Source organism: Zootoca vivipara, chromosome 3 (assembly GCF_963506605.1).
Source record: "Zootoca vivipara chromosome 3, rZooViv1.1, whole genome shotgun sequence".
NCBI lineage: Eukaryota > Metazoa > Chordata > Lepidosauria > Squamata > Lacertidae > Zootoca > Zootoca vivipara.
The window spans coordinates 91,489,481-91,605,018 of record NC_083278.1 but is presented as its reverse complement, the minus strand read 5'-3'; the positions used below and the strand labels follow the sequence as shown (position 1 = coordinate 91,605,018).

General features: G+C 41.9%; 3 protein-coding genes across 10 annotated transcripts; all 3 read left to right on the top strand.

Annotated features, from left to right (window-relative positions):
* The first annotated feature begins 907 nt into the window (after nt 1-907).
* On the top strand, nt 908-1,207 carry LOC118082866 (small nuclear ribonucleoprotein E-like). The gene has a single exon (XM_035110699.2). The coding sequence runs from the start codon at nt 928-930 to the stop codon at nt 1,153-1,155; it is 228 nt and encodes a 75-aa protein (XP_034966590.1). The 5' UTR covers nt 908-927; the 3' UTR covers nt 1,156-1,207.
* Nucleotides 1,208-14,187: 12,980 nt separating this feature from the next.
* Nucleotides 14,188-87,648, top strand: MARK1 (microtubule affinity regulating kinase 1). Of its 7 annotated transcripts, XM_060272988.1 has the most exons (19): nt 14,188-14,634; nt 35,986-36,543; nt 46,108-46,311; nt 48,068-48,121; nt 49,358-49,406; nt 50,997-51,062; nt 53,746-53,816; nt 56,600-56,656; nt 58,430-58,666; nt 58,755-58,874; nt 67,615-67,714; nt 68,914-69,026; nt 70,655-70,829; nt 72,338-72,531; nt 74,326-74,426; nt 75,873-76,034; nt 77,547-77,801; nt 80,520-80,564; nt 83,705-87,647. In XM_060272988.1, the coding sequence occupies exons 2-19, from the start codon at nt 36,493-36,495 to the stop codon at nt 84,057-84,059; spliced, it is 2,409 nt and encodes an 802-aa protein (XP_060128971.1). In that variant the 5' UTR covers nt 14,188-14,634; nt 35,986-36,492; the 3' UTR covers nt 84,060-87,647. The 7 variants fall into 7 exon arrangements, with proteins under 7 accessions (XP_060128971.1, XP_034967266.1, XP_034967264.1 ...); XM_035111375.2 differs by lacking the exon at nt 35,986-36,543 and having other exon boundaries at nt 14,190-14,634; XM_035111373.2 differs by lacking the exons at nt 14,188-14,634; nt 35,986-36,543 and adding an exon at nt 19,939-21,292 and having other exon boundaries at nt 83,705-87,648.
* A 2,557-nt stretch (nt 87,649-90,205) lies between these two features.
* On the top strand, nt 90,206-107,727 carry C3H1orf115 (chromosome 3 C1orf115 homolog). 2 transcript variants are annotated; one of them, XM_035111381.2, is made up of 2 exons: nt 90,206-90,911; nt 93,177-94,523. In XM_035111381.2, exons 1-2 carry the CDS (start codon nt 90,342-90,344, stop codon nt 93,216-93,218), a joined length of 612 nt encoding a protein of 203 aa, XP_034967272.2. In that variant the 5' UTR covers nt 90,206-90,341; the 3' UTR covers nt 93,219-94,523. The 2 variants fall into 2 exon arrangements, with proteins under 2 accessions (XP_034967272.2, XP_034967271.1); XM_035111380.2 differs by lacking the exon at nt 93,177-94,523 and adding an exon at nt 102,043-107,727 and having other exon boundaries at nt 90,348-90,911.
* Nucleotides 107,728-115,538: the final 7,811 nt, after the last annotated feature.

Genomic DNA, 115,538 nt, shown 5'->3' with positions numbered 1-115,538 from the left:
AAATTATAATAAATACAGCCTTAAATGTACCCAAAGGGGTGTGTGGGTGTAAGTGGCTCTCTGAATGCAGGCTCACTTTGCCGCCTCAAAGCTGTAGCTTGCAGGTGAATTTCAACATTAACAGAAAGAATTGTATTTCATGTGAGCAAATTCCTCTCTTCTTTATGGGCTATGAGGTTGCACGGATTTTGTTATTTAACACTTACAAACTAGCTAGAATTTTACTAAACCTTCTACAGAAATTGAAAGAGAATATAAATTGTGAGCCTGCAGGTAGGACCTAATAAACATGATACAAAAGAAAAAAAGGATTGAGGAGGGAAGAGGAAAGCAAGCATTGGAGAAACTGCTCCTTCATTAGCCAGATACCACAATGTTCTCCATGGACATCATTTTCCTAACATCAGGCTTTCTTAAACACAATCCCAAATGTCCAGGTTTTCATTAGCATTGAGGTTCTTTGGCTCCAGAGTCAATACACAAATTTTATGCCCCAAGCCCTGACTGTAACGGAAACAATTACAAATGGAGTCAAATGTCATGTGGCCTTGAATATGACTTTATTATGTTTGTTGTAGCCTTCAGGTTTTATGGGCATTATTAAATAGTAAGAGCCAAATACTGACACAGTGCTAAGTACCTGAAGACAGCAGAGTGCACTTGCCAGCCCAGCGTTACTCTACACTCGGTATCATTTTCTAAGCCATCTGTACCTGCATCTTAAACGGTTAAAGACTCAGGGGGCTTGTGTGAATCACTTGAGCTCTGAAGAAAAATAAAACCAGAGTGGGAAATGCAAGTGCTTCAATGAGCTCATAAAAACATATTTAAGAAAGTGAGGAGTGAGAGGAGTTGACCGTTAGGCTGCCCCGTTCCGCCTAGGTCGGCTCTTTCTGTTGGGGGTCGTTCCCTGCCCAGCTGCCGGCCATGGTGTACCTCGGGCAAGGCCCGAAGGTACAGAAAGTGATGGTGCAGCCCATCAACCTCATCTTCAGATACCTACAGAATAGGTCCAGAATTCAGGTGTGGCTGTATGAACAGGTGAACGTGAGGATAGAAGGCTATATCATTGCATTTGATGAATATATGAACTTGGTTCTGGATGATGCTGAGGAGATTCACTTCAAGACAAAATCAAGGAAACAGCTGGGTTGAATCATGTTAAAAGGAGACAATATTACTCTTCTACGGAGTGTTTCCAACTAGAAATAGCTACTGAGTCTGTTTTGATTATTTTAATCTTTAAACCTATAGAAGAAAATATGCAGTGGTTTAATAGTATCACTCCCAATTCTACCATTGGTGTCTGAAGAGTGAAGAATGAAGCCAGTTACAGTGGTACCTCGGTTTAAGGACGCAATTGGTTCCAGGGAGCCGTTCGCTCCCTGAGCAGTACTTAAATGGAGCGCCTCTTCCACGCGTGCGTGAAGCGCCAATAGAGCGCTTCTGCGCATGCACGCGCTGGTTCATAGCACTGTCCCTTAGCTACTACACAGCATCACTTTCCCATCTTATCTAAGATTGCCACGTTACAACACAAAAGATTCACCCTTTTCCTTCAAAGTTTCCCAGTGCGCTGGGAGAGACTTAGCCATTGCTTCTCCCATCCCATTCTATTTTGTCCCTCGTTCTTTCACCCTCATTTCATCTTCCAAGATCTAGACACCTGGCTTCCAATGCACTATGACCAGAGGATGAATGGGTGGTGGTTGGTAGAAGCCATCTCTGTTCTTGCTTCCTAATACAAAGGAGATATGTATAGCAGATTTCCAGGTTGACCCCATGATCAAGTGGCTGTTGACATTCAAGGCAGCGGGACTAATTAGATTAGCTTCACAGAAACTCATTTAACCAATTGGATCCACACGATCAATTGCGGGGCTGATTTTTTTCCCATCCATGGCTGGCAGACTTTTATTCAGCTTGCATTGAATTATCTGCCCTGGGGCATACAAATGACTAGTTATTATTGCATAGATTTTCACCAGGCTGTTCACAGCTGGGCCTGATAGATGTTACAACCTCGGCCTTGCTGCCTCTCCGTGATAATTGGAGGGGAAAGGAAGGCAGAACAATGGCTCTGGAAGCATTTCAGAATTTCTTTAATGAGAAGATCAATAACGGAGGATGGAATTCCCAGAAGTACAGCAAACTGGGGGAGAAGGGTGCAACAGGGAGAAGCTGCAGATGCAGACACTTTCCCAGACACATTGAGGTTTGGTTTTCAATAGTACCTGGCTAGCTGCAACCTGTATGTGTGGTTACTCAGGAAGAGGAAGCACACAGAAACACCTGCTCAGTTCAGGAACTGCATTCTGAAAGCAAAGAAGGGGTGGTTCCTCTAGGTCAGGCATCCCCAAACTCCCATGATCCCTAGCTAACAGGACCAGTGGTCGGGGAAGATGGGAATTGTAGTCCAAAACAACTGGAGGGCCGAAGTTTCGGGGTGCCTGCTCTAGGTCCTATATAAACTACTAGTCTGAGCTGTGTCATTGCTGAAGCAACATCTATCAGTTTTCCTGTCCTGGGAAATGGATGCGGGGAGGGGGGAGACTTCAGATCCTGGGCCAAGTGTGGTCCTCCAGTTGTCAGTATTTTCCCCATGCCACTCCTGCACTTTCTGCTCCATCTCCCAGTATTTTCACTACTCTTCCCCTGTGCTGTGCTGTTGTTTAGTGCTTTTGGTAAGGTAAAAAGGTAAAGACCCCTGGACAGTTAAGTCCAGTCAAAGGCGACTATGGGTTTGCGGTGCTCATCTCGCTTTCTGGCCGAGGGAGCCGGCGTTTGTCCACAGACAGCTTTCCAGGTCATGTGGCAAGCATGACTAAACCACTTCTGGCACAATGGAACACCGTGGCGGAAACCAGAGCACACAGAAATGCTGTTTACCTTCCCGCCGCAGTGGTACCTATTTATTTACTTGCACTTTGAGGTGCTTTCGAACTGCTAGGTTGGCAGGAGCTGGCACTGAGCAATGGGAGTTCACCCTGTCGTGGGGATTCGAACCGCCGACCTTCTGATCAGCAAGCCATAGGCTCAGTGGTTTAGACCACAGCGCCACCCGCGTCCCCTTAAGGGACTTATTAGGGACTGCCTAAACCCTCATTTGCATTTTTGTCACTGGTATCCTCTATTAAAAGTGTCAGTTGTCTGCCAAATTGATGGGGTTCATTTGACATCAATAAAAAACCCTGAACTTAATGCAAAAAACATTTTAAAAAATACAAAAGTGAACCTTTGATGTCAACAGTGGAAATGTTCTTCTATATTAACCTTCAAATGTTTACTGGAAAAAATTTAATGCTAGCAAGGTTATACAGACAACTATGAAAAATATTCACTGCAATAGTTGGCTGATCTGTAATTTCAAATTTTCATGTGATTTTTATTGTGTATGTATAATTGTTTATTGTGTATAACTGTTTTGATGTTTTTAATGGAATTGCAGTATACAAATATTGTTGGGAATGAATTAAATACACTGTCTTTTGTACATGACACAGGTGGTTTACAACAAAATGAAATAACATTAAAAGAATGCATAAAATCCATAAAAACCCACAAAATAAAAACAAACCACCAAATGTCCATTACTAATAGCAACAGCAGTTATAGCAATTAATCAATTTGTCTAATTAGGTCTCTTCTCCTCCAAATGCTTGCCGAAAGAGGCAATTTTGTTTGTTTATTTGCCAGGTTCCAATTTGGGCATAATAGGCCAATCATACAGTAAACTTTAAAATAACAGATAGGTACAGGAATGTCTTGGTAGTATTTGTGCTGTTGTTTTCATATCCTTTTTTTGCAGGCTACCCAGAGCTATCTGTTGGCCACTATGAGAACAGGGGGGAATGTGCAGATGGGCTTTGGGTCTGATTCAGCAAGACTTTTTATGTCATTAAACAACCCAGGAGATGAGTCTCTCCCTCTGGAGATTATTGGATAGACTCAAAACTTTTTTGGTATTTTGCCCAGCAACATTGCTGACTATCCAAAATCCAGAGTACACACACACACACACACACACACACACACCCTTGTCACAAATATTTCTGGCATAGCGTCTCAGCCAAACTTATGAATGCAAACACACAAAGCCCCCTCATTCTATACAGCCAGACACTGCAACCCACAGAGAACATTTGAAGAACACTTTGGCTGAAATCCAGTCTCCTGACAGCTGAGTCTCTTTGAGAGTGCCATGAGCCTTGTCATAAGCACAGTCCTTGACTGACAGATGTAAAAGAGCAGCGCAAAGTAGCCTAGCAGAACATTTGACATTGTTCAGTAAGTTTTTTTAAAAAAATACTGGTGAAACAATGGTCCTTCAGCAGATGAGCCACAAACTATGCGTCACAAAAGATGTGCTTTGGAAAATAAAGCTACTATGTGGACACCAGTGCTCCATAGGCCCTCCATTTCACTGTCAAACAGTTCTTAGTATTGGAAAGTTCTTCCTGATCCCTTTCTTGTAACTTGAAGTCATTGATTTGGGTCCTACCCTCTGCAGCAAGAGAAAACAAGCAAAATTGTTGATCATCTTGGTTGCCCTCCTCTGCACACGTTCCAGCTTTTCAATATCCTTCTTAAATTGTGGCACCCAGAACTGGACACAGTACTCCAGGTGTTGCCTGCCCAAGACAGAATAGTGAGACTATTGTTGTTGTTTAGTCGTTTAGTCGTGTCCGACTCTCCGTGACCCCATGGACCAGAGCACACCAGGCACTCCTGTCTTCCACTGCCTCCCACAGTTTGGTCAAACTCATGTTCGTAGCTTTGAGAACACTGTCCAACCATCTCGTCCTCTGTTGTCCCCTTCTCCTTGTGCCCTCCATCTTTCCCAACATCAGGGTCTTTTCCAGGGAGTCTTCTCTTCTCATGAGGTGGCCAAAGCATTGGAGCCTCAGCTTCACGATCTGTCCTTCCAGTGAGCACTCAGGGCTGATTTCCTTCAGAATGGATAGGTTTGATCTTCTTGCAGTCCATGGGACTCTCAAGAGTCTCCTCCAGCACCACAATTCAAAAGCATCAATTCTTCGGCAATCAGCCTTCGTTATGGTCCAGCTCTCACTTCCATACATTACTACTGGGAAAACCATAGCTTTAACTATTGATCCCCTTCATGGATCAATGCCTTGTCGTGGCGAAGGGGCTTGAATAACTCAGAGAAGCTATGAGCTATGCCGTGCAGGGCCACCCAAGATGGACAGGTCATAGTGGAGAGTTTTGACTAAACGTGATCCACCTGGAGAAGGAACTGGCAAGCCACTCCAGTATCCCTGCCAAGAAAACTCCATGGACAAAGACAACAGGCATATAAAAGTGAGACTATTACTTGTGGTCTACTAAAGTCCCTAGATCCTTTTCACAGGTGTTCCCCAGCTTATAGTTGCGCAGCTGGTTATTCTTGAAAAAGCGCAGAACCTTACAAAATGAATGGCAATAGGGATAAATGTAAGTTTGGGCCCAGTTCTCCAATCTCTTAAGGTCATATTGCATCCCAACTCTGCCTTCTTTTGCTTTAGCTACCCCTCCCAGTTTGGTGTCATCTGCCAATTTGATGAGCAGCCCCTCAAATTCAACCACATGCCAGCAAACTCAGGTTGTTCAATTATAGTTGATTGGGAGGTCATACACAGCACGCCTGTTTCTCCCCAAAATCATATTTTTTTTGCGGTAAGGAAGGTGACAAGAAAATGCCCTGAAGAGTGTGGAATAACACTTGCTTTGATGGAATTTCATCTGACCTCCCTGCAAACAACAAGGAATGCTCATTAAATAGTCCACCTTGCCTGATCTCTCTGCAAACAAATCAGGATGAGAATGCTCAATAAACAGATTGCCAGGAAGTGACCTCACTCCCAATTTTCTGATTTTCTTTTTCAAATGACATTCAACATAGCAGTTGACCCTGCTCAACTTTCATTGGAGGGGATGGTGCCCTTTTTTCTTTTTTGCATTTCTGCAAATTAGGGAGTTCCCCTGAGCATGCTAGTACTCTCATCTTATTTCTCAGTGATCTGTTATGGCTGCAGTGCTGTTAGCACTTATCACCTGAGTCCACTTCTAAGAGAGACTGGTGCTCCTTATCCGGCTTCCAGCTCAAACTGTTTTGTGACAGCCCACCAGTATCAATGATGGAGCTTTAAGACTTCCCAACTGAGAATCAAAGGCTGTTCTACCTGATCAAAAATAACATCCCTCCACAAAGCAGTCTCTGTGTTGCTGAGATAGCACATGCCCCGTGGGGATTGGGAAACACTTGGCTTTGTCTTCCCTCCATGAAAGCCAGGGAGCATTACCGCATGGTAATCGAGGAGCCCTAAATATGCTATTCCTGTGACAGTACGACATACAAAAATAAACTGCTTCATTGTTACAAGGAAGCATTAATTCATCCAGCTCTCCCCAACCCTGCTGAAAAGGACAGCAGAAATTGAAGCAGCCTGTTTGTTAAATATCACACTCCTTACTGTACCTGGATTGGGGATTGTTCATCTTTCTGTGCATTGCATATTCATGAATTATGCACATGTATCTCTAATGTACATGTGACTTTGGTTATGTGCTATTTATTATTCATAAGCGCCATATTTTAGATTTGTATGTAAATACTGTATGATATTTGAGTTCTGACTGGTCCTGCGTGTCTCAAATCTGCACAAACACATATTTTAAAAGCATGGGGAACCTGTTTACTTAAGACTGAAATATTTTATGTAAGTCACCCTTCAAGGATCTTAGGGAAACATACATGGTTCTCCCCCCCCCTTTTTTGTCCTCGTAACAACCCCGGGAGGCAGGTGATGCTGGGAGATTTTCACTGACTCAACATCACACATTCATGGATGAGTGGGGATTCAGAAACAGGCCTCCCCAGGCCAGGTCTGGCACTAAATGCTACGCCGCCCTGACTCTTTAAAAAACAAACACAACAACAATTCTCCCTCATTCCCCACTCCATGATTTCTATGCCCAGAGTTTAATGTCAGATTTGCAAAATAACAAGAGCATTCTAAGTTTTCTGGGCATGAGCAATTGTTCTCATGCAGAAGCTGCCATTACTGCAAAAAATGCAAGAAAATACAGGCACTGGATTTTTGTTGTATTTGTGGTAGCTGTGCAACCCCACACCCAATTCACTAAATCACAATAGGTCTCATTTCGGGTAACACAAATAAGAATACTGAATAGGGTTGCCAGACTCAATAGAGGACAGGACTTCTGTTTAATTTCCAAGCAAAGGGTCTGCTGGTTTCTCTTTAAGGTTTCCAGACTCAACCGAGAGCAGGGCAATTAAAGGCACAGAAGTCCTGTCCTCTATTGAGTCTGGCAACCCTAATCCTGAATCACTGGGAAGCATTGGCAGAAAATTAAGTGTCCCTTGCACCTATTCCTGCCTACACACACACACACACACACACACACACACACACACACACACACACCACTATACCTTACTGGTAGTGGCAGAACATGAGATTTGTATGCAGAAGATCCCAGATTCAATCCTGGGTGTCTGAAAGTAGGGCTTGGGGAGGACTCTTGCCTGGAAAGCCACCACCAGCCAGTGTTGACAGTACTGAGCTACCGTATATTGACTCTGGTTTGACTTGGTATAAGGCCAATGTGTTCCTACATTAAGAGGTAGGGGCATGTGAAATTCCCATAATAGTCCTCTGCAATTCCTTCCAGTAGCACCTTAGAGACCAACTAAGTTTGTCATTGGTATGAGCTTTTGTGTGCATGCACACTTCTTCACATACACTGAAACAGAAGTCACCAGACCCTTATATATAGTGAGAGGGTGGGGAGGGGTATTACACAGAAGGGTGGTGGGAATGGGTGATTGGCTGATAGGTGTGGTAAACCTGTTGATGACTGTTAACTCCAGTTGAGAGTGGTAAATGGTTTGTTTTTCCTTGTGGAACTCTTGCCAGGCTGGGTGATTCCCGATAGAGTTGTCCAGTTCTGTTTAGAGTACAGAACGCCGATCAGATGTTCTGTTTCAGTGTATCTGAAGAAGTGTGCATGCACACGAAAGCTCATCCTAATGACAAACTTAGTAGGTCTCTAAGGTGCTACTGGAAGGATTTTTTTTTATTTTGTTTCGACTACAGCAGACCAACACGGCTACCTACCTGTAACTTGTTCTGTAAAAAGTCTTGTTCTGGGAGCTGCTGCCTTCAAATATGAAATAACTAGGGAAAGGACCTTGTGAGTTATGGTATCTTATACCAGCTGTGGAACCCTCCCCCTAAAACTACTCAGCTGGTGCCAAGTTTGCTAGTTTTTTGGCACCAAGAGGTGGAGACAATTTGCCTGTTTGCAGATGATTGCTTTGATTCTTGCTCTGTCTGCTTTTGTCAGCTGCTTACACTGCTGTTTTTTTATTTTAATTTGAATATTAATTGTTGAATTTTAAATGTTTATTGCTAGCAGGCTTGGAACCTTTTGCTGAAACGTGGGATTGAAATATTAAATAAAGGGAAGAAGTGTTGCTGGAAAGAAAAGCAGTAATGATTTTGCAACATAGCTCTCCAAACAGCTGTTTCTCATGCTCTGGGTTAGGCGCATTTTAAAAATTCCAGCACCCTATGATTTCATCGGTGTATGTGTTAATCAAGATATAAATATACGTGGGGGGAATGCTTCTAAAATAAACAATCTCTGTAAAGCTGCCACTGTATGCAAATGATATGCTAATCAGAGCTGCTGTGATAAGGTAATGTCATGGCAAATTGTCTTATTTACACTACAGAACAGAACCATTAAGCAAAATGCAAATAAGAGCTTTAGGGTGAAAAGTGCAAAAGGCCCTAACTTCAATGAAAATGGCATTTCAATTTCTGTTCTTTCTCTTGATTTAGATTCCAAAGAGTTTACTCTTTACCTCAGCCGTGGTGTGGCTGCTCATTCTCCATCTGAGAGAACAGATATGACTGGGAGGGAAGTGGGAGGGACAGACAGGTAGACATCACCAATCAGAGATTCAGCAGATAAGAACTGCTTGTTCTGAACCTGCAAATTCTCTAATTTGGCCCCAAGCATTTGGAAATCAGGTATAAAACAAAGCAGACTCCAAGACAGAGGGTAAAAAACAAACAAACACTAAGGTCATTTCAAACACAATATATCTCCCTACATGGAAAGCACAGCATGTATGCAAAACAAAAATATATGCTGAATCAGACATAAAGCCCATCTAGTCCAGCATTCTGGGTGATACCAACGTCATAACAGAATAGACCCATTAAAACCAATGGATTTATCCAATGATTTCAATGTACAGTCGTATCTCGGAAGTCGAACACCTTGCAACTCAAACGTTTTGGCTTCCAAACGTAGCAAACCTGGAAGCGAGTGTTCCAGTTTGCGAACATTCTTTGGGACCCGAATGTCCAACGCAGGTTCCACGGGTTCTGATTGGCTGCAGGAAGCCGCACCTTGGTTTCCGAATGTTTTGGAAGTCGAACGGACTTCTGGAACAGATTTTGTTCAGCTTCTGAGGTACAACTGTATTTCAAATTGGCTTTCACATTGTTTGCATAGCAGCCAATCAGCTGCCCATGGGAAGACCACAAGGACTTGAGTCATTAGTCCTCTGCTGCTGTTGTTCCCCAGTAAATGTTACTCTAAGGCATGATGACTTTGATCCGGAAGTAGTATATAGGCATTATGATTAGCAGCTATTGATAGCCTCATCCTTCATGAATTTGTCTAACCCACTTATAACCAGCTATCCAAGTTGGTTGCCATCACATCTTGTGGTACAATCCCCATAGTTTAACCATGCACAATGTGAAGGAGTACTTTATCAGGCTTTCGTGAAATGGAATTGCCTACTGCTGCTTTATTTTCTTACTGCCCTGCACAACTGCATGAAGCTCAACATTTCAGTCTAGTTAAAAGCTTTCTGGTTGGCATAAACTGTGATTGTTCCCAAAGTGAAAACAAGGTTTATGGGTATATATATATATATATATATATATATATATATATATATATACACACATACATACACACACACACACATACAGAAAGGGTCGTGGTAAATCCTGATTAAAGAGCAACTCCAGCTTAATTTTTTACCCTCCAAACAGAATATTGCTTACAGTTGGTGGTAATTTCAGTCTTAAAGTTCCAGGCCAGGCATCCCCAAACTTCGGCCCTCCAGATGTTTTGGACTACAGTTCCCATCATCCCTGACCACTGGTCCTGTTAGCTAGGGATCATGGGAGTTGTAGGCCAAAACATCTGGAGGGCCACGGTTTGGGGATGCCTGTTCCAGGCAAATCCATAACAATGAGATTTTTGTTGGTTTGTCCTGAGCTGCTGCTTCTTGAAAATCAGACCCTATGATGGCCAAAAACACACCTTGTGACAAAGCATTTTTATTTATACAAAGAGAGGATCTGTTGTGCTCAGGTTTTGCTATGGTTGGCCAATGTGAGAACAAACTAGATGGGTCTTTGGCCTGCCACCACAGGCTCTTCTGTTCTTAAAGGGGGACTCCAGCAAATGGAAAATTATTGCTTTAGTCATTTATCCTCTTGAGTTTTCACATCCCAGTTAGACCTTTCTCTATCAGTTACAGCAGACACAGCCCTGTTTGCTGCTCTGTTATAAAGAAGAATGTATTTGAACTCTGAAAACACAACTGGCACTAAAGTACCAAGCAATAACGTTGACAAAAATGAGATTATTGGAAAATAATATCTCTAGGTTGCAAAAGGTATAAAGCAGCATTATGCATGATGGAGACCCTAGGGGGACTATAGTATTGCTAGTCAGCTCATGCTCAAATGCTATTACAGGAAGTCAGCAAGTCTTTCCCGACTCAGTGGTGACACTGCATACATTTATATGGGTTTTAGTTTAAGCTGCTTTCTCCTGCAACCACAAATCCAGGAAGGAATCGATATTGGTATTTCTGAAAAATATTCATTTGGCTCACTCTGAGCAATTCTGATCTGGAATAATGCTGAAAATTTTAGATACCAAGCAAGCATTGAAAACAACTGCAAGCAATTTTCTTGGTGTTCTGAAGCAAAATAATAGCAGTACTCCTTTTTGCAGTTCAGATCTGAATGAAAATCTACATTCCTGAAATTTGAAAAGCAGGGCAAGAAAACAGGGTCTAAACTCTGAGAACCATTAACTTCAAAGTTTTAAAACTTTTAGAAACCTGCAGGTTTTATTCTTAAAAGCCTTGGGAGTCTTGAATTGAACCACTCCCATATGTTCTTTAATGTATCATTTTCATGAGTCAATATAGAATAGTATTATGAAACTGCTCCCCAAATCTACAGCTATTATTGTGAACTGTAAGAGTCCAGACTCCATAATTTAAATATTGGCTGTTGATTAAGTCATCTAACTTAGTGAGAGAGAATTGCTCCTTAAAGAGAAAATACCATTAAAATGCTTTCTGACCATGTAATTGTTGTTTCAAGGAGAAAAGATAGGTATAAAAAGGAGGATTTCTGGATCCGAAGATCCATGTACACTTTGGTGAGAGAATCTCAGCAGGGATTTAAAATCACAAAGTATGCAGCAAAGTAAAGCATGGTAAGTTAAAAATGGTATACTTACAAACTCTCCAAAGGTCAGATTCATGTGCTTTTCCATACAGCATGCAGAAAATGTTGCACAGGCAGTAACGCTTGGCTTAGTTACTGTGATGAAAGTTCCTAAACTACAGTATTGGTATACAAACTCAATAGTGGCTTGTGAGAGTCACGTGGTGAAGACGGAGCAACCAGTTTAGCCTCTTCACATGCTGAGTTCATCAAGTAGACTGAGGGGGAACAAAGACTTGACTGTCTAGTGGTCCCTCCCAAGGTGAGTTAAGCTTAGCAGGACAGCTTACTCTATGGTCTTAACCATTTCATGCATTAATTACCATAGCTGTCAAGTTCTCCCTTTTTTTAAAGGGAAATTCCCTTATGCTGAATAAGCTTCCTCGCGAGAAAAGGGAAAACTTGACAGCCATGTTAATTACACTTAAGCAGGTTTGTTATATCAGGCTGGTTACACCACAGTAATATGCAGATTACTGGTATCATTAGACCACCAGTCAACCACAGAACACAAGCTGGCGAAGGGAGGCAATCCCCATTCCAGTCACTACTACCGGTAGTCTACATGGTTTTAAATACCCACAGAAACCTAAGATCCCTACACCAGGTGTGCACCTTCTACTTGGTAACTATCATCCTACTAACAGTCTTAGATACCACATTTGGAAGCAATCAATATGGAAGCAAGTCCATATTAGGGCAAGACCTTTAAAGGACTTTGGAATTTTTATTAGAGACCAACAGAGCTACCCTAACTCTTGAAATAATCTAGTCTTATTTCACATGCTTCACTATTTCTGATCCTTTGGCACTTTCCCAATAATTTCACAAGTTTCTCTCTACAGTCCTGAGGACTAGAAAAAGGATTCTCAGGATGCTAACAAAACTTTCAAAGGTACGTCATTAGAACTGGGCACAGTAATACTTCTTGCTTATACAGCACTGTAAAAGTGTTCTTCCAAGCTGCCCCACGACTTAGTATGAAAACAAGGTAAGGTAGCTCATTATCTTGATAAGGAAGAATGCAGCTGAGGATGATTTGCCTTACTTTAGGTCACCCAGAGTGCTTCCAGGCAACACCACCAATAAAAATTTGATACTTTTATTATTTTCCTATAATTGTGCCTTACAGTTTCCAGATGAAGGACACAGTGGTTGTTTTCTCCTACCTCTACCAGCAGGCAATCCTGCTCCATCCTGCCCCCTCTCCCCTCGAAAAGCATATGGGATACAAAATAGGGTGATGAATTTGTGGTAGCTTCTCTGGACTCAGCAGCCCTCATCCTTTTCCAGTGCTCAGTGGAACTGATGGGATTTCCTCTGTAGCAAGTTGAGCCCTGCCTTAAAAAACAGTGAGTGGATCTCAGTGGTAAAGAAACTCTCGGTTCACAGACTTGAAAGGCTGGACAAATAGATCAAACCTAACTCAATAAATTTAAAATCTTCTGGTGCCAAATTTACACAGAACGCCCTTCTATCCCACATGCACAGAAAATTTCCTTTGCAGAGAATTGTGAGCATTGTGCATGTATTTTCCTACCTAGGTTCTTGCATATTTCAAAGGAAGTCCTGTCCAGCAGCATGATCTCACATGGTATGGTGTGGCTCTATTTTTATGCACACAATTTCCTACACAGAAACAATAACTGTATCAGCTAATTATCAATGTGCTTGTAATTCTTTACACTTAAAAACATTTCCATGTGGGAATTAACACACTTCACATAGACACAGTGTCAATTGCTCACATGTAAATTTGGGATTCACTTTGGTTTCCAGAGTTTGTGTGTCTGATCAGCACCAGCATACACCCAAAGTATCCTGTTCTGTAGGGGATGTCTTTTTTAAAATGTTTGCTACTAGATTTGCCATTCTGTCTGTATCAATGTCCCAAGTATTTGGACATTAACAGGGAATTCTGTGGAATTTACTTCCATCCTAGATAAATATTTTGGCTGGGTAGTAGAATTTTGCCTAGAGTGCACATACATGTTAAATGCACATACACAAACACTAAGCTATTAAGTAGTCACATCCTGCCCTTTCAAATGCTGCAGGCAGCTGATGGATTCAGTCTGAACTTTGTATATTTTGCTAGTAGCCAAAAGCAAAACAAACGCGAAAACCAGACACGTTCTCTTTGCTTGCAAATCATTGCTGGGCAGGCTGTGACAGAACGCAAAACAGAGCGACTGGAACGGGACTCAGGCACGGGTTCTTGGGGTGCAGATAAGGATCTTACAAGCGCACAACAGCGTCCCCATTTTCACCCGTGAGGCGCTGGTGGAGGGCGCCCCTCAACAGACACGCGAGTCTCGCGCTGAACCTTTCCTTTTCTTTCCTTTTAGACGGAAACTCTTTCCCCGGAGGAATTTCGTAGCGTGTGAAGCTGCCCTGGATGCGCGAGGAGGAGGAGCAACCACAACCCCCGGGAAGGCGGGAGGGGTGGACTTGGGTGCCGTCGGCGTCAATGAATGAAGGCGAGAGCGTCTCCGCAAGCCGGGATGAGGCGCCCCTAGTGTTTTCTCGGCGCTGCAAGCGGCCGGCTCCGGCAGCTCCGTCCCCTCCGCAATCCGAGCCGCGTCCCCTCCTCTTCTCCGGCCTGTGACCGAGCCGGGCCCAGCTCAGGGAGGAGGAGGAGAAAAACACGGAGCAGGAGGAGGAGCAGCCGCCGCCGCCGGATGCGGCGAGGAAACAGCTCCGGCTCCCCTACACAGTGCTGCCGGCCACTCACCTGAGCGCGCAGCGGCGGGAGGAGGAGGAGCCAGCCAGGCTGCTGCCGCTGCCGCCGCGGTAATCCCGGCCCAGGGGGCGGCGGCGGGCGAAGGCGGCCGACCCAGAACCCATGGCAGGGGCTCCGGGAGCCTAGAGGCGGGCCGTCTCAGCCTCGCTCCGAGGAGCCGCGCCGCAGAGGCCTGCGAGTCCAGGGCGGGCGGCTGCGGGCTCGGCCATTCCCAGCTTGGCCCGGGCCGGCTCTGCAGCAGCGCCTCTCCCGCGCAAGATGTCCACCCGCACGCCGCTGCCCACCGTCAACGAGCGGGACACCGAGAACGTGAGTGCCGCCGCCGCCGCCAGTGCCTTGAGAGCCCTTCTTGGCCTCGGCCGGGCGGGTTTTGTGGAGGGTTTTTGAGGGGAATAGGGAGAGCAGGAGGGGGCTTGGCGGCCACGGCTTCCCCGTCTCGCGTGGGTGAGGGACCACCTTGAGCTCTCTTTTTCCTCCCCCTGCATTCCTGGGGTCACTTTAGGAACCAGGCAGGGACTGGGGGCAGCCCCTTTCCTCTCCTCCCTTGCCCAGCCAGGCCTCCGCCGGGTGGCCCCTTGCGCGCCTTTGCCTGCACTGCAGCCACGCCTCAGTGGGATGCGCTCTCTCCTCCCCATGCCACACCCGGGGGCTGCTTTCTTCTTCTCCTCATGCCTTTCCCTTCCTTCCTTTATGCAAGGCACCCCCAAGCCAGCCCAGGCAAAGTGTCTTCTTTGCATGTCTAGTTTGCAGCCAGCCTCTCTCTTGTTTTCACACAGAGTTATATCTATGTTTTCAGGTAAACTTTCCACATGGCTTCCCTCTCATTAGGGCCGGCCTCCCCTCCCTGACTATACTCTCTTCTTCCTGCCCTGCCTATTGCCAGGCTTGCATCCTTCCCTGGGCCGGGCCGGTGACCTCCAAAAGCCAGGCTGCTCTGTCAATCCATCACTCGGGGCAAGGGCAGGATCTGCCTTCACTTCCGCCTGCCCCTCGCCCCTGCTGGTGATGTCTGTGCACGAAAGCTTCTTCTGAACTTTGCTCCTTTTGTTCTTGGGGAAAGCTCTGGTCTTTCTCCCTTAGATCCTTAGTTTTTAATTTATTTTTGGTGGTGTTGTCCTAGTGGGCTTCCCTCCCGGTGGAGTGACTGTTGGGGGAGAGGCTTAAGATAGCAGCCAGAGAAATTCCTATAAAGCAGGGTGATCCTCTTCCAGGGGAAGGTTGTTATAGGAACAGTACAGAACAGGAAAATGAGAACGGAAAGCTTTGTAATGACCAGGGGTCAGTGCATGCAAGTGCCTCCAATTGCTCTCTGTTTTGTAAATACAAACATAACCCAGGATGAAAGATGCTGGGGCTTTGGGGTAGCGAAAACATGTCTGGAATGCCTATTTCACATGGTTACGGTAGTAGCAAAGGGAGACAGAAGGTTTAGACTGCAAAATCTGGCTTTATGTCTGCACGTGCTATTTCTGGTAGGCATGATTAATGGGAAGTGAACTGTGTGTGGGAGGGAAAAGACATATTTGTAGTGAAGTAATCTAACGGCCTGAATTGAAGCAGACTTTACTATGTTAATGTGAAACGGGATACAGTGTGAACAGGCCCATTGACTTTGCTGGCGCTGTTGACAATGTTCACTTTTCTAAGCAAGCAGGGTTTATCCTTTCCTGGGGACACTGTGTCAGTGTCCTAGGCACTGTTCACATACTCTGGTTTGGAGAGTTGGATTTAAGGTGAAAGTGTGTTAACAACATGAGGAAGGAGACAAAAGGCAGATTACGAAAATCGTGGCTTCAGAGTTCCATGGTGCTATACTAAGAAATGCTGTCCAAAGAAACTGCATTGAAACATATTATAAATCTGATTATCGTATAAATTCAAGGCGTTTTTAAATGTAAGTTAAAAAGTGTACATTTCAGTATAGTGTAAATCAGGCATCCCCAAACTTCGGCCCTCCAGATGTTTTGGACTACAATTCCCATCATCCCTGACCACTGGTCCTGTTAGCTAGGGATCATGGGAGTTGTAGGCCAAAACATCTGGAGGGCCGCAGTTTGGGGATGCCTGGTGTAAATACATCAACCCCCCCCCAATAATTCTCCCCCTAGAAGAGATGTTTGGAAGATTTTTATAGGATACAGAGCTAACAATATGTCTTTATTTCCCCCTTGTAATTAGTGTGGGAAAGTTATTGGTGCAGGAGAGACATTCACCCCAGTAAAATTTGACCTTAAATGAGCTTTTTGAAATGCATTTTTTAATGGCGCCAGAATGTTTAGCAATGCTATCAAGAATGTTAAGAGGCTCTCTAATTAATGATCTTTTTATCGCTTCTAAAAAAAAATCTTTGCCTAACACTCCTGTGAAGTGAAACTTTATTAGAATGTATAATGTATAGGATTGTTTTAGGGAAAGGTTCATTGGGAAGATACTAACCCCCCCCCAATCTTTTAACATTCTTTTCTAAACTCTGCAATGATCCATTGGGATTTAGGCCTTGGATGAATTTTTAAGGGAGTAAAAATGTGCTGTAGTTGCCAAGTTGCAACCAGGAAATATTGTCCTCCCTCCCATTATGCCTGTTGGAAGAAACGGGTCTGAAATTGCCCCACAGCAGGCGGATCTGTTAAGGAAACAGGCATGATCACTTGGTTGTGACTTGACAATCCTTGGGTGAGTTGAATTTGTTTTGCTTTATTATTTGCTACTCAGGCTATTCATTTTTACAGTAGATAAATATGCAGGCATAGAGTCACTCAATTTATGCAATTCCCTTATCACATTGGGTATAGAGCGGATTATAGGTCTATAGTGAGAAAGAGTGTGATTGTCTTACCCACTGCGCCCACCTTTTCTTATATTCACAGAGTGAGACAGCAGGTGGTAGAATTACTGAATAGGCCAAGCAGTTGTTCCTGAAGTACATTTTCTCTTCATTTTTACTTCTTGTCTCTTTCAACTTGGCATTCTTTTTGAGTATTACTTTTCGTTTGTGCTAGATCTTTTTGCTGATGGGTTTGGGGATATATAAGAGCAAATCAAATTGTGTGCTGGAAGAGAATATTTCCATATGCCTGTACTCACTGCAGTTTCTTCTGCAAGGAAGAATGAAGGACAATTGTTTCTCTAGCCACAATGCTCTTAAATGGAACCCCTTCCAGAGGCAAAAATCGGTGTAAGTTCAAAAGAGGTGCTGTTTGTATTTAGGATGAATATACCGTAATATTTTGGATTTTCAATCAAGCCTGTAATCGGAATAGGTTTTTTGCTTTGACACGGCATGTTTTGACATAATGTACTTGAGAAATTGAATTTTATTGCTTCAAAGTTTGAGCTGATAGTTTACATGCGTAACAGTACTTTACAGTAACATCAGGTTTTGTTTGTTTGTTTTGATAATAACAGCTGTAGAACATTCATTTGGCATGAAAGCTTTAGGTCACTAATCAAATACTACTTCAATGCCTACAAATTGCTACTTCTGGTACTGCTGGCACATATATGTTGTAAGAACTTTTGCCAAATCATATCCTTACTTGTGATCCTCAAATACTATTTTGCTTTCCCAATATTCTTTCCCTAAGGCAACCTAGGATACCAACTACCGGTACTTTCTCCCTCTTTTCAATATCCTCTCCACAAGGCCTGGTTCTTTATTTATAGTTCCTACAAGTTACCATAATGCAGTTAAGTATAACTACTCAAGAAAGCCATTTTAAATTGGCTATAGGATTCCAAAGAAACTTCAATTGAACAAGCCTAAACATCTCTGTGCTTTGATTTGCTTTATAAAACTACTTCCACAGACTGGGCCTGCTCTTAAGCTACTGGAGCTATGTGGCAGGAAATCACATTGGGTGAACTATTAATGTGTTTCTTGCAGCAGTGCTGCCTGCCTCCAGGTAAAGCAATAGTGGCATAGGGAACAATCACTTTGCAATCCATCTCATGTAATTTCCTGTATACAGACATGACTAGAGCAGCACAGATGGAGCCACAGGGAAGCAGCTGCCTCACTGTTTTGGTAATGTTAGAATGAGCCCCAGCAGATACACTTCTGGATTTTGTTGAAATAAGGTTTTTCCAGGCTTCAGAGCAACCAAGACATTGACAGATAGATGTACAGATTATTATCAAGGGCACCCTTGAGGGCAAAGGTTGGCATTCTGATATGTTATAGAACAGACAGTGGCATTCGGTGGTGAATATCTTCTCTGACGATGTTTGCAATCTTGATTTAATTGATCCTCCTCCTTCTCTAATTAACACAGGATAACTATATATGCTAGTTTACCCAATTGCTGCTCCATGATAACCAAAGTGGCAAGTACTGGCAAGGCACAGTGGTTGAAGATGTTTAATGAACTGGAGATTGTAGTAGGATTTGGGCAAGGAATAATAACCACTAGAAATAGTGGCTGTTTATGCCAGTGATAAAATAATTAACTTTGTCAGATGACATGGTTGGGGCTAAATAGGTTTGAATGTGTTCTGGGTTCTCCCATTGGAGGTACAGGTATGATGGGGGATAAGCACTGAGGAGACACACACAGAGGAAGGCAACTTCAGAAAGGACTGGAGGAAGGCAGTGTAACAATGCCTGGTCACATTGCACCGAGTTTGTGTCCCAGTGGAACGAACCACTGAAGTGTTTTAAGTGGGATAGCTCAGTCAGTAGAGCATGAGACTTACTCTTAGGGTCATGGCTTCGATCCCCATGTTGGGCAAAAAGATTCCTACATTGCAGGGGGTGGGACTAGATGACCCTTGTGGTCCCTTCCAATTCTATGAGTGCTACATTAGGGCAGTGGACTCACTATACAAAAGGAGTTGCTTTGCCCCAGCTGGTGCAGAAAGGAGTTTGTTCCAAGACAGCTGTAAAGATCAGAAATGTCATTAATGATGGGCAGGGGGGTGTTAAAGCAGAAGTGGGACCTCTTGTCCTTTCAAACCTGTTATACACAGTTTTATGCCAAATTTTCTGAATTTCTTCAAATTGCGGAATAGAACATTATTCCTCTAGAAACTCCTTCGTCATATTTTGTTAAATTGTTTCATGGTCAGGAGACTGTACATGTAATTTATATATAGCATGTAAATTTTGATTTAAAGTCTTACTGTAAGCAAGGTTAATTGTCAGGGACTAGCAGGGCTCTGAAGAGTGTCGGGCAGAGGACCAGGGGAGTGACTCAGGGGAGAGGACCAGCGATTTATGGGGTTTGACGTTGCCTGCAAGGCAGGAGCCAGAGCAGGGGGGGGGGGAGTCTGGGTAGTCCAAGACAGAGGAAGGCACACAGGATATGGTAGAAGAAGAAAAAGCGGCTGCTCAGATGACAGATGGGTTTCCTAAAACCCCTCTGCCGCCTAAAACCAAGAGAAGCTTGAAGCAAGAAGAACAGCTACAACTTCTGTACAGGAGAAGTCTCAGATTGTTGGTGTGCAACCCATCAGAGGAAGGTATATAACCAGGCCAGGCGGAGGGGGGCTCACTTTTGCTGCGGGGGCAGTCGCCTAGTGGCTAGAGCAGGCATAGGCAAACTCGGCCGCCAGATGTTTTGGAACTACAACTCCCATCATCCCTAGCTAACAGGACCAGTGGTCAGGGATGATGGGAGTTGTAGTCCCAAAATTTCTGGAGGACTGAGTTTGCCTATGCCTGGACTAGAGGCATGTGTGCATCTGGAGCACTGCAGGAGTTGCTGTAAGTGCTTCTTTTGTAAATACTTAACAATCAGACACATGCTTTCCTTAGCCGGGGTGGGCCAGGGCATTGACATACAGTGGTACCTCTGGTTAAGAACTTAATTCGTTCCGGATGTTGTTTGTCTCTATACTAGGATATTATTTCATGGTAGCTTTAAAAAACTCATATTTTTTCTGCTATAGACATGATGTACGTGGGAGCAGTTTAGACTGAAAAACAAATCTGCGCATCTCAATGACATCATATAAGACAGTTGGTAAAGGAGTTAGCTGTCAAAACAGGTAGGGATAGTAAACAAATCTCTTTTTTGAGGAAAGGACAAAGGTTTAATATTGGGTATGGTTAAAATGTAGAATAAAAGTTGGTTGGCTATATTTATAAAGTTAATAATATCTAACTTTGCTCCTGTGTAAGAAATAATGGATCAGATATGAAAAGAGGAGTTGTGGGAAACAATTCTTGTTAAATATTTTCTTTCACGGCCTTGAGGAACATATGGCCTAGTTTTTAAGCATTCCAGGTTCAAAGTAGAACTGCTGTTTGCCAATAGATAGAGTGGTTTGGTGATGGGTGATAGCATTTCCCCCCTGGATATCCAAATGAATTGATCCGGACTAAATTGCTCTGAAACAACTGTTAGATGGCTTGGGGCCAGGAATCCTGCTCCTTTCTGCAGTGAAGAAGTTGTTTTTACACAATAAAATACTTGTGATAAAAGCTTATCTGAATAAAGCTTGTGATTGTTGGGAAACCTCATCTGGTAAGGTTTTTTGTCTTGAAATTTTGAATTTGAGTGAAGACTAAGAGTAATCTCCTAATTTCTGTGCTACCTTTTATTCCTCATTTAATTCCGGGAACTCCATATTTGAAGAAATATCTGACAGTGAGTTCAGTTGTGTCTACACAACTGGACATCTGTGTTGGGTATTGAGGTCACTTTGTGATGGATACAACATTTGGTGTTGGCATCTGTCTGTCTCTGGAGACAATAGATGAGTATGCCTTTGCAGGTGAAGTCAAACTGTTGGAAGGTTACAACGCCTGCTGTGGCTGTAGAGACCACAGAGATACATGTTTAGTTGCAGCTGGGGCAGATGCACCATGACATTTCTTCCTCTCTGTGCTTCTCCCAGCAGTCATTCCTCCTCTGGTCACTGCTATGGACTGCATGACCTGACTGGCTGTCTCCAGGCACCGCAGTTGTCTTCAAGAGATTCCCACATGGTGGGGTTGGCGTTGCCAGCCTTCATGCCACGATTGCAGGTATCTTTGTAACGCAGAGAGTTGGTCTGCCAGCAGGCTTAGTTCCTGAAGCCAGCTCCCTGTAAAGCACATCCTTGGGGATCCTGCCAGCTTTTATTCTTTGGCCATGACCAAGCCAGCATAGATGTTGCTGAGACAGGAGTGCAGATATGCTGGGAATGTGGGCTTGGAAGAGCATACCTTTGTTTGAGACTCTGTCCTGCCATGTGATGCCCAAAATCTTCCTGAGGCAGCACAATGTGGAAGGCATTGAGGCGTCGCTTCTGGCGTTTGTAAGTTGCCCACAACTCACTTCCACAGATAGCTTACTCAGCATGCAAGCCTGGTAGACCTTCTTGGTATTGGTACTAGATGTTAGCATCACATTCTCCCATACCCTTTTGGAGCGACATTGAGAAATACATACGGTATATAGTTTGTTGCAGATGAGAGGAGTGGGGGGCAGGTTTCATTCTGTTCATTTGAAGGCTGAACTTTAACCATAGAGTTGTGGCCCATTTTCACACATATTTTGTGTGACTTCATTGGATCCTGTGAATGTGAAAAAGTTCGCTTGAGAATGGGAGAAATTGTGGCATTTTTGTTAAACTTCTACAGTGATGGATGGCTTCAGGATATGTTAAGTTAAAAATATTAGTGTGTAATGAGATTTCTCATTTTTATTTAAACTCATTTCCCCCCTTATGAGATTAGCTGCTGTTTTGCTGGAAAGAAATTAAAATGCTTTAAAATGCTATAAACCTACCTTCTGGAAGTAAGCATTCCTTCTTTAATTTGTCTTCTGACATAACTGAGGTTTGGGAAGGTATATGCCAATCCTGTATTTATCCGACAAATTACATATAATTTAAACTGCTAATGGTTTCAGCTCGCTACTCACTTGAGTGTGCCATTTATCTAAACATATATACATTTCATTATCTGAGTGAGGCTGAATTAGGCTGTCAAGACATACTGGACACTGATATCCTCAAAGGCATATGGAAGAGTTTCTGTGTTGTGGAAAATATTTATCATAAAAAATCATGCTGGCCTTTAAAAATAGCTTTCATGGTGGCTTACAAAATTTTAGAAAGAAACAAAATACAAGAAACGGGAAGGAACACCATCATAAAACAAAATGTAAAATCTTAGGAGGATATAAAGGTCTTTGCCTGGCACTCGGTAGATAGTATCATGGGTGCCAGGCAAGCTTCTAGTTCCAAAAATGGAGTGTCATAGCCAAAATTCTATCCCAAATTGCCACATGCCTCAGCTCATAGCAGCATACCCAGAGGAGAACTTTGGCAGCTGATCTCAGTGAATGAGCAGGTAAAGGTAGTGATAGGAATTCCTTTGATTCTAGGTTGTGACAGAAATGGTCCTGAGTGCTCAAGGTGGAAGAGAAGAAGAATGGAACTGCGTGCTCAAGATACATGCTTGTATAAAGCCAATATTTTCTGTGGCTCATGGAAAGGAGAAAGCAGGAGAAATTGTGCTGTTGGTTCTTTGCCTATAACTCATACCTCCCTCTTGCTTGTGGCCTTGCAGAATCCAGTAGTCCAGTCAGAGCCTATAATTGCTGGCCTTCTCTTCTTTGTTGTGCTATATTTCTGGGTATCAGCCTCTACTATATTCAGTGGTGAAGTTTCTGTGCTCTGCATGGATGCCCATATTGGATGCTATGCAGGTCCTACGAATGCATTCATATTTCTCTTTTTGCTTTTATAAAACTTTGGTGGGTGGGGAGTTCAAATTCTGAAAAGCTTTAAATAAGAGCTCAGAATAAATAAATGGAACATTAAATGAAAAAATCATTTCATTGCGTTCAGAATGTGCTTTTTCTTGTTGGATCTTGAATTTCCTTGGTACAACATGAGAACAACTCTTTATACAGCACACAAAATAAACAGATAGATAGCACTTTAATACTTGTCTTATGCTTAGCATAATCACACTGATTTCCTGATTTCATTCCTTCGGGTATCAATATTGATTATACATTTTGTTAAATAAAATAAACTAGCATATGCTGTTTGCTTTTAGCTGCATCTAAGCAACTTACCTCTCCATCAAGAATTGATGTAACTTTGTGTCTAAGAGTTTGAGATGAAATCGCTATTATCGCTATTATCTTTGTATCAGCTTCCTATCTGCAATATGTAGGAATATTATTGCTGGCTTGTCTTAAAGAAATATGTTGTAAAGTATGCTCAGTCCTGAGCTACATGCCATGGGGGTGTATGGGAACTACCAAATGACATCCCTCCTCTCTCAGTGTATAGTATGGGGGTGTGTTTGTGTTTGTAGAAATGTGACAGTGACATCATGTTAGTGTTTTACAGGTCTGCTTAATTGGCTGCCACTTGTAGGGGCAGGGAAAACATGAATGTGATGTCATCTCACACTTTTTCCATCTACACATTATGGGGGAGACATGAATCCGTTCTCTTTAAGACATTTATGTGCAAGCACCAAACCAGGAGATTCCTGAAATATCCCCCCCCCCCTCGGAAATCTGCAGTGAAACTGGGTTGTCTCTTGTTATCTTCATGCTTTCTGGTTGGAAGTAGCAGGTAATGGTTGAATTGTGAAGCTGGATTAAATCTTTTTGTAATTCAACAGATATTACTAGGATATTTTGGGTATCCTTTTCTCACGTTAAATCTACTTCATTGAGAGCAGATAGAGCCTTCTCTAGTGAGATATTTCTGATAATGAAATTGCTGTAACACGAGTGTGTAGCTGCAGAGCAGCATTTTTTGTCCATTGGGAGATAAGACTGCTTCCTTCGTATTGGTCTCCTGCAATGTCTTTTTATTGTTTATATGTAGGAGGGGTGAATGTAATTTCAGATTTTACAATCTTTCCAGGCACAATAACTACCTGGAGGTCATTTCTGATAAGGCTGGAAAATTAAGAAATCATTTTATAAAATTGACTTTTTTCATGGTTTATGAACAAAGCAGTATTGAATTGTTGAAAGTGAAACAAAATGCTTTTGCGTTGTGCATTAGAATATGTTAGAACAATTGCTACTATTCTGTAGGTATGAGGCAGGCTATATTGCTATCATCTGCATAGGAAGTTGGTTAGGAATATTGGGAGTTAGAAATATGCCTAGAAATACCTTCAGTGAGAGAGTAGGAAATAAATTGCTTTGTTGTGTTAGTTTTGGTATATGATGAGTACACAACCACAACCACTTGGAAGTTACATACTGATGAATGCTGGAGTTGCAAACAACCTTAACTGGAAGAAAGCTGGGTCTGATTGTTGCTGTACCAGGCTGTCTTCTTATCTGACTTTTTCTGCCTCAAGGATGACTCGCTCTATAAGGCAGAAGGAACTTGGGAAACTTGGCATGTGGCCTGAGATGGCAGTGGTCCTTCTCAGTTAACACCCAGCAGAGCACCATGCTGTGTTTCCCAGATATTCAACGGAGTGGGGAGTTTGTGTTTGCTACTTTCTCCCACTTCTTCTCTTGGCAGCTGAAGGCAGCCCTGTTTAGGGAAGTTTTTAATGTTTGAAATTTTATTCTGTTTTTAATGTTCTGTTGAAAGCCACCCAGAGTAGCTGGGGAAACCCAACCAGATGGGTGGGGTAGAATTATTATTATTATTATTAGCCAGGAACCACAGAAGGATGCTCTGTTAACTGGAATTAGTCTGTAAGGCAGACATTGGTCATGCTCGTTTGTGGCTTAGGTCCAAGCTATCTGAAAGACCATATTCCCTCATATAAACCAGCTTCGGTTCTGAGATTCAGGAGAGGCCCTTCTCTCAATCCTGCCATCCTCACAGACATGCTTGATAGGGACACAGGAGAGTTATATTGGTTGGGCATAATTATATGAAAATTGAATGTGTGAGAATTATCTACGTATCTTCATAAACCTACAATGATAACTATTGCTTTGGAATTTATTTTTTATTATGAAGAAAGAAGTCTCTCTGTTCCTTTGATGTGCAGTGTAGAGAAGCAGTAGGAACAAGTTCACATTGCTAATGAATCAAATAACTTTCCTCCCTCCTTTCAAGTGTTATCATTCCGCAGCTTCTATAAAACTGTGTTCTGACCCAGATGCTATGATTTATTGGGCCTTCTTTTTCTTAAATTTAACTATTCCTGGACTGATGTCTCTTTATGAAAGACTGGAAAGAGGAGGTGAACCAGGCTGCAGAGAATTCTGGCTAGAGTATAGAGTATAGGGTTGCTATCCTACCTACAAACTTCCCTTGCTCCTGGATTGCAGCTAAGAATATCTACTACTACACCCATGGCATTGGTGTTGGCTCAAAACTGCTAATAGGAACTGGTCAGCAAAAACCGGGAAAACCACATAGCAGCCACCCTCAGACATAAAGTTGAAAAAGTACACGGGGAAGACAAGTAGAGCAACAGAGTGCTTGCTCTGGCAGCACGTGTACTGAAAGTGGAACAATACAGAGATTAGCACAATTAGAGCAGCAGAAACTCGCCTATGGGGGAGGGAGTCCCCATGATGTTGGACTCTTGATTCCCACCAACCCCAGCCAGAACAGCCAGTGTTCAGAGGTGATGACAGTTGTAATCCAACAACATCCAGAGGGCTACAAGTCCTCCGAGCAATGCTGATGCAGGAAGCTCATCCACTTAGCACCCAGTTGTGTGTTGTGGTATCCATTGTCTCTTGGAGGGCTTGCTAGGTGTGGAAGTCAAGGGCCCAGAGGGGAAAGAAAGAAGAAAAGACCTAGAAAATTTGCCTCTTAAAGTCTCCTGAACATGAACACCCCCCTTCTCTTATTGTCAGTTGAGCTGCCTGCTGTATCCATCACGGGAAATATGTATTAGAAACTAGCACTAAGATCTCTGCAGATTCTTTGACTTACGTTTTCTTCCCTCACATGGGGCAGTGCATCAGCAATCCCTGGCATGTATCCCTGCTATGAACAGACCCTTTGAAAATGAATTGATCTAAGAAGATCCTAAGGAAACTGAGCAAGAGATGCCTGCGATGGTGGGAGTGGTAGAGGCCTTTGACAAGCAGCTTCACTTGATTGTTTCATGGGAAGAAGCTTGTGTAATCCAAGTGTGTGACTGGATCTTAATTAACAAAGACTGCTGTGTCTCCCCAGGTTTTCAGCTGGCAGAGAACAGAAGGACTCTGGCTACTTCCTGGCTGCTTTTTAGCTTCTTGTTTGGACAAGAAGGATGGGTCCTTAGGAAAGCACCCACCACCATTTTCCCCCCATTTAGTATCCATCTCATGAAAATGTACCTTTCTGTAGAGGAAGATTGTGCACATTCTATCGATCTAAAGGGGATAAGTCAGAGAGATTTTGGATGCAAGATGATGGTAGGCCAGGCAACAATGAAATCCCAGAACCAGTACTTCTATGACCAGTGGGAAGAAAGGCAGGTTCATTTGCCTGTAAAGTTAAAAAAAAGTTCTTGGACCTTATGGCTATGAAGAAGTGTAGGACCACCTACAAGTTTTATACTGTTTTACAACCTAATGTACTGTGTCCATACCTTTTTTTAGTTTTTGGAGTTTTTTCACACACCGCCATTGTATTGGATGTTGTGTTGTAATAGTGTTTGCTTTCTTGGGAGGATAATATCTAGAAAGGCAGCTTATAATGCTTGAAATAAAACAAAAATAAAAACCTCAGAGCTAACAGGTGTTTTGCTATTTTGCAGTACAAATCAGTGGTATCCTTGGGATTTGGTGGATCTGAAAAGGTACCCAGCTGACCAAACTGGTCTGTCTATCTTTATTGACTTGCCACACTCTTTGACAGATTTTTTCAAAATTTTATTTATTTATTTATTATTTATTTATTTATTTATTTATTTATTTATTTCTGGCAGGGTTGTTTGCCTGTATTATTTAACTTATTGGTATCATTTACCAGTTAGAATATTGCTGATAACCTATTTCTTTGTTTCCTCTGTATGTCTGTCTGCCAGTGACTAAAAATAGCCCTGGCTCCAATTACTTAAAGACAGTTGTTGAATCTAAGACTTTTTCTTTTCTTTTCTTAGATCATGTGCCATTACGCTATTGTTAATCTTGGGGCCATTTTTACTTAGATCATAACATGAACCCCATGATCAACATTTTTAAGGATGCTTCTACCAAATCATTTCTACATATTTTCTACTATATATTTAAAGTTTTGTATTGTAGAGATTGCAATTTCTGGTGAATAGATTAATAAGAGCTTTGCTCCAGACTACTGGATACTATTGATGGTATACTAAGTGCAACAGACTCAACTAATCAATGCATATGGGCAGTTACCTATGGAGTGAACGTTTTAAAAATCTGCTGTACATAAGAGGTAGAGGATTTAATGCAAGTGAATGTGTCCTTGATTTGACAGTGAAGGAGCAAAGAGCCAACTTCACTAGTCTACTCTAATTCAACTCTTTACAACTTAATAAGCAAATACTCATCAAAAACTACAGTAGAACCCCTTGCCCTTCAAAACCTATGTTTCTGTTGAATATGTGTTTTCAGAATGGCTTCCCCAAGATGAAATGTTGTTGCTCTGGCTTATTGAGAGCCTGAGACATATTTCAGCTTCTTTTTGGTTTTGGTTTTTACTTGCAAGTTTCTAGTATAATCAGAGTTGGCCTAATAAGTTTTTCTGCCTGGGGTGGAGCAGCAAATGGCATTCCTCAACCGATGTCAAGGTACATAGTACCCAAAGTCAAGTTTATTTGGCACCTGAGAGAGAAAACCACACAAGTGCTGTTTCTCTGTCGTAGTAAAATGATCTAATACATACAATAGGCGGCAATTTTCATGACTCTTCCTGATGGTAGTAGGACTGGCCCTAATTATTATTCACAGGAATGTATCTTAACAAAGTACTGTAGGCAGCTGTATTTTCTGGACAGACAACCATGCACAAACATGCCTGTTCTAAAGACATTGTCATCATGATAATCTGAGTTGTTGCTACAGCAGCAGTTCACTGTGTGATGAAGCACTTGACTGCTAAAATAACTTTCCCCATCTCGTACCTACCTATGCAGTATTTTGGGTCATTAGTGCTGTGTGAGCAGCAGTCATTTTTACTTATTTATTTCACAATATTTATATACCTCAAAGTGGTTTACAAAAAGAGCAAACAATGAAATTATCAGTAAAAAAAAACCACACTTAAAAATCAGTATTGGAAACATTTTTTAAAAAATCTATAATCAACAGGAAGCTTAACAGAATAAAACATATAAAAGCTTGGATAGGCTTCCCTAAACATAAATGTTTTTACCAGGCACAAAAGACACTGTGGTCACCTACCAAAGCTGTACTATGGCACAGAAGCTGGTGGAGAAACTTGCATGTTTTATTAAAGGCCTTGGGGGGGGCATGGAACCCCCATGGCACAATCCTGCATGTATGTAGGATTATAGTAGTGGTACAGCTGATCACCATACAGTACTTGCATTCTGCTACTTACATACAAAGCACTAAGTAGCTACAGACCAGGTTACTTGACAAACTGTGTTTCTCTTCACTACCCAGTAAGACCACTATAATCAGCTAATGGAGCCCAAGTCAGTTTTGCCATGGTCTGATGGTTATCTCCATGGAGTCAGGCTTTTTCACTGGTGGCACCAGTGTTGTGGAATGCCCTCCTTTCTGAAATACAAGATGGCCCATCGGTGTTTGCCTTCTAGTGGCTCCTGAAGACACACTCATTTAGCCAAGTATTCCCCCCTCAACCACACTTTGGGTTTTTTGTTTTGTTTTGTAAACTTTGGTTAATTCAGTGGAATTGACTGAAAACAAAACTGAAAACAAATAAGCATCTGATTTCCTTAATAAATATCTTATTACAGAAGTGAATAATTTTACCTTCTCCTGTAACCTGTGGCAGACTATCTTGCTTGATAAAGCCATCTGGAAATAGTTACTCATACAAACACTTTTCTGTACTGCCCCTACTTGGTGGTTTTGTGATACATTATAGCTTGGATTGAATAGGCTGGCCTATCGTGGGCTGGTTGATTGCCAACAATGGGTTGGGGTAAATATTGGTTCTCTCCACTATTATGCCAAAGCTGTATTATAGAATCAATTATGTTTAATACTGACAGTGTTAAGTTATACTAGCAGCTATTTTCACATTCGTTTGGGAGAAGGATACTCTGTCCTACTGGTAAGAACTATCCCCCACTGTTTCTAATTAAGTGAAACGTAAGCTATGGATCTTTCAGGATAGGATTTCTATGATCAAATGTGAAGGCTGCCTATTTAGTACTAGCATTTTCTTGATCATGCCTAATTGTTTTTAATGTAGTCATAATTTACTTACATACCACATTTCCCCCGATTTGTGCTCAAAAGTGATTTACAAAAAAATAAAGCTAACAATAATACAGTATCCATAATACATAATTAAAATTATATCACTACAACACTAAACATTTAATAATTAACAATTCATTTAAAATACTGTATATCAAATAAAATTAAGTATGCACAAAGCTTACAAAAAGGCTAGTTTATAACTACGAATACTCCTAGAACTAATTGCAGTAAGTAGTACAGTAACTAGTAATTCCCCCCTTTTACATCTAGACTGAAAAGACACTTTCACAGTTGTTCTGTCAGCAGCTTCCTTATGAAGACTCCTGAAGCAGGAGGAAGCAACTGATGGCAGACATAATCACCCTCTCCCTGCTGCATAAAGTACATATTTATACACTGATATGAGATGAGCCTAGGGCTTGCCGATCAGAAGGTCAGCGGTTCGGATCCCCGTGACGGGGTGAGCTCCCATTGCTCGGTCCCAGCTCCTGCCCACCTAGCAGTTTGAAAGCACGTCAATGTGCAAGTAGATAAATAGGTACCGCTCCGGCAGGAAGGTAAACAGAGTTTCCGTGCGCTACTCTGGTTCGCCAGAAGAGACTTAGTCATGCTGGCCACATGACCTGGAAGCTGTCTGTGGACAAACGCCGGTTCCCTCGGCCTAGAGAGCGAGATGAGCGTGCAACCCCAGAGTCCGCGACTGGACCTAATGGTCAGGGGTACCTTTACCTTTTTATGGGATGCATTGCCATCCTCTCCTTTGTCTAGGAGAGAGAACAACAATGGGTTTTGTTTTTAAGAGTGAATTGCATCATTAACTTTATGGCATTCAAGTCTCCTGTTCCATTTTAGAAAGATTTATGCTTATCAGGTAAGCTTGAGTTGTCATATTTTTCCCTTGTGCCATTGTTTTGAATTGAAATTCTACCCTTCAGGTTGAATAGATTCCTTGCTTTATAGTGCATAAAATCATAGGAAGGATCAGTAAATAACTAGATTCCTGTTTTTAGGCCAGGCATCCCCAAACTGCGGCCCTCCAGATGTTTTGGCCTACAACTCCCATGATCCCTAGCTAGCAGGACCAGTGGTCAGGGAAGATGGGAATTGTAGTCCAAAACATCTGGAGGGCCAAAGTTTGGGGATGCCTGTTTTAGGCTGACCACCTGCAGTTGTAGGTCTAACACAGACCTTTCCTTGTGGCAGCCTGTCACTTTAAGATCACCCAGTCTCTATCTAGACCGCCATCATCTGCAAGTGGGCAAGTCATAACTCCCTTCAGCCTCTGTTTAATACACAAACTGCAGAATAGGTTAAGTTGTGACAGAGATGACAAATCCACATAGCCCATCTACCACTTTCCAAAAGGTGTCAAGCCCTGTCCCTAACTTGCCTTGTGAGTGGCTAACTATGCAGTACTCAAATCAATGTCCATATGGGTCAATGGTTGAAAATGGACTGTTGCCTATTTTTCAGTCTCCCTCTTCTTCCAGCTGACTGTCAATGTTTATCCACTACACAGGAGATGACTCAAAGCCTGTTTGTAAGTAGCTGCTATAAGATAGACTTGAACTACTAAACCCTTTACTTTCTTGAACTCTTTACTGAAACACATTCTGCCTCTTTCCATTTGTCCTCTTGCTTTTTATTCTTAATAAACTTCATAAAACTGGCTGTTTGGGACTTGTCTGCATTTCTGCCAGACTGAAAGAGATTTTCCCTTTACATGCCTAGACCATTTAGTCCATTCCACTTGCAATATAAGTGGGGTTTGATGGAGAAAAGCAAGCTAACTTTGGCTACTGCAAAGTCCAAATAAGCTGAATGCTCCCTTTGTTAACCCTCATAAGTGTTTGCCTTTTACCTGCTGGTCTCCCTTCCATTTGGAGTAGAGGGAATATGGTGGCAGCCTATCTGAGGTTCCCTTGCATGGTTGACCTACCTAGACAGGCAGTTGTGGAAGGAACAAAGTAAAAGGTCCCCCTTCCATTACAGTAGGCAGTGTAATTTCAGCTGCTTTTTTATCCTTTCATTGTGAAGAGCAAGTATACATGGTCTGTTTTGACTTGCATCATAAAAAAGTTATATGGAAACAACATGTTGTGCATATTTGTTTACAAAGACGGAAATCTGTTATATTGTGTCAAAACTGAAGTGCATCAGATTAAAACCAGGGTCAAAGTTAGGATGTGAATTCAAATGCAAGATTTTAGTGTATTGATATAAATCTTAATTGTGCAGCAAGGGTATCTTGTCATAACCCAAGTTCAAACACACATGTGCTTTTCTGGTTTCTCCTATTTTAATTGCATCATAAAACATGCAACATGATCCACATAAAGCTAAAATGTTCTGAAGTAGTCGCAGTTATTGTAGAAGTGTTCATCAATTATTTAAGTCCATTAAAATCCGGAAGCTTAGATTGTCCTGTGTTCTGATGGGAAAGCCTATTGTATATAGCCGGTCCATTGTATCAATTTCCTATGGCTTGCGGGAGAGGACAATGTGATGAGGGCATCACAGTCTGATTCATTGGGTTGCAGGTGCACAAGCCCCCTCTTCTTCCCTGGTTTTGTTATGAGATAGGGTTCCAAGGACTAGTTAACTTTCTATGCTGTCAGCAGAGTCATATGAAAGAATCATGACAATTGCACTTCCAAGTTTCTTTCCTTCCTCCAAAGTAGAGGAGCGAAAGTGACAAGACAGCAGTATTCATGGCTGCTGTTGCTGCTGAGTATGAAGGAGCCAGAAGTTGCATGCCAGGCAGGGCAGAGCCACTACAGCATGCCAGTTTTCCTGATGGTGCATCAATGTTGATTACTACCTAGGAGGGAGGGGTGGTGTGGTGAGGAGGCTGACAGTAAGCTTGCATACCGGCTTTGCCCTAATCAGCAAGGCGTTTCCATCACCAGTATGTTTATGGTACCAGCAGAAGCAAAGTTCTCCGATACCCAGGTGAACATGCTTGAATGAGATGACCTCTTGAGCAAAACTGTACAGTATTGGCATCCATGGTATTAATTCTAGCTGAGCAGGGTGGGAGCAGCTGTAAAATAGCAGTTGACATAAAACTACTGGTAACCTACGGGTCAGGCCTAGGTTGAGTGCTGGTGGCACATTTCCAGTTCAGCTGGCTTCATCTCTCTGTGTGCAAGGGAAGCCAATTCAACCAGAGCCTAATGAGTATCCTGACAATTGTCTAGGACCATCTACTTATGCCGCTGGGCTGTAAGCAATGCTTTGATTCTATTATATTCAGTCAGCAAATCCTCCAGAGTTTTGGAATCCTGCTGGCTTTGGTTCTGTCAGGGTCTGTGCAGGAGCTAGCCAGCTGGGTCTACCATATACAACAACAATATAATTAGATCATTAGTTTTTAAAGCATGCAACAGTGGTGTTTATGTAACAACCTACATTTAATTGACATTTTTCCAGGTTTGTACACAGCATTAAAGTATCCTGTTGGTAGATCACTGGATGTCTGTGGTAGATCATTGGTAGATCACTGGCTTCCCCCCAAAAGCTCAACAACTTTGACCTGAAGAATCTACTTCCTGCTGAAGAAACCACAGTTGCAACCACAGTTGCCAGTGGCAAGTTTTAAGCTGCATGCAAGTGGTGTTCCCATGTGTGGCACTTTCTTGCATATACAGAATCTGATGATATTCAGCCCTTTGGGAATAATGAAGCATTGTAGTTTGGGGTACCATAGTATATAGTGGTGAGGAAAAAGCCTGTCCCACCCTATTTGCTGCTAGCTGGCTCAGGTTCCACTGACAAAGGCTTTGCAGTGGTGCACAGAGGGACACTGTTGTCCTGCTTGCTTGCTTGCTTGCTTGCTTGCTTGCTTGCTTGCTTGCTTGCTTGCATGTGTGTGTGGTGGGGAGCATACCTGTTGCAGTGGTGTCCCAAACTTTTTTCAAAGAGGGCCAGATTTGATGAAGTGAAGGGCTGTGAGGGCCAACCAAAGTTGTTGTTGTTTTTTTTAGGATTTTACCCCAGGAAATAAACTGCCATGGGCGCCGGATTAAACTGACCGGTGGGCTGAATTAGGCCCCTGAAACGGACTTTGGACATGCCTGCTTTATGGCTATCATAATGATTGGTATTTACCGTAACAAGTTACACAGTAAAGTCTTGCCTTAGTCCTAACTCCCTAAAGTTATCTAGAACCTCCCAGTGGTTCCAAACACTGGTTTTGGTGGATTGCTTCTGTGTAAATCAAACTTCATCTTTTTTAGAATATATTCTCAAATTATTTGGAGGCTTTTGTTGATATAGTACCATTAAGTACCAGATGTGACTGGTATTCAGTGTGAAGGCTTTCACTTTGTGATCTTTGTGGCTTTTAGCAGTGGAGGTTTTCAGGTGGGTTCTTCAGTGCAACACCTCTAAACTAAGTGATTCATCAGTATATTGAATATACTGTGCACTATGACCATATCCAACTTTGAAAAGTTGTTTTTGAGTAGGTATATTATCTGAAGTTTTCAGTGAGGTGAAAGCTCATTTCTCCATGGGAAAGACCATGGTATCAGAATGACAGTGTTATTTTACTGCCAGTTACTTAAAGCCTGCCTTCACATAGAATACAGTGGTACCTCGGGTTACGAACACGATCCGTTCCGGGTCGCAGTTCGTAACCCGAAAAGTTCGTAACCCGAAAATGCCATTTTGCGCATGCGCAAAGTGCTATTTTCGCGCTTTGTGCATGCGCAAATGCGTGCGGCGCTAAAATACTTCCAGGTTTGCGCAGTTCGTAACCCGAGGTGTTCGCAACCCGAGGTACGGCTGTATTTGAATTACAGTACATATCAGTACAATTTTTTTGCCTTTTGAGTAACTTTAAGGGTAAGAGTAAGGAGACTTCCAGTTTGTGCTGTACTAGCGTTGAGCAGTCTGCCAAAGAGATCCTCATTTTATTCTCCTGTCCTCCTACACAATAAAACAAGCTTAAGTTTTTCCAAATTAGGAAATTTCATGACTCACGCACTTTAACTGTATAAGCAGCAATCGCTATTCCCAGTTCCCACATCCTTGCAGACAAATAAGGGACAAAACAGTTCTCCTTTTGGGGGGTGGGTTGTGGTATTGTTTTTGGAATTAAAACTGAGACACTCTCTCTCTCTCTCTCTCTCTCTCTCTCTCTCTCTCTCTCTCTCACACACACACACACACACACACACACACAATGTTTAAAACCAAATTTAATTCTCTTCTAGTGGCATTCCAAATCATGATCCCAGTCTGACACCTTTAATTTAGCAGGAGTTATTCAGGTCTTCAAAAAAAATAAAATCAAGCTCTTTCCATTGCATCATACCAAATGTATATTTTGACTGAGTGCCTTTTTCCTGATGAACTTCCTGAATTCCCTTCTTGCTTGGGTGAAACTTGTCAGACATCACTTTATTAGGTCGTTTATTCTGTGCTATAAACTGTCTGATGACTTAGGTTGAATATGAAATTATCTCAGCTGCAGTTGCCTCAAAGTACAATCTTATACATGTCTACTCAAAAGTAAGCCTACTTATTTCAGTGGGCTTACTACCAGGAAACTTGAAATCGGATTGTAGTCACAATGGCTGTGTTTTCACATAGAAGATACAGAGGATAGAAATCTATTTTGTGATTGAACTTTAAAGTGGCGAAATTGACTTGTTTAAATTAACATTAGCTTTGTGAATGAAAGTGTAACATAAGACTGGGATGCCACTGAGAGAGCTGCTATTTTGTAGGTGGTGATTTTGACCGTAACAGACAATAGTCAGCTGTGTTTCTCCATGTGTCCCAAACCTCTGAAACAGTTTGGGATGTGAGCAAAAGGGCCACAGTAGGGGAGCAAGGAAGGGAGAATCTCATTACATGATCAAAATCTATTCCACACATAGATGGGCACAATTGAAATGATTGTTGCCCATTTTGGTTGAAATCCTCACCTGCAAAATCTACTTGTGTGACATTGGATATAATACAGCATTTATATTAATCTTATACTTGTAAATGATAAGAACAGCCAGAAAAACAGGACTTCGAAGACATGGAGTGTACTATGTTTTGAGTATTAACAACCATCAAAATATATTTTACAATGTGATCAAAGTATTTTCACCTTTTAGTAAATGTTAAATGAAGATTGTCTGACTTACTGGGCAGTACACACATAATGGTTGGTATTCAGTTGTGTCCATCTACAAATGGAGCAAACTTCTGCTTGTGCATGCAATAGGACTCCCACTCTTCCTCTTTACAGTCCTCCATGAGGACGGCAGGAGGAGTGGAGAAAGGGGAAGTAGCATTGTGCAATTGGAAGTCCACTTTCAAGATGGTGGCTATCACACTAGGAGTAGATTGTGGTAATGTCCTCTTTCCCCAACCTCTCCCCTCTTGCGTGTGAATTCCCCCCTAGATCTTAACCACTGTTTAAGCATTGCAACAGTACGGTCGGACAACTGGGAAACACTGGTCTGTGAGCGCTCCAGTTGGAGAACAGCCTTTACCAAAGGTGTCATGGGCTTTGAAGAAACTCGATCTCAGGACGCAAGGGAGAAACCTGCTAAGAGGAAGGCATGCTTGGCAAATCCACACCGTGATCAACTCCCGCCTGGAAACCAATGTCCCTACTGTGGAAGGACGTGTGGATCCAGAATTGGCCTCCACAGTCACTTACGGACCCATTGTTAAAACCGTGTTTATGGAAGACAATCTTACTCTGCTACGAGTGATCGCCAAAGAAGAAGAAGAAGAAGAACCTTGGTTTTCAAGCAGCTTAGTTCTCAAACGTTTTGGCTCCTGAACACTGCAAACCCGGAAGTGACCGTTCTGGTTTGTGAACTATTTTTGGAAGCCGAACATCTGACGGGGCGTCCGCAACTTCTGATTGGCTGCAGGAGCTTCCTGCAGCCAATCAGAAGCCATGCTTTGGTTTCCAAACATTTTGGAAGTTGAACGGAATCCGTTCCGGAAGGTACGACTGTAATGAAATTATATGTGGTTAAAGCTAACCTTGTAAGCAGACTTTGCTTAGTCTGATTTTAAATCATGGATAGCAGAGGACCTGGTGCTGAGTTTTCTCAATCTCATTTTTTTAGCCCAGGGCAATCAAAATAGGATTCCTCACGTACGTACCATTGCATGATGCGTATATTTCTTTGGTCGGTGTTATTCTGTCTGTTTGAGAAGTCAAAAACAAAAAAAGCATGGTCTTTTTAATTATTGTGCTTTACATAAAGCAGAAGGCTTTCACTTTGACAAGTTTTATTTATATTCTTCCAGGAAACTGTTACTTGAATAATCTCTGGCTTTGTACTCAGCAAGCAAAAAGCATGGTTCTACATGACTGCTTTTGCATATGTACTCTCTCCAAAACAAATCTAATCTTGAATGTCTTGCAAATCAGGACATGGGGTTCACTAGGATAAATCTGGCAGCAGAATCAAAACTCTGGTATTTCTTTCATTTTACTGAGGTCTTAACTGCCAAAACATTAGTATAGCAGCTGTACTAATGAATAGCATTAGTAATTGGGGGTGGGGGTGGGGTGTTTGGTTTTGATATGGAATGCTAGAACACATAATTTAGATCAGTGGTCTTCAACTTAGTAAAAATCCAGGGCTCACCTTTAACCTAAACAACATGTATTTGAGGATCCATTTCTTAATATATATTTTTACCATATATGTATTTATATTGTGGTAGGATAATTCCATAGTGACCAACATAACCTTTACAAGCTTTTTTACATAATATTTTTCTGTTAGCGAATATTATTTGATTTCCAGTTAACATTATTTTTTTTGTTAACTGGGTTGATCTTCCCTGCAAAAATATTCAAGAAGTACGCCACTGAGAGTTTAAACAACTTCCTTTTTATTGTTTTAACAGACATGACAAACACAAAGGTTTTGCAACCTCAAGTATTTATCTGAAACTTAGACAATTCTATTCTCTGAAACCATGAATCTTTTTTCTGTCTGCAGCAATAAACATACACAGCTAATGTTTCATAGATGAGTGTCAAAATTACGTAAACTGTGGGTATGCTGGGTTTTCTGGCAAATTAATTGTGACCAACATAACGTGAAAATTCATTAACAGGCACTCACAAATAACTACCGTACCTCCAAAGCAAGACCCTGTGCATATTGCACTTTACTCTGCATTCACAAATTACAGGTCAGCACCAAGTCCATATGTGAAGTTGTAATGGCAACAGGAATTTACACTTGGCTATAGCAACACTCCAATTATCCCCCTCCAAAAAAAGGTTGAGAAATTGGCTAACTATTTCTCAGCCTTTGCAATAACTTGAGTTGCCAACTGACACCAGTTTCGGTTTCCACACTTTCTGGCAGGATAACCACATTACCCTTAGGGACATCATTCTGTCCAGGGTGGATTTGATTTAAATCAAACTGATTTAAATCACGATTTAAATCACGATTTAAATCACTAGTCAGTAAGGCTTGATTTGAATCATAGTTGATTTAAATCATAAAGACTAATTCTTGCTGGTATAACTTTAATATGCAAGTAGATGAAGATTTTTAGAATAACAACTTTTCATATTAGTTTTTTTTATCCCCAGTTTAATAGGTTAATCATTCATATTTGGACAACTTTACTGTTGTACTTAGGAAGGAGAAAAATAATCATTACCTTAATAACAATTTAAATAGATTTATTCAACTGAAACAATAACATTTCAGCAAATGTTATTTGCTTAAACAAACATCCATGTTTGTTAACTAATTTGGCTAAACAAAAACAAAATATATATATTTTAAGAAACTTAGACTGTCAGCCCAGCCTACACATGAAAAACTTAAATACTGTCCACTCCAAACAATCAGAAAAATATTGTTTCTATTCTATTCACTGAACTTCTTGAAACTTAGCACTGAAGGGGTTGCTTCTGTATTCATTGGTTTGTAGAACAATAGGATTAAGGTCTTTTTCTCAAGTCTGTTCATGTTATAACATTTTTGCTGTGAAGAAGAGGCATGTGATCTCTGTTGAGTCAAATTCAGTTTTGAGAACTGCAAAAGTAAACCAAGCACCTGTGATAATATCTTGTAGGCAGAGAAACTGCCCAATAATCTTACAAAAACCTCTGGAAGAGCATGACATTGTGAATGGATTAATGGAATTTATTTACCTCCAAAATTAAACATATACAACCTTATCCTACAAAATTAAAAAACTAATCTTTATTTCATGATGGAATAACCTTTGGATGGTAATATGTTTTCCTCAAAAAGCATTTTATTAAAAAAAATCCAATTTAAATAAAAAAAAACACGTTTTAAATAAAAAAAATCCGATTTTTTTGATTTTTTTAAAAAATCATTGATTTTTATCCACCCTGATTCTGTCAAACAAAAAGACAGAATGAAATATATATTCATACATTTTGAAATATGAGAAATTCATTTATACTTTATGTTCAAGACTCTTCAATCTTTTACAGGGTTTTATTGTTAACCAGAGGCAGATTTAGGGCCAGTGTACAGAATTAGGGTACTGTGCTGCTGAGGGTCCCCCAAGTTAGTAGTCAGTCAGTCAATTTTATTACAGCAAGAGCCAGCAATACAAACAACACAACTCCAAACAAAAGATCAGCAATATCATCATCGGAGGGCAGGACAAATTGTTATAATATGTTATTCAATAAAAGAGAGATTTACTTTTTTAATAGGATACTGAGCTCAAAGAATCTTTCAAAAGGAATTTACGTAATGTTTCGGGGGGAAATTCCAGATATTGCAAGGGTGTGAATTTTGATAATAGGGGTAAAATTGAGTCGCGATCGTTCTTCACTATAGAGTTCACAAAATAAAAGAATGTGAATAACTGATTCCACCTTATTGGACATGCATGGGCAAAAGCACTCATCGATTGGTACATGCAAGAATTTGCCATGTAACACAGCTGAAGGCATTGCATCAAATCGAGCTCTGGAAAAGGCCCATCTATAAGATTCATAAGTAATATTGGATAGATATGGGGCAGCTGCCAAATTAGGCCAAGATTTTAGACACCTGTAGTTCTCAGGGAGTAAGGCATCTTCTTTTTGCAGTTCAATATTGAAAAGCCTCTCAGTAATAATTGTTTTTGCCTTATTCAAAGTACCATTAAAGAGGTCTTCTGGATTTAGGGCAATTTGTTTGATCTTGTTAGTAATTTGCGTAAGCCAGGGTGGATGGCTGCGGCCAGAAAATGAGATGACATTCCCTTTGGGTTATAATGAATTTTCAACCAGAGGGATCCAAGTTAGTAGTGTACATTGTTAACTGAGAGGATACCTTTGAAACATGACTACCTACCAACAATGGATTGCTATTGTTGAATTCTAGTGTTTCAGTTAGTTGCATTGTTTCCAGTCTTCATTTCTCCTACTCCCCAATTAAAGTCAATGAAGTCTGGTCCATTAGGGCAATCTGGACTTAAATCCTACCAAGTGAAATGTCAAGCAATTAAAAATTTCAAAGCCATACCCTTCCCTTGTCCTACAATCCTTCCAAAATCCATTTTAATTTAGACAGACTCAGGGAGACATTTCTTTCAACTGGCCAATCAGTTTTCTGCAGCACTCAGCCAGTTTCAATCCAGAAGTATTGCTGTCAACATGAGGTCCCACCCATCTCCTGGTAGAAAAACAGCCGATACATCAGTTCTGAGCAAATTCAGAGCAGTTCGCTTAAAAGCCACACCTACACAGAAGTAAAGCTCAGGCCCCAGCTCCTTTGATTAGCCTTGTTTATTTCCCTGTTTATGTGAATGAGCTCGACTGGGTATTAAAATGACTGTATAAAAGGTCTTTTGATCCTTTCTCTCCCCTTCCCCAGTGTCTCTGCTAAAAGAAAAGGATAAGATTAATGTGAAAGATCAATACACAAACTATATATTTTACTCTGTAGGACTATTGAACCATTCCTACCTGATGAAAGCTTCATAGATTGCCTTTTCCAACAGGAGATTGATAATATATATTTGTCCATGTGACAAGGTGCAACATGTTACATTTGGTTGTAGGGTAAGCTCAAATGCATAGAATGTGTGTGTGCTAGCCCTGCCAAAGGTGTGAAGGAAGTACCATGCAAATGGTTGATTTGCATAAGCACAGAGCAAATACCATATGGAATGCTGCCATGGGAAGCATTAACAAGTGGCCTCAGTAAGTAGACTATGGCATACATCAGAAAAGACTGAGACAATTGAATAAGTCTGGCAGGGAGCATGCTTTCCTGGGCAAATAGAGGTTTCGTTGCTGTTTCAGAAATTTATTTTAGGTGGTGAATTAGCCAGATATATTTCTGTATTAAACTTTCTATACTACCTTTCCAAAACAATTCTCCCAAGGCAATTGAGAAACTAGTTAAAGCAATAAAATCTTTTTTAAAAAAGAAAGGGGGAAAAAACCCTGAGAGGAGCAGTGTGTACATAGAGGCAAAGATGCAACAGAAAGCCTGCACAGTCAATAGTTTGGAGCTAAGAAGCAGGATGCTATAAAGGTTAAGACAGAAGAAGCAAAAAACTAAAAGTCTAGTGAAGTAAAGCTTGGACTTGGTCCAGAAGATCTCAAAGCCCAGGGAGTGTCAAGGGAGCAGGTTCTTCACAAGCTAGGTTCATGCCATTTGGAAGATTTAAAGGATGGAACAAGCCTGTTGAATTGAACCTAGAAACAAACTGGCAGCCTAGAGAACATGTAACACTGGCCATACCATTTTGTACAGCTGTTGCCTCCAGACAGTCTTGAAGGACAACACCCAGACAAGAAATGACTGTGGTTGATCTGCATGCTTTCTAAGGAATTATTAAACATTGCCAAGGTCTTAGATTTCCAGATGCAGCTGGCCTATTAGATGCAGCTGATAAACATTGCACCTGACCCCATCTGCACTTAAGCTTCCAGGTCAATCATTCAATTTTCCCGGGGAGAAAGACAACGAGCCTGAGCTTGTTCCTAATCTCACATTTGGGTTCTGCCCTAGGGGCAAAGTAGTGGTTGAGCAGGTCTTCCAGATACCCATCTTAACCAACTTCTTGTTTCTACAGCTTTTTTGGGGGGGGGGTTAACTTATAATGCTCTAAACTATGCAGTACTTGCTAAAAAGGAAATACTGGAGCATTGTAGTATACCTTTTTAGTTACTGATGTGAAGATAGTAACATATAACCTCAAAAAAAAGCTGAAGGAATTGGTTCTTCTCCTGTAATAGGCATTTTATGCTCTCATAATCCATGTAGCGGCAGGTCCTCTGTTTCAATATCCACATAGGAAATATGTGAGCTGGAAGGCCAGAGGAGGGGCAGACTTTGCTCTTTCAAATTTCAGTGGTGCCCTATGCAAGGCCAAAATTCTGTGCCTCCCGTTGCCCTAAATCCACCTCTGGCCAGAGCACAAGCTTTTAAATGTGAAATATGTTTTGTAAACACTCGTAAAATATATATGTCCTCATAGTATTCCATTCAAGAAAACCTGAATTATTGGACTGGGTTGGCAAGTACAGTTTTCTTTCTCAGAATTTGATTGTGGAATTCACATCCCTGGGTAGGAGAAATGGCCAACAGAAGTCCAAAAAAATAATAAGTGGCTACTAGTTACTGGTACAAAGTAGGTTATGGATTTGATATCCTATAATGTTTCAAGCTCTTGCTCTTCTTCAAGGTGAATCAGTCCATTAAGCCCAGAGATGTAAGTGCTTGCAAAGATTAGGTTTCACATCCTCAAACATTACCAGTCATAATTCTTTTTACTGGTACATTTTAAAACTTATTTGAGTATCTATCTCAATACATAACAGTAAGTTACTAATTTTAAAACAGCTTCTCCATAGGGCTAAAATTGGAGATTGTAATCTTATCCCCTTTGACTTTTCTTTATCTAACATTTCTTGCTCAAATGCAAGCTTAGATAATTATTGTGTGCCTTTCACAATCCAAGAATGAAAACACACACAAACATGAAACTGATGGATGAATTATGACATCAGTGACACCTCTTCTGTAGGCTAAAGCAAAATAAATCTTATCTAGAGTTAACACAATACTTGTGACTCAAATGCCTCCAAAAGATTAAGTATGAAATAAGATGACCAAGAGCTCAGGGCAACCCCTTAATCTTTTTATGCTGGACTTAAATTTTCGTTGCTGTCAAAGCCAACTTCAGTAGGCTATAAACTGTTCATTTCCTGAAAGAACAGTCACACAGCACTAAAGGGGTTATACGATACTCGGGGGGGGGGGTGCCTCATACATTTATCTAGATGGTAACGTAACAGGTATGGATAACATCCTCCATTTACCTTTGCCCATAAATACAAAATATTTGAACCCCCATTTCATATGGCCAATGGGTATGCACTGCAGATAAAAGCCGTAAAATATTTCCTGAAGGCATGACAGTGAGAGCTAGAGATATATGTAATGACAAATAAGCCACATTTGTGAAATTTGTATCCCATCGCCTGAAACAAAGCTTGTCTCTCTTCCCCATCCCTTTCTTTAGAGCAGCTGTTTTCCTCTACTGGGGTGAAGTAGAGGATATGGCATTCCAGTATGGTTTAGGCAATGATGCATGTATTTTGGGAGGTGGGAGGGAAATCAATCCAGAATGTTATGTTAAATGAGCCGGACTTCAGAAAGCCATCATATGCAGAAGAGGTCTATTTAGCTACTTCAGTTCTCCTGCTTTCCTGCTTCTATCTCTGTGAACAAGTACTTCAGATGCTGAGTGCACATTTCTGCAGCTCAGAATATTAAGAAAGCCTTATGAGAGAGAACTGGCTACCCTCAAGTTCTTATAGTGCTCTTATTTATTTTATTTATTTATAAAAAACTTATATACCGCTGTATCATAAAATTATTTCACAATGGTTAACAACAGCATCCTGCACTGTAGGCCTGGGCAATGTGTCGATACATCGCTGAGAATCAGTATTGGGGCCAAAGCACGATGGCGGCTTCACCTGGCGGTCTACCACAAATAAAACCACCACCGCTCCTGAGTTGCTCTGCCACCAGAGCCCAGCATGCTGAAGGAGAAAAAAGCTGCAGCTGGGCGTTGGTGACAGAGCGACTTGGGAGAAGTGGCGGTTTCACTCACAATATACCCCCAATATACCCCCAAGGTGAAACCACCTTGGCTCTGGCCATCATATAACTAAGGGAGGAACATTGGCCAGGGCCAATGTAGCTTGATCCTCCCTTGGCTGCTCACGCAGGCAGGCAGCTTGTTTAAAACTTCTCTGTTGAGGGGCATGTGGCTGCCAACTCCTCAGCAGAATAGTCTGAAAGAGCCCTCACCCCACCTGTGGCTTGTGTGAGGCAGAGGTGGGGTGGGGGATCCATTCCACTTCTCCGTTGAGCAGGCAGCGTGCACCCACACCCCTCAACGGGGAAAGAGGTAGCACACACACCCCGCCCATGCCAAGGCAGTGGTGGGTAATAATGCACCATGTATAATTGTGCAGTACTCTGTCACTTGTTTATTCATTTATTTAACAGATTTGCATGCTATCCTTCATTATAAACATTTTCAGGGTAGTTTGCCTCAGTAAAACAGAACAAATAAAACCTACAAGAACACTGCAGAATTGAAACAGCTGATTATACTACCACCGTTGTTAAGTCTCTGAGAACTAAAAGGTCTTTGTCTACCACCAAAACGATACCAAAGTGGATACCAGGCAACTCTCGGGGGGTGGGGGGTGGGTTTGCCTAAATGGGAAATGAGAACAATTTCCCTCCCATCCTTTAGGAAATCTTCCCAGTCTATGATTCTCTTGAAAGCTGATGCATACATTCACAAAACATCCTATCCTTGTTTCACTAGTTCCAAAGTACTTAAAAGACCACCTATCTTCTTAAGTTCGTGGCATTTTTTTTTATAAAAATGTTTTTACATTATTTCTTGTAAATCACTCTGGGAATATGATTAGTGATATGAAATTCCTATACAGTGGAGCCTCGGTTTACAACTACCTCTGTTTACGAAAACCTCTGTTTACGAACGCCGCGGACCCAGAAGTGTTTGCATCCGGGTTCTGCAGCGTCGGATGCGCAGAAGCGCGTGTGTGCACAGAAGCGCTCTGTCGGCGCATGCGCAGAAGCATGCCTTCAGCGAGCAAATACCTCGGCGAGCGAACGCCTCCGCGGAACAGATTGCATTTGCAAACTGAGGTACCACTGTATTAAGAAAAAGTTGCATTACTTTTTTTCTTAAGCGGCAAAGCTTTAGGAAAACCAAATCTATTTTTACTTACTTGGGGCTGTAGGCAGACTGTTGTTAATCACAGCATGGCCTTGGAAAATACCTTGTAACTGATGTGGCTCCTGCATGTCCTTTGCAATTACTGTGATACTCTGGTTAAGAACTTAATTCGTTTCAGAGGTCCGTTCTTAACCGGAAACTGTTTTTAACCTGAGGTACCACTTTAGCTAATGGGGCCTCCCACTGCCACTGCGCCGCTAGCGCACGATTTCTGTTCTCATCCTGAGGTAAAGTTCTTAACCCAAGGTACTACTTTCTGGGTTAATGGAGTTTGTAATCCGAGGTACCACTGTACTTGTCCTTTTCCAGTGCATTTGTTATACTGTATGGTTACCACTGATAGTTGTATTTATGTCTATTTAGTTGGAAAAAGGATTAGGGGAAAACGCAACTGATTTTATAACTTTTCAGGATTGCTAAAATATTTAAAAGCCCAAATATATTTATAGTTAGGGGCTTCTGAAAAATGCTTGCTAATGTTCAGCTGTTTTGCTGTTTTTCCCCTCATTGGGCCAGTCTGTGACTTCCTGAGTTTGCAAAAAGGGTTCAAGGGGTATTACATTGAAATTAAGAAAGTGGCTCACTTCCCAGCTGCAACTGAAAGTACAAAGGTCAAATTTTAAATAAAGCAAAAGTTAATGAGTAAAATTATTTACTTGAATTTCCTTGAATTGATCATACTGTTCAGTTTTGTACATTTCAGATGCAGACTAAGTATGAAAGCAGACAGAAAACATAGGATTGTAGTCAACTAAGAACTACGTAGAACAGAACAATTGAACTTAATTAACCTACAGTATGTTAGTCATTTCTACTTTACTGAGTCTACTCAGGGTAGGACTAGCATTGAATACCACCCTAAGATTGAAATTTTTGTGATTGAAATTATCTATAGAGCATTTTTGCTTGTTTGTTCACACTCACAACTATACTGTGAGGTGGGTCTTTCTACAGTGGTACCGCTGGTTAAGAACTTAATTTGTTCTGGAGGTCCGTTCTTAACCTGAAACTGTTCTTAACCTGAAGCACCACTTTAGCTAATGGGGCCTCCTGCTGGCGCCGTGCCGCCGGAGCACGATTTCTGTTCTCATCCTGAAGCAAAGTTCGTAACCTGAGGTACTATTTCTGGGTTAGTGGAGTTTGTAACCTAAAGCGTTTGTAACCCGAGGTACCACTGTATTCCCATTTAACATTTGTTTTATAATTCATTAATCCTAAATTGACTAATATTGCTCTGTTGTTGTTGTTACTCTTATAGCACACATCTGTCGACGGATATACTGAGCCCCATGTCCAGCCCACAAAATCAAGTAGCAGACAAAACATACCCCGTTGCAGAAACTCAATCACGTCTACAAATGAAGACCATCCTCACATTGGGAATTACCGCTTACTAAAAACAATAGGAAAAGGAAATTTTGCTAAAGTGAAACTGGCTAGACATGTTCTTACTGGTAGAGAGGTAAGCTGTTTGTCTTCTTTTGCTTGGTAACAATATAGCCTGTGTTGCCTTATTCACACTTGTCTGTCTGCAGTGAACATGCTTATTCTCTAGCTCTGTGATTGAATATGTAACAGGCTTTTCTTAGAGCCAAATGAGACATCAGGGCAGCAGACGAGTGGGCAGAATTACGTGTACTACTAAATCTCTATGAAGAGGTAGGTTTGGAATTGAGATATTTTAAGATACAACAAGAGCATTTGAAGAGTAGGATTCCCCCGAAGCAGCTGTCTTTCTTTCAGTGGGATGGTGAGATCAGAAGTAAACCCCACCAAAAGAAAAAAAGTTTTATAAATGCTTAAAAAAAATAATTCTCTTCCCCATCCATGCTGCCTTGAACCCCCCTATTTTATAGGAGATCAGAAGGTCCTGGGGTTGGATACTGTTCCTGTCACATCTAGTTGTGCCCTAATCAAAAGATAAATCATATTTGTGTGGAGACAAATGGACAAGGGTTTGGAGTGGAGATCTTCTCTGAAAGCTCTAACTTTACTTATAAAAATTGTTTAGTTGAAATTCAGAATATTCTGAAATCTCTTAATTTCCCTGCTTTGAAATACTAATATCTCAGACTAAAAATAGAAAAAGGGAAATCATCACCTGTGGCCATAGGAAGTGATGCTTCCCTGCCCCACTCCTCTGCTGCTGGCTGGAATACACTGATTGAGATTACTGACATTGCCAGCACAAGAAATCTCTGTAAATTGATTGTATTGGACAGAGTGGATAGAACAAATTGCTCTGAGAACATTTAATGTGGATGGGGCTGTGTATGCAGTATAATCAAATTGTTCCAAATAATACCAAACATTGCCTCCCATAGTGAAGCCTCCTAAACATGTTCATAAGCCCACTATTTTCTTGGAATTGTCAGTGTTTAAAGTAGCTTCATTTCATTGTTTTTGTCTATTTGCTAGTGTTCTGTGTAAAATACTGCTTGTATTTTAAACTTTTAAAACTGTAAACCTCTACATTGACTTCATTTGTTTGCAATGCTAAGCTGTGATTTAGAGTTAGGTGAACAAGATTCAAGCTTATGCTCACCCCTCCTCTATTTCAATTGCTTTTGCTTTCATTTGCAATTATCCACAGTTGCATGTGATCAGTTAACCACAGTTTAGTGCAGCAGCTGAACCCTAAATTGTATTTAACTGGTTTCTTTAAACACACCAGCTTTCTAAGCCACAGTTTGAGCTTTGCTGTGTTTGCATGTAACACTAAGCCAAACTATAGCTTAGTGAAAACAGCTGAACTCTCAGGGAAGAGGTTGCAGCCACTCTTATCCTTCTTGGTCCTTTTAGAATTTAGCTTTGTGTGTTCCTTGAACGCAGAACTTGTGAGTTACCAGTAAGTTCCCACCTGCTTAAAGACCAGGCAGGATCAAAGTGGATGCAAACTCCTCTCTAGTAGCCAATGCATTCATGCAGTCCCAGTAGTTTGCCTACTTATGACCTGCAAACCAAGCCATTGGCTTATTTCAGTAAACCATAGTTAAGATTAATCACAGTTTGTCTTGGTTCAGAAGTAACACTAAGCTGAGGTTAACTAAAAAACAGAAGCTAAAGTTTCTCATCTCCTTGAAACAGCACAAGAGAGGAACAGAAAGTAAATGTGTTACTAAATTATAGTTTAGTGCTGTGTCCAAAGAAAGCCAATGTCTGCCTAAAAACACTCACCTGTTGGTACCTTCAAAAGAGTGATTTCTTTATATCCCTAGGTTGCTGTGAAAATAATAGACAAAACCCAACTAAATCCTACCAGCCTACAAAAGGTAAGATGTTTCTTTGAAAAGGTTAAATATGTTGTTACTTCAATAATTTTGCCCATGTGATTTAAAAATAAAAATATTTTTATTCTTCCTTGTTTATAAAGAAATACTACTGTTTTTGCCTTTACTTGGCAATTGAATCGCTCTGAAGTTTTTATGTCCTGAATCCTTGGTCAGTTACATTGAGATAGAGAGATGCTTTCCGCTCCAGATATGAGGAGGGGGCCATACTAACATGACCTTCCTTCTGAAATATTTGAAGCATGTCCTATGCAGTGGAGCTGATCCATATGTTCAGTTGGTGCACCCAAAAGCTTTCTGTGTGGAGCAGCCATAAAACATACAATTTTAAGCAGCCTCCAAAGTAGCTTCCATATTACCGGTAGTCCAGGTTCAGCTTTAATCAAGTCACTCACCTCTAGTCCCATGTAGGAACTGCCGGAGGTGATGCTGGTGCATACAGTATTTTCTTGGCATAAGTGAACTGAAATTCCTGAAATAAATTACATTTCTTATTTCTTTAGCCAACCAATATCTCATAATGGATTTGGGCAGTATTGTATGTTGAAAAGGAGGATTAAGTCCCACTGAGATCTTGAACTCTAAAATATTGGTAGTTATACTTCTGTAGATTTGGAGTGATGTCACTTTCTGGAAGAAAAGTGTCCTGTGGGTTGAAGAAAAGTGTGTTATATGTTTAAGTATTTTGTGAAATATATTCGTTTTACCTTTCCTGAGAAATAAGGCAGTTCTTCAGATCTCTGTCTTTGGATCTGCTTGCTGCAATTTTGAACATTCAGTCGCTGGTTTGAGAAACTAGTTAAGAACAATTCCCTGCTAGACGTCAAATAGTGGTAGAATTTGCAGTAAGGTTTTGGGTATAGGTTTTCTTTTTATAAAGTTTGGGCAGGTTCAAATTAGTTAAAGCCCAGAGAGTCTAAAGATTACTTTCAACGGGCTAGACTAGCCTGACTAAATTAGCTGAACTTGGTTTTCAGTGAAATATTAGTCATCACCTGAAGCAGACCCCCTTTATTTCTATGGGAACTTAGTGCAATTAACCTAGTCTGGTTCTAATCCAGTACTGTATCTCTATACAAGCAACTTACCACTGGTATTTCATAGACACTTATCTGAGTGTGAAACTACATCTTAAACATTTTTGAGTTTTGCATTCTGCAGTTAACCTTAGAATGTGTAAAAAGCACCTTAAGTAAAATAATTCTCTATTTTTTACAGTTGTTCCGAGAAGTACGAATAATGAAGATTTTGAACCATCCTAACATTGGTAGGGATTTGACATTTGTTTTGCTGAATCATATTAATTTTTTCCTGTGTTTGCCTTTTTTTCTAACTTTGAAGAATCTCACTAGGTGACTTTTAGATTTGTGACCAAGGCCCTAATACATGTTAAAAAGACATCCACATTCACATTAGAAGAAGCCTAAATACCAAGCAGGTCACTTCAGAGGTATTGGGATCACTGCTTTCAGGACCCTATGTCCCCCCACTTCAGATGACACATCAACACTGAAATGAAGTGTGCTGCTTCAAAGGTATTTAGACATTCTCCAAAATAAAGCAGATTGTCTGTAGTCAAGTGGACTTGTCCCAAAACTGCATGAAATTTCCAGCCTCTGCTTAAAAAAACCCCTCATCCTATCTCCTCTCAGTCTCCTCTTTTCCAGGCTAAACATATCCAACTCCCTCAACAGTTCCTCATAAGGCTTGCTTTCCAGACCCTTGATTATCTTGGTCACCCTCCTCTGCACCCATTCCAGCTTATCAGTATCCTTCTTAAATTGTGGTGCCCAGAACTGGACACAGTCTCCCGGTATAGTCTGCTCAAGGCAGAATAAAGTGGGACTATTGCTTCCCTTAATTGGGACAATATACTTCTGTTGCATCAATAGCCTAGAATAGCATTAGCTTTTTTCTTTTTCTTTTTTTGCTGCTAACTCACAATGACTCACAATATTTTACTTCTAGGAAATAAGCTAGTTTATTGGAACTATGTAAATTCTCACCAAGTAGGGCCTGTGGCTTGCATCATTCTCTGGTAACTTTTTGCAGGGCCAGTGACTCATCAGATTAGTTCTTTAGCCTTTCATGAAATCCTGTTAACAGTAGAACACACTCTTAGGGATGCCCTTAAGTGATTGCTTATCCTGTGTTTTCAAGCTATGATCTGACTTAATTTGGTGACGAATTAATTTATGGTTGTAGTGTTCTGTGAAAATGTGGTACTGATTTTTATCAACATGGATTTTTAACATTGCTCTTTGTTAAATCGATACCACTTTGATAAGAAAAATTGAGGCCTGTGAATAAGAGCAGGTTTGCAAAGTATGTAACTTTCCCTTTCTGCTTTAGTTTTCCCTACCTTTAGAGCCCCACTTTGTGATGACAATTCTTCTGGCTGAGGAAGGCAGAACAGTTTTGTTCCAGAGACAGTTATTGTTGCTGAATCGGCCAGAGGGCTTGTTGCATACAAGGTATACACATTGCTGCATACAGGGTATGCCCTTTTTTACTCCTTCCAGCTGAGTGTGCTGCCTTTCCAACATGCTTAGCTTTCGTTCACTTATTCTTAAACTATTGAACAACAATAATTTTGTTAATATATTTGATAGGCAGTGTCCTGGTTCTTAGTTGTTCTACTTTCGCATCTAGCATTTAAACTCTTGTCTTTAGCGAAAACAAAATATGGCCAATTTCTAGAGCAGTGGGTGGTTTTACTTCCACAAATTTCATCTGCCAAACTTTGACTCAGATTTCCATTAAATTGTGATGTAGATAAGAAATAATATTTACCTGTTTTAAAATGTTCTTTACTGTTTGTACTAAGGCAATTTGTTATCAACTTTTTATCTTGCAGTTAAATTATTTGAAGTTATTGAAACAGAGAAAACATTATACTTAATTATGGAATATGCCAGTGGAGGTAAGCAAACATTCCATTCTACTTTTATGGGCCAATTTGAAATGTAGGAATTAGAAGATGGAAGTAGGGCTGGCATAACACCTCAGAGCTGTGATGTATTTTTGGTATCTATTGCATGGCACTCAGCTGCATAAGAGCTATAGTTTCCATAGGACATAGTTATCTCTTTTGTTGATGTAGGCTGCTTTATAGTCTGTGTCCTTGAAAAGGACAGCCTAGTTCTCACCTACAGCAGATGAGTTGATAGGTCTTTGACTGGACTAAAATACTTCAGAGTGCATCTGGAGACTTTCATGACCGCCCCCCCCCCAAAAAAAAACAACAACTAGAAAGTATTCCTAGCATGTAATGCAGAAGAGTTCTAGCCTAACCTACTCCCTGACATGTTGGATCTCTATGTATAGGAATGTTTTTCATTGAGGAATATTTCAGCATGTGACTTATTTTCTGCAGTGTGAAGTAGTATAATCCACACAGGTTTACTGCCTAATTTTCTGTTGTGTGAGAAGTCAGCATGCATAAGCAGCGCGCATCAGCTCAGTTTAAATAAAGCATTTAAGCTTAATAGGTTTGGTGTAGAGGTTTGGTGCTGATAGAAAAGAAACTCTTCCAGGGAGCCCATATTTTGAAATTCTAGTGATAGAAGTTCTGCTAAGAATGAATTCTTCATGCTCAGGAACGGGTGTTATCCTACACTGGATGAGAAACTGCGTTATTAATCTGCACACAGTTTGGATTCTGTTTCTCCAATAATCAGAGGGTTGGATGAGGAGCAGTTTGTTCCTTTGTTTGTTTGTTTATACATTTAATTGTGGGTGGTCAGGCTAGTTAAAATAGTTTCTATATCCAGGGGTGTAGGAAGGGGGGGTGCGGGAGTGCGGTCCACCCCGGGTGTCATCCTTGAGGGGTGTGACTAAATGACACACTGCGGGGGTCGGTACTTACCACGGGGCCTGGCCTACAGCGCACCTGAACTACGTGTCTCTCCTAGGAGTGATGCGGTGTCTCGGGGCCCCGCATTGCCCAAAACGGCAGTGTGGGGCTTGCGTCTGCCAGGCGGGCTCCATGGGCAGCTCACCGCACGGCCCCCCCAGGTGGATCCCCGCAGTGCCCCCATGGGCGGCTCCCCCCGCCGCTCCAGGTGCTGGACCAGCTAGCTATGCCCTTGTCTAGGTCTGTAATTTTTGTGGACGTTTCTGCAAGCCTGTGACAGGGGTACCCCCCCCCCCGTAACTAACTGTATTTTCTGTTAGAGGAGGACAAAGTCAACCGGAATAAGGGCCAGTATGCTCGATTCATCACATCACTCAAAACAAGTTTACAAAATGATTTATTTTGTGTAAAGCTTTAAAATTACAGACAGAATAACAGACAAAAATGAAAACAAAACTAAAAAAATAGCCACATATAATGAGTAGTTGCATGTGAGTTAAAAGTCCAAGTAAACACTATCAACTTCATCTGATCATCAAGTATAGCTTCAAATTTGCCAGGCTTGTGACGAGGCTTGTCTTGAAAATGATGGTTCCTCTATATGTCATAAAGGAATCCTAAATCATATAAAAAGGGTCTTTGTCACTCTCAGATTGTGTGTGATTTTCTCCATTATTATTACGGTACAAAGTAATAGATACCAAGCATCCAGTGTGAGATATGGGGCTGTTTTCCATTGAGTTGAAATTACTATTCATGTCATCAAGATCATTTATAAGAGCAATTCTTTTGAAAATACACTTACATTGGTATCATCAAAAATATTCAGTGACATTAATTTTGGACAACAGACAATAGTTTCCTTAGTAGTATTTATCATTTCTGTCAAAATTAAATTCAAAAAATCTTTCACCGACTGACATTTCCACCATAAATGATAGTATGTACCAAATTTATTGCACATTCTACATGATAGTATGTACCAAATTTAACTCTGACAGTTAGATTATGTAGAAGAAAACATTTTTTGACATTTGCAAAGAAGTATAATAATTTTAAGGAGTTTCCGCTAAGAAAACTGGAAACAGCTTTTGAAATTTGGGTCAAGATGCCCAAATTTTATTCCAATCCTTAGGAAGAATTTGTGTGCCAATATCTAGTTCCCATATCTTTTTAACCAGTTCCATAGAGCTGTAAGTTACATTAAGCAATATAGAGTACAATTTAGAAAGTTATCCTTTTTCTCCTCTATCCAGTGTGCTTAATAAATTTTCAAATTGTGTTAAAGGTTTCAGAGCTTGTGTTTCTACATGTTTTTTAATAATCAAACTATGAATTTGATTAAAATAAATCCAGTTTGTGTTAAGATTTGACCAGTTTAATTTTCTTTGGTTATTGTACTGTTTATTGATAAGACCTATGTGCCTGGCCTTTCCTTCCAACAAGGAATAATCCAAATACTATTTTTATGAGTTGTTTAAGATATTTCTTGAACACATCTCAGGAAACATATCCATGTCCATAAATTTTGTGTTGTTGGGAGGCCTAAATCTTCACTTATAGGTTGGGTGGTAGTACGCCAGAAAGCAGCTTGGGAGGGTGCGGGGAAGCCAAAGGGGGAAAGCCTTCTTGCATTAGTCAGAGTCCTTGTGCTGGCTTTCGCTAAAGGAACGAGTTAGTTGACTGACAAGCACTTTGATTTGTCACCAGGGAAACCTGTGCAATATAATTCTGTTCCATTCTGCTTTAGGAGAAGTGTTTGACTACTTGGTGGCACATGGAAGAATGAAAGAGAAAGAGGCACGTGCAAAATTTAGACAGGTAAGAAAAAAGGTCTTATAAAGTGAACCTGAAATGCTGGCTTCAATAAAAAATATGTTTTCGTGTTGTGAACTAAGCGTAGGAAATGTAGATTCCGTTCACACGAGGTATTAAGTGTGAAATGGCTGACTTGGTTCACTCATATTTTTACTAGGCATAATCTCTTATTATCCAATAGTGGCCCTCAAATATTTTCCCTGTGCTTCTTTCATCTATTTGGGGACATAAAAAAAAATATCATTTTTTTTTACAAAGGAACAGAACAGGAACACAGTGCCTACAGATGTTGATCTCTTTAGTACAGCTCTTTAATCTTTTTGCAGATGCTGTTTGACATGTACAGGGATGCTGCAGTCCTGCACCAACCCTCCCAACTTCTGTACTTTTCTGTGGAATTTTGCTTAGGGAAGTTACAGCCATGAATGATTTGGGTCTCCTCTCCCCATAATTCTTCTTTACCAAATCTTCAAAAACATTAACAAGTCATTAAAAAAGAGCTTGATGGTAGGAAGGGATAGGACAGGTTGAAATTGCTTTAAGGAAAGCTGCAGTCATAGAATTGTAGAGTTGGGAGGGAATCTAGTCCAACCCTTTGTCATGCCGATATCCTGCCCACAGCCATCCCTGGGTGGGCTCAAACTACCAACCTTTTGGTTAAAAGCTAGACCCAACTCCTTCAATCGTTCCTCGTAACGCTTGTTTCCAGATCTATTATCTACTTGGTCGTCCGCCTCTGCACACAGTTATGTGGGAGTAAGACCCTGAGCAAATATGCAGTAGGATTGAGTAATAATGTCTTGGAGGAGAAGGGAGGCATACCAAGTCAGTCACAACATTGGCCATTAGAGATATAGCCAACCATGAAGCACAGAGAAAGTTACAGTATAAAGGCTATATGGGGGTGGGAGGGGGAATGCTACCGAAAATTAGACTGGGTCACTGATGGAGATACTTCTACAAGCACACCACTGATTATCAAGAGAGGCCGGCTAGCACCAAGGCCTCTGCTCTTCCTGGAGCAAAGGACAGTTTGGCTGGGAGGAGAGAGGAAAAAGGCAGCAACAAAAGCAACACAAGTTGCAATGTAGAAAAATGACAAGGAAGGATATTCAGCCACTGGCAGGGAAGAATTGAGCCTCCAAGAAGTAGAACAAGGAAGGTCTGTATCTCTGGTGAGGAATGCAGATGGTTCTGTGGTCTGAACCACTGAGCCTCTTGGGCTTGCCAATCGGAAGGTCGTTAGTTCGAATCCACGCAACGGGGCGAGCGCCCGTTGTGTTGTCACAACTTCTGCCAACCTAGCAGTTCGAAAGCATACCAGTACAAGTAGATAAATAGGTACTGCGGCGGCGGGAAGGTAAATGGTGGTTCCGTATGCTCTGGCACTCGTGCACCAGTAGCAGTTTAGTCATGTGGTCAAATGCCAGCTCCCTCTGCCTGAAGCGAGATGAGTGCTGCACCCCATAGTCATCTGGACTTAATTGTCCAGGGGTCCTTTACCTTACCTTTTACCTATCAATGGTGCCTTATTCTGCCTCCCCCCACCTGCTTTATTTGCTGTAAAAGAATGTCATTTTAATTATTTTGTGAGGGTGCATACCTAAAAATAAAAATAAAATACTTAAGAAATTAGTCTCTTCTCTTTTCCCTACCCTCTACAGTGCTCCCTTTGCCATGCAGATGGTTTAAATGGGGAAATAATACTGTTTTATGTGCTGTATGGAACCAATCTTCAAATTCCACTTTATTGTGCAACAGCAGCACTTCAGCAGTGTTAAAGTGCGGAAAGGCCCATTCCTTTAGTTCCTAAGTATTTAAAGTATTAGAAAATACTTTAGGAATATTTTCAACGGGTTGGATCCAAAGGTCATTCTTTTGACTTTCAGGCAAGTTTGATTATATTGCAAGTTTTTTTCAGATCTTTGAAAACAATAATTTACTCTTTACCATAATTTACTCTTGGGGAACCTGGGCAACTTGTTCAGCACCAAGGAGAGCATTCAGAAGCACATAATGAGTTCGAAGACTGCAGCAACGCAACACATTTTGTTAATATCTCTTACAGTAAATAGGAATCTTAAAAATGTGATTAAGTTGGACTTTTTTGTCGTAAACAAAAGACACCTTCATTTTCATTGACATATTCACCCCAGTCCACTTGGTTGCAAAATTTAGGGGAGTACTTTCAGAACTGTTGTAGCACAAGGCAGTTGCACCCTCCCCCCCCCAATTTTTTTTAGCTAATAATGGTTTTCAGGGTTTTGACTTCTTGCATAGCATGGGGTTGGGCTAGATGGATTTGGACTGCCACAGGGGGGCAAATTGTTAAAGCTCTTCCTTTCTACCATTGTTCCAGGTCGAGCTCTTACCCACTGGGTTGGTAACTTGCGGAAAGTAAGCTTGCACTCGAGGGCTGACAAAGGAATAAATGTTGCATGTATTCTGACCCAACGCCATGTTTCCAATACATTGTCTGGAGCTGGTGGGAGCTATTGTGGTGTAGCGGTGAAGAGGCTGAACCACTATGAAGCAGGGATTCGCTGGCTGGAATCTTTGCTTTGCATATAACTCATTTGGTAGCTGTAGGCAAGACATTCTTTCTCTATGTCAGTGTCCCACTTGCAATAAGGGACAATAATGTAGCAACCTCATAAGGTTCCTGCAGAGGTTACAAGAAGATAATGGAAGTGTAGTGTTGATCTGCATCACTATATAAATGTTAAGCATTCTTCTTGGAGTCATTCTTAAATGTTCTCTTATTAACCATGATGGTCGTATTTCAGATTGTGTCTGCTGTGCAGTACTGTCATCAAAAGTGCATCGTTCATCGTGATCTCAAGGTATGCTCCATTTCCCATCCTTTAAGAATTCAAACTGTATGGAAATAGAACAATTTATGTGCTCTTTCCACCTACTTTGTAAGTTTGTAACATATATAATAAATTGCTGCTTAGTCTCTACCCTTGTTTGTCAGGCATGTAAGTCACGAGTCCTTCCCATGAAGAAAAGTGGGACTCACTGCCCAAATCTTCCTAGTCTCCAGTCCAGGGAAACTTTAACCCCACCCCGTTATGATTCAGTGCAGTCATCATGCTGCCTCTTCTCCTGACTGCTTAGGAGATTTTGAGTGCTGCCTTGCAGCTTTATGCTGTTCCCTTCTCTTATTCTAAGCCATAACAGTTCCTTTAGAGCAGGCATGGCCAAACTTGGCCCTCCAGCTGTTTTGGGACTACAATTCCCATCATCCCTGACCAGTGGTCCTGTTAGCTAGGGATGATGGGAGTTGCAGTCCCAAAACAGCTGGGGGGGGCAAGTTTGACCATGCCTGCTTTAGAATAATCATGCAGTCCTTCCCTCTGGATATGAATCCCCACCACCCTAGTGTTACATTTGTACACATGTTTTTGCTAACCATGTTAGCAAATCTGATTCTACTCAGGATTGTGGATAATGATTTGCAGCTATAAAATAGAAGCACCATTGAGAGCCCTATCTTGATGACCAAGCCTGTGTGCATGTGAAGGCACATCTATATGTGTTTCTTTGTAAAAAGTTCAGCAATGAAGAGTCTTCTGTTTTTAACTCTCCATAATCTTCATTCCCAATTCAAAAACCACTGTCTTGGCTGTTCTCATCTCTCATTGTACCATCATAGAGCATCTAGCTTCCTGGCCCTCTGTTCTGCTATATCTCCCCTTCTTCGGTTTATCCCAGAAAGTCACTGCCAAATTCATTTTTCTCTTCCATCAAAGTGAACCTTAAGCACAGGCTCTGTGTCATGCTCAGCGTCTGCTTCAAGCTCTCAGTGCTTTGAAAGCTGCTCATCACTCTGCCTTTGACTATGGGCCCATCTATGTGATGCTTTAGAGATAGAAGTCACTGTGAGTTATCCTGAGCGCAAATGCTTTTAATGATTAAGGAACAGTCAGATTCACTGAAAGAGCGTTAAGTGAGAATATCTAAACCTAGAGGAGTGCACATTTTTAACACTGAAGAAGCAAACCTTTGGAACCGACAGCAATCTTAAGGTATAATTGTTAAAGAAGATGGCATTAGACCTGATTCATTTTATGGAGTCAACTGGCAAAGGGGCAGGAAAGTGGGAATGACAAAAGAAAAACCTGGTTCTGTTCATATATGAATCACTATATGAGTTTTCATTTGTTTTGCCTGTGTCTTTTTAATTTCTAAACAGTTCAGTCATTATTTTAATTTCTCTTTTAGATTTTTCCATTAGATTTTTAATGAGGCTCATTAAACTCAATGAAATGTATTTTGAACAGACATGCATAGGATTGCACTGCGTCTGATATATGTACACATGTCCCATTGATGGCAGCAGGTGTACTGTCAGCTAAATCTTACAAAATCTATACAAGATTTTAAAAATTCCTGCCCTCTTCTCATCATGAAATGATATATATTAGATCCTATCTTATACACAATTGCCGTTCCAGAACATTCTGCATTCTCAGTACTGGTGGTTGCCTGTTATGCTGTAACATATAGCAAAACACAAAGCTCTGTAGAATGACTATTTCTTCTCATAATGAAGTTATGGCGAACTTTTATGTTGATACTTAACTTTAAAAATATATTTTCATTTTTTTCAGGCCGAAAACCTTCTTCTTGATGGAGATATGAACATTAAAATTGCAGATTTTGGTTTTAGCAATGAATTTACTATAGGCAACAAACTGGACACTTTTTGTGGAAGCCCCCCATATGCTGCCCCTGAACTTTTCCAAGGAAAGAAATATGATGGGCCGGAAGTGGATGTCTGGAGTCTCGGAGTCATTCTTTACACTCTAGTCAGTGGATCGTTACCATTTGATGGTCAGAATTTAAAGGTACAGTTGAGATTTGAAATGGCTAAGTCTAGTCTTCAATTTTTCTGTCTCAATAGTAGATGTTCTTCTTTGTTTGGTTTTTCTAAAGGAACTGAGAGAACGGGTATTACGGGGGAAATACCGGATACCATTCTATATGTCCACAGACTGTGAAAATCTATTGAAAAAACTACTCGTATTGAATCCAATCAAGAGAGGGAGCTTGGAGGTAAGTATTGTGATCTTCCCCCCATTCCCCTCTCTTTTGTATTTCATTGGAATAACTCAAAACCTATAAGGAATAGACTACTCCTACATTTCTCCAAATATGCTACCACAGGCTGCTTCACTGTTTTGGTTTTTTTAGTATCATTTTTCTTGGTAAAATGGCTTTTTATGGATCCTAGTATGTTGTTAAATTAAAGTAAAATAAAAAAATTCCTTCAGTAGCACCTTAAAGACCAACTAAGTTTTTATTTTGGTATGAGCTTTCGTGTGCATGCACACTTCTTCAGATACAGAGAAATGGAAGTTTCCAGGCACTTATGTAGAGAAGGGGTGGGGAAGGGTGGGGATGGGGATGGGGAGGGGGGATCACTCAGAAGGGTGGTGGAAATGGGTGATTGACTGACTGATAGCTGTTGATGACCGCAAACGACTGCAAATGGTTTTGCATGAAAAAGCAAGGGTTGAGATGGCTGAAGATCGCTTATCATGTATAATGAGATAAGAACCTGATATCTCTGTTCAAACCAGGTCCCTCCATGGTTTTGAGCTTGGTGATAAGTTGCAATTCAGCAACTTCTCTTTCCAGTCTATTTCTGAAATTCTTTTGTAGTAAGACAGCTACTTTGAGATCTTGTATAGAATGTCCTGGGAGATTGAAGTGTTCTCCTACTGGTTTTTCTGTCTTCTGGTTCCTGATGTCAGATTTATGTCCATTTATCCTTTGGCGTAGGGTTTGGCCTGTTTGTCCAATATAGAGAGCTGAAGGGCACTGTTGGCATTTGATGGCATACACAATGTTAGAGGATGAGCAATTAAATAGTCCTGAGATGGTATGTTGGATGTTGTTGGGGCCAGTAATGGTGTTGTCTGGGTGTATGTGGCAGCAAAGTTGGCATCTGGGTTTATTGCAGGCTCAGGTACCAGTGTCCATGTTAAGTCTGGTGGTTGTATTATTGTGGGTGAGGAGTTGTTTAAGATTGGGTGGCTGTCTGTAGGCAATGAAAGGTCTTCCTCCCAGAGCTTGAGAAAGGGAGCGGTCATTGTCCAGGAGAGGCTGTAGATCTCTGATGATGCGTTGTACTGTTTTAGCTTGGGAGCTGTATGTGATGACTAGTGGTGTTCTGTTATTTTCTTTTTTGGGTCTGTCTTGCAGCAGGTTCTCTCTAGGTATCTGTCTGGCTCTGTTGATCTGTTGTTTAACTTCATCAGGTGGATATTTTAGTTCTAAAAAGGTTTGCTGTAGATCTCTTAGGTGAGATTCTCTGTCTGTAGAGTTGGAACAGATGCGGTTGTAACGTAAGGCCTGGCTGTATACGATGGATTGTTTGGTATGTTTGGGATGGTAGCTAGAAGCATGTAGATATGTTTGTCGGTCAGTTGGTTTTCTGTATAAGGTGGTGTCTATACGTCCATCCTGTATTTTTATAGTAGTGTCCAAAAAATGTATTTCTTGCATAGATTGGTTCATTGTTAGGTTGATGGTGGGGTGAAAGTCATTGAATGTCTGGTGGAAGGTTTCCAGGGTCTGTTGTCCATGTGTCCAGATAATAAAAATATCGTCAATGTATCACAGGTACAGGAGAGGTTTGAGTGGGTAGGAGTTAAGGAAACGTTGTTCTAAATCTGCCATGAAGATGTTGGCATACTGTGGGGCCATGCGGGTGCCCATGGCTGTGCCGCTGATCTGGAGGAACAGGTCATCACCAAATTTGAAGTGGTTGTGGGTAAGGACAAAGTGGCAGAGTTTGGTAGCAAAGTCCGCTGTGGTTTTATCTGAAATGGTGTTCCTTATGGCTTGTAAACCATCATTGTGCGGGATGTTGGTATATAGAGATTCCACATCCATAGTGGCTAGTATAGTATTGTTAGGAAGATTGTTCAAATATTGTATTTTTCTCAGAAAATCTGTGGTGTCACGTACGTAGCTGGGAGCACTGATAGCATATGGTTTCAGAACAGAGTCCATATAGCCGGAAACACCCACTGTAATGGTGCCAATACCTGAGATGATGGGGCGTCCTGGGTTTCCTGGTTTGTGTATTTTGGGTAGAAGATAGAAAGTTCCTGGCCGAGGTTCCGCTGGTGTGTTTGTGAGGATCTGTTCTTGGATGTGTAGGGGTAGCTCCTTAATAATCTTGTTCAGTTCTTTTTTGTATGCTTGTGTGGGGTCTGAGTCCAATTTCATGTAAAAGGCAGTATTGGAAAGTTGTCTGTGGGCCTCTTGGATGTAATCAGTTTTGTTCATGATGACGACAGCTCCACCCTTGTCTGCCTCTTTAATTATAATGTCTGGGTTGTTCCTGAGATTTTCTATGGCTCTCCTTTCAGCATGGTTTAGATTTTGTTGTAAGCGATGGTGTTTTCTGGTCACATCCGTTTGGATTCTGTGGCGGAAGCATTCGATGTACAGATCTAGTGTGGTATTGCGTCCATCAGGAGGGGTCCATGTGGAGTCCCTTTTTGTGTAACTTCTTTTCGGTGGTAGTTGGTGGTCAATGTTCTGTTCATTGATGCGTTTGGAGGGTGATGGTTGTTCCCCAGTAAGTTGAGAGGTGTTGTGTTGTGGGGATGTAGTTTGTTCTACTTTGTCTTGTTCTTGTGTGTGATGAAAATACTCCTTCAGGCGTAAACGGCGGAAAAATGCTTCCAGGTCCCCGCAGAACTGAATCATGTGTTGGGATTTGGCAGGGCAGAATGATAGTCCCCGTGAAAGGACGGATTCCTCAGCTGGGCTGAGTGTTTGCTGTGAAAGATTGACAATGTTGTTGATCTTGTTTTGATTGGTGGCCTGTAGGTTGGAAAGGTTGCAGAGTTTTTTATTTTTCTGGTTCTTCAGTAACTCCAGTTGAGAGTGGTAAATGGTTTGTTTTTCCTTGTGGAACTTCTGCCAGGCCGGGTGATTCCTGATGGAGTTCTCCAGTGCAGAGAGTTCCTCCTTTATTAACTTCTGTTTGGAATACAGAACGCCGATAAGATGTTTCAGCAGTTTCTTAGATAAAGTGTGGCATAGTTTTCTGGCATATTCTGTGGGATAAGTTGATTGAAGAGGGTTCTTAATTCTAAGACCCTTAGGTACAATGTCCAGGTTTTTGCATTTAGATAGAAAGAGGATGTCAGTTTGTACCTGGGCAAGTTTCTTGGTGAGGTTGATGGACTTCCATTTAAATTAAGGTTGATGGACTTCCATTTAAATTAAGGTTGATGGACTTCCATTTAAATTAAAGCTTTTATTTTTTAAAAAAAACTTCCCAATGAAAGCTTTTTTTCTGGAGGAAATAAATACAAGTTGGTGTATATCATGTGTGATGATCAAACATGTAAGGTTTCATCCTGAGCTTATGGGACATAGTAGCCAGTTTTTGCAAATAATACCTATCTAAATGCAGGTTAGTTAGTTAGTTCTACCGGTACCAACTGACAGTCTTCTATGTGGGAATTTTGTAACATGTGCAGTAGACTTGTCAGGTGAGGTTCATTAATACCTGGATTCTAGTGATATGTGGCGGAGAGTGGGGGAGAGAGAAAAACTTCTGTCTATCCACTGTCTCCATATATTATTTCACAATCCTAGATACCTCTGTCATGTCCCTTCTTGCCTGCCTTTTTGAAAACTAAGGAGCCCCAAATGTGAAAACTTTTCCACACAGGAGAGTTGCTCCAGTCCTTTGCTCACCAGTATGGCTGTAGTCAACTTGCTCACCAGTATGGCTGTAGTCAACTTGTGAAAAAAGAAGCTGCTTTTTGATCAACTAAAACTGATGCCTCTGATTGGGCAGATTTTTTTTAAAAAAAAATTAACTCATTTTAATGCAAGAACTTAGGAAAGCTATAGGAGGAATGCACCTTCTTAGAATATCAATTTCCTATTCTCTCTTTCCTAGAAGAGAATGCCTCTTCCAAGATGGTGCCTTCTAGAAAAGTGTGCAGATTATCTTTAAAAAAGAGCTGTTTTCTGTAGTAATCCTTTTTACACATGCAAATTTGGGAGGTTGCGATTAACTACAAATTTGTGTAATTGTTTGACTAAGATTTCTTTAATCTGGTGAAAGCTCTCGTAATATATTTAGGCTTAGAATTTCAGTAACTTGACATAATAATGGTCTGACAAAATGAACAGCATATGATTAAACAGCTAAATTCGGGATTGGAGCAAAGCACAAATAACAAAGATCATGTTAAACTGTCTGAAACGTGAATTATAAAATATTCTCATATATTTATTGTCATGCATACAAAGGTACAATATCCTGTTTAGTGTCTCAAACTAAGAAATGCTGGTGTTTTTTATGTAGTCATGTAGTTTTATCACTCCTTCCCAGATAAAATGAAATTAATGCTAAGTTAATTGTGCTTCTGCTGAAAACAGTGTACTAATTTAACAGATAAAGTTAGTGCATTTAGTGTAAGAAATGTTCATTGTTCTTCAAAAAACCAATGATTCATAAGTAATCTTGTTTTTATAGTAAAGACAGTTAGTTTTTTAAAAATCAGTTTCCATATGAGTACCTGGTTCCCATTTGCTATGATAGTTGATGAACTGCATCTGATAAAAAAATATTTTGGTTATGTATTAATTCCAGCAAGCTGAAGCAGCCAGTCACCTAGGCCTCTGGGCTTTGAATCCATGGAAGATTTACTGCTTGTTAATGCCCAATAAAAGTACAGCAGATGATAAAATGGCTTGAGAAGTACAATGTGTATTAGTCATCGGTTGACCTTTCTTTCATCTTCATAGGTTTGCGTTTGCAGCTGAAGATGGTGTTCCACCAAATTAATCTCATATAATCACTTTTTGACATAGATCACTTGAGCACTAGCTGGGAGATATACCCCTGATCAGCTGTGACTCTGTGCTGAATAATTCTGTGTCTGGTAGCTTGCCAGTGGAATGTGGGTATGAGTAATTTCTGCTTCACTGATGTGTAGCACTCATTGTTAGACTCCTGTCTATATAGGATGGTGTAATTAGGATCACAGGAGGTCAACTCAAGGATGTTAATATTCACTTAACAAACTTCAAAATGGTTGAGTCCAAAGGATACTGCTGACTAAAAATGTAATACTAAGGTTCAGGTCACTGTAGTTTTGCTGTATTTTGTAACAGCATAGCACAGGCACAAAACTTGCCAGAACAGTGCACAGAATCTGAGAATGCCAGATTTAAGGGTGTGCAGATTTCAACAAGGTTTAAATTGTGTGGCCAGTGTGTGGTGAGATCTCAGTGGACTAGGCTGACTTTTCACCATAAATAGGTTGTGTTCATTTTCATTTTAAAATAGTGTTTTCTACTGATAATCCTCCCAGATACAGTTTTGGGACCTTGGCCCTGTTATGCTCAGTAATCCTGTGTTAGTTCCCTCCTGCCTGGGTTAATACTATATCACTATTAATAGCCTGAAAAGAATTTTATGTTCAAAAATGGGTTCTTGCCAGGACATTGTGTTCAAAGCAGAGTGCATGAATGCTATAGAAGAGAGGGACTGTCTCTGTCTTCCTGTGAAACACAGGGCAATTGTCTCTGGGGGTAAAAGGCCATTGCAGAATCACTGTTCAGTAATTGTGTGAAGTGCTGTGTTATATATGGGTATTGTGTCAGATAAATGATTCTATCTGAACCTTTGTCTGATCTTCTTAAGATGTGATTTTGACTGGCATCTGCTCATCTAAAATAGCACTATAATGTTAAGTGTCGTGTCCTAACTTGAAATTTAATACATTTAGTTATAGGCTTTATCAGTGTTTTGCTGTTTGCACAGTGAAACTATTTAGGGCCATTTTGTAGAAAAATGCAGTTTCTGCAGTCTGTCTTTCACTAGCAACCTTTGCCAAACTAAAGTTGAACAGACAGCACTGTATGCTTAGCGTAATTCATATGTTGCCTAAGGAGCATAAAGTTACCATGCACTTCATATACATTTTACTTTATACATTTAAGAGAAGAATTAAAATACTCCTGAGGGATTTTTGAGAGCATAGTATTTGAAAAGATTTCACACTTTGCTTTCAGTTAGGTCTGAATTCTTCAGCTGTGCACTTTTTCAGATGGAGTTTGAAATACTGCTACATACCGGTATGTGGTCAGACAGAACATGGGTTCATTATATTTAAATTGTCCAGATGTCATTCTTCTTTAAAAAGGCAAAAAAATATGCCTGGCTTCCTTGTGTTCCAAAACTATATTCTAATAGCAAAGGGTGAAATCCTTTTGATCTGTCTGATTTGTCCTCCAATGTAAGAGGAGAAGTTACCATACTTGCTCTGGTTCCTCCTGCACTAGTATCAACCCTCTTGAACAGGGGACCACAGAGGGAAGGGAAAACTGGAGAAGATTTCTTAAGCTATGAAACTCGCTCCCAAATGAAGTAGCGATGGCCAAAAACTTGGATGGCTTTAAAATAGGATCTGACAAATTTGTGGCTATCTTGTCCCTCCAGTCTGAGAGGCAGCATGCCTTTGAATACTGGTTGCTGGGAAGAGTGTGCTGACACTCAGGCCTTGGTTGCGGGCTACTCAGAGGAATCCCATTTTGCCACTGTGAGAACAGGATGCTGTACTAGATGGGCCATTGACTTGTTCCAGCAGGCTCTTCTTATGCTGTCTTGTTTAACCACCACTGGATTAAAAGCCATTCCAGAAGTAGAACAGCAGCATTCAAGATAAGCATTGAATTTCACCCATAATCTTGAACATGAAGTTTGATAAGGACACCTTTTTTTGCTGTTGTAGAGAATCTTTTATGGACATAGAATATTCAGTAATGCTTCCTCAGAAACCTGAGCAAGGAAAGCATATGTTTTAAAGCACTCAAGCATTGCAAGCTGATGCCTTCTGTGCGACCCACTAAAACAAAATCCTGAAGCATAGACATTAGCCAAAAGCAGGAGAATAAAAAGTGCTTCAAAGGGAAATTGGTCATGGGGGAGCGGGTGTGTGCACTCAAAGGTCACAGTCTGCAAAACCTCTGAACAGCTCATCCGTAAGGTGTCGCAGCACTTCTGCTTTTTGCTTGGGTATGAAAGAACAATGGATTGTTGTAAAAATCCTTTCAAAACAGGAGCTGTCTCCTGAGAAGTGAAGCACTTCCCAAAATAAGTCTTTCCTGTAGACGAAATATCAGCAGCTTTCACCCATTCATATGAATGTAAAGGAAAGATAAATTGCAGGAGAAAATTCTCCTTTAAGGAGAATTAAGCTGTTATATATGTTTGGTCCTTTTATGGATTCAGCATGAAACCCCCAAAATGTATGTTTATTATTGCTTCAACATTTGTAGATACAGATAGAAGCTAATAATCCATCTGGAGTTCAACTTACTTTAGATGGTAGTTTAAGTAATTGTCTTCAATATTGTTAATATTTTTATGGATAATTTTAAAATATATTTTCAGTTGAGAGAATGGACAACCTAAAATAGTCTTTAGGCTGCAAAAATGGTACTATTTACTTGTTTGAGGTGAATTAATCATGAGTATAGAAAGCTGTTTTGTTCCAAGTCAGCATCTCATTCAGAATTGGATACACGAACTGGCAGCTGCTTTCTGTGTAGAGATGCTGGAGAATGAACTGGGGATCTTCTGCTTGCAAAGCATCCACACTATCACTGGTCTTCCCCATATTTATTTCTGTACATAATACATGGCCAACACTAACCCTTGGGCCTGAGTTGTTCTTTGTTTTGTGCATTGGGGTTGAAGAGTCCCATTTAATTCTGGCAGTAGAAGTTATATGCCTTCAACCAAATTTGGATGGTACTCCAATTGTGGCTATTCTTGGAAAACAAGATTTTGCCATGGTTATCTGTGCTATCTTAACATCCAGATTGGAGTACTATAATGTGTTTTTAAGAGGGCCTTTCTAAAGGCTGTTTGGAAACTTCGTTACTTCAGAACCCAGTGACAAATTTGTACTGATAGTAGGGAAAATATTTTTTCAGTATTCCAAGATCTTAACCTTGCTACCATTTTATTTCCAGGCACAAAAAATCCTTAACCACTTAGGGCCAGGAGAACTTTCCCCATGTTTTGTTTTATTTGCAAAATTTAAAGATCACCTTTCATCACAACATAGTGATCCAAAGGCAGTTTCCAACATGTTAACAAAATATACAGACAACCATGGGAATATACGTTCATTAAAAATAATCGTTAAAAAAAATGAACAGTAAAATACAGCAGTGCAAGAAAATATAAAACTCAACGAGTGGAAATTGCTAATTTACCTAAAATGCCTGGAAAAATAAGAAAGTGTTCACTTGACAGCACAAACGCTGCAGAGCTTCCACCATCTGTGCTCACCAGCAGGGTAGTGAGAAGTTCCTTCCCTCTCACCAGCTGATCACAGGGTATAGATAGGGTGGTTGGTATGGGAGAATGTGCTTCAACAAGTAACTGGGTGCTGTGTTATCCTGTCCAACTATTCTACAGGGTTGCTGCTCAAGAGTAACCCTTACCCCAGAGGTGAGGTGGGAAGCATCAAAGTATAGAGCCTTCTTGTTAATAGCGTCTCATTTATGTACCATAACTCCCCGTCCATTTATCTAGCACCCATTTTTCTTTAATCAGCAGTTGAAGATTTCTTTTGCACACTGATTGGTCCCCACTGTTCATTTTTCACTTATGCTTCAAAACAATTTTTATATTTTTTAAAAATAAACATGCCGATTTCCCCATTAACTGGGTAATGATTTGGGAGTCAATTAAAAAAGCAACAACCCAATGATTCAGTTTTGCTCTATTTTCTAGCAAATAATGAAGGACCGATGGATGAATGTTGGTCATGAAGAGGAAGAATTAAAGCCATACACTGAGCCTGAACCAGATTTTAATGACACCAAAAGAATAGGTAAGAATAGGTTACCCCAGTCATTCCAGTCTATAGCTGTATTGCATTCTCCCTAGTCCCCTAGTACAGTTCTTCATCTCTTTCACTAAGTGTGCCGCAGATTCATGATTAACAGTAGGGAAATATGCTTGTCAATGTTTTGTTAATTCTGTGGATTAGTTTGCCATGTACCCAGGTTTCTTTATATAGTGAATGTTGAACAGTTTCGATGTATCTTCCTGAATTAGCCTAGTCTCAGTTTACCTGGTTTTTTCACTGCCACATGATTCATTAGTTCCAGTTCACATGCCATGGTTTGGAGGATCAAAAACATCTAGGAAGCTCATAGTCTTCTCCCCCTCTTCCTCTCACTTCCAGTAGGAAACAATGGTTTGCATTTGCCCTCCTAACCAGAATTGGGGATAAAACACACTTTATAATAATTTTCAGTCATGGTTTGGTGGGTTATTTAATCCATTGGTAATGACAAACTATGTTTGGTGCTAAAAAGAAAATGAATTGAAACTGAATCTGCTAGCCCATATCACATTCCTAATTATCTGGACCATGCTTGGAGGATTGGGATGTCTATGTAATCAAATCCCTCTCCCCTAAATCTCTTATTTCCTATCTTATGTAGATCTCAATTCTGTATAGTGGTACCTTGGTTCTCATACTTAATCCATTCCGGGACTCCTTTCGACTCCCAAAACCATTCGAAAACCAAGGCATGGCTTCCAGTTGCCTGCAGGAGCTTCCTGCACTCATGCAGAAGCCGCGTTGGACGTTTGGCTTCCGAAAAATGTTCACAAACTGGAACACGTACTTCCAGGTTTGCAGTGTTTGGGAGCCGATTTGTTCGGCAACTAAGCAGTTTGAGAACCAAGGTTTGAATGTATATGTTTAAGGTAGAGAGACTGTTGCCATTACATAAATGTTACCTAGTAGAGGGTAATGGAACATGGCAAGCATTGTGAAACTGGTCTGTCGGGTGAATTTATATTTTAGAGAATATTTGTGAAAAGTGTTCTACATTCCCACTTTATTCTACTGTGATTACTCCCGTGGATTTTCACAAAATGATTCACAGTGCATATACCTCTCAGATAATCTCTTAAGTAGAAGTTTTGTGGGTGGGGGGGAAAAATCAGAAGTTGCCTAATGACATGTTTTAAATATGTCTTGTCGATAATAAAATTGAGCTGTCTTGTTTTTGATAGATATAATGGTCACTATGGGTTTTGCAAGAGATGAAATTCACGACGCTTTAGTAAACCAAAAATATGATGAAGTCATGGCTACTTATCTGCTCCTAGGCAGAAAACCACCTGAGGTAATTTACAGTTGCTTATATTTATTTATCTGCTAGTTTTGAAGTTGTTTTCTGTAGGGATTGAACACAATGCTGAGACATGCTTATTGACAAGCATAAGTAGTCTTTGGGTTGCTGGGTCTATGGAGTTTATGCATCAATCATTTTTGCAAGCATGGACTCATAAGCATGCATTTCACGTATGTGTGGGGTCCCTGGAACGTAATCCCCGCATAAGTGGAAAGTCACAAACTTGACTCCACTGTGTTACTTATGCTGGCCCCTCTCCCATTGTATGCATGCCAACATAGGGCCAATGTGGAAGCCCCTGTGCTCTGGGCTGGCATCATCCTTGTGCTGTTTCAGATGCCAGCTAAAAACATTTCCGTTTTGACAAGCCAACCCAGACACATAAACAAGTTGTGTATATCCATTTGTATATTTTGCTGAGTTAATCTATATGTTTGCAGCAATTCAGTATGCCTATAAAATGAGCCAAACAGTTAATTATAAAACCAAATAAACCAGCAAAGCCATTCCATCCAAAAACTGATAATTGTTTTGTGTGCTGTGCTTTGGAATTCTTTTATTAAATGGTTCTACTAAACATTAGTAATAATAATTGAGGTGGGGAGCATGATTAAGATGGTGGTGACAGCATTTGTCTGCGGTGCCAGTTTTGTCGCCTGTCTTACTGTTCCAATCTGTGCTTTCTCCCCACCCACCCCTGCACTCAATGTCTGCCAGTGAGCTGGAGGTTCCACCAAACACTTGGGGGGGGGGTGTTGGGTGGCATAGATTGTCAGCCTGTAAATTACAGCAACAATTGTCAACTGGGTCAAATCTTTCACAAATGTCACTTAATTCGGGGACTGGTTATATCTGTATGATGCATAAGGATTTTTACTTAATAATAATAATAATAATTGAATACCACCCTATACCTGTAAATTTCAGGGGGGTTCACGACATGATATCACAATGATTGTGTATCCTTACATCTATTAGCGTGTAGTTTGAGGAAGTGTAGCTGCATCTTTCTTTCCCTTGATGCTTTTTTTCCTCCTTCTGTTACGAAAAAGTCGCCTTGGAGGAGGATGCCATAAAAAGTGGAAGGAGAGGTTGCTCTCTGGCATTTACCCACTTAAAATTCTTCTGCCCATAATGAGGAAAGTGTCTTCTTCCTCTCTGCCAACTGCATTCCTGTTGCTGATGGCAGGCTCTGGGTTTGCTTTTCAGTGTAAAAAAGAAAAGGAAAAAAATGAATGGTGCCAAAGTGACTACAGTGGTACCTCTAGTTATGAACTTAATTCGTTCCGGAGGTCCGTTCTCAACCTGAAACTGTTCTGAACTAGAGGTGTGCTTTTGCTAATGGGGCCTCTTGCTGCTGCTGCTGCGCCACCGGCACACGATTTCGGTTCTCAGCCTGGAGCAGAGTTCTCAACTCAAGGTAACTCTTCCAGGTTAGCGGAGTAACATTTGTAACCTGAGGCGTTTGTAACTCGAGGTACCACTGTACAGAGAGTGCCCAGTCTGCATCCATGTGATAGCTAATGTTGTATTGAGTTTTGTGACATTGGAAATAACTTGTCTCAAAAATGGAGATGTAAATGGCTTTGCTTTCTAAAAATTGTCACTTATCCTTGTAGTTTGAGGGGAGCGAATCCCTGTCTAGCAGTAACCTGAGTCAAAGATCTCGACCCAGCAGTGACCTCAACAACAGTACTATGCAATCTCCTGCTCACCTGAAGGTCCAGCGGAGCATATCAGCCAATCAGAAGCAACGTCGGTTCAGTGAACATGGTGGGAATGGCATTCAACCAAGTAAAGTAGCAAAATACAATTTTAAGCCGTGTGCCATGTTTTCTGGGCTTAGCAGTGCCACCTCTTTGTGCATTAGTTGTGCGCTGCTTCCTATCACACCATGGTGCTTTTATCATGTGATCTTTCCATGGTAAATATAGTTTGAGTTAGTTGACAGATGTGTTAATTATCATTTGCATTTATTCTGGTGTCTGTAGCTATTTTAACTGTTTGCATAATGGGAACTGCTCTGTATTTGTCATCATTGCTTTGAATCTAAAACGTGAGCTTGGATATCTGCAGTGCAGTAATTTTTTTCAAGAAAGGTTAATTAAAAGATATGGATGGGTTTATTTCCATAGAGAGAACAGCCATATGCCTGAATAAAATTGCAAACCATTGGCCACAGCCCAGAAGACTGGTTCCCTGTGGGCAACTTGAGGCTTTCCTGCTTTTTATATGGAAAGCAAACAATTCCTTAATCCTTTGTGCTTGTCGAACGTTGCTTTTTGGTAATGGAGATGACTATTTGCTTCTGATATTCTGGGTTGTGATTTATGTACTGCAGTCTCAACAACACTGGACAAAAAAAAAATTCTGATTGGCTTTAAACGAGGGAGACAGTGTCCCAGTACAGAGAACCATGAATGATGTAAGGAGCCAGAAACCACTCAGGTGAACTGGGAGCAGCCAGAACCCCCTTCTCTCTTCACTTACCTTCCATAGCTGACTAATGCTAAAAGGAATTCCTTAGTGAAGTGTATCACAGCCCCGATCATCTGCCCAGTAGAAGGAGAAATGTTTGAATGGAATCCAGGGATCCTCTGCTTACCCTTATCCAGCAGCTAAGACTTCCCAGCCAGGCCATAACCTTTGGTTTGCACCAATGCCAGCACCAGCAACACCTTGCATGCTGAGTGAAGGTGCAAATGTCTGTCTTTCGTTTGAGGAAAGGTTGAGCTATGGAACTCTTTGCCACAAGGGAAACTGTGTGGCATATAATTTAGCAAATTTCTGAAAGTGGGTTAGATATGATTAGAAAGTGATGTCATTCATTGCCAGCTGGTTATGCAAAACTCTGCCTTCATCTGCCTTGATTTTGTAACTGGATTTGATGGTAATGATTCCACTTTTGCTGGGAAATGGGTTGGTTGTAATTGAGAAATTATTGCATTATGGATCCACAAATGAGGTGGCAGCCCACTGTACCATTGAAGGCTTCTGAATGGAAGCCAGTTGAGTAACCTTAAAGTATGCCTCTGTATTGTTTTCAATGTGGATGGCATATTAGCAAATTAACGGGGAACAAATAGTAAATATTAAGCTTAAAGGTGTGTGAAATTATGCAGTCAAGGCACTGATGACTCATTTGTATTTAGGCAAATTCTTTGCACAATATCTCAGGTTCGTAAAGTGGCACCAGCATCTTATTTGAATTAGTTCCTTGGATGTTACTTTTAGTACCAGCGCAGACTGATTGAAGGTGATGCAGAGAGCACCGTCTCATTGGTGTTACCTTTGTTTGACAGTTGGCCCATCGATTCCTCCCGCTGTCTCGTACTCAAAAAGAGCTCAGGCAAACAGTGTGGAGAGTGAACACAAAGAGGAATGGGACAAAGATGTGTCACGTAAAGTGAGCAGCACTACAGTGGGGTCCAAAGGCGAAATGGCCGCAAGTCCATTGGTGGGGCCTGAAAGGAAAAAATCGACTACTATTCCAAGTGTAAGAAAGATCTTTGCTGACTGATGGGCTCAAATGTTTTCTGTGTACCATGATAACAATTGTTGCTATTGTATTAACTACATGATGCTCTTCCGCAAATGGATTAAATGCTGGCATACACTAATAGGAATGGGCTCAGAAACCCAGTCCAGCATTTACAGATGTTTGAAAAACAGGAGTGTGGGAAGAATAGTTGAGTGTGACAATTGGCTCCTGGGTTGCTGAAAGAAGGAACTTGCAGGTAATGTTACATCCTGGCATTTCTCAGCTGGAGGAGCTGTCAGGTGGGAGTGCCCTGTGCGTTGTTCCTTCACTGTGCTCATTGCCTCTCACTGCCCTGGTTGCTTCACGCTCTGAACTCATTGTCACCACTGCAGGCCTGCTTCTTCATTATTATTTTTTTAAACCACCCACTTCTATAATGAAACAGCAGCTTAACTGTTTAATATGTGAATGTTTGACTATTGAAATTGGTGTTCTTCCCTGTGAGTAAAGATGATCCAAGGCAATTGGGAAATAATAGTACAAGCTGTTTGCCAGGGGCTATACAAATTTGCATTTCCCTTCAGGACAGTATTCATTGTAGCCGCTAGTTTGGCTCTGGAAGTTCCCAGTGCTTGAAAACCTGTTCTTCCCTAATAATACCTAAGCATTTGAGTCTGTAAACAGAGCTCTCTTCTCTTGGCCTTGCTCACATACGCTTGACTCAGTATTACTAGATGATATTGCTCTTGTGCGTAGTTCTCTAAGGTGGGGGAAATAGGATGTATGAGAACAGAAACAATGCCATAGTTCATACACTCTGTTAAGCAGCCTCTCTGGTAGAGATGAGAAAACAAGAATGGTTTCTTGCTACCATCACAGTTACAGCGCATTGTGCGATGCAGTTGTATGCATAGATGGTGCACAGCCTCCTCCCCCTCCTTTTTTTAAATGAGGGAGAGAATTGTGCAAGTTGTCTGTGCAAAAAGTCACATTGCACGCTACATTGTAGGCATGGTAGAAATGCTTCCGCTTTCACACTTGCCGATCTGTTTATTTAAGTATAGGCAAACCCGGCCCTCCAGATGTTTTGGGACTACAACTCCCATCATCCCTGACCACTGGTCCTGTTAGCTAGGGATTTGCCTATATTCCTGATCTACGTTCATGGACCTGGTCTGTGCTTTGTGGCTTAAGGTCACAGTTAAGGTCAAGTGTGCGTTGATTATTTTTAGGAGGCAATACCAGCTCAAAAGCACCAACATGCTCTCCAGATTCCCATGAACTGAAAATGCACTTTGAGGATTTTGCACAAGATCGTTTTAAAAGAAGGAGATCTGGGTTGCTTATACTTTTTTGTTTTGTCTCCATGCCCCCCCCCCGCCCCAAGAGAGCTGTTGGAGGTGGGGGAAAGTACTATTTTTCCTTTAAAATGTTATTTTAACAAAGCTTCGAAACTGTTTTTGAATTAACAGGACAGTAGAATAGCAATTTCAGGTCTCATCTGTGTGCGACAGCTGCTATGTTTTCTTCTTCAGAAAAATGGATTGTGTCTCTAGTCTATTGTTTGCTAAAATTGTGGCACATCAGAATAGTCTATTTTTTATATTGTGTCTTTTAGCCTGTCTATTAGCACAGAAAATAGAGCAACATTTTTACTGTCAACGTAAATTAGAAAATTCATGGCTAAATAATATGGAATGCCCAAATGCATCAAAGAATGTATACATATGCTAATGTACTATATATTTAGGCATTTTTACTCTGTCATATATATTTTTAGTAAGAATTGTATTTCCCTGTCTTTTCTAGAATAATGTGTTTTCTGGGACTGGCATGACACGAAGAAATACCTATGTCTGTGAACGCTCTACAGATCGCTATTCTGCCATTCAGAATGGGAAAGACAACAGGTACTGAACCAGTTTCACGCGAAGATTAAGATTTCATGTTGCTCTGGTACTTAAAGGAATATTTCATGTACATGTTTAACATAGTTTCACAAGCCTCGGAAACAGAAACTCAGCCTAAGCAGGCCTTGCAGCTAGAGAGGGAAAAGGAAGCCCCCAGAGTTTAGGGCATCCCTGACCAGCCTATAACAGTCTTCTGCTATTAAATGTCATCAGAAAAGTTGGGTATGTTTAGACTTAGGCAGGCATCTATCTTGTTTAGACTGCTGTGTTCTGGTCCCTACCCTGGATCGGCCAGAATGATAAGATGTCAAGCGAAATTCAGAAGAGTTGTAGCCTGTTTCATTCTTTCCCTGAGTGTCAGCTGTTATTGTGCCCCTTTATCCTGCCTCAGGCAAAACTGTTTCTGAGGTTTTTAGACTTGTTCATTTTGCACATACCTAAAAATCTCTATATTGGTATCATGAAGGAGATGCTGGGAAGCAGCAAGGAGAAATATTATTGAATACAGTGGTGCCTCGCAAGACGAAAGTAATTCGTTCCGCGAGTCGCTTCGTCTTGTGATAATTTCGTTTTGCGAAGTACGGTTTGCCGCTACGCTGAAAAACTTCGTCTTGCGTAGCGTGGCCATAGAAAACTTTGTCTTGCGAAGTGCCGAAAACATCGCAAAACGCTTTCGTCTTGCGAGTTTTTCGTTGCACGAGGCATTCGTCTTGCGAGGTACCACTGTACTGAAATTATATAATTCCATTTGACCATATTGTCCCTCTTGTTAAATAGTTGCTTTCTGTGCTCTTCCCGAGTTGATTATATTTGCATTGAAATACATGCTGTGGCTTGTTCTTTTCTCTGCACTTTGAAATTACTAGAGGATTCATTTAAAGTGCTACCAGTAGCCTTTTAATCAGATACAATGGTAGAGATAATTCCTCAAGACTAGCTGTGCAGATGAGTACAAAACATTTACTGTACTGTGATTGATCGGGAAAGCCAGTTGCAGTTTCTTTATTTATGCAGATTGATAGGATTTGGTGAGAGATTAATTACTTTTTATTCGAGGCATTCTCTGCTATTTTGATGAGTGGCCAAAAGTTCAAATGCTTTTGCTGCCACTATTTTCCCTTGAATATTTATAAATACTATTAATTTCTATTTTCTTTCTGCATTTGTTCCCAGCAAGTGCAGAAAGGGTAGCACCAGTGAGCAAGTTCCTTTCATGTTTTAATTTGGGTTAGGAATCCTAAAAGTGTATGTCCATTACCTGAATGGAGCCAAGGAAAAGCAATCTTAAGACATTTTTCCATAGAAGCTGTTTGTTGACCATGTCTTGGCTAAATTAGTTTTTTCTTAAGTATCCAACAGTAGTTCAAAGGTTCCACATGCAACTACTTCACTAGAACATTTTATCTCAAGATATTCCTTTTCCTACTTTTGTTTTTATGATGAAAGCCTAACAGAAATGTCTGCAAGCAGTACCTCCTCTACTGGCTCCGCTGCCACTTCGGCAATATCAGCACGACCTCGACACCAGAAGTCCATGTCTGCCTCTGGCCACCCTATAAAAGTTACACTCCCAACTATCAAAGATGGCGCTGAAGCTTATCGACCAAGGTATTTTTCAATATGTAGCATTCGTGTGGTACTTTGCATGGTCAGATGTTCAACAAATGTGCATAACATAGGTGTTTAGTTACAAGTGGCACAACATCAGCACTGCTAGGCTCTGCCAATCTACTGCATATTGTGATACTGAAGCTTTTAGCATCAATCAGTTGAGCTTACGTGATGGTGTTGGAATATTCACAAACATTCTAACTGCTTTGGTGAACGAAACTATCATTGTTCTAGCTCACCAGAAGCCAGCAGTGTGCCCTCCCCATGCCGCGTGGACTGCTACTTATGTTCCTTGACAAATGATCATGCCTGACTAAGGTTGATATGAGTTGCAGCCTACAACTTCTGGAAGGCAGGATGTTGGCTGTCTGTGTGAGCGAAGGGCAAGTTGACAGTTTATCTGGGGTTGATGGTTCATTGTTGCCCAAGAGACAGAAGTAACTTTCTAAAATCATACTGAAAAATGGCCCTGTGAGGCAGGTGAGTGAAGAAGCAGGAAGTCAGAGGCAAGGAAGCTGAAGTAAGGATTGAAAGGAGCCCTTGAGAAATAAGAATCTAAGGAATGGGTAGGAGAAAGAAAGAGGTGCTTGTTGCATTTTGTCTCATCCTTTCTGCAAGGAGCTCAGGAGTCCCCCCCCCCCCACTCCCAGTTTTAGGACAACAGCAATACATTGAGTTCTTTCCGCATTTTATCCTTCCAATAGTCCCTTGAGATAGATCAGGCTGTGAGATAGTGACTGGCTCTAGATCCTCTTAAAGGCTGAGTGGGAACTTGAACTTTGTCTAAGCTCTAACCCAGGCTTCCTCAAACTCTGCCCTCCAGATGTTCTGAGACTACAATTCCCATCATCCCTGACCACTGGTCCTGCTAGCTAGGGATCATGGGAGTTGTAGGCCAAAAACATCTGGAGGGCCGAGTTTGAGGAAGCCTGCTCTAACCCCAGGTAAGACTTTGGAGGTAGGAATTGTATTTTCTAGTTCTAGCCCCAAATCCTATCCATCTCATGCATATAAAACTCTCTCTCTCTCTCTCTCTCTCTCTCTCTCTCTCTCTCTCTCTCTCTCTCTCTCTCTCTGTGTGTGTGTGTGTGTGTGTGTGTGTTTAAGTGCACCAGTTTATCATGACAAAAATTTTACTCACAAATAACAAATACCACTAAACCCTTTTCTCTTTCTTGCTTTTTCTTCTACTTCCATTTGGGCTCTTCCCAATGGAATGAAAAAAATCCCATGGTATCCTCTGAAATAGCAGCAAGACCTAATGTACCTGTTGTAGAAGATGCATTTTCTCTTTCCCAAGCTTTTACTCTTTATACAAACTATTTTGAATTAAAATATTCCACTGTTCTTCATCTCTTTAGAGACTTAGACAGTATTGTACATAAAAACATACGGCTCATGTTATCCCAAGAAAGTACATGTTGAGATGTGCTAGTCATATTGAAGGTTTCTCATGACTTGGCTCTTTCTATCTCCCTTTGCTTTTCAAACGTACTTCTGGCTTTCCAGCAGCGCAACTCAAAGAGCACCTGCTGCTTCCCCATCTGCTCACAGTATTAGTACTAGCACTCCAGACCGAACCCGTTTTCCTCGAGGGAGTTCGAGCCGAAGCACTTTCCATGGTGAGCAGCTACGGGAGCGGCGCAATGCTACGTACAACGGGCCACCTGCATCACCATCACATGAAACAGGCACATTTGCTCAAACTAGAAGAGGGACGTCAACTGGCATTATAAGCAAAATAACTTCCAAATTTGTCCGCAGGTCAGTACCCTCCGTCATTTCCATTTCCAGGTGACATGAAAGGTGAAATAGAACGTTACATTGTTAGAAGCAAGCCTTGTAAGTGCCTGAATGAGCAACTGCTTGGAACACCCCCCCCCCCCATTTTAGCCAGTGTAAAATCAAATTATAGGATACAATAATGATGACTAATGGCTAGGGATAGCTTTTTCCTCCACAAATTTGTTTAATTCCCTTTTAAAGCTGTCCACGTTGATGGCCGTTTACTGCATCTTTAACTTGCAAACTCCTGTGTTTGCTTATGTGCTATGTGAGGACATGCTTTCTTTTGTCTCCTGGGTTTTCCAACATTCCACTTCATTGGCTGACTCTGGGTTTCAGTAATAAGAGAGAGAGAGAGAGAGAGAAAACCCTTTCCCTATCCATCATGTCCCACCTCACTCAACTTCTTTTCTAAACTAGAAAGTTGCAAAAGTTGCAACCTTCCTCTTGGGACGTTTTACAGCCTCGTCATAATTTTGATTGCCTTTTTCTGAACCTTTTGCAACTCTACAATATCCTTCATGACATGCAGTGACCAAACTCTGAGAACCTGCTGCAATTCTGGATTTCTCACAATGCACAAACGTAGCAAAATAGACATGTGCTCTCTCTTTAATGTGACAATTTCCTACAAGGAAATGGTGTAGGATATTCATATTGCCTGGAGCAGCCCCAAGTATATGTATATATTTAAAAACCACAAACTAATTTCCCCATTCATCTTGACCCATTCAACACCGTTTGTTTTGATGGTATCCATCTGCTGTTAGAACTAAAGATATTGCTGATTTCAAAAGGACATTATTGAACATTATTGATATTATATTCCAATAGTCCAAAAACACAGCCTAACGGGTAACCTGTTGGGGGTACATTGGGCCCCGTAATGTTAATTAAAAACTTAATTAGCTAGCATCTTAAGTCATTTTGAAATGGCATTTTCTGAATCCAGAACCATATAACTTCCTTTAAAATTTTGTATGGTAATGGTGAGGTTCACTAAAATCAGTAGGACTTTTGCTAGTCACTTTGTTGCCCTGTGAACCTTATCAGTGGCATTTGATAATAAGGCAGTTTCCAGTTCTGAAATTCTTTCCGTGATTCTATTAAATAGAGAGTTCACTTGACAGCTCATCAGATTTCACACATTGTAGCCCCACATGTGCAGATACTTGGAAAAAAGTAATGTCATCTTTGTGTTATTTAACAGCTACATCTAATTTTAAGTTATGTTCACAGCTTGCATTAATATTGCCCCTTTTTAATTGAATATATTTAGAAATACATTTCACTTATAACTTAAAGTGTTCAGTAGTGTACAAATATGTGCTGGGATCAGAAGTACTTTTTAAAAAATACTGTAATAAAGCATATTTTATGAACACGCAATCTAAAAGAATTATCTGCTTGTTCTCAAAGAGTTCTTGTGAGTTTATGGAATGTTCTGTGTAGATCAGCCCTGCACAATTTGTGACCCACCAAGCTGAAAGCAGCCCACAAGAAGCATGATAAAAACCCTCTTTTTAGTGCCTGCCTGGGATTGCAAAAGATGATAGTTGTCAAAAAAGATGTGCCAAGACTTCCATTTTCTGACTTGGAAATACAGGCTTTACTGGCTCAGAATGGTCCTGTCGAATTCAAGGTGTGAATTATGATGCACGTATACCAGTTCTTCTCCAGCTCCGTTTAAAATCCAAGCTGGAGAAGAACTGTCTTCCTTGCACTCTACTTAAACTGGCTGTTGTCTGTGCTGGTCAGCAGCAGCAAGCAGAAGGGAGCCTGGCAAGCTGGTATACAGTGAGCCAAGCACAAATAGCCTGTGGAATGTGCAGTTTTCCCATAGGCCTGTTGACTTTGCAGTGGGGAGGAGAATGGTGTGAAAGCTCATGGGGTTTTGTAAAGTCTAAATTCAAATTGGCTTAGAGATGAGCATGCTGATCCATTGTGAAAAAGGTAGAGCTCACCTGTTATTGGTCGCCTAGTACATAGCAGATGGGCTGCATATTGGTTAGGTGGGTCACATGCTACACAGGTCTGATATACTTGTATATTTAATATCATTTTAAATATTATGATGGACTATTGTGTGGGACGGGCTATACAACACTGCAGATGTTGCAAGAAGTGGTGTCTTTGAGCCCTTAAATAAGAGCTGTTAAAGTTGGGAGGTAGAAAATTTTAGTATGTTTTTTAGGTGGTATCCAATAGGCCTTAATTCGCAAATAACTAACACAATTGGCAAATGTGCAGCCTGTGTTATGACTTAAGGGCATGGCAAAGCACACGGCTAAATGTTAACATCTTCGTGAGTAAGAACCCCTGTCTGGATAAGTTCCTTGCTGACTGTAGTGGTGGTCTCTCGCCATTAATACAGTCGCGTGGGGAAAGGAAAGAATGGAGCATATTCGCCGTATGGCTTCTGGCTTTTGAGCGTGGCTATTTTACGCTCACGGTGTAAGGGGGGAGAGGGGGCAACCTGAAGTTACCCAGTCAGAGGGTAAAAATAAACTGAAGTTTCATAGGGAGAAAGTAAACTGCAGCTTTGGAAAAACACTTTTTTAAAAAAATACTAGTAAATGATGATTTCGTGCTGACTATTTGCTCAAAAGTAATTTTAACTTTGTTCTGGATAACCAGTTTTCTTGACTCATTTTTTTTAACCATTTATTAAAATCTTGACCTTAACTTTGTTTTGAGGGATCCAAGTGAAGGCGAAGCCAGTGGCAGAACTGACACCTCAAGGTGAGGAGCCACAATTAATACTTCGCTGCTAGGTCCCTTTGTGTTCAAAGCTTTATGATTCTGAAAGCCTTTAAACTAATATGTAAAACAGAGGAGTCTCTAAATAACTTGTCTTTTAAAAAAAAATACTATGTATGAGTTAGATTCCCCATTTCTCTTTTAAATACTATTAAGTTTAAATATTTTTTTTTAAAAAACAAGCTATGATTCTGCAAGTTCTTAGACTTCAGCAAGTTCACTTTGGGAAACCGCTCCCTTCTAAGTGTTTGCAAGGTCACAGCTTTAAAAAAACACACCAAGCTATGTATATTTGAATATTCAGGCATTATCTTTCATTGCATAGTAAAATCATACATTGCCATTCTGAGAACTTTGCCAACTGCCTAATACACACTTCTGCCATACACCTGCTTTTTACAAATACTAAAATAAAAAAAATGTGCTGGCAAATCCATTGGGGTTAATAAGAGTATATGCATCAGAGAACTTCAGGCCCAGGGACTGAATGCAGCCCCCAATAACTAATTATTTGGCCCTCTAAACTCTCCCCAAGCTACACCTCCTCCTGGCCCTGCTTTGTGCTCTTTTTGAGTGTGTTTGCATGTCCTCGAATTCCTTGAACTCTGATAACACCTCTTGCTTCCCTAGATGGAGGATAGAGGGGCAGGAACTTAACCTACTTTACAAAAAGTGAAATTTACTTTCCTATCGCTGCCCACTTTGGCCTCTGGCCCTGCTCACGACTGTCATGTGGCCCTTGGAAGGTTGCTCAGAAGGGAATGTAGCCTTTGGGCTGATAAAACTTGCCCACTCATGGTATATATAAAACAAAAACAGAGGGATGTTATTTTTAAATATTGCTATATAACACACTCTGGAGGTGTGGGATGTTAGCCTTGGACTGATGCCTTACTCAAATCCTGCTTGCAGGCTGCTTAGTTTGAACCAAGGACACTACACACAAACACACACCAAGAGTCATAAGTAAGTTGCCCCCATTCATCTGCTTCACAACAAGGGGTGTAACCTAGGAATGTTTGTGTGTGTTGGCTTTTATTCCGTGAGCAATGCGCTGCCTGGCATGCAAACCCAAAGCCTGCTCCTCAGCACAGGGCTTGCGTGTGAAGCTTCTCTTTAACAATCTGAGCAAATTTAGTGGGGGGGGGGGTTTCCTCTTGAAAGTGGTTTACATATCAGAAAGGGATAATCTACATGAATGCCTAGTATTCAATTGGCATTTTATACATTGAATAAGTAAATCTCAATTTGCTCACCACTCTTTTAAGATGTCATGGTCCATATTCTTCCCAGTATTGTATGCTGGAAAGACCATGAACCCTCATTTCTATATACTTTTAGTAACCGATCCCTCCATCCTATCAACTTGTGTAGTAAGCTTCCCTAAAAGATGTTGTTATTGGAAGACCACATTACATTTTCATTATGCACATGTATGTGTCGTCATTGAAAGTGCTGCTTGTGATGTTGGTGCTCGCCAGCAGTCACATTTTCAACTTGCTGGTGAAATTATGGGCGTTGAATGAAAAGGAGTGTCTCATCCTGCTTAACTTCTGCAAGTGTTAAAGATTAAAATAGCATTGCCTAGTCCCTAGGGTGTATGTGTGTGAGCACCACCACCACCACCACCCACTATCACTGGCAAGAAAGTTCCTAACTTCTTAGATGCTGAAAAATCTACTTGATAGACATCTAAAGCTAAGTTCCAATAGTTGATCATTTTGCTGCCCTTTAGTCATGCATTGCAGGCTACAAAATGCTTCTGGAATGCACCAAAGGATTGGGATTTGTTTCTGATTTTTCTTCTTACGGCAGCTCCTAGCCAAATATTCTTCCCCGAAATGCTTCTGGTTAGGGAGTGGCTTATCAGAAGTAGGGTGGGCAGTGGACTTGGAAGCTCTGCAGAGGGTAACTAGCTATGGACCACGTAGACATGATGTATTGTGTATAAGCAGTACATTTTGCAGTGATAAAATATTTCTGTCCTCCTGTCACATTCCAGTTGATAGGCTGAAGCCACTGCACTGCTCCTTGCTCCACAGCTTATTTCCTCACATGATGTTGGAAAGATCATAGGACTTTAAGATACTAAATGATATCTAAACAGACATTGAATGATTCTCAGCAAGAATGGGATTGAAGGCAGACAGTGTGTGATGAAGTTTTAGCTGAAAGAATACCAAATAATAATAATAATAACAACAACAACAACAACAACAACAACAACAACAACAACAACAACAACAACAACCATACTTTGCCAGGGCTATTATTCTGTGCACTCTTATTTGGGAGTAAGTCCTATTGAACTCAATGGACCTTAGTACTTAGTAAAAATGCATATGATAGAACTGCCCAATTGTTTTCTTCCCCATTACATCACAAAACAATTTGCGGAAGATGCTGCCAAAGCATTATGAAATACTTTATAATAGGAAGTAGTGTATTCCCTGTCAATTATTGGTTTGAGTTCAAAAATGTTCTATATTGCACAGAAGGTTATGGCAGATAGGATGAAGAGCCACGCTGCATATGACAGAGCATTTCTGCCACTGCCATCCTATCACTGTGTATGTTTGGGGTTGAACGGAGAGGAAACTTCACGGATTTGTGTCCCTTGAGTGCCAACTTTTAAAGATAAACTAGTTACAATTATTTATAAAATTGGACAGTAGAAGGAAGCAACCCAGTTGTTTAAGATATGCTCATATTATTAATTCTGTAGATTGAGATATTATTGCTTGGAGGAGGCATTCTAGGCAAGAATCACCCAAAATTATTTCCCTTACTTTCTCAACTTCCAACTTTAAATTTGCAAAATAAGCTGTTATTGTAAAGGAGGGTAACATTTTTTAATTACTAATGAATGAAAGGTGGCTTCCTTTCTTCCCTGCTTTTGCCAGCATTCCTTGCCTTCTGTTTTGCGTGGCCTTTCAGTGTTTTGTTGATCTCCCTAAAGATGAGACCTAAAGAGAGCCTAACCAAGTTGATAGTTGAGAAACCACTTTTTGTTGCTCTACTAAGCGAGGATAATTTTGATCAAGAGCATTTTTTAATTGTCTGGTGCTTAAGTGTAATTCCTTAATTTGTCATTGGTATATAAATGCTGTTTCCCTTTCCAGGAGCACTTCTGGGGAACCAAAAGACAGAGAAAAAGAAGATGGTAAAGATTCTAAGCCACGGTCTTTGAGGTTCACGTGGAGCATGAAGACCACAAGCTCCATGGACCCAAATGATATGATGAGAGAGATTCGAAAAGTGTTAGATGCTAACAATTGTGACTATGAACAAAAAGAGAGGTTCCTGCTCTTCTGTGTCCATGGCGATGCACGACAAGACAGCCTCGTCCAGTGGGAGATGGAAGTTTGTAAATTGCCACGCCTGTCACTCAATGGAGTCCGCTTCAAGCGAATATCCGGGACTTCTATTGCCTTTAAAAACATTGCATCCAAAATAGCGAATGAGCTTAAGCTGTAAAGAGCAACAACGTTTCCGGGATCAGGGAAGAGTCTAGCTTACATTCTGAATGTACTGGTTATGCCTAACATGATTGGCTTGTGAAACTCCCCATGTAGAAATTGCCCCATTGCAATAAGGTTATACATAGTTATTCTGAATTGTAAAATTAAATTCAGTATGACCCATATTAAAAGGAAAAAAAACTGTAGCTGAAGAAGTTATGTTCACATGTACAGGTAAGTATATAGATCATTTTGCTCATTTTATGTTCATAGAGTTGTATAATAAAAAAAGAAGGCTTAAATGCAGATCTTGTATAGTTGTCTAGATATCAGCACAGAAGTGTGTTTGCTTTGAGTTAAAAAGTTCTTCCTGGTCATTATTTACATTTTTTGTGGTTTTTATAATTCTTACCTCTTACCATGCGTTTTTAAAAAACTACGTCCATAGTAGAAATGCACAAAAAAAATGTTTTCACAACTGTAGCATGAACAATTTTAGTTACTTTAAAACAAATCACATATAAAAATTGAATTAGTCAAGGACAGATTGACATTTGTTCTATACAAGATTTTTCCTGCTTCCCTTTCACTCTTAGCCTCCTTTATAGAACAGTGTTTATTTGGCAGAATAAAAAAAATAAAAATGCAACCATGTTTACAGTGTTGGCACTTACAGTGAAGAAAAGGGGGTTCTGAGTATGTTGGCCTCTGGCCCCTTGAAACATGTTGGGGAACAGAAATCATGTCTTGATAATATTTTGGGGGAAGATTGAAATATTGCTCTTGTGACATATGGTCAAGTGTAGCAACAGAACAGAAGTACAGTTCATATTCATTCATCATGGAGTGAAATACTATTGTTCTCGGCCTTCACAAATCCCACTTTATGAAAATACATTGTTTCGTAGCACAAGGTATTCTGAAATGTTGCCCAATCGTAAGAGCTAATAAATGACACCTCAGGAATTAACTGGTTTTTTTAATATTCCCCACCCCACGCTCCAGTATGTGCAGTTTCATATACTTTACAGCTGAGCAAACATTGTTTATAACAATAGATTATTACTTACATGATTGTACAAATTTTGTTCTCATATATCTTGTTTGTGTTTCTAATATTTTGCCCACTTTCTTGTATTTATTCCACATCATTATGCCTGTAATGTGCAGCTGTGAGTAGGCATTTGCCTACGGAAGTAAAGAAAACTCCTTCATAATTGGTGATAGATAAACTATGTAAAACCACTAGTACTTGGTACATTTTAATATTTCTTATTTTGTACTGAATTAATCATAGCGGTTGGTTGTGCAATGTTATTTAATGTCGTAATTACTGTAATTTCAATATACGGGCCCCATCCTCACACCCCTGTAAAAATTAGAGAAGTCATTCAAAATTGTCACTTTATTTAAAAAACGAAAATGAAAAAAAGAAGCTGTGGTAAACTCTGTAACCCGAAGTTAGAAGGCTGTAAGTGTAGCTAAATGTGCCATTTGAGAATGGATTTCTGACAGATGGACTTGACATGCTGTACTGTACTGTGATGTAGCTCTCCTGTAACAGTTCTGTTCTGAAATGAACGTGTATTGTTGCCTTAGAAGAAGAAAAAAAGGATGGTGTTTTGGCAAGAAAGAACTGTAGCCCTTTTTATCTGGTGTTCCTTTTTAAAAAAAATAATAATTTTTTTGATGCAAGTCATCCTAATTCACATTCACTGGTGCACTCTATTAAAAACTTACTTGAACGGTCTCATACTACCCTCCCTTGTCTTTTGCTCTTTGTTGCTAACTGTGCCAGTTGGATAGTTTGCGGCTCCAGTGAGGAAGGGTTGCAAGATGGTGAGTTGGTGGTTGCAGGTTTATGAAAGCTTTTAGATTTGTGTGTTTCTTTTATTTCTGAATAGTTTCTTAAAACCAACCCAAGTGCCTCCCCTCCCCAACCTTGGCCTTGTTTCTTTTTTTTGAGGGGCATGGTTCAGTTTTAGAGGACCCCCGTTCCTTGCGTGAATTCATTCCAGATATGAACTTGGGACCGTTTTTTGTTGTTGAGATTTACCTTAGTATGCCCAATTCCTAAGGTTATGAAACTTAAGAATGTAAACATTTTAATCATCTAAAAATCAAGTAAAATTGATGAATTCACAAGACGCTAAACAAATTATCTTGATCACTCACAAGCAGTTTAGCCACACTATTTAATGTCAGCCTTGCCAAAGAATTTTTATTATGTGCATCTTCTGCCTTCCTCCAAAGGGTTTAGGGTAGCATACATGATTCCATTTTATCAGCACAATGACTGTGAAATAGGCCAGCCTAAGATAAGGGTCTAGAGCAGGGAATGTGAAGCATTTTAAGCTTGAGGGTCACATTCCCTCCTGGGCAACCATTTGGGGGCCGCATGGCAGTGGTGGGTGAAAATAGAGGCAACAGTGGGCAGAGTAACAAATGTTACTGTAGGCTAGGTTCTACACATACTCATGCACCCCTCTCTATCCATTCTAGGCAAACAAGAAGCATCATCCCAAAGTTCAAGGGCACATTCCAGACTAGCAAAAAACACTTGAGGTACCAAGTAGGGCAGTTGAGTGTGGCTGTGGAGTGTCAGGAGGGTCACATAGGCCTAAGGTTCCCCATCCCTGAACTAAGAGCACCCTGTGCCTTAGAAGGTCTTTGCCATAAATGGTTGAGAATTTCCCACTAAAAGTTTTTTATTCAGTGCAATTTACATTTTCAGTTTTCCTCTGAAGTAACAAGAATTGTAAGCATACTTTGCATTTACATAAAAGCTTACACATGAAAGTTGCTTCATAAGCAAGCTGTGGTCATTCCTGGATGGTGATAGCTTGACCACAATCACCCATGCAAATGTGAGCTCATGGTTGGATTACTGCAGCGTGAGGGCTACCTTTGGGCTTGGTCCAGTGGCTGCACCTGGTGTGTGGCTAACAATCTGCTACTGGGCCAAGTCCAAGGTGTTTGTGCTAAAGTATAAGTTAATTAGCTACTTGAGAAACCGCCTTAGCCCTTATATACCCTGTAGATCATTGCAGTTTGTGGAAGATTTTCTCCGAATTCCGGTGATCTCAGAAGCCTGCTCCACAGTACAGTAACTTGGAAAAAGACTTTCATTGTCGCTTCCCCGTTCTGTGGAATAGTGTTCCTGTCAAGATATGACAGGTACCCACTTTCTGTGCTTTCCAGGGACTAAATGAAGATATTTTTTCTTCTGATGGGCTCTTCTAGCTGGATAATTGGGTCTTTGCTACAAGTGCATATTCTGTAGTGTTTTGTTTTAAATGTATCAGCTGCTTTTTTGTGTGTTTGTAACTTTTCTTTGCTGGTTTTTTTTTGCCGTGAGATGATTTTGTAGAAGGTGATTAGTAAATTGTGATTAATAAGAATATAAAGATGGTAGCAAGTAAATATTTATTTGCAACCATCAGGGCACATGGCGTTTTGCAGAGTAGAAGACAGGCCTTTGCCCAGACAAACCTACAAACCTGAAATTTTGACACAGGGAAAACAGAGAGGAGGGATAAATGAAGAATACGTGATGGTTTCATTTTAACATGTGTTTAGGCTGAGTTGGGGAAGGGCCATAGCTCTATGGTACAGTATCTGCTCTGCATGCAGAATGTCCCAGTTTCAATCCCTGGCAGGGTTGAAAAAAAACCACTGGCTGAAACCTGGATAGGCACTGCCAGTCATAGAATCATAGAATTATAGAGTTGGATAGCCCCCCCCCCCAAGATTCACCTAGTCCAACCTGCTGGAATGCAGGAATCTCAGCTAAAGCATCCATGATAGATGGTCGTCCAACCTCCGCTTCAAAACCTCCAGGTAAGGAGAGACCTCAAGCTCCAGTCAATGTAGACAATACTGAGGTTGAACCAATATTCTGATTCAGTATAAGGCAGGTTCCAATGTTCTAATGAGCTGCAGATGGGAATGTGGGGGCTCAACCAAAGGGGTCATGGAAAAGTGGGTTTTGACTATGGATGTGAAGTAAGAGGTGGCATCGTGCAGGTGTCTTGGGAGGCAGTTTCAAGTGTTGGGTGGGTAGTTGTGGAGAGAGAGTGGATTTGGGGGGGCATTAAGACATCTGAGGATGATGGAGCTTGGAGAAAAGGGGATATATCTCGATGTGGGTGGAAAGTGAAGTGGGGAGCAAAGCAAAGGCAGTCTTTGAAAGTAATAACAAATTACTCTGCTGGAGCTGGGATTGAGCAGGAACCTATTGTAGCGAATTAAGGAAGACTGCAGGGGGCAGGTAAGACACACCCCACATAATTGATCAGAAGTCATGTAGACCATTTGAATGGCAATGCCCATCAGCTTGCAGAGGGGCATCAAATATTTTATTGAGGACCTTGGGCCCTAGGAGTTTGCTCCTATGAGGAAGAGCATCATGTGGCCAGACTGAGGCTATTATTTTGGCAAAGTGCAAGATATATATAAGGTGACCAAACTGAGACAAACAGAGGAGAAGATTGGTCATCGTTCAGCTAGATCTGCAATCAAAAGAACTTTTGCTGCATCAAGCCAAAGATTCATCTAGCCAAGCATCTTCACATTGGTCAACCCAATGCCTTACGGGAAGCCTATAGCAGGCATCCCCAAACTTCGGTCCTCCAGATGTTTTGGACTACAATTCCCATCTTCCCAGACCACTGGTCCTGTTAGCTAGGGATGATGGGAGTTGTAGTCCAAAAACAGCTGGAGGGCCAAGTTTGGCCATCACTGATCTGATTCTGCCTGGGCTCCATTCTTCCAAGAGGTGGTACAGCTGTGAAGAGATTTATTGACTGTTAGATTATCTATCTATGAATTTGATGGACAGGTTTGGTGACTTTCCTCTAGGGACTCTGCTGGCCAGCGGTGCCCTTTATTTATCATATATTTACAATGATAGATTCCCTCCCCTCCCCACCCCCCAAAAAACAATGTTGCTAAACCATAGTTTGACCCTTAATTTTTATTCAACCTCAGAATTGATGAACTTTTTTCTCACATAGAGTATTAGAAACCAGTATTGCAGAATAAAATGGGATTCTGGGGGTGGGGGAGAAAGATTAGATTCTTTATGACAGCTCCAGCTGGAGGAAAATGTATATAATTTCCAATATCTTAGTAATTAAAAGAACACTTCTAGTACTGTGTTCGGACAGTGAGGCATGGTAAAATTCTTAATTACTTGGGGAATTACTTTAGTAGCGACATCAAATGAAAACAAGATAAGCTTATTAATGAATTTCTACCAGAGAGCTACTGAACTAAAGATGAAATAGCATAAAATAGGAGGAGGAAGTGATCATTTCATGTAACTGGTTTATGGATGTGTAGTGAAGTGTTTAGCGGAGGGTTTATATCATTAAACTAAAAAAAACCAACGATCTCGCTTCTCTTGCAGAGGCAATATGCCAGCAAACCTGGACTCACTTTGGATTCAAAATTTAGAATTCTGATCAATTTCTGGACGGGAATATGCTCAAAACCTACTTCTGGCTGTCCTGGTGAATGAAACAAGGTCAGGGGTAACAATGGAGACAAAACCTACTTCTGGCTGTCCTGGTGAATGAAACAAGGTCAGGGGTAACAATGGAGACAGGGGGGCCAGGCCACCATATGCATTATGTCAACTTGATTTCAAAGAATGCTATAAGGCTTATGAATCATAAGAGCATAAGAAGAGTCTGCTAGATCAGACCAATAGCCCACCTAGTCCAGCATCTCATAGTGGCTAAGAACATGCTTATGGGAAGCCAGAAAGCAGGTCCTCACTGCCACATCACTTGCCTCACTTGTGATTCCTAGCAACCATATTCAGTCTGTCTACACTGACTGGCAGCAGTTGTCCCGGATTTAAGGTGGGGACGATGACACTCCAGCCCTACCTAGAGAGGTCACTGATTGAACCTGGGACCAGATCCTGTCCCACCGAGCTGCAGCGAAACACCTCGTGCTGCAAGTAGGCCTCACACTTTATTGGGTGTGGAAGCGGAAGAGGGAAAGCAGAAGATGTCAGGGAAAACTTTTCCAAATCAACTGTCAAGTCCCATCTGCTTTATTGCTTGAAACTTCAGAAGAAGCAATTAGATCAAATAGCCCTTCTCCTCCTATTGAGGCTGCACTTTTTTTAAAGAGTTCAGTCGCACACAACGGCATTGTTTTTCCTGCCTCAGCCTACCGATCATGGCTATTGTGCGTTGGTATGTGAAGTGCTTGGTGCAACAGGAACGGGAAGCCCTGGAAATACCGTGTGTGTGTGTGTTTTGTCAACAGCGCCCTTTGGCACAGGATGTTGGACTTCTTGGATCAGCTGCCAAGCCTCAGGAAGCAGACTCTCCCCGCCCGCTGCCCTTTTGTGGGGACACAGGGAGGGCAGGCTGCGGCCTTGGCGCTGGCGCCGCCTATGCGAAAGTGTCCCTTGAGCGCCACCTGTTACTTTCCTCCCGCTGGCCCGGCGCGCGGATCTCCTCCTGCGCGCTCGGCTGAGGTAAGGGAGCGAAGGTGCCTTAGGCTCTTCTTCCCCAGTGCCGCCTGCGGATTCCCCGCCGGGCGACCTCCGGGCGCGATGACCGTCGGGGGGACCCGGAGAGCCAACTACCCCCGACGGGGGCCTGCGGAGGACGAAATCTCTATCCTGGAAAAGGACGAGGAAGAAGAAGAGGAAGAGGAGGAGGAGAGGAGGCAGACAGCCCCAAGCGGCCAAGCTGAAGAGGGGGAGTCCGGCTGCGCCTCCAAGAAAGTCGCCTTCGCCGTCCTCCCGGACAAGTACGAGCCTCTCGGCGGGGCGGGAGACGAGCAGCAGCCCAAAGCCGAGCGCAAGAGCAAGAAGCGCAGGAGGAAGCTCAAGAAATACGGCAAGGTAGGCTGCGCCCCGAGGCCCTGCGCGCTCTGCGGATCATCGCGCGCAGATCCGTTATTCGGGGGGGGGGGGTCAGCCTAGCTAGGCGAGTGTCTTGCCCAGCCTCAGCGCCCCGGCTCTCGGATAGGATGAGGGCAGACTTCAGTCATATATAGTAAAACAAATGTATTTAAAAAGAACTGGGGGACTTCTGGACACATCAGATTGTTGAACTGGAAATGGCTTCACCACACTTCGCTAGCACTCGCGACCTTGTTGACAGAGTGGTAAAAAACTGGATCTCACCCAACCGCGACATAGGCACCTTTTCAATGCGAAATCGAATTAGGTTGCGGGAATGTGGGATATTTGGTCTAAGGGGCGTGCAAGCAGAGCCGGCCCATCCAGGAGGCTGGTAATCATCTCAGGCACGGGAACCCTCCTAGGGATGGAGGTCCCTTACCCCGCCCCCCAAAAATTTTTTGAGGGGTTGGGGGTCCTAAGTTGATGGACATTGCCATTCATATGTTGTGCATGTGCCGTGTCATGTGATCAATTATATGGAGCGGGACTTACTTGGGCTCCCCCAATATTTTAATCAAGTTGGTACCCCTGGCCTCAGGTGGCAGGACCCGCGGAGGCAGCAGATCCTGATGTAGATCTCTATTCCTCCTTTGTTCCTGATGCAGATCTTAGAATCATGGAACCATAGAATCATAGAGTTGGAAGAGACCACAAGGGCCATCCAGTCCAACCCCCTGCCAAGCAGGAAACACCATCAAAGCCTTCTTGACAGATGGCTGTCAAGCCTCTGCTTAAAGACCTCCCCTTCTTCCTGGGTGGGCTTGGCTGAGAAAGCACTTGTTTTTCTCAGGTGCCAAAATCTCTTGGGCTGGGCCTTGTGCGCAAGGATATATGCTTAGCCTTTCTATTCAGATGACTCCTACAGAACGTGTGTAGGAGGGTCTAGGATGGTGCTCAGTTCAGTTCTCCCAGCATTCGTAAGGTCTTCTGTACAGTGATCCAAGACTGTCCTTTCTTGCTTTCAGAGGTCATAGCAACAGTCCCAGTTGTTGACATCCTTGTGTGCATGTTCATTGCAAATCTGAAGCAACCTGCTTTTGAAGGACTGTAGGATGTTGAAGTTGGACGGGATCTTGGAGGTCATCTAGTTTGCTCAGTGCAGGGATTTCGGGAAGAATCCTTTGAGAAACCACATAGTCAGAGTGGGGCTTTCGCAAGACAAAAAGGGATCTGGGCATAGCTGCCAAGTTATCCCTTTTTAAAGGGAAATTCCCTTATGCTGAATAGGCTTCCTCGTGAGAAAAGGGAGAACTTGGCAGCTATGGGATCTGGGTCGGTTTTGTTGTCTATTGCTCTAATTAGGAAATATAATTTTGTAGCAACTGTGGAACACTGGTTTTATAAAAGGAAATAAAAAAAAGGACCATGAAGATACATAGACTTTTTGTGTTAAAATGCACACACAGAGAGGCCAGGTGTTTGTTTGTGGCTAAAAGATACCCTAAACCCAAATTAAGTCGTGCAAAATAACAGCCACCCTCTACATTCACTATCATTAAAGTGAAGTGAAATTTCTTCCCTTGTCGTGTTAAGGTTCTAGCACAACAGCCCTAAACAGGGCTGCCTTCAGATGTCTTCTAAAAATCTGGTAGCTGTTTTTCTCTTTGACATCTGATGGGAGGGCGTTCCACAGGGCAGGCGCCACCACCGAGAAGGCCCTCAGTGGTACCTCAGTGGAAAAGACCGTCTTTTCTGTTATACTTCCATGGATGGAGGAGGGTCTCTGATGCTCATCTAAGAGCAAGGTCATGGGCGAGAGGGGGTTCTTAAGGTACTTTGCTGCTCTACAGTTGTTATTGGATTCCAATTCTCATCAGCCCCAGCGTGGCCAGTGGCCAGGGATGAAAACAGTTGTAACCCAACCATAGAGCCACAGGTTCCCTACCCTTAGGGCTTTGTAAGTTAAAACCAGCACTCCACATTGGAGTTGGATGAGGACTAAGTTAAGAATCCCATAATGGTTAAAAGTATTGAAAGAGGCAAATCTTCATCTATATATAGATTTCATCGAGTTATATACAAAAATACAAATATCCATTCAATATTAAACCAAACAATAAAAACTGAGGCAAAAGATAAATAATAATAAAAAACATATGAAGAAATAAACCAGAAACTTATTCAACTGGCAAAAACACTATGGTAGATTTTAAATGGCTTGGCAGATAAAATAACTGCTCTATTTTGCACACTTCCTTTCAGGATGAACAAGAAAACCTGCAAAATACATGCTGTGGAAATTAATTGAATCAAGTGCAAGTATATACAATTGCCTTTGGCAAGTCACTGTGATGAGACTTGGTTACAAATCTGAATTGGGTGGTTGTAGGTACAAAAGAGAAACTGTAATCAAAAATGCAATAGTGTGGCAATTGTGTATCAATGAAATACAGCCATACTTTCTCTTGGCAGGATGTATGACACAGTGGCATCCTGCATATGAGCCATTTTCAATGTTCTCTAAAAATGTATATTAAATAAAAAAAAATCATATAGCTTATTTCATTTCAAGTTTTGATCATTAAAAGCTTCACTCCTTACTATTCAGATGCCTGATTAGGAAAGCTGAATTCTTACCCTCATAAATAATAACAGTTAATTTTGTTATAATTAATGCAGCAGCTGGTCTTAGATAGTTGACAGCAACACTCTTTAAAAGAGTTGGTGGGGATCTCATTAAAGAAGAAAAGGGTTTAATAAACGCCGAAACCAAAATTCTTATTATAATCAAATTAATAGTAGCAATTTGATTCCTTACCTGCCCTTCATAAAATGGTCCCAGTGTAGGTCACAACAATATAAAAACACAATATTAAAATCCATTAAAACAAATTACAATAAAAGAATAGGGTGGATCCTATATATATGCATGTGTGTATCAGGTTATATATGCATGTGTGTATCAGGTGGCAAAGTGGCCGGAGACAAGAATGTTCATTTTCTTTGTAATTCTGCTATTCTGAATGCAATCAGTTGTTTAAATTTGTACACTAAAAGTTTATTGTTTTTAATTCCATTTTGTTTTAGTTACAGTGGTACCTCAGGTTAAGAACTTAATTCGTTCTGGAGGTCCGTTCTTAACCTGAAACTGTTCTTAACCTGAGGTACCACTTTAGCTAATGGGGCCTCCTGCTGCCGCCATGCTGCGATTTCTGTTCTCATCCTGAAGTAAAGTTCTTAACCTGAGGTACTATATCTGGGTTAGTGGAGTCTGTAACCTGAAGCGTCCGTAACCTGAGGTACCAGAAAATTTTGTATCACTTGCTTCACTAAAAAGCAAATTCAAATAAGGTCACATTCAGATAAAAACAATACAAAACTAGTCAATAAAACTATCTGAATAGTTATATTTATTTATTTAATTATAAAATATGTATTATTTATTTATAAAATATGTATGCCTCTTGTCAAAACATCTAATTGGAGGAAGGGCATGATTAGATAATTCCATTATAATTACATTATAATTATCAATAAAAGCAGAAGTTAAAGACAAGCTGGCCTCAAAAATCGAAGTATACATAAAATCAGTGGTTTGAAGTATACCTTTTTTTTTAAAAAGCCGATTAAAATGCATGCAACCTTACATATGTGGGTGGGCTTGCCTAAGCAACAAATAGTTTAGCAGGCACAACAAAAACAATACAATGAAGGCACCTGCCTAATATCAATGGGCAAGGAGTTCAAAAATGTAAGTGCTGCTGAAAATTCAGTTCCCTACCAGTGCAGGACCAATATTTTGTGGTGCTTGTAAAAGCACTAGTTCCTCAAATCAAAGTGGCTGAATGGGCATATATGGGGTAAGGGGATCCCTCAAGCACTGGTGGAGGAAGAAGAGTGCGGGGGGAGCACACCGACCCCGGCAGTGTGATCCTGGTGGGGTGCCATCGCAGCTGCTCCCCTGCCTGCACTGGGCGCCATGCCCCCACAGGTGGCATGCCACACCCCGGGATGCACGCCAGCCCCACCCCTGCCTGTTTTCCACCACCGCCACTGCCCTCAAGTAAGCCTGTCCTGTATCCGTACCAGGTGGCTCAATATCTCAACAGCCTTCTGATGTGTTTTTTCAACTGGTGCCAATAGTTGAACCATGTTGGTGCCAATCATGCCTCGAGGGAAGAACATGTCGTATTCAAGGTGCCATCACTGAAAAGACCCTGTCTCAAGCTAAAGCACCTAAGGTTTTGCTTCGTGATGGAGTGACAAGAAGGACCTTCCTGACAAATCTTAAATGCCCAGGCAGGACAACGCCAAGGGAGATGCTTCTTTAGATAACTGGGAAGCATTAAAACTTTGATTTGGGCTTTGTAGCCAGGGTTGCCAGGCTCAATAGAGGACAGGACTTCTGTGCCTTTAATTGCCCTGCTCTTTTTTGAGTTTGGAAACCTTAAAGAGAAACCAGCAGACCCTTTGCTAAACAAACAAACAAACCCTTTGTTTAGCAAAGGGTCTGCTGGTTTCTCTTTAAGGTTTCCAGACTCAAAAGAGAGCAGGGCAATTAAAGGCACAGAAGTCCTGCCCTCTATTGAGTCTGGCAACCCTATTTGTAGCATGTAGGTTGCCACTGCATACTCATCAGAAGCGGTATTGCGTTATTCCAAACAACTGGAGCATTTTGCACCAGCTGCTGCCTCCAAACCATCTTCAAAGCCCCATTGAGTGCATTGCTGTAATCTAGCCTGGAGGTTACCAGAGCATGGATTACTTTGTGCTGATGATCTGAACTCCCCTAGACCACACCAGTCCTGGTTTCCTTGTTATGACCACACCTACAGCTTTGCCACCTTCAAGTGAGTCTCCTGCTGCACATTCTCCTATGCTGCCCAGTATGGGTGAAATTTTCTCCTTGCTCCCAGACCATGTATGTGATGCCATCTCTCTCTCCCCCTCCTTCTCTCTCTCTCTGTCTTCCCCACCCCTTCAACACCCTCCTCAAAATCCAAGTCTTTCTACAAGGCTTAAAAACCTCTTAATCCATCTTCCTGTAGCAAAGTATTAAGTGCGTAAACCTGCTTTTGCTCACACATTTGCTTCTCTCTCCAATCCCCATTTCACCTTCCCTGTTGCCTGTTTAGATTGCAAACTACTTGGGAAAGGGGATCCTATTCTTCCCCGTTATGAAACTTCATGTAGACAGATAAAAAGGTAAAGGGACCCCTGACCATTAGGTCCAGTCGTGACCGACTCTGGGGTTGTGCGCTCATCTTGCATTATTGGCCGAGGGAGCTGGCGTATAGCTTCCAGGTCATGTGGCCAGCATGACAAAGCCGCTTCTGGCAAATCAGAGCAGCACATGGAAAGGCTGTTTACCTTTCCGCTGTAGCGGTTCCTATTTATCTACTTGCATTTTGACGTGCTTTCGAACAGCTAGGTTGGCAGGAGCTGGGACCAAGCAACGGGAGCTCACCCCGTCACAGGGATTCGAACCACTGACCTTCTGATCAGCAAGCCCTAGGCTCAGTGGTTTAACCACAGCGCCAGATGAGGCATAATACATCCCTCTGTTTACAGTGCCCAGACTGTGAATGCTGTTGTTTCTGTAGGCAAAACAGCACACAGAAAACAAGAGGGGGTATCAGTGACTGGCTACTAACTCTGATGGCTGTGCTGTTACCTCCACTGGTACTTCTGAATGCCGACAGCAGGGAAACAGCAGAAGATGGATAGTGTTGTTGTGCCCAGGTGCTGCTTTCAGGCTTCCCATGGGCATCTGGCTGGTCACTGTGAGAGCAGGATGCTGCACTAGGTGGGCGTGGGCCACTGGCCTGATCCAGAAGAGACCTCTTACCCTCTTAGCAGGTTTGAGGGAGTTCATAACCATGTTTGAGAATTAAATATCTATATATCCTTAGATAAAAGGTGAAGGACACTCCTCCCCGCAAAGAACCTAGTGAGGACTGAGGATGCCGCTCAGTGGCTACAGAATGCTGGTTGGTTGACTGTTGGGAGGGGACAAGGGGAAATTGAGTGGTTGGAATCCTGAAGAAAAAAAAAGGAGTGCAGCATTTTGTTGCAGGCTCCACTTATAAGTACGTAATAACAACTTTACATTCATGCGATCTTCGTTGGATAATTCTTGTAGCAGAAGGCTGCTCTTGCAGCACAAACAGAATTGTCTTTGAAAAAACAAATAACAAGTTAAATCCAGTGAAGGAGCCTGCTGGATTTCACACACCCGCCCCCTTTTCCCTTTCCCTTTCCCTTTTAAGACGAAACCAGTCCTATCGGAGCTGAAGCCAGCATTCCTGTAGATCAAAAGAGTGACCTGCCATTTCAGTCTGTAAAATACTCTAAGCTAATCCACGTGACAGATGCTTTGCATCTCTTTGTGCCACATTTCTTCGCTTGGCATCCTTACTTTGACAATGTTCCAATTAGCAAGAAGTGTGAGGTTTGTTTCCCACCCTCTGCAACAGAGACAAAGAGATAGAATAATAGACCTCCCTTCCGTTCTGCGTCCAACTGCAGCATCAGCATTAACACTTTGCTGCTGGTTTACTGCAAGAGTTTTACCACTGAAAATACTACTCTTGCTATTCATTCATTCATTCATTCATTCATTCATTCATTCATTCATTCATTATACCTATACCTGTCCTTTTAAGAACATAGGAAACTGCCTTATACTGAATCAAACTATTGGTCCATCTTGTTCAGTCTACAATGACTGTCAGGGGCTCTCGGGGAGATGCTGCCTGGACTGGATATGCTGGGGATTGAACCTGGGAACTTCTGCATACAAAGCAGATGCCCTGTCATTGGAATTACCAGCCTTTCCCCATACCAACCCTTTTCTGCAAGGAGGTCAAGGTGGCCAGTGTGGTGTAGTGGTTAGAATGTTGGACTAGGACCTGGGGAACCAGGGTTCAAATCCCCACTCAGCCAGGAAGCTCACTGGGTGACTGTTGGCCAGTCACTGTCTCCCAGCCTAATTTACCTCACAGGGTGGTTGCGAGGATAAAATGGAGGGGTGGGGAGAGCCATGTATTCCACCTTGAACTCATTGGGATATAAATGACCCTCTCCCCTTTTATCCTTACAACAACCCTGTGAAGTAGGTTACTCTGGCCCAAGTGACTGGTCCAAGGTCATTCAGTCAGGGACAATGGCCATAGGTTCCCTATCCCTGGACAAAATAGTAAGCATCAGGTTGTCTGTGGAAATTTCATATATTGTATGGGTCAACTGAAAGGATGATTAGCTCGTGTGTTGGTGCTGATAGTCTTGTATATAAGATCCACCATGCAGCAGTCATGTCACCTTTAAAGCACATTTGAAACACATTCTTTTCCTCAAAGAATTATGGGCATTGTAGTTTACCCCTCAAAGAGTTACAATTCCAGTAACCCTTAACAAAGTGCAGTGCCAATAATTCTTTGAGGGGGGAAATGTGCTTCAAATGTGATTTAAAGGTGTAGTGTGTGTACACAGGGAGTTTGATGGCCATGATTTGTTGTCTGTGTCATTTGCTACAGGTTTCGGTGAGACTTTCACAACCTGCCTCTTAAATATTGCTTCATCATGTATATGAAATAAACACAAAGGTCATGCTGTTTGTTTGTGTTGGAAAGTACCTTGAGCCCTGCTGAAATCAGGGCTCCATTGTTTTGGCCGAGGTCCAAGCATTTTATGACACAATCTCTGCCAGGCCCAATGAAACAAAAGAGGTAAAGTAATTTGACCAAGGCTAGATAGAGGATGAGACAATGGTGTCCTCTATGTGATCACCTCTGTTGGTGGCTTTCCAGCTTCATCCTTCTCTTCCTCAAACAGGAATTTATTCTGATCTTGCACCAATGACTTCACACCATTCGAAGCATTTGATAGGGAGTTGGCTGCACCAGTGCATTTTAAAGAGGTGTGATTGTGCAATCATTTGTAGGCCCTATTACAGAGATGGGGAACTCTGAACCTTCCAGATAATGTTGGATTACAATTCCCAGCAGCCCAGCCAACATGGCCTGTGGTCAGGGATGATGGGATTTGTAGTCCAACAACTAGAGGGCCACAAGTTCAATCACTGCCCTGCCTTAAGCTTGCTGATGCAGCAAGTTTTAGAATTAGTTTGGACCAAAGGGCCAAAATTTAGCCACTTCATAGAATTGAAGAGTTAGAAAGGCCCCTGAGGGTCAACTAGTTCAACCGCCTGCAATACAGGAGTCTCAGCTAAAATACCCATGACCTATGGCCATCCAACCTCTTCTTAAAAACCTCCAATGAAGGAAAATCCACCACCTTCCAAGGCAGTCCATCCCACTGCCAAACAGCTCTTGCCATCAGAAAGTTCTTCCCAATGTTTAGTTGGAATCTTATTGTTTATCACTTGAAGCCATTGGTTTGGGTCCCACCCTCCAGATAAAAAGAAAGCAAGCTTGCTCCATCTTCCATGTGACAGCCCTTAAGATATTTGAAGATAGCTATTATATCTCCTCTCAGTCTCCTCCTATCCATGCTAAACATATTCAACTCCCTCAACAATTCCTCATAAGGTGACCTTGATAATCTTGGTAGCCCTCCTCTGCACACGTTCCAGCTTGTCAATATCCTTCTTAAATAGTGGCGCCCAGAACTGGACACAGTCCCCCAGGAGTGGTATGCTCAAGGCGAAATGCAGCGGAACTATTACATCCCTTGATGAGGACCCTATATTTCTGTATATGCAGCCTAGAATAGCATTAGCGTTTGATAATTAATGTGGTATCCTAATGTTTTGAATGTATAGTGTGGATATGACCAATTTTGTATTCAGACTGCCCCAACAATCCACAAGTAAGCTTTTCCTGAGTATGAACTGATGAATGAGCCCATGGTGATAGACAGCTGGTGTTTTGTAATCTAGTACTTGAGGCAATCTCAGTCTAAAGGAAATAGCTTGAATTCCAGGGAGTTTCATACACTCCTCCAGTACCAAGTATTTGCAACAATAGCATAGCAGCCTCCAGCTTCCAGTGGGAGTTTGGTTCATTTGCCCCAGCAAGAATCTGGGGGAGCTGCCTTTTGTTATTTTTAATGTCTTTTCAACCCTCTATTCCTTAAGGCTTGTTACTTATTACATTATAAAATAAAGGCAACAACCTTACCTATCTAAATATAGGCTTTTTCAAAAAAGTGATAGTCATAGATTCACATAAAAAGAAAGAGTCTAAAGAGTGCAGTGCAACAATGATACCTAATAAAAATTAGAACAAATTACTAAAAAACAATCAACAAAATTTAAGTGAACACAAAGGTCACTTAGAGACCAACTAAGTTTGTCATTGGTATGAGCTTTCGTGTGCACGCACACTTCTTCAGATTTCGTGCATGCACACGAAAGCTCATACCAATGACAAACTTAGTTGGTCTCTAAGGTGCTAGTGGAAGGGGGGGAAATTATTTTGTTTCGACTACGCCAGACCAACACAGCTACCTACCTGTAAACAAAGGTCACTAATATTCAAAAATACCAAATATTGCAAAGCTGATGACATTGTTGTTGTTGTTGTTGTTGTTGTTGTTGTTGTTGTTGTTGTTTAGTCATTTAGTCGTGTCCGACTCTTCGTGACCCCATGGACCAGAGCACGCCAGGCACTCCTGTCTTCCACTGCCTCCCACAGTTTGGCAAACTCATGTTGGTAGCTTTGAGAACACTGTCCAACCATCTTGTCCTCTGTCGTCCCCTTCTCCTTGTGCCCTCAATCTTTCCCAACATCAGGGTCTTTTCCAGGGAGTCCATACACCACTACTGGGAAAACCATAGCTTTAACTATCAGACCTTTGTTGGCAAGGTGATGTCTCTGCTTTTTAAGATGCTGTCTAGGTTTGTCATCGCTTTTCTCCTAAGAAGCAGGAGTCTTTTAATTTCGTGACTGCTGTCACCATCTGCAGTGATCATGGAGCCCAAGAAAGTAAAATCTTTCACTGCCTCCATTTCTTCCCCTTCTATTTACCAGGAGGTGATGGGACCAGTGGCCATGATCTTAGTTTTTTTGATGTTGAGCTTCAGACCACATTTTGCGCTCTTCTCTTTCATTCTTTAATTCCTCCTCACTTTCTGCCATCAGTTGTGTCATCTGCATATCTGAGGTTGTTTATATTGTTTCTGGAAATCTTAATTCTTGCTTGGGATTCATCCAATCCAGCCTTTCGCATGATGAATTTTGCATATAAGTTAAATAAGCAGGGAGACAATATACAACCTTGTCATACTCCTTTCCCAATTTTGAACCACACAGTTGTTCCATATCCAGTTCTAACTGTAGCTTTTTGTCCCACGTAGAGATTTCTCAGGAGACAGATGAGGTGATCAGACACTCCCATTTATTTAAGAACTTGCCATAGTTTGCTGTGGTTGACTCAGTCAAAGGCTTTTGTGTAGTCAATGAAGCAGAAGTAGATGTTTTTCTGGAACTCTCTAGCTTTCTCCATAATCCAGTGCATGTTTGCAATTTGGTCTCTGGGGAGGGGGAGAAAGATCTATATCGGAATCTGCTGTTCCTGTGGATCCTGCACCTGAGATTATTGTCTCACCTTGTCTCACGTGTGGGCTGGCCCTTGTTACAAATGTATCCTGCTCCCCCCCCAAGGAACTAAGGGGCTGCACCCCACACCATTAACCAGTAGCTCTGTGTGGTAGTGTAGGCTGAGAGATGGTGGCCAGCTCCACAGTGAACTTCATGGCTAAGTAGGGATTCAAACTCCGGTCTCCTAGATCTGAATACACCACTCTTTCTAGTACACTGCACTGGCTTTCCTTGTGACCAAAAAGCATTGTGAGAACAGAGCCGCACTCAAGTAATATTTTTTGCAGCTGAAAAGAAATGTAATACTCTGTTTGGTTGTAATGGTTAGTGTTGGACCAGGATCTGGAAAACAGGGGTTCAAATTTCAACTCAGATATGAAGTTCACTGGGTGACCTTGGGCCAGTCACAATCTCTCAGCCTAAACTACTTTACAGGGTTGTCGTGAGATTAAAATGGAGAGATTGGGAGAGCCATGTATGCCACCTTGAGGAAACATGGGGCATATGTTGTCACTTTCTTGAGTATATCCTGCTCTTCAGTAGTGTTCTCTGTTCTTTTCTTCTAGAATGTGGGCAAAGCACTGCAAAAAGGATGCCGTTATCTGGTACTCGGTCTGCAGGGATTAGCTAATGCCTACTCATCTCCTCTTGGAGTGGCTGTTTCAATAGCTACGGCGTTTCGTTAAGACTTGCAGCCTGCCACATTCGGGTTGAAGACGGAAGGAACGGTTGTTGAAGCACCTGGCCAAATTTCCCTTTCGCTGAAACTTCGTCTTCAGAAATGTCTCCCAACTGAGCAACAAGAAAGAAAAAACAGATCAGACTGAACATTCGGGATGGATCATTTGCTGCTCTGGACATGAGTCGTTCTCTGACAAGTGCTTTGATCAAAAGAATGAGTAAGGCCAAAAGAACAAAACGTTGATTAGCTGGGCTGGATTTAGAAATATAGTAATTGTGTGTCAACTACTCACCAGCAGGATTGGCCCAAGGCATTTCGCCGCCTGAGGCAAGGATGGCACCCCACCTCCCATTCTGTGTGCAAAATCCAACTGAATTGTCAGTTGAATGAACATTGTAGGCAGGACAGTGTCCCCCGCCACACATGACGCCTGAGAGGTATAGGGCAGACTATGCAGCATGCACAAGTCTGCCCTTCAACATCTCATCTCCATTCCTCACCCCTTGAGGCAGCCGCCTTTGCCTAACAGTGGTGACTGGTCTCCACTGGGACTGCTGGAGTGTAAGGCAGGAGGCCAACAGTAGGTGGAGCCAGAGCCAGTGACAGGCACAACCACGGTCAATGATAAGCAAAGTCAGTTAAGTCTAATTTTGTCCCTATCCTCCTCCTTGCTGAGTTCTGCACAGGAAACAATGAAGCTAAGGAGGAGGAAGCTGACAGCCAGTTACATCCTTTGGACCAATTGTAATTGAAAAAAGGCAGGGAGATGGAGGTTGACTGAGGGTAAACTGAAGTTGGTGCGGTAGTGCCCCATTCAACCCAATTGACCAGACTGTACTGCTGCCTATTAGTCAGGCTGGCCTTGACAAAAGCAACATCTGTGGACAAAGAAAAGGACAGCATGTAGGAGGAAATGGAGGAAGAGTGGCACGTAAAGGAGACACATAAAAGGAAAACAGGGAGATGAAGTTTTCATAATTCTGGCCAGGCCTTAGTAATGCTGCATGGTGGGCTGGTGTTCCAGAGAGGCAGAAAGAGCTACATCTGTTGAATGTCTATATCAGGGATTGGGAACTTTTGGATGTTGTTGGACTACAACTCCCATCATCTCTGACCGCTGGCCATGCTGGCTGGGGAGGATGGGAATTGAAGTCCAACAGCATCTGCAGAACCACAGGTTACCCATCCCTGGTCTACATGTTAGAGCACACAGGAGCAACAGCAGAAGCAGGCAAATACCAGAAAATATGGAAGAAAGGGGGGATTTGGGAAGAGAAATTATTTGACAAAATAAGAACTTAAGGACATTATTGCATTGGACCCATCATGTAGCCAAGCATCTTGCAATCAGTTCCAGATACCTTGGGAGTCCTGGTTCTCAGCTGGAGAATTGTGAGAGCCCTGTGGGTAGGGTTGCCAGGCCCTGGTAGTGCTTTTTATCTCTCTTAAGGGAAGGGAACATTTCTGCAAGCCACGCCCACTTTCACCAGCCTTGCTTCGTGCCCACCTTCAGTGGCTGAAATGTTTTTTAGAGGGCTGAGCCAATCAGAAGGTTGGCGGTTCGAATCTCCGTGACGGGGTGAGCTCCCGTTGCTCGGTCCCAGCTCCTGCCAACCTAGCAGTTCAAAAGCACGTCAAAGTGCAAGCAGATAAATAGGTACCACTACAGCGGAAAAGTAAACGGTGTTTCCGTGTGCTGTTCTGGTTTGCCAGAAGTGGCCTTGTCATGCTGGCCACATGACCCGGAAGCTGTTCCCTCGGCCAATAACGCGAGATGAGCGGCGCAACCCCAGAGTCAGTCACGACTGGACCTAATGGTCAGGGGTCCCTTTACCTTTAATTAGTTTCATTTGCCTGGATAGAGGATAGAGGCAGGGGTGTGTGTATAAACTAGCCAATGGTACAAAGGTAACATTTACATTCATTGCTCTGCCTGTTTTTGCCTCTGGCCCTGCCTACCACTGTCATGCAGCCCCCAGAAGGCTGCCCAGAAGGCTGAAGAATGTCCCCCACCACTGTGCTGATTTCACAACCATGAGTACTTTTATAAACCTCTATTAAAGGTGTGGGGAACCTTTGGCCCTTCAGATGTGGCAGAACTATGACTCCCATCAGCCTCAGCAAGCATGTCTCAATAGCTAAGGGTTTCTGGGAGTTGTGGTTCAGCAGCATCAGATTAGAACGTGAGCCCATAAGATGATCCTGCTGGATCAGGCCATCCAGTTGTCTCAGTGGCCAGCCAAGCTGCTTATGGGAAGCTCTCAAGCGAGACCTGAGCCCAAGAGTACTCTCATCTCCTGCAGTCTCCAGCAACTGGTATTTGGAACCTCCAGCTGTGGAGGCGACACACAACTGTCATGGCTAGTATCCATCTATAGCCCTTTCATGAAATTAAGAATCTAATCCTCTTTCAAACCCATCTATATTGGTGGCCATCACTGCGAGCGAGTGCCATAGTTTATGTGTTTATTTTTAAAAATATATCCTGAATTTTCCAACATTCAGCTTCATTGCATGCCCATGAGTTCTAGCATTATAAAAGGGGTTGCACACACCTGCTCGATTACGCCATTTCCCCACCACTACTCCTCAGTAGACTTTCATTCTTCTTCTGTACCTCCTGCTTGATCTGTGGCTGTAGGTCAGGGGTGAGGAATCTCCAGCCCACAGACCTACTTAGAGTTAGGCCCACCTCCTCTCATGGCCCCCAAGGCCATTTTGGCCAAGCCACACCCACCTACCCTATCCTTGACTTCACATATGCTATCAGTTGTGGGGCAGATGAAGACCTGGCTCAGCTGAAAGGGGGTTTACAGGTACCATGGATGGGTGGTGCTTGCAAAGTCCTACTTGGGTCTTGTGAAGCCCCTCACAGAACGCTCCTGAAGACCCCTGCAGGCAAAAATGGGCCACCTGGTGCCATGATGTCAGGTGATTGATAAGTAATCGTCCCCCACCTGTCTGTCAAACGTGGCCTGTGAAGGGGGGAGAGATAACAATCTGTCCCACCAACCAGATCCAGCTGCCCACCCATGCTGTAGGGGAAGGGAGGTAGCTCAGTGGTAGGGCATCTGCACTGCATGCAGAATCTCCTAGGTTCACTCTCCAGCATCTCCAGGTGAGGCTGGGAAAGACTCCATGTCTGAAACTTTGGAGAGCCACCACTAGTCAGTGTAAATAAATAATACCAAGCTGGATGAGCAGTTGGTCCATCTCAGTATAAGGTGGCTCCTTATGATCTGATTGTCCTGGGACCATGTGGCTTCTGACAGCATTGCAAATGACAATTCTTGTTCTACTGGTGGTGCAAAGGGCCACCTTACAGCCTCACTAGTCTAGGGCAGTTTATGTGGCACTCAAGGGCATTTTTGGCAGAGAAATCAGGGCAGGAATAGAAAGTAGCCCCAGCAATCTTGCTTTGCGGCTAGAATGCTACACCTAGGATTACAAAGCAGGTGGGAGTTGTGTAAGACATCTGTACGGTATGCAGAATTTTGCCCCATTTGTTGGGTACTAGATGTTGCCTTGGCACAGCTCTCTGTTTATCCTGCTGCAGTCAAAGCAGCTGTAGACAATCAAGCAGCCTGTGTGTGTATAGGACAGAAGTATCTGTCATGGTGTTTAATAAAACTCATCTTCCTGGAATGCCTGCCCTAGGCACCAAGAGTAAGAGATCAGATGAATATCTCACTGGAAAAAGCATTAAGCTGGCCTGCTGGGTTTAACCTTGTGGATGGAAATCTCTGAAAGCTGCCATTTAAAGAATTATCTTGTCCAGTGTTGACAGAAGAATCAAGCCTTTGCATTCCCGAAATGATATATTTCCACCTAGATAATACTGTAGTTAATTTTGATATGTTTTATATATACCTTCTGAGCTTTATAGAATTCATTGAAGAATACTTGCTTTTTTAAAAAAGAAATATGCTTTAAAGCTGGTTATTTTGTTTTACTTAATATTAATGAACCTGCTAACAAGTAAGCTGATGTACTAAGAGAAATTAAATAGATTTAGCCAGAGTGCAATTTGTGTGTGAACTGCTTTTGATTTTCCAAACATCCTCAACTATTAATCTTGTCTTGTGGATAAGACTGGACTTAACCTTCCAGGGGTCCTTTACCTTTACCTTACCTACTATTAATTCAAGACTGGTGTGTGAATAGCCCATAAGGTAAGATCTTTGTAACAACGTCCTATAAAGTGGGTTGTCTTCTGTGAATCACAATTATTTGTGCATTAATTTAGAGCATTTTCACCCAGTTCTCCAGCTGAAAAAGAGGACGGGGAGGAAGAGGAAAGCAAGCAAACTCAGATACCGATTCTAGAAGTTACAAGATCCATACAATGATCAGCTTGAATGGAAACAGTTCTAAGGAAGCATGGAGTCTCTTAGTAGAGCCGATGGAGAGACTTTGCTTCCCTTTCTGCTGTACCCTGATGGTGCAGCTGCCGCTGGATGACAGTCAAGAATGTAAATAGAGTCTGCTGGATCAGGCCAATGGCCCATCTAGTTCAGCATCCTGTTCCCACAGTGGCCAGCCAGATGCCTATAGGAAACCCTCAAGCAGGGCCGGGGGGCAAGAGCACCCCCACCCACCCTCACCCCCTGGATTCTAGGAACCGGTATCAAGAAGTATTACTGTCTCCAGCTGTGACTTCATTAGTACAGTTCTAGACTAATTAGTATAGTCCATGATTTATAAAGCACCTAAAATCCTGGAAGAAGGAGATCCTTTACACAGATAAGGTTGTATAGTTGTCTGATTTTTGCTCCAGAAAAATCTAGTCTTCCATTGTTTTTAAATAAAGCAGGGATAGGGAACCTGTGGCCCTCCAGGTGTTATTGGACTACAACGTGATCACCTTCTGTCGAGTCCAGCGACTTATGGAGGGTCAGAATTAAAGAATGTGTCCTCCCCCCCATCATGATGCTAAGGATATACTGTATTAGAAAACATGCTGTGTCTGCGTATGAATAAGATGGTATACCCATGATCCAAAACATCTGTGCCATTTAATATAATGGCTTACTCCAAAAGAGAACAAGCAGCTTCTGTTTGGTAAGGGTATCAAGAATCTTGTGTTGTAGATCCCTAGACCCCTTCACAGAACTGCACTTTCCAAAATTAGCTATTAAGCCTACAGGTGCAGATATGCCAAGGATGTGGCACTGCTTATTTTATAGTTCATGTGTTCCCTAACTCCTGCTGATCTCTGCAAAGTGGACAGTATCCCAGGGCATTTTTAATCAAAACTCTTGGCACCTCCATCTAAGTTCCCCCATCACTGTTTGTATGTGGGGCTCCAGCATTACTGTACATTATAGCGAGTGGGCAGCTGTCACAATGAAATATGTTGATAGGTATAAATAGCAGGCTGTCAAAAATCTTAAAGGGAATCGATACAAGTAACGTGTTAAGGGGGGGGGGGAAACTGTTGACACTATAACTCATTTTTATTATTATTTAAAGTTTGTAGATATAGTGGGAATAGTTTGGTTTCCTGGAGTTCTTCCCTGGTGAGAAAAAAAACTATAATTGCAGTGAATACTTTCCTTGATGTGCCTGCTTTAATATGTGCCTGCAAAAAAGGCATGATATAATGTGTAGTCATATCAGCCAGTACTAATCCTTTGCTAGTCAAAGTCCAAAGTCCGCTTTGAGAATGAGAAAGGTTTTAAGGATCACCATCCAGCTGCACTAAATTAAGAGCTTCAACACCAGTGTTTACACCAAAGATAACACAGCATTTTTTGTTATTATTTATAACTTATACTTTAATATATAAATCCTTCATAATCTTTACCTGTTAGATCACATTTTGCAGAACACCAGTGTCTTGACTGTTTCTCTGCATCATTGTCATCATCAAATTTCATGCTATATAAAATCTATAGGCTCGGGTCCAAAGGCACAAGATGCAGCAACTTTGCTAAAGTTAAGAAGGTCTTGATTTGGTGTCTAGATGGGAGAGAGAGACTGCCTAGGAATCCCATGCAAGCCATCCTTAATTCAGTGAAAGGAAGGTGGGACAGATGGTGGCTTAAGGCATTCAAGTGCACTATTGTAAAGGGTAAAGAAATTCCCTGTTTGTTTTCCCAGTGTTTATTCTGTTTGCCTTACACAAAATGAAGACTCTTGTCCCATAAGAAACTGCTAGCGGTTTATGCCATGCAGCAAGCCCACTATTTGGAAAGGCTTCCCTTAGTCATGCTGTGTTAGTCCAGTTTCTGCATGGGAGAATTGAGGAACCTAAAATGCACATTTAAAAATGGGAACTTAGAAAGCAATCTCTGAGCTATTTGGACTCATAATTCCACCTAACTGGAAACATATGTTACACAAAACGACCGTGTCCAGCTTGCATGGCACAGGCATTCCTATAAAAACCAGGATTCCTCCGTCGTAAGGCTGTTCTTTAGTGCCCTCTACTGTGAAGAATCCAAATTCTCCTGGGAATAAGGAAAAGTTGTTTTTCAACAAGGCATTAAAAAGGAAGCGGAGTGAGGCAGCTTCATCAGGAGCTGGTTGGGATATTGTGAAAGGGTAGCAAACTGTTAGTGACTTTATTATTGTTGTACAGTTCTTTTACCGTCAGGGAATGGAGGGGGGAGTGCTTATAGGCTGTTCTGCCTTTTGTGCCAAAATCTCCTTAGGCACTATGCATCTTTACTTGGCGTGTTTGCCATTTGCTATTCTGGCTCAGGCAGCAAAATGTCTTGGGCCCGACCAGCCCATATTTAATGGTCCTCTCCATTAAGTTTAATTTTGCCTTGGTGCATCTAACCCGTTTCAGATCTCATGGCAACCAGGCGGTGAACCTTTTTCGCAGTGGCATCCAACCTCTGAAATCACTCTCTTTCTCTGTATGTCTCTGTGTGTCACACACACACACACACACACACACACACACACACACACACACGTAAGGCAGTTACCACCTGTGACATTGTTTCAGCATCTGTTGAAGGCTGCTTTGTTCATTTAAGCATTCTGCTGATTTTATTGCCAGCCTTTTTCTGATTACTTTTACTGAGGTTTATTGTACTTCTTTTATGTCTGCATTTTAATGTATTTGTTTTGTACCTTGTACCTGCTGATTTTATACCTGATAGAAGATAGCAGACAAACCATTATGTAAGCTCAAGCATTGATATCACTGCCCCACTGATCAGTGGGAAAGTACATTTGTGTCCACAGGAACTGGGCTAGAATGCTAGCAAAACCAAGAAACTGAAGTGACTAGTTTCTGCATGGGCACCATACATTTTGTTGTAAAAATTTGCAGAGCTACACGGTCCTAGAATTAAGTGGATCCTTGACCCAGGAAGAGTCCAGGTATCCTGGCAGGCAGACGAAGTTTGAGCGTCTCCTGCCTACCAAATAACAGAGGCCAAACCAGGACGTACGAAGCAAGGTACTTTATTAATTAAATAATAAAGCTATTGCAATAGCGATCCGTCCACACAAGCAAGTTGAAGTGAAGGGACCCCGAACAAAGGAAGCTTCACAAATTTATAGGTTTCATTTCCAATAGTACAGAATTGCATAAAAGGTGGGGAAATGGGTTCTGGGAGGGGGTAATCGCGAGAGGACAAAGGGGTTGATGGAATTCTTGATGTAAGATATCATGGTGATAGTCCAGGTAATGATTATGCATGTCTCCTTATTGTTTGACAGGAAGACTCTGCGGATGTGGGAAGATTGTTGATAACACCTGTTTATCAAATAAAATTGTTGTTCTCACTGAAAGTGTGTATTTGAGTCGTGCTCTTTTAGACTGGCTAGGTGGCAGTGTGGTATCAAGAAGAAGTGGAAACAGTCCGTAAAATATGTTGTGCCACAGAGGTGCCTATTAACTTGCAACAAAGTTTATACAAATATTCAACGTTTGCAATAGAGAGAAAAGACTACACTTAAAGTTAAAGAAGAAGAAGATATTATACAGTAACTAATAATACACAGAGAGGATACAATTCTAACAGCGGTAAAACGTTCACAGTTCAGAGCGATGTTTGACAGCTTATAACATTTTATCAAGGACAACGAACTAAAAGCTTAGAAGGGTGCATAAGTGGAAACCTTTGCAAATAGTAGAGTCAAACAATTAATTCTTCAGGATGGCAGGATTTTTTAAACAGGTACAATTTGATAGAAAGGTTCAAGGTATCAGTGCAAGGTTATATTATTGCGGTTTCGTAAATAGATACAGTTTCATACAGAGTAGAGAATAGGGAGATGCATCGGGTAACATGATAGAGGACACCATAACATTACTAAAGGAACAACGGAATAGTTTATTAGGGATAAATATATATATCTTAAAAAGGTCCATGGTTCAGCTGAATCTGGGTCATGAAAAGTACAAGGGAGGGCACCTCAGGCGGGGATTTGGGAGGGTGGAAGTTCCGAGAATGGGTGATCGTTATCGTTTTTGGTTATCTGGCTGGAGGTGCGATTATGCAAGTTTCCATGTGGGTGTGAGACAGGATTTAGCAATGGGTTATGTAAAAGGGTGCGTGTGTTTTCCAAGAGGTCTGGAGGAACTGTCTGGGTCAGCAGGGGATTAATTTACCTTGATACGGCAGAATAGGCTTCTCTTGACTTTTGAACCATGAAGTCAAGAAAATGGCTTCTCTCTGGCTAAACTGTCCCCTCTCTGTACATTGGTAGTCTCGTAATGCATGGGGGCAAATTCCTCTTACCCTGCCCCTTATAACATTTCCCCTCTCTGCGGATTAATTTTTAAGTAATTAAAAATTATTTCCGCACACCGGGGTAATGTACTCCCCACTCCCAAGGTGGAACATCGGTACTATCTCGGGGAACTCAGGGGAAGGACATAACGGAGCTTGAAAGGAGGTTGGGGAGGGCTTTTGTCTGCGGGGAGTTAACATAGCCGGGAAACATTGGAGGCAACAGCAAAGGGAGGTAAGGAGGAGGATCAAAGATAGAGCTAGAAAAAGGGTGCCTTTCACGATTTCCCTGAGCCAGGAGGCATTGGGAAGCCACGACCAGATATCCCAGTCTGAGACCCCTTCATTCTGCACCTCGTGGAGATCTTTTGTTAGGGAATCGATGGCTCGGAGGTGTGCTGTTATATTCAGGGTCTGATCGGATACATACATACAGCACTCCGCCCCGATGAGCTTACAGGTCCCGCCCTGCGCTGACAGGAGGAGATCAAGAGCCAAGCGGTTCTGAATAGAGAGGGATCGGACCTGAGTGAGTTCTGTTAACACTGCTAGCGTGGCGGCCTCAGATTCATTGATGAACCGCAACAAAATATCCGTTAGTTTTAAGATGTCCATATGGTTCGAGAAAGCCCCATAGGCTGGGAACACTGCGCGGAGCCAGGTCTCTGCCTTTGCCTTAGGTTTTAACGGGGTAGTCGGGGACCTCCTGTTTCTCAAGCGGCCGGTAGGTAAGTCCTGGGTTACCCGGAACCCTGGGTGTATGTGGCCGAGGAAGCAGGATCCTCTCATGTGAATACTGACCCACGTATAACCTCGGGAGGAACAGAGCCAGAATAGCCCGCTGAGGGGTTTCCCAATTCGTCCGGTGCTAAAGGCTTCTATGAGACCGTCAATGGGTGATTCTTGAATGAACGGGAACAAGACGGCTGTCAGGGCAGACTTGAGATCAGGGTAAGAACGGGAATGCGTGTGATTCCTGACTAAGGTGAGGTCCTCTCCGGGGTTTTTATAAGTCCATTCATCCGCTCCGTCTGACCTGAAGAGGCCGGATGGTACGGGGTGTGGAGTTCCCATTTAATTCCAAATGCCTTGGTGACAGACTGAACTACCTCTGCAGCGAAATGTGTCCCACGGTCAGAGTCTAATCGACGTGGAACTCCGTATCTGGGAATTATTTCCTGCATGAGGATTTTGGCAACGGTTTGAGCATTTGCTCGTTTGCATGGAAAAGCTTCTGGCCAACCTGAAAGTCGGTCTGTTATGACAAGTAATTGTTTAAACCCCATACAGTTCGGGAGTTCTGCAAAATCTAGTTGTAGGCTTTCAAAGGGTATATATGCCCAAGGTCTAGACCCTGGTGGTTTGCGTGGTTCTTGTTTTGGGTTGAATCCGGCGCAGATGGTGCAATTTTTGGATACTGCCTTCGCAAATTGGTGTGCACCTGGGGCATACCAATGCCTAAGGATGCTGTCTGCTAGGCGGTTTGCTCCCCAGTGTGTGAAATTGTGTAAAACCCGGAGGTGGCGGGGTACCCAGGCTTTAGGCATTGCTAGACGTCCGTCCGGCAAAACCCACGCATTGTCCCTTTGGTGTGCCCCCAGTTGTTGCCATGAGCTTATTTCTTCTACACTAGCGGTGCGATACATTCGATTGAAGTCTACATCGGCTGGAACTAAGATGGCTTGAAATTCATTTTCATACATTTCCCCTCTCATGGCCGCTGCCTTCTGGGCAGCGGCGTCCGCAATACTATTCCCTAAGGAGACAAAGTCCGTGCCATTTGTGTGTGCTTTGCAGTGTATTACTGAGATGGCCTTCGGGAAATGTATGGAGTCCATTAGTCTTTTCACTAGCGGTGCGTGAGAGATTTGTGTTCCTGCAGCTGTTAGGAATCCCCTCTGTTTCCAGAGGGTACCCGTAGCGTGTACCAGTCCGAAACAATATTTGGAATCAGTATAGATATTTACGCGCTTGCCTTCACTCAATTCGCAAGCTCTGATAAGGGCAATAAGCTCAGCTGCCTGCGCACTGTAGCGCGGGTTTATAGGTGCAGCTTCTAGGATGGTGTCGTGTGTTACCACAGCGTACCCAGTTTGTCTTGTTCCAGCCACGACCTTGGAACTTCCATCTGTAAAGATTGAGATATCTGGGTTTTCCAAGGGAAGGTGGTCTAAATCTTCCCGTGGCCTTTCGGCCAAGCGGACTGCTAAGGTGCAATCGTGATGGGGGGTCCCGTCGTCGGGCAGAGGCAGTAGGGTGGCTGGATTTAGGGTATTGACTCTTTTAATGCGCACGTTGGATGGTGTGAGCAGGGCAGCTTCGTACTGATTTAGTCGTTCGTTACTAAAATGTTGACAGTTTCGTAAGTTTAACAAGGTGGCTACAGCATGTGGTACATTTAGGATTAGTTCTTGATTTTGAACGATTTCTAGGGCTCTGTCCACTAATTCCGCAGCGGCAGCAATTGCCCTGAGGCAACCTACAGTCCCCTTAGCTACCGGGTCTAATTGAATACTGTAGTAGGCGACAGGACGTTCCTGGCCTCTGAAGGTTTGTGTCAGAACTCCGGAGGCTACCCCTTTCTGTTCATGCACGAACAGCGAAAAGGGGAGACGGTAGTCTGGCAATCCTAAGGCTGGAGCGGACCTCAGTTCCCTTTTGATAGTTTCAAAATTTTGTAGGCTTTCTTTGGACCATTCAAGGGGTTCTGGTTCGTCCTTATTAGTCATCTTTACAAGGGGTTTGGTTAATTCTCCATACCCTGGGATCCATGACCTGCAAAATCCGCTCATTCCTAGAAACCCGCGGAGCTGTTTCTTGGTCTTTGGCAGGGGAACCTTAGCTATAGCATCTACTCTTTCAGTTGTCAAAGCTCTTGTTCCGTGGCCAATTATGTGGCCCAAGTATTTTACTTCAGTTTGGCAATATTGTAGTTTTTTTGGTGAGACCTTGTGGCCCTTGTCGGCAAGGGCGGTTAGTAGATGGACGGTGTCCATGTGGCAATTAGTTGCGGAGGTGGAGCAAATTATCAAGTCATCTACATATATTAAAAGGGAGGAGCCAGCAGGAAAGGAGAGGTCTTGTAGGTCCCTATGCAATGCACAAGCAAAAATTGTTGGGCTCTCTACATATCCCTGTGGGAGTCTAGTCCAAGTCAGCTGTCCTTTTTCCCACGTAAAGGCGAACAGAAATTGGCTTTTCTCATGCACTCTTATGGAAAAGAAGGCGGAGCATAAATCAATGACACTGAAATATGTACTATCTGGTGGGATTCCGGTCAAAATTGTATTAGGGTTGGCGGTGATGGCGTGGCGGGGTATCACAAAGTTGTTGATAATTCTGAGGTCTTGGACAAGCCTGTATTTAACTGGGGCACCCGGGGGTGATGGCTTGCGTACCGGCAGGAGTGGACTATTGCATGGGCTGACGCAGGGAACAAGGATGCCTTGATCCATAAAATCCTGTATCATTGGCCTCAATCCTTCTATTGCCTCCTGCGGCAAGGGGTACTGTTTGATGGAGGGGTATGGGACATCAGTGCGGTATTTAATAACAACGGGATCTGCCGATTTTAAGAGTCCCACAGAGGTATTAGTATTTCCCCATAGGTGAACTGGTACCTTGTCAATCAGAGGGGTTGGTATTTCTAAATCAGTCAGGTTTTCTTCCTTTAAAATGCCTTGAAAGGAGACTGCCGCCTCTTCTGGCATGTGGAGGTAGATACCCTCAGTGCTGCAAGTTATAGTTGCCTGTAATTTACATAGTAGGTCTCGCCCTAGTAGGTTGACAGGGCTCGGGGTCAGTAGAAATGAGTGCTCAGCAGTCAGGGGCCCTATCGTTACTTTCGCTGGCTCTGAAAGAGCGCATGTCCTGGGGATCCCATCAATGCCCATTATACGTTGTTTTTGCTGACTGGACCTCAGATGACTGTCGTTTAAAGTTGAGAAAGTTGCCCCTGTATCTAGTAAACACTGATACTCATGGCCATCTATGGTGATTGTGCATATGGGGTCATGGGCTGATAAGGCAATTGTCGGGCATACCAGGGCAAGGTTTGAAGGATCCCCGTTTAATTGTCATTGGTTAGTCTCTGAATTAAGAGTGGGTTGCATTTGCTCCTGGTTAAATTCCAGCGGTAGTTGGAATGGGCGCTGATTCTGGAAAGGGTTTGGCGCTATCGGGTTAGGGTTTTGTGCTGCATTGGATCCCATCCCTAGAGCTGGTTTTGGTGCCACGGTATTTAAGAATAATGGACAATTTCGCTTGAAATGCCCTATTTGATTGCAGAAAAAGCATTGAGAGGTGGTCTCTCGATGCTGGACATTGTTAGCCCTTTGGTAAGGAGAGGCTTGTCGATTTGCATGTGCGTTCATCCCTCTAGGTTGTGTGGGAGCCTTTGAATTTCTGAAGGGGTAACTAGGTTGGGGGTTATATGCGGTACTGGCTGCACTCAAAGCCAAGGCGAGGACTCTAGCATCGTCCTCCTTTTCCTTCCTTGCCTCCTTTTTCTTTTTCTCATCCCTTCCATCATAAATGGTTTTCGCAAGCCCGAGGATCTCACTCATGGGTTTCCCTTCATAGGCTACTTGGAGGGAGAGGAATTTTCTGATGTCTGGACAAGCTTGGTCTTTAAAGAAGCTTTTCACCACTACTTGGTTGTCTGGGGTATCAGGATCGATCCCCC

Bases quoted from the DNA above. Each gene is read 5' to 3' on its own strand.
- LOC118082866 (XM_035110699.2), top strand. From the start codon at position 928: ATGGTGTACCTCGGGCAAGGCCCGAAGGTACAGAAAGTGATGGTGCAG.
- C3H1orf115 (XM_035111381.2), top strand. From the start codon at position 90,342: ATGTTGGACTTCTTGGATCAGCTGCCAAGCCTCAGGAAGCAGACTCTC. The intron at 90,912-93,176 runs GTAGGCTGCGCC...ACTTCCTTTCAG, and splicing joins AGCTCAAGAAATACGGCAAG to GATGAACAAGAAAACCTGCA.
- MARK1 (XM_035111373.2), top strand. From the start codon at position 21,101: ATGTTTAGTTGCAGCTGGGGCAGATGCACCATGACATTTCTTCCTCTC. The intron at 70,830-72,337 runs GTAAAGTAGCAA...TTTGTTTGACAG, and splicing joins TGGGAATGGCATTCAACCAA to TTGGCCCATCGATTCCTCCC. The intron at 80,565-83,704 runs GTGAGGAGCCAC...TTCCCTTTCCAG, and splicing joins GGCAGAACTGACACCTCAAG to GAGCACTTCTGGGGAACCAA.